Raw genomic sequence first — 144,179 nt, forward strand, 5'->3', positions numbered from 1 at the left:
TCAATTTGGTTAATGTAAACCTGAAGAGGTCCACCAACACCCTCATTTGGCTTTGAGACAGCATTAGCTGCTGGCCCCACTGTTCCTCTACAGCTGATTAGGATAAATGGTGTAGCCACGCAGAGGAATACCATCAGTCCTCTCCTATCTACAGCTTATCTGAATTCTAGAGATTCAAGCACTTCTACCTGCAGTTTGAGTAGCTTGGCTGTTGACCTTTCAGAAACCAAGCATCTCAGGCACAGTTAAAAACTGGTTCTCTTTCTCTTTTCTTTCCACTATCTTGTCTTCCAAGTCAAAGACTGGAAAGATACGAGAGTTAATGTTTTTTATGATCAGCTGGACCAAATTGAACAAGAAGTGAGAAAAAAAATTAAATATTGTACATAGTGCTATCAGGCCACCTTCAAAGAAGATACTGCACGGCTCTACATTCCCTGACCTAAGGGGAGCATGTTCAGCCTACAAAATGCTTCATTAATTTTGTATGAAGTTACAACGTGGGCATTATGCCTTGATTTCATTGACTAAACTGAAATACTGATGTGTTTCAAATCAAGGTACCTGTTTTTAAAACAATTATGTTGCAACACAGTATCTTTGAAATACAAAGGTTGCAATGACCTAACAGGTAAGTCCTCTTTGGAGTGGGCAATGCGACCAGCACAGGTTTAGGGCCCAAAGAGGCTCCAGCACGGCCAGCTGGTAACAGCTTCAGGAGACTGCTGCTCTCTCAGGAGACCTGACCATTTCGGAGTGTTCTCAGCCTCTTTGCTAAGCCTCCTGGCTCTGCCCATCTCTTGGCCCTTGGGAGCTGCTAAAATATTAGTTTATAACTCTTCCTCAACCATTTGAACCACAAGAATCCTAATACCTTTAGCTGTCTCCAGTTCTCTTCCTCATGAGGCCAGAGGAATTGTGTATAGCCAACTCCATCCAATGTCATCACTGGATGCCCTTTTTGTCCCACCCATAAAACAATTTGCATTTAGACACTGATCCTTTGTGGCTTTCCAAACTTACCAGTCAGATCAGCAGCAAAACTCCCACAAGGAGTAAAACCAGTAAAGCCTAATAACAAGCAGAATTATGAAGCACTTTTCTATCCTATACATGCTGCTGCATGCCAGAGAGAAAAGATTCTACCTGGAAAAATGGTTTGCAAGAAAATGTTTGCTTCCTTCCTACCTTCTCCAGAAAATTTCTGTAGAATCTGTGTCCAGCTGTCACTAGCACATATTTCCAATCAGCAAGATCACTGTAATGCATCTCAGCCTTAAGTAACTGTGTTGTGAACTTGAGAGTTTGTCTGTATGGAAGATTTTGAAAACAATATAAATGTCTGGGCTTTCCTTCCTTTCTGCTTTACCTTCAGAATTGTGCTTCAGAAGCTCTGCTCTGAAGCTACAAAGTGAAAGGAAGAGAGCCTTCTAATGGCTACTATCACTTATTTAACGAGCAGGTGCTTCACTTCACACGTTTTTTGCACAAAATATACATAATTTATATTTATGGCTAAAATTTTTTTATTTTGCAGAGCCTTGCATTTCCTCCATTTCTGCAGTGAGTCAGTCAGGATCAGTGCATGGTGGTGTGAAGTGGTGTGTTCCTAGTTGCATTCCCAAGACAACACAGGAAATGAGTAAAACTGAAGCAACTGAAGGTATGCCCACTTGCACCACTTTGCTAACCATTTTTGTCAAAATTGCAATTTAGGACAACAATGAATTTTTTTTTAAAATGTCAGCAGCACATGACTTTTAGGAGAGCAATCCAAAACTATCCTATGACTGTGATTCGCTTTCCTGAACCTAACACCATGAAAACAGCTGGAAGGTGCAGCATGCTAGTGGCCATAAAGTAACCCAGAAAAATTAAGTGCTGTGGGAAGCTGGGTTCTTTACTGCATAACTTTCCACCATGTTGGGAAATGCTGAAGTGGATTTGTTAGAGGCAGAGTATCAGAGCAGAGACACCTCCAGGTATAACAGCTCATTGACCATTCCTCTCACCGAGAACCAGATTTAAAAAAAATACTTAACAAAGGAGTGCAGTAGGATTTAACGAAGGAGCCCAGGGAAGGATTCAGTGAAGCAAGAGTAAAATATGCAAAGAAAGGCAGTGGAAAATGGCTACTAGCACTTTAAGAAGAGATTATTTAATTCCTTTCCAGCATACAGAGCAGGAAGTTACTGTGCAGAGACGCTTGAATAGAGTGCCATACAGAGACTGTACAGGTATCAGTGAGTAATGCTGATTCCAAACAAGCAGCAGCACAGTACCTCATGTGATAAGGAGATCCTTACTCTAAAGGGCCATTACATCAGCACAGACTCTAATGCAGTGTTCCTCCCCTTTGCAATACGGCCTCAGCTTGAAGATTCCTGATAAAAGACCTGCATCTAATGTTTTGTTTTTCACTACACAAAGACCACAAAGGAAAAGATAAGTAGCAAACAGCTTTGGCCTCTCAGTTGTCAAAATTACTGCAAGTTCCTCTGCTGCAGAGGGATCTTCTCTGCAGTGAACAGTAAGTGAAACAGGAGATTCTCAGAGCTTCAGAAGCCAGGCAACTGTCTCTTTGGGATTGTGACTATGAAAAAAAGAAGTTTCAGCCCCTGTCAGCTACAGAGTAATAACAACAAGGATGCAACAAGCAACAGTTTATTTGTAGAAAAATCCTTTAAAATTTTACTACATTGTAAGATTAAGGAAAAAATAGTATTAATATATATACATACAATATATATAAACAAACACACATCGCACCATTAAATTACATGCTTTTTAAGACAGAGAATGGGTCGTATTCCCTCATATCAATTTAAAAGTTATCACTGCAAGAAACCTTGCTTCCTTTTTGTTTTTATCCCCATCAAAAGTTTCAAGTACAGGAAGTAAGTAACGCAGGATCTAATAGTAGAAAACTTGTTATACACAAATTACAACTGACAATTATGCAATATTATTCTGCAGTGGCCAACACTTGTGTTTTTTAACTCTATAGTGATATGAACTTTTACCTGAGGTGCATGGAAATAATAAAGCATGGTAATTGGCAAGTTGAAGAGATTTTCACATTATGATTTGACAGTAATTGAAGCTGATTAGGTATCACACATCTATACCCATAGTACTGGCACAAGAATGCTCTGCGTGAGTCATCACCAAGGTCTTAGAAGTGCAGGAAAAATTAAAAGGCAAGCACCACTTGCAATGATAAGCATGCAGACAATTGAAGTGAAACAGAGGTAGCATGTTCTTGTATCTCCAGCAGGGTCATTCAAATCAATGGCACCCTCCCCTTCTGCAAAAGGCACTCGCTTTTTCAGTTTTAAATTGTGGTTTTTAAATCAGTCAGATTGACCACAAATGGTGGACTTCTCTCCTTACAAATATTAAAAAATGTTAAGCGGAGGACACAATGAAAAGACAAAAAAATAGGTGTGAGAAATACACATTTCAGGTAACATGTGCTATTCCTCTCCCCTCTCCCTGCCTTTACGGGGAGAATAGAAATATTTTATAAAACAGTTGCAGTACATAATCCAAAAGTTAAAGACTTTCCAGTTAAAATGGCAGTATTAGGCAGCACATTTTTTATCAGGAATAATTTTAAAACACCATAAGTACACCAGCCTTTTTAATAGATAAAATAAAGAGCAACAATTCACAGTTGAAAGTAGAAAGTTTATGCACAAAAAGGTGGTGCTGGAGAATGACAAAGATTCTTTGATGTATAACCTCTTAAATTCAAATGCACAGAAACTCTTGTGCTGTATCTTTTATCCTTTCCGCAATTTGAAAAGATGCCTGTGCAAAACATGTGCTCTTACCGTGACACTACAGAGCTAATGGAGTTGTAAGACGTGCCACTGTTGCAACTGGAAGCATAAGCCTCTTGACCATTAGCATCTAAATTAATTTTGAATACAGAAGATGCTTTCAGTAGAAAGTCTGCTGCATCTCTGCGGCCTAATTCCCTCAGCTTAGACATCAGGATACCTACAGTGCTCTCAGGAGCATTACTCCACTCCTGCAGAAGGGCATGGCATGGGCTTGAGACAAAGTCATTTTGTGTTCCATTATTTGTATTGTACTTTGCAACAAGATCAGCAAGGCCCAGGTTCATGGCTAGAAGGCACCAATCTTTGCCCATAGGATCAGGTGGATCCAAAAGTCGACTTAGTTTTCTCCTGGTAAGTAGACTCAGATCAGAAACATGAATATCCATTCCTAGGCTTCCCTGGGAGTAGACATCAAGACACCCAAAACACAGTATACTGCTAAAGCTCTCTTTATATCCCCCCATAGTGTTAGTTAGTGATGTCTCCTTTTGACTCTGTGCACGGAAAAAGTCTCTAGGCTGGTACACCATCACTGGTTCGTGATGTTCCCTCAGCTGCTGTGGACTAAGGTAGTATTTTCCAGTGAGAAGGCCTGGTAAGGTTGTGGCTATTAAGTTATCAATGGTGCTGCATACAGAATCCAAGAATAAGCAGCACTTGATCTTCTCTGTTTCCAGCCCTCTAACTTGAACCTCTATACCCTGACCATGGTTGACAAGCAGCACTAAAAGCTCAGCACCACGATTCATAATCTTTGATCCATTTACCCACAGACGTATATCAGCATCTCCCTCTGTGCTTTGCTGATGAATCCACCTGCAGAGATTCACCTGAACTTTATGAAAAATTCCACAAGGAAATGGGGTAAGATGTTCCACAGGAACGATTCTAACACCACCATAAATCAGCACCTCATCCTCCTCATCTGTCCAAGACCTGTGGAGATTGTCAGTCTTTATGAGAGCAGGAATATCCACCATTGTTCCACTGCTAAGGTCCCTTGCACAAATATCCATGGCATCCAAAATCTGTATCAATTCTTCCACATCACTATCTGTCACCAGACGCTGGATGTCCTCTATAGTGTACCGACCTCTATAGTGATGGAGGGCTTTTGGGTTCTCCACTGACAGGATTTTTCCAAGGACATTTGAACAGAGCCAGCGAGGATCCAGAAGCACAACATCTTGGACAGTTTCACTCTGCATGATGTTGATCTATTTACAAAATGAAAGTTACTGTTTACAACCTGTGAAGCACAAGATGATACGCCATATCCTCTCTTTCCTAACTTACTGAGCTAAAAATTTAATTAACACAGCTGACAGGAGAAAAATAAACAGGGCAATTTAATTTCTTTTAAGTATTCAGAACAAAAAGCAGATCTTGTTCTTGATTTCCACTATTAACAAAACTATGAGAGCCTAACTATATCAAAGCCTAGTCCCCTCAGTCTATTTGTGGAAAGGTGTTATCCTGTGATTCAATTCTAATGGACACACATAAATTTCTCATATGCAGTGAGCACGTTAGCCACTACCTGCCTGGACAGCCTGGGTATCTTTCTGGGCATTTTATATTCTTACAACTGTAGCAGTAAACTGTAATTCTTCCCACCTGAAAGAAATAATGTTGAATGAAAGGGAAGCCAGAAGACAATAACAAAAAGCCCTATTAACCAGTCTCTATGTCTTGATGTCTTAAGGGGAAGCAGGAAAAAAAACCAACTATATATATTTGATTAAATCCCATTAAGCAATACCCCATCAGAACTGCAACTTGATAATAAAGGTATGAAATTTACATAAACACACTTACTTCTCCTATGCTATGCAACTGCTGTGCAATGTTCCGTAGGTCATCTTCACTTGCTAGAGGATTAAGCTGTTCCTGCACATCATACACAAACTGCTGCAAGGACATCAGTTGGTTGGGTCCATTAATTTTTCTCCATGAAGGCAGTGTGGAGATTATCTTTTCACACAGATGAGTCATAGGTGGACAAGTCTTACAAAAGCACAGAAAACATCCATTCATAATTTTACTCTGCTAGAATTACATTACTATTGTTACTTGCTTTTGTTTTGGTTTTAATGAAGCTTATAAGCTCTAATGCATCCATGACATACATTAATGCCTAAAGAGCTTCCTTTGTGATGGGCCCCTACTTTTCCACCTGGCATTCACTTACTGTAAGCTCTAATTTTTCTTAACTTACTGTAAACTCTAATTTTTCTTAATATGTGAATTCCAGAATCTTTTTTTGCTGAAATAAGCAAATTTTCCAGACATCACCATGACTACAAAAGGGAATCCTAAGATGTGGAACCAAGTTCAGTTTATAGAGTCCTGCCTTGTTAAACGTGCTGACTGCCTAAAACAGTGATTGCAGAAGGCATCAGTTGCCTCTATATACCTAGATGTTTATTGCTTCAATTATCAACCTCTAAGAACTCTACAAGACCAATTTACTTCAACAACTGAGACAGCAGAGTACCAGGTAATAAGATGGTACTTTTATCAACTGATTGTTTTGGACATTGGTGATGCTTACATTCTACACTCCCAAGCCACAGCATGCACATTATATACAACAAAGCCTTCCAGATTTCAGGCTAGTGAACAAGGCTGTGATAAAGTTTTGCCAGACAAAAAAAAGATTATTAAATTAAGACATCATTGGGAAAGTAAAGTAGGCCAAATTTTGCACAAAACGCAGATTTTCTCTTGACCTACAGAAGGAACTCAGCAATACATTCACTTTTAATTTATTTTTGAAAAACACCAGAAATAACTGCAGAAACTGTGTGTGTCACACAATTAAGAGAGTCTTGAGTTTGGAAAAAATTTAATCTCTTGAAATCCCTATGTAATTCCTTCACTTGGTCACCATTAGTATGGAAGTCTCTTGTGGATTCAAGGTGATGACATCAAAACATGTTTTTTTAATCTTTACTCTCATACACATGTACCTACACAAATACATACAACAACTTCAAGCACACATTTTTTAGTTAAAAGTGTAGTAAAAACACATATTCAGTTCACATCTTGTTAGCGGGTTAGGAACCTATCTCACTCTAGTGTTTGGTTTTTTTAATGAAAAACTTATTTGCCTGAAATATATTCTGTTTCTCTGCAATACTAGACTGATTAAAAATGAACAAACAAACAAACAAAAAAACAAACAAACAAACAAAAATTAAAAATGAGCAAACCAAATAAGAAGGACCCACGCTGGAATCGAACCACTGTCAATTCAAAATATGAAACTGCAACTTTGAACTGAAAATCTCAGATAATTTTCTGTCAAGGGAGATCATTCTGGTGACCTGCACAAACAACTACAATTTTGAAAATGATGACTGAGTCTTTAATGTCAGGATTATTTATCAACGGGTCTCTCATGACTTCTGCTAAAACACTCAAACCACACTAGTTAAGTTTCACAGTGAAACTGCATTTAGAGTACTACATTTACAGTAAATACACAAGATTTTCACATTTTGTCTAGCCCAATTCAGACCATTAGCCATTACTTACAGAAATTATCTGGCTTCTTATTTCTTGCAAATGATTTCTGAGAAGTTTCATATCTTTAGAACCAGATGCTCCAGCATCCAAGACAAATAACTTGTCTGAAATTTGAAGGTCATTTCCAAATCTAAAGAGAAAAAAGTGAGCAATTATTTATTCCATCCCAAATCTATTTTTATTTCTTAATTCAGTTTTCTTGAATTACACAAATTATCTTTCTTCAAAAAATGATGAAAAAGGTTATATACTGCTTACAGATACTTTAAAAGCAAAGACAGTAGAGCTGTTCTTTATTTTTCTTTAAAATAAATAGAGATACTGGAAGAAAATCGTTGTCTTTCCTAAGGAAGAAGGCTGAAGATGTGTAAGAAAACTACAACTGCATCAAAGGGCTCTTGATTACAAATGCTAACATCATATTAGGAAAGGGATAGCAGAAATTAAGTCTTCTGTTAGTATTCGTTGTTTTCTTCCTTCTTATCTTATGTAATTCATTTGTCACTGACACTGACACCAGTTCTCTTTCTGACTTCCTTTTGACCCTTCAACCACATGTACTTGTTTTACTAGCTCTGGGTTGATTCCAGCAACAAAGATCACACAGGTATTTTCTGGTTTATTACAATTGATTAAGATATTGCCCTGACTATTGTGCTGGAATTCCTCAGTCTGTTTCTTGTACACTCCAGAGAAGTGCCTATGCTCACAGGTATGAATGTTACCCACTTATGTGCTCACTGTGAATATAAATTATTGTTACTTTACACAATGGCACATTTGTGAAAAAGTTCCTAAAACTGGCACACTCTTCAAACATTTGCTGAAGAAGGAAAGAAGGTTCACTATTTTCTAGCTACCTCTTGGACAACCTTGTCACATTTGTGACTCCACTATATCAGGTTCTTCACAAACTGTACATGGAGAACCTCCAGACCTGTTTTTATTTTTCTCCATATACCTTCCAAATTGATTCAGAGCAAAGGATTGATTTTCTGTAAAGCTCCCTGCCCACTGCCCACTTTTCTGAGACTGGTGCAAAACCTGAGCACCAAGATGGCTGGGTATGTATTTGCTCTGCATGTATTCCAGTGTTTACAGGGTGAGACTTCTTGACCTTCAAGTAATTTTTGCACCACTTAGCTAATTTTACCACACTTGAGACAGCTCACTCACTCCAATACTAGTAAATGTTTCCATTTTTGCACAGTACAGGCTTCCTGTGCATTCTTAAAACAGAATATGATATCAGAAAGCTTAGGCCACATAAAAGCTTTTACATATCCCTATGCAGTTGAGCACTTCTCTTTCCCACTGACATGTTTAAACACCACGCACATTCTCCACTCACCTGTTCCTGATTTCTTTCAACAATGACATCTCTTTGTCATACCAAAACTCTCCCCCAGCAGGGCGAGGAAGGTTCACTATGTCAGCATGCGTGGCAACCAAAACAACACACAGGGGACTTTTCAGTTTTCCACCAAATGCTAGAAGAGAAACAAGACCATGAAGTACTATGAGACACGCCAATGGAGACAGCTGTCTTACTGATTTGGGAAAGTATAATACATTTTACACTCTTCATATCGGTCACTTTTGCAGTGGATTTACCAATATATTTATACTGTGCTTGTACCACAGATGCTTTGGAGCTTATCTACCTATAACATTATCTATAAAACATCCAATTTGAACAGTTAACACTATTTGGATCCATTGATACTACATGACTTCATTGTTTTAACAAAATCATTAATCAGTAACACTAATGATACAACTATTAACTAAAAATTATAATAGTGTGAGGAAGAAGAATTAAAAATAACAGCTGCTTGCAGGGGTTTCTCATGATCTTTGGATGGTCTTTAACACTACAGGGGTGGAGTAGAGGATTATAAGTAGAACACAAGATGACTACAACATTCAAACATTGGTATGAATACTATTTTATAGTACTTACAGAAACAAGGACCTCTCACTTAGGTGAGAGGTAAGTAGGAAAGGCTGTCAGAAACCATGAAAAAGAATGAGAAAAGGGAAAGGGGAAGGGGATGTGGAAGTGGAAGGGGAAGGGGAAGGGGAAGGGAAAGGGGAAGGGGAAGGGAAAGGGGAAAGGGAAGGGGAAGGGGAAGGGAAAGGGGAAGGGAAGGGAAGGGAAGGGAAGGGAAGGGAAGGGAAGGGAAGGGAAGGGAAGGAAGGGAAGGGAAGGGAAGGGAAGGGAAGGGAAGGGAAGGGAAGGGAAGGGAAGGGAAGGGAAGGGAAGGGAAGGAGAAAGAAATGGCATGAATGAGGTGACAGTATGGAATACATACATTTCAATCTTTTCTCAAGAGGATCTTCCATAAAAGAGGACACACTATTAGACTATTTTAAAATAAGACAAAATAATACTTCCAGCCAGGCTGTTTTTATCTAACAAAACTTCAGATGGGAGAGATATGTTTATACCACTGCTCAGTTATCATCATCTAAGAGCCACAAAATCTTGATTCATTTATAGAAAGCCACATCTTCCCAGCTCTCTGCATAGTACTCCAATGTATTTCATAACTGTAAATAATTTTTTTTTGTTGCAGCTGGAGGACTTTGACAAAATAACTGGAAAGTCACTCCAAAAGTTTAGATTTTTTAGATTTTTAATATGAGTTACTATATATTACTTGAGATACTTGTAACAGTTAAAAATGCATGGATACTCAAATAGAGCTGACCAGTATAAGCACTGATTGAAGCAAAGTATTTAGATAATGATGGTAATTAGATCAGCAAGAAGAAAATTCTATCTTGGTCAAACCATGAACTAAGTTTCCTTGCTTGACTGAGGAGCTGTGAAAAGCTTTCAGCAACTGTAAATTGACTGTATTTTCAGCGTTGATACTTTTCTGCAAATTTGTGAGCTTTTACTTCTAGAAAAAAATTCATGTTGGTTACGGCCAAATGCTTACATTGTTAACCTTGTTACTTCACCTGAAGTGGAAAACGAAAGATATGCAGATGCTTTAAATGAAAACTGAAGGTCTGCCTTGTCTGAGATAATGCATACAGAAACAAGCAGAAAACAAAAGAGAGGGGAAATACTCTTTGCACTATGCATGTATTTGATATGCTTGTCTGGTGAGTCCCTAGCAGTCTTATAAATGTCCATGAGTTTCAAGTTGGATTCACTGATGGGAATAACATTTCAGTTCATAGAACCAAAACACACGTCAGAGCTTGGTTCATCCATCAAACTGTCACAGTTTTCAGACCAATGCTCAGCTAAAACATGAACAAGTTATATGGTGTGTATACCTAGATGTACAGACTTCTTAAGAGAAAAAAAGTTATTTAAGTTAATTTGTTTGCCTGCCAAGTAACTTCAGTTTCTTAAAAAGCCTGAATATAAAAGTAAAAGCTTTTACTTATAAAAGTAAACTCACTTAAAACATGTGACAAGTTTGAGAATATGTGAGTGAAATTTACTAGAAATACTAGTTTTTGTACACTTTGATCCACCAAAGGTTAACATGTTTGAAGTCCAGCTCTAGTTAAACTTTTTATAGTGGCAGGTACTGAATGGTAATGCCACTCCCCAGTGTTCTGTCCTGTTCTCACTGACAAGAATTGTTTATGCTGGAAACACTGCTAATTTGGGTTAGATGTAAGATGTATTAAAGTAACACATATAAAACTGGTTTTAAAGGCATCTAACCTACTGAAGCACTTTTACATGCAGCTTTTCTGACATACCACTTCATCTGCAACTTAGAGATGTAAATCCCAGTGTGGCTGCTCTATAGCTTGGAACCCTTTTTAGCTGGACTAAGTGATGTGTACAACTCTTTCAGGCCTGTCCCACAGATAAAATTCCCTTTCTCTAAGAAATCTTGTGTAAAGTTTGCATGAACACACAGGGATTGAGACACATAATAGCACTCAAGACAGAGGATATACAAAGTTGCAGAGAAACATAAGGAGGTTTATTATATAGTCCCCTAATATTTCATTAATAGGCAGAAAACCATACCTATTGGCTCCTCGACTGGCACTAATGATTTCAGGAAACTGAGCCAAAAGGTCACTTGGTTTAACTGGATTTCATAAGGCTCCTCGAGACTAAAAAGCACTATGTGAATTGCAGTAGGATCATTTGCAGCAAAATAATCGTAACAGCAGAAATACACAGGATTCCCAGAGAACTCCCAGATGCTGAAATCACCAACTCCTGAAAAACAGACAAGCAGATGAAGTGATCACACTTTGTCAGTGAGCATGAAGCATCAAGACAAACAAAAGAGTTAATCTGATTTAAACTTTCACAAAGATTTACTGCGTGCATGTGAGAAAGCGAGACTGCAAATGCAATCATGAACAAAGGGAATAGGTTTTAGTCAGTCTCAGAGGCCCAGAAGTTGGGTCCTCACAATCTGTTCCTTTCTCACATTCCCTTCACCAAGTCATCCAGCTAGGTGACACGTGGTAGCACCTGTGTGTTAAACACATCAGCCTTACATAATTAATTGGCCTTTGTCTTGCACAGATCTTTTAATTCCCTTGAAAAACAAGGATAACAGCTCTCATTCTTTCCCTGCTCATCCCCCAAAAGCTCAGTTTTTTGTTTTTTTTTTTGCTTTTTTTTTTTTTTTTAAAATATATTTTTCTTTTTAACATGTTACCACTGGTATTAAAAAGAGCAGAAGGGCATTCTCAAAGAAGCCACTTTGCTTTACAGAACTGTACTACTCACATCACAGTGTTATGTCAGGACTGAAGAATCATCATGTTATGGATCCTAACAGCAGCGTGCTGCTTTTTGTCATTTCCTTTAACTTGAGATGAAGAAAGCATTTGTGTGTTACACTGACACACTTGTATTACCGCTAATTAAATGCTGATTGAGATGCACCTCAACCCTGTAGAAGCCAGTGACCTCCAATCTGCTCTTACGAGTACAGCTATGCAGAGTTCACCCATGAACAGCACAGAGAGAGAAAGAAACCCCTTCTGACACTGTCTTTCACTGCAGAATTTGACTTCACTTGAAATTACACTAGAAGAGGAAATTAGCCTGGACAAAGAACAAACTTTAGCTACATGCCAAACTCTTCAACAGCTAGAGCAAATGTTTTGTCACTGTATGAGTTACTGTGCATATACTTCACTCATTGATAGCTTTCTCTCTTAAAAAACCCTCTTGACTGACCCTAATTCAGCAGCTAATGTTTACAAATAGTTTTCCTTATTAAGAGATCCTACTGAGAGAGGTCTTACTACTTATTTAACATTAGTATGGCTAATGTTGTATATCTACTATTTGCATTGTCTTATCAATCAAAAGCCACATATGTACTTATAACAACCCTTGTTACTGTAACTGGTTTCACCTGCAGAAATAACTGCTCAAAAAAACCCAACAACAACAAAACCCCACCAAAACCAACCAAACCAAACCAAACTAAACCAAAAAAGAAATTAGAAGCTCCTAACCCAAACACCATATAGTATTAAGTGAAGGAGCCTTCACTCCAGCCTGCCAACCCATTCCTACTATACCAAATCCCTCCTTCCTCCTGTCCCATTTACTCACGTAAAAACCCATTTCTATTACAAAGATCTGACATAAGTGATTACTTTGTGTATAACAGGTGGATAACTTCATGCAGATTTACTTTCTCAGTCCCCCCCGAGTTGGATTCTCAGCCAGAGTCAATACCATAACAAGTCAGATTTTTAATTTTTTTTTTTTATTATTAAACCCAAGCAAAATGGCATCAAGTATCCCACCATATTAAGGCATCCTAGCCTAGGGCTCTGCTTACCATGCAAGTATGCATTTTGAATGTCAATGGCCTTGGTGGACTGGTCATCAGTAGAGAAGTGAGAGTGATGAGCAGGTGAAACAAAAGCTTCTAATACCCCTTTGGTCAGGCCTGGCTCAAACATCATACTACGGCTTCTCACGCTGACATTCTCACAACCAGGATACAGATTTGTAATGCTTACTGAAACTGGGTCAGGGAAAGGAAAATGAGATTAGAAACCATGTGAAAATCCCAGTCAGATCACTGCTAAGTAAGTATGTAAGGCACAAAAGCTGATTAAAGAAACCAAACTGCACTTCACACGGAGGAGATGACTCCCAAGCTGTAAGCATACACAACTACATACTGAGTCTGAATAATGGAAAGGGAAATCTTAAGAATGGCCTCAAATAGCACTTACTGCCCTTTACCAGGCAGACTGCTGGGTAGGAAGCACAGGAAAAAACCGAATTATTTGGTAATGAAAGGTTTCAGTAGTTAAAATCTATGTTAGTTTTATGTTCTGTGTTCTTCTATAAAGATACACTGTTTTTTTAGCTAAAGACTGCAATTTCAGATCACGGGCTGTTTGTGTTGACATGGAAATGCTACGTATTCATACAGTTGATTCCTGGAAGTAAGGATAAAGATACCACGGTGTAACAACTGTTTCTGGGGAGGTGTGGGAGAAAAGCAGGCCTTTAACCAAGATTTTCTTACTAGTAAGCAATTTGTTTGGTTCATTCGAAACTCAAGCGTCCCTAAACATAAAAGAGAAACGAAGGACTTTTTAATTGACCTGCACCATCTAGTGGAGAAAGAAAAGATTGCGTTCCTCCACTAGTCGCATTTAACTACTCTCCATGTATTACACATAAAAAATTAGGTATTCTATAGGTATGGTATAGAAAATATATTTAATATAGAAGGAATCTACCGGTAAGCTTTAAAATGATATTTTCATTTTTTATCTTCTTCCAGATAAATATTTAGACCTCTAAATTCTTGTAGATAAATACATGGTGAATTCACTTATTTTTATAAAATTTAAAAAACTTTAGCATGTGATTGAGAATAGACCAAATCGTGCTAGTTTAAATGTTTACCTTGTCATTCAACCCATAACATTATTTACATGTGATATAATTATTTTAATCTGAACAGAAGATACTGAAATAAGCAAAAAACCTAATATATAAACATTAAAACAACACCATAGTTTGGTTGCGTAGAACTGCACAGCCTTAAGGTGTGCATAGCACTGCACAACTTTCTGGCTTTTTATGCAGGTAAGCTGTTTTCAGGAACGTGCTTAAAATTCACCATTATTTCTGTAAATACTTGCCAATGTGACCTGGCAGCCTTTTTTTTTTATGATGTTGTAAATGCCTAACACCTATCCTCTGGTTCTGGTACCAAGCTACATAAAAAAATAAATAAACCTGTCTTTAGTCAAAACCTTCCTGAATGGCTTCCAGCAAATGATATTCCTTCAATGATTTATCTCCCCCTGTATGACACAGTACATTAAGATAAATAAAGATCTTCTACTTGATTAATTTAATCAATTTCTTTATTCTGTTGTCACAGATGGGTTCCCCTGGTGGAAAGTAAAGCACAAACACAGTAACAATCTCTGTGCCGAGTATGTTGCCTTGCTAAGCCTCTCAGTGAGAATACCTTTATAGCTTCCTCAGGTGACAAGAAAGGAGAGATGGAATCTACCACAAGGCACTTTTTTAACATTGCTTAACATTGATGCACGAAACCTAAACCTGCAGGTATTATCCACAGGTTTTTAAAGAAAAAGGCAAAAATGACCTCACCTAAAACTTACATAGTAGTACTGCTTCTAAACATGAATTTAAATGTGAGGTCCTCAGAGTGCCTGCATAGCTTGCAAACATTGTGTAGCCTTTCCTTGTTAGAGAAGTGATGCAGACAAATAGTTGATGACTCTTTCCAGTATCCCTCTGCAGCAACTGTAGCTTCTACCAAAGCTGGGCATAGCTAGTTCTGCAGCCATTCTAAATTCACACAAGCCACCCAGTGCTACATGGACAGTTTCCCTATTATTTGCAAAAAATTACATCAGTTTAGAAAACCTCCTTGTTTGGAGACAATTTTCAGTACCTCTAACTTATCCACTGGCCTGATCCACTCCTGTACCTTACAGAAAAGAATTCCAAGGCACCAGAGGCAGTTCTGAATCTTCTGTTGTTACTTTAAGTTCATATAAAGATGCAGCAATTGTTTCAGTTTTGCAAAGAGTTTGCTGAAGTTACTCAAGCAGAAAGGCTGACAGAATACTATCCCCAGAATGAAGATGGTGGAATCTACTCACAACACTGGCACTCATAGCCTAAAACTTTTTGTGAAAAATAAATGCCAGTGTTCACAAATCCTGTCCTCCACTCTGCAAGTTCAGTTATACAGCACGTGAGTAAAAAAACCCTACCTACTTCTACACACTTCATACCTGCTGCTTCTCTTTGTTCTTACTTTTGGTACAAGCCTGCACTCAGACATCAATATCCTGTCTGCTTTGCTTTTTTTAACACATTTAGCCTGTCCTGTCTTTTCACAGCACAGCCAAGAGCTCAGCTCTTCCTTAGGAGATAGGCAGACTAAGAGGAAAATGTTTTCTTTTTCACCCATTACAAATTCAAAGCCATACCTGAAGGCTTGGAAGACAAAGGAGATGGGGGAAATCTGGTTGAGTTTGTGGAGGAGAGCCTAGGTCTACGTCTTCGAAAAAAGCTTCGTATCAGGCCGCACTTGAGAGACTCCACGAGGGTTGTTTTACCAGAGCCAGAGTGTCCAAACAGCTTCAGTTTAATTCGGGGCTGTGGATTCTGAGTGTGCCGCAGCTGCTGGATAAAAAGCCCCCGATGCGTGTCCTAAAAGTCAACAAAAAGAAGAAATCAGAATGTGTGGCAGGGAAAGTCCTTGCCCTAGTAAATCATACGTCTTTTCTCTTTGCCCTGCAAGAGGCAATCAGACACAGAGGCTACATTTCCCACAGAAGCTTTAAAACTCAACAAGGGAACAGCATACTATCATGTGTTTCTTGCTACGGGGAGATCTGCTTGAAGGAAACAGGGAGACAGCAGAAATACAGAAATGCAGCTCCTATCCTTTACTGTCTCATTTAGAGCTGGGAGGAAGGCTCTGTTGTTCTGCATTGGTATTGAACTTAACATGTAGGATGAGTCATTAAATATGCACCTACAACTCCTGAAAATTATAAGCATGAAGCAATTAAGCTTCATTGAGCATTTTGACAGACACAGTAGTGCATATAAGTTAGCTCCTTCCTTGCTAAGAGGCATTCATTAAATAAGTTAGTCACAACGCAAGTACTGCATCCCTCATGGCCAATACCAAATCCTCTGCAAGAGCTACTGTGACAGTATGTTCTTCATGTGTATGGCACTAGAAACAAAACCCTCAACAAGCACTGAAAACAAGTGCCGGGTACGCTATTTAGTAGACGATGTTGACCATTTTGAGCAGTACTAGAATATTTTCAGTGATCTTGATGTAGTTTAGTCACCTTATATTTACATCATGACTAAAACACAAATTCACCCACTTGCATGCAGAAACAATATTTAGTGCAGGGATACAACTATGAATCCTTTTATGACAAACTTCTACAAAAGCCCATTGAAGTAGAAGCTTGAATTTCAGCACTTCCTGACATCTTCACTAACATATTTTAGAATCCCAGCGAGCTCAGATTTACTGGCAGGACGTGATTCTGTTTCACCCTGGCAATGCCTGGTATGCATCACCTTCTATTGCTACTCTGGAATGGTAATTTATTTAAGTTTTTCACAGACTAACCAGCATAATCAAAACAGGATTGTTTTAAAAGATCTGGCTGTTGCCTATAAAATCATCAAGCAAAATGTTCCCTGAACATTCATGGCGTAAGTGACGCTGCCTATCCAGACCAATCAATGTGTATCAGATGTGTGAGGCTCATTGCCATACAAGCCCAGATCTGCTTTGCATTTGAATTGTCAGGGGGCTTGAAGATACTGAAACTGCAGAGTTAAAAAAAGACATTGAGAATTTATGCTACCATTCCATATGTCATTAAATGTTTCCAGAAGGGGCACAGGTCCTTCATGTATCATAACCCTAATTAACTAAAATGGTGATAGTGGAAAAAAAAGGTTCTCCTGTGGGATGTGCTAATTCTTGATATTTTTCAGTTTCTCCTCAACACATTAGATGTTTTGCTAGGCATTGTCTAAGACAGGATAAAATAGATCAGTGATGGAGACTAGATTAGCCATTTTTGTTAATATATACATACAAGCTTTAACTGAGGGAGTATCTTATCATATGATTTATGGGCAAACTTTTCTTGGGATCTTAAAAACATAAAAACATCAGTTAAAATTAATGTATTCCCAACCTTTTTAAGTCTTGCAAGGAGACTGGTTACATGTTCATGCTGTTCTGCTCTGGCAAGATCTTCTGCTGTTTTCCCATCCTGTTAAACCACAAATTATTAGCAGTAGTTCCTTTCTTTTGCCCACATTAAAAAAAAAAAAAAGATCACATGCAATATAGCCCATCTGCTCAATGCAGTAAGAGAATTGGTGTTAAGATGCAAATTAACTAGAATAAAAAAACCCCAAACCAACAGCCAGTAATAATTGCCCCCCTACCACAATCCCTGGGTGTTTTTTTTTGTTTTGTTTTGTTTTTTTTTTGTTTGTTTGTTTGTTTGTTTTGTTTTTTAAATTATAAAAAAAAATCCCAAACCAGTACAATGCAGAACAATGGCAGTTCTTTTATAATTTGGCATCTGGATGCCACTGCAACAAAATATCTTGAATTCAGGGCCTGAGAGCAATGCCATCACTTCCTGCCTGAATTCGTCTTCTCACCAATTAGAGGACGATAGTGATTTCTAGATATTACATGCTCAACAGAGCTAACAGTTTAAACAGTTCACTGAGCAGGGGAAAATCAGCATACTCACTCACATTACTAGCAGGTGAATTTTTTTTACTAATGGAGAATGAATGACAGTGCTGTATCAGTCACTAGAGGTTTCCAGAAAGCAAGAACACTGTAAGGCATGTGGTTTAAATTGCATCAGCAAATTTGAAAGGAGAAGAAAAGCTGCCTCCAGCATTCTGTTACTGTGATCTAATTACCCATGTTTCACAGGTGAGCAGTTTAATTTTAAAAAGACTGAAAGAAAAACTGCACACGCTTTTCAGTCTTCCAGTGACACTAATGCCACCGTGTTTCTTTAAATTTTGGTAACAGATAACTAATTTATGAGCACTTTGCTTCTCTTTCTTGGGTTTCTATCTTTGATTTTATTAGTTTTTTAAGTGAAACCTGCACTGTCTTAAGTAGTTCCCAAGGTTACTGTATTCTCCTTACATATGAAATAATTATCTTTGACAACTGAGTGTCCACCTACAGAATTAATTTTCAGCTTTCCATAAAAGTTATTATGCACTCCAGAACTTCAGATAATTCCAAGAGAACAGGAATAGAACATTAGCAAGAAACAGCTAATACTGTAGTTTATGGCAAAATGAACTGGCTAAATCTGAACCTCCCCCCCTTTAAATTCCCTCCAGAGTTGACATGTAATCATAACTTTAGTAAAGAAACATCTCAAGGCATTTTTTAAAATTAGTTTTCCTTAAAGAAGATGTATCAAAGGGGAAGAACCTCTTTATGCTGACAGTACTCTCCAAATCTCAGTTAACCCTGGGTGCCTGCTGTATGAGAGAAAGAGTGGTCTAGTGGTTGGGCTGCTTTAATACTTTAGTGCTTCTGGAATATCCAATTGCTGGAACATCCAGGGGAATCCAAAACCTTCAAATAAAGGGGAAACCTTGATCCCCTTTCGGGAATTTCTCTAGGAACAGGATGTGGCTTTTGCCTACCTAAACTGTGAATTTTATCTGGTCCTCCAAATCTTTGGCCTCCTCTTGATCTTTGGCCAAAGCAGAACTGCTACTCTTCCAGAGCACAGAGTGTTCCTGTTCCAACATCTGGTTGCAGATGGCTGGCAAACTCCAGCACCAAGCATGCACGCAGCACAAGATCCTTCTGCAAGGACACTGCCCCTTTGACTCTGAGTGTGTCCCACACCTCTGGATGGGTACACCAGAAATGCCCTGGCGTGACCTGGGTAACTTAGTACCTTTGCTTGTTGTGCCTCATTGCCCCATGGAGGTTTGTTCTGAATTCAAGCCTGGCTTTGGATAAATAGCTGTACACAGTGTTCGTTTAGCTGAGTCACAGCTCTTGAGGCACAAAGAAAAAGGAAATAAACATCTGGTGAGTATTTGGCAAGGAGAGTGGAGGGAGCAGATCTGCCAGAGCCTGACTGGTGAGCAAGGTTATGAAGGGATGGTGCTGACTGCTTCCAAAACTGGAAAAATGGCAAGAGAAATGGTTCGAATCACTTACAGGTCTGCACAAATTTGTGCACACAGAAGGCCTACAGGCCTCCTGTAACAGTGGGATAGAATTGTCATGACCCAGAACTCCCTTTCAAAATCCCAAACAGATTCCTGACCTCAAGAGCATCTGTCTGATACAGCTGTCTTATCTTGGTTCAGACTGCTGTGAAGATTGAAGACCTGAAAAGAAGCCCTGTCAGGGGCTTTCATACTAACCTTTTGCCATATGTCCCACTGACCTAGCCCCTGACTTCCAGGTTTGACTTTGAACCTGTCTCTTCAAAATTGACTTGCCTGGTGATCACTAGACCTTTGGCTGACCACAAGCCCAACTCCTGACATTGACTTTACCACAGACATTCCTCATTGTCTCCAGACTTGTCTGGAGACCTGGACTCATCTGATGCTGCTTGCCATTGTAGGACCTGCTCTGCTTGCCTTGCTTGGGTACTGTGGGACTGAGCCCTTGTTGGTGAGGACACAGTTCCTGCTTGCCTTGTTGTTTACTCTTGGCTTGTAGCTCATTTTCCCACATGGAGCAATGCCTTATCAACTGCATTGACTGACAAGTGTCACTTCTAAAGTCCATGGTCATCAGACCACACAGTAAACACAAAAGGCAGAAAGACCTGTGGAGTAGCTGAAGGGTACCCCAGAGCATTGGCAACAAGCACCAAGGACAATAGAAAGAAATCTAGGTAAAAATTACCCCTAAATAATGATTTGGAGGTATTTACATTGAGAGGGGCTAGTGGTTCAGTTCAATTTAGACTTATTTGATTGAGATAACAGGTGGAAAAAGCATTTGCTTCCATGAATAAGAAAATAACAGATGGAAGCTCCCTTTTTTGTCCAAAACATTGACCAAATAAAGTTGTTTCATTTTCTAGGTGTTCAATGCAGAATGGAGAGCTCACTAAGAATTAGAAAATACATAAGCAAAACAACAAACGTATTTCGTTAACTTATGTTCCTATTAAAGCTTTCTTGAAAAGTACAAGGTATCTATAAGCTGAATAACAATGCATAAGCAAATCTGGCATTTGAAAAAGGCTTGGTTACAGCATCCATGAAAGAATTTTTCACACCTGTTGGCAACACTTCATCACAATTTATGACTAGCTCCTTTGCTAGAGACCAGACAGCTATGCCTGCGAGAGATGATCTTGAGTTTTAAGTTTAACTGGCCATTTGAAAGCATCTCTGAAAGTTTTTAAGCAAACTGACAATTTTATACTTGGTACCATTTTAGTAATTTCTGTGAGAAGAAGCCAAGAACATGGTGCCATCTAGCATGTGAGCAGAACTAAGGGGTTTTTTAGGCATTCAACTATTGGAGATGATTGTATATTCCAGGAGCATAAGGTTTTCTTAGTCCACTTAAATGACATTCATGCAATGATTTTCAAAGTCAAACTCCTAAAATAGGCTTAAGCCTGGGAAGGAGGCAGGGAAATTACACTGCAGCCCAGTTACTTAACAGCACTTAAAAAATTCAGTTCCTCAGATATGACATTCTGAGAAAAGAGAAAGAAAACTAATTCTACTGCACTGGCTTGGAAAAAACTCTTAATAAGACTTCTCAAACAGTTTCATACCTGGCACTCTAATGCAAAACCGAAATGACAAATCACACGCACTTCCTCCCTTCCTCTACACTTTCCCCCTTCTTTCTGACACAGTACTGCAGGAATACTGCATGGTTATATACATTCAGTCTGTTTCTCCTGACATTTAATTCAGCATGACTCCTTCAAATTGATCTGAAGAGATAGAAAGTACTTTTCTCTTGGAAGAATAAGTCTATGCAGGCAATTATACCAACACAGCTGTCATTACATAAATGAAGTGACACAGTTTAAGAATACTCTCATCACCTTTTTGTTGTATCTTTATAGCATGTAATAGTGAAAATACAGCTGCACAATGGGACATATGTAAAAAAAAAAAGAGACAAAAGTAGGTGACAAAGGAAAATCTGTAAAAGGCAACATGAAGTCCACTGTAAGCACACTTCATTATTATTAATCGGAGCTATGGCAATCTACAGTCTAGTAGTTATCAGAAAGTCATTTTTAGACGCTAAACTTGTTTAAGCCACAATTCCAGGTTAATTGGTTTTAATGACTACTTTTTCAACTCTTTCTCCAGTCATGTGAGACAGATGCTTAGAGAAAAAAAACTCGAGCCAAATGTAAAAGAAAACAACAGAAATATCTGCATTTTCTACCAAATGGGTAAAGCTAATGAAACAGAAGTTTTCTTCTTTTTTTCTCTGTTTTAGCCTTCTCAGGAATATTTTGTAGGAATTAAAACACAGACTCAATTAAAATCTAATCACAGTAAGATTTCAATATACTGAGCAATAGCTATTTCAAAGCAGAGTGCATAGGTAAGAGTGAGAACAAACGTAAACTGATTCAGTGTGTCTGAAAATAAAACATGATTACTTTGTTCAAAACACAGATAATGATGTATATGATGCCTATAATGTATCATTTTTGCATGAGATGTGCATGATGAAGGCCATTTTATTCCTGCTGTGGTTATGTCTGTCAGGAGGAATGTTTCTCACTTCAATAAAAATGAAAAACACCTTAAATGGTGCTAACTGGATTTACAAGGATTTACTGGTTTTACAAGGATAACTACATGCTAGTTCATCCATTCATTTCCTCACTCCTCCCTCACAAATCTCCACCATGAAAATAAAACTTTTTAATCCCCTGAAAACACAGAAAGTATTTAAGATATATACATTTGTACACTAACTGCAGCTGATGTGAAATGATGCACATCTTAACGCCAATGAGTGACGTGCTGTGCCACAGAATCACAGAATCATTAAGGTTGGAAAAAATAATCATCAAGTCCAACTGTCAACACAACACCACCATGACAACTAAACTGTGTCCCAAAGTGCCATGTCTACATGCTTCCTGAATGTGTCCAGGGATGGTGACTCCACCACTTCCCTCAGCAGCCTGTAAAGAATTTTTTTCTAATATCCAATGATACAAGTAAACCTTAGACAAAGAAATTCTCAGCTATAGATGAAATGATATTTGTACCTTAATTATTTTCATATTTAGAAATAAGGAAACAAATGGACAAGAGAATGCTTTTCAAGCTGTGGATATTGAACAGCACATAAGAGTTTTTAAAAAGTATTTCAAAATGTAATTATACTGAACCATTGCCCCCTCGCCCCTTCCAGAAAAAAGATGAATTTTTTTCTACGATCACAGATATAAGTAGTATTTCAATACGAAAAAAGTATTCTCTCCACACTTACAGAGGTTAAAGCTTCTACATTGGCACCAGTGAGACACAGGAACCGGACAACATCAAGAATGCCATTGTTTGCTGCCAGATGTAAAGGTGTTCTTCCATACTAACATGAAGAAAAAAGTTCCATTATGTTAGTCTAAGAACTTCACCCCAAATTTTATGACTAGTAATCAAACATACTGTGCAATTATAAATACTGATACACCACAAACATCTTTAAGAAAAGGTAAGAAAAAATACAAAGAAAAACTGTAAGGAAAAAAAATAAAGCACAAGAGCTTAAAGCTCAATTAAAAACAAAGGCCAGATTAGACCTTTTAGGCTATATTTAAGAACTTTTTCTAATCTCTAGTAAATTTAATTTTATTTTTCTTAACTAAATCTGAACCCTCTAAGCAACACAAAGTCCTTATGCTTTAAGGCTCTGGATTCCAGTACATTCAATCCAAGTATTGCTGAAGATTACATATCTGCAGTCTCCTTCCTTCTACCCAGAGGAACAAAAGGGATGACTGTAAGAAGTCAGCCTGAAGGAATTTGTGCCTTCAGCCACAGAGGGGTAAGTGCTGTAAGTATTCATTCTCCAGTTTTTGCTTTCCCTCCTGAAACTTTCCACAGACAACATGACCTCACGACATCCACCACTTCTGGTTTTTCTTCATGTTCTGAGCTACTGTTACAAATACCACAACCAATACCCACTCTTTAGTGCTGAGATGTAATCTGAACAAAGCAAAGGTATGTAGCTAGGGAGGAAGTTAGGTATACATGTCAGTCTTAGAGCTGTGGCACAATACACTGTGAGAATTCACTTGGGCTCATCATACATCTTTAATCATCTGTTCAACTGAAGCAAGCTTCAGTAGACTTGCAAGGCAAGTCATTTAATGCTCTAAATCTAGCCACTCCAAGAAATAAAAAAATAAAAGGAAAAACAATTTTTATAAAAAAGGTCATCCAGTGCAATTGGTAAGGTAACAAACAATGCAGTTTAGTACTCATATTCCATTTACCTTATTAGTGACATCCAAATTACAACTTGCTTCACAGAGTGCCATCACAATAGGAACATTCCCATCTTTGCAGGCCACATGCAAGGGTGTGTTACCATGCCTGTCTTGGAAATCTACAAAACATCCTTGACTGATGAGAGTTTTAACTACTTCTATTTGACATCTTCTCACAGCAAGATGTAGCGCTATATGCCCATCCTGAAATCACAAAACAGTTTGTGAGATTCAATCATGCTAAAAATCAAAGCATTCTGCAGAGTCACCACAATTTCATGTAAACGGGTGCATCTCCTTGCCTCAAGAATCAGAGTGGTTTTATTTTTATTTTGATGGTGAAGGCAGGGAGACGCACAGTATCTGTCAGAACAAATCAGCTATGAGATGAAAGCAAAATTCTATGAAGCCACTGGGCTTTGCAGTGGAATGGATGAAACACAAATATACACTTCTACTGACAACTTCTGTAGAAGGTGGGAGAGTGAGCAACAGTAACAAACAGCTGAATATCGTAAGCCACTGACAGTTTACTGACAGAAGTTAGTGATGCAAAAATTATGCACTCTGCTTAGTGATCAGTAACTTTAGAGACAGATGTCCCCATGGACTTAGACAATGTTATTGGAAAAAAGCACTTATTTTAGAATCAAAAGCATTTTTTTTAACTTGCTTTAATAACAATTTAGAAATGCTCAGCAACAAAGGTAGCTAGAAGGACAAGCATACTTAGAAGTATCAGCAATGAAATACAAAATCTATTTGTTGGGATTACATCATGAAAGAAAAAAAATTATTCTGAATCAAGTAGAGTTGTACTTTTAAACAGCTGGAATTTAGCTTATTAGAAATAGGTGTGATTTATTCAGCCCACAGGAATCAAAGACAATATATCCATTTTTTTCTCTAAAGTTAATAGCTTGTTACCAAGCAAAGAATCACCTTGGTTGGAAAAGACCTTGAAGATGACCAAGTCCGACCATCGAACCCAATCACAGAACATAATGCCCCTGCTGTTTTTCACAGAGTGTTACTCACACTGTGAGGACTGACAAAGTGATAATGAATCCTCAAAAACCAAATTGTGGAAAAAAAATTTGTGGGCAGCTTTAAAGGCTACTGCAGTGATCAAGTCTCCATGTAAACTGCTCAGAATACCCATGCCATTGAAACAACGCTGGCTTGAAGCATTCAAATGAAGCAATTCAGATATATGGCTCTGTGGCACTTGTGATCTCTGAATGTAATTCCTGACCAAAAGTAACCCAAACTAACCTTGTCTGTTGCATCAAGGTCAGCCCCGTGTTCTGCCAGGCACTCCACAATATCCTGGTAACCCCGTGCAGATGCTGTCAGGAGTGGAGTCTCTGCTTCTTTGTTTTTAATGTTCACATTACAACCTGCTTCACAGAGTGCCTTGGCAACAGAGTAGTAGCCATGCCAAGCAGCACAGTGCAGGGGGGTTTCTTCTTCCTATTAATATGGTGAATAATAATTTAAAAAAAAACAAACAACACAGCTGAACTAAGTCCTAAGAGGAACAGCTTTGCTTAGGAAAATTACAGAAAAGAGAAAATACAGTCTACTACATAAGTCCTATTAAAAGATGTTGTCATTCCTAATCCTGATAGTGTCAAAGCAAGAATAACTCCTATTGACATTCTGAATGATTACAGTAACACACTAGACTTTCATCATTACCTGGCTTCTAAATGTCCATACTTCTCACCATAAAACTATTGACAACACCTTGCATGTAAGCAGCCTTAGTTTAGATGTTTTCATGCTCCTGAACCTATCTTGATTCTCTCATTGGAAAACTGATCCCCATTCATAAACAACTTCCACAGCCTGTGTGCTGGGGGATTAATCCAATGCTTGAAACAGATGGATCACCAAGGAGATGTAGATCCCACTAGATTTGCACTTTGGGGCAGATCACGCTGCTTACCATGTTCAAAGAGCACATTATAATGTGTAAGCAGGACTTTAGTACTTAAAGATACCTGAGTCTTTTAAATGCACATCACAATAAGCCTTTGGATCTGTAGTAATTTCAAGTTCGGTTGTCTAATTTGCTTTTTGCTTGAAGCTAAGAAGCTTCAAAATACCTTCCATCTCTTCGTATTTCATAACAGTTATGTGGAACATCATTATGAAACTCAAATGTTTTACAAGAATATGCTATTGAAAGTAGCCCATCAAAAAGCAAGGAGGATTAAAACCCACCAAAAAATTAATTCTAATTCTATGAAATGCTGTATGCTTTCTGAACCTGGCAAATATCAATAAGGACATGATTACTCCTGATAATTAGAGGACTTGGGACTGCATTCCGGATTTCTGTAAAATCTTGAAAAAGAAACTGTCAAACAGCACATCCTGTGGCCCCTTTATTAGTTGAATAATACAAATGTAGTCCTAGAGGATGTAGCACCTGAGAAGGCTTGTTGAACCTTCACACACAGTTAAATTTGAGTCAAATAGATGTCTTTTTTCTATTAAGCCTTTCTGTTTTCTCATGAGAGTTAAGACTTCTAAAGAGGCTCTCCTAAGCCCTCTTCTCATTTTCAGAAATGAGTTCTTGACACTTCAGAAAAGTCCCATGATGGACAAAAATAAGCTGAAGCAAGGGCAAAAACTAATAAAAAAACTTTAGCTGAATTCATGGAGCACACATCTCCATCCATACCTTCATGACATTGAGTTTCTTCATCTTTAATCTCTCATTTTCAAGAGAACCTGTGTTATTTATAACAGTAGTTGGTTCATGCACACTGTTTTTTGAATAGTCCTCATCTATTAAGAGGCACTGAAACCATCATAATTCTGTTATTTTGTTTCAAATGCAAACATGCCAGAGGCTGTGATGCAAAACTAAAAGTCTGGAACACTCATACCTTATTTGCTGAAGAAAAACAGTATCCATGACTCACCTTGTCTTGAAAGTTTGGATTGGATCCCACACCACAGAGGAACTGAACCACATCCACATGCCCGTACCGAGCTGCGACATGGAGAGCGGTCTCCCCAGACTGCAATTACAGAAGAACATGCCAGTGTAATTTCATGCATTCCCTTTGATACATACCACTGTGTACAGCCTGCTATTTCTCCATTCCTGTAACCCACTGGGACATCTATAGTCAGCAGAGAGCTCCAGCTTACAAACTGTAGTTGTACGTGACAGACAAAGCATCACCAGGCTCTTTCTCCAAAAGGCCTTCCTCTTCCCTACCAACCTGGTTCAAGGTCACAGACACAATGGGATTTCTGAGCAATAGAAGGAGCCAGCTGTGTGTGCCACTGATGTTGAAACAAATGTCCTATTTCTATTCATACTCTTTCCATACACCCCCTCCTCCACCCTGTATTCACAAATCTAAGGAGTTGGCATAACGCTTTGGTATATCCTGGCATATTTTGCATTACATTTAATTATTTACAAAGTTATTTGTTTTGTTTTTCACAAACTACATGAAAGAGAGATGGTATTTTTTTAAGAGTAACCTTTTCCCTAGTAGCCCTACCAGGACAATAATTTTGCTAAAGAGCCTTGCCTTGCACTAGTTCCCCCAACACAGCAAACTGTTTCACAAGTATAATTGTCTATGTACTGGAGCTTTTCCTAGTATCAAAACATCAATATGGTATAAGATTTTAATAATGATTAGTTTCTAGGACAAATGTTGCTCAAGTAACACAGCTGGAAACAAGATAAGTGCTCATAAGCTATAAATTGTTAGGCTTCCTTATACTCAATAACAGTAAAATTTACTTGTCAGACAAAAATGATTGTCAATCAAGAGAAGTGAAAAACAGAATCATGATTTAATAGTGAGTTCCAATGAGAAATCCAATCTTGAAGTGAAGATTAATTTAGGTTTGTACTTTTCCACCTACCCACCATATACTCACCACATTGAATATGCATGCTTGGTTAACATTTGTCAGGAAAATAATCAGTACATCCAGCTACTTTCTAGTCGTGTTATCACAGCCCTCTATGTCAGCTTACAAAGCCAGTTACATTCTTGGAACTATGGCACAGCTGAAAATCTTTCCCACTGAAAGACCTCTCTCCTTGCTCAGATAAAGCTACAAATAAAAAGGTTCTCTTAAAGAAAAAAATTTTTTTTTCCTTACCTTATCCTTAACATCCAAAGGACATTTATTATCATTGAGAAATTTCAGTGTTTCTACGTGACCATGTCGAGAAGCCCAGTAGATTGCATTAGATCCAGCCTGTCAAAAATATTTGATTACAGATGTTATTGATCAATTTAGAATCCTAATTCCAGATTTTCAATTAAAGTGTACTTGCACTTAGATGTGGAGAGATATATTAAACTATCATATGAGCTATTCAAGATCATATGAAAGTACTTACTTAAAAGAAAAAGTAATTCAAATTGGTTCAACAATCCCACATACCAACAATGACAAAAAAAACCCTGTATGCAAGGATGATTAACAGGATCACTGCTTGAAAGGATAATCCTCTTTTCCCTGGTAAGGGAGTTTTTTTGGAAAGAACAGTAATGAGAAAAAAATCTTTCAGCTGCTTACTTTACCATTTACTAGATGGAGAAGCAGACAATGTTTCTAGGTACCCCAGACTGTTAAAATACATTTTGAAAAAGAAGCCTGTTGCATAGCTCCATGACATATGAGTGTTAGTTGTGATATTCCCAATTGCTAAAATGTGTTTATTTTTCCATATTAAACAAAGTACAACACTTTGTTTTATGGCAGTCACTAACTAGTGACTAGTTGAGTGCCAAACTAGTTAAGGCCATTTTGTAAGAATGAATTATACTTTAAGATTAGCTTCAATCAAGCTACTTTAACTAATAAATTGACTAAAATCAGAGGATACTCACTAGTAATAAACGAAATTGTTAGAGAAGAAAAAAGATTTGGTTTTATCTTTTTCCCATAGAAAAGAGCCAACTGGCTCTACAGTACAGATTTTTTTTCTTTCCAATACAACTTGGTCTGAACTACTTATCCTCTTGATAACTGTACTGAAAAACTCATACAGAATGGTGACAAAGCAGAACCTGACCTTATCTTTAACATCAATACGGGATCCATGTTTTAAAAGCAACTGAAGCATCTGAATGTTTCCACAGCCAGCAGCAATCAGTAGCGGAGGTGTTCCGTGCTAATAAAGAAATGCAAGAATGATATATTTAACTTCTGAAGGATAAGAAAAGAGAGTGGAATAGAAGGCAGGCATTGAACAGCATCACTGGATTTCCAGTTTCAAATTAAGTCTTCTGAGAATACTGAAAAAAAAAATAATTCGTCCTTTTGTCCAAAAAAAGTTCATTGCACAGTAATTTTCTTTACTTTTTGGATGAATTCACACTTGCTAAGTGACATATTAAAGACATGCTTTCAAATTACCAATAGTAACATTAATCTTTCATTAGCCCATTTTAGCAAGGATATTATCCTTTGCTGTTTCTTTCTTTATATCTACATTCTAAGCCAAATTATCTAAGGTGTTTCCCACGCTACCTCAAAAACACAAGCCACCAGAAACATATGGAAAAGCTGAATGGGACTGTAACATGAAAAAAACAAACAAACAGTGATTTCTTGAAAGGTCTGAGGTCCAATCACAAATAAGTAGCAGATGCTTTACTTCTATAATGCTCTTCATGAGTATTTCTCAAAATACTTTATAATGAAGGGCAATATAACCTTTCAAAGAAATAAAAATTAGAGCAGAGATGATTTATCCAAATCCAAACAGCAGAGCCAGCAATAAAACTTTGGTCTCTTAGTTCCAATGCTCCTGTTAGAACAGCAGCAGTAACACTGAAATACTGTAGTGTGCAAGTAACTTCTGAAAATGAAGAACACAATCTAATATTGTGTTCTCATAACCAGTTTCTGCAGTAGGGGACTTGTGTTTCTAACAGCGCTTTGCAAAGTCAGTTTTAGTTGTCCAGTTAGTCCTACGTACTCTATCATTGTCATCTGCCACCAGAAACAATGGCAAACAAAAGCAAAGGGTGACAACTCATACACAGCTCTTAACAGATGTGATTAAAAGGCCTAAGCAAAGACCAGCATTTTGGTCTCCATTTTCAGGCAGTTTGAGAACACTCAACACAGAATACGTTGAATTTCTCCTAAAGAAAGGCAAAATTATTTTGCATCCACTTCTCTTTCCTTTTCATTTCAGGTATTACATTTCCATTTTACAAACATACTGCTCTGTTCAACAGGGTGACAGCTAGTTCCCCCCCACACTTCAACACAGACCCACACTACCTTGTTGGGTTGATTGACATCATAATTTGTCAGAGATCCCAAAAGGTGCTGTAATCCAGGAACATTGTCATCATTGATGGCATGAATAATAGCTTTCATCACAAAAGAATCTTCCTCATCCTTGTAATTAAATGAGAAAGAAGAAAAATTGTTAGCTTCAAGGAAAAAAAAATCCTATCTCAACAGCTGCTAAGACATATAAAAAAATGGAGAAATAAAAATTTCAGTCTTTTAGAGTGTTTTAAGCTGCAAGTTGTAATCCTTTCTGAAACATATGGTTAACATGTACATGTTCTTTAAAACACACACCACAAACTCCCACAATTTTTCCAGTACAATATGTTTCCTTCTTCTTCCCATACAAACTTGTTACTCACTGAGATTCCAAAGAGGTTTCTTTTACTGGGTGTATTTCCTTTTTCCTCCTAGGACTTTCAATAAATGCAACATTTGCACAAAATGAAACTTTTACTATGCATACTTGTAAACATTAAAAAAAAAAAAACATAAGGTATAAAATAAGGTATAAAAAAAAAACATAGAGGTATACATAAAATACAAACTGAACTGGAGTTTCATGACAGCTGGGAACCACACACAGGAGAGGTACTTTGGACCAAGATTTCATTTATTGAAATGGACCAGTTGAAAATCTAATGTAAGAAATGAGCCTACATACCTCTGTAGCTGTACCTTTATTTTTCCCCCATATATTCCCCATAAATATCAAGAAACTTAAATTCACCGAGTGAAATACTTGGATCATTCTTATCCCCTTGCACTTGAGGTTCTGTACTTTTTAGAACACTAACATTAGGCTACAAGCTCTTCTGCTGCAACACAGGTGGGAAATGCTCATTCAGAGTTAAAAGGCATTCTGATTGCTGAGGTGGGAAAGGCAGGGAAAGGAGGGTAAGGAGAACAGAGAATAGAAGTAGGAAGACAAGAGGAGGAAAGCTGATTGTAAGAGTGTTTAGTTGCACAGGAGGGACACAGAGAAGATAATATGGATAAAAACCACTTTGCAGAATTTTTTAATTTTGATCCCATTAATGTTCAGCAAAGTTGAGGTAACCCAGCTCTAACCGTATTAACATACATCATCTGCTGATAAGAGGTCCTTTGTGAGGCATGTATTAAAACCTGAAGAGCAAGCTAAAATAAGAGTGTTTTTGGATTTACAAGCATTTATCATTACAAAGCATGGAGAAATTGCTCCTGGCTACTTAAATCTAGCAGATATATGTTGATACTGCAAACCGAATACTGGCCAGCTTTAATATCTCCTCCTTAAGTGACCACCTGCTGTGATACTGCTGTCTAGCATTCATTGGATCTAAGAGGGTCTCAATGATTTTGAATATTCTGAATATACTATTTTACTCTACACAATTGAGACTATTAATATGGAATTAACATGGAAATTTCATTAGATGTTTCTATCAGAATAATTTCATAAAATCACAGAATTACAGATACAGTAAAGCATTCTAATTATATAAATACACACTTACCAGAGTATCATCACTCCTAGCAACACTCATGTTACTTCTGGACAAGAAAGATCTTGATAATCTTTGGCACAAGGATATTAAGCGCACTGATTGCTTTTAAAAATAATAAGAAAAAAGCTATATGTAAAAATAAAATCAAAACCATAATACTTGTGATAAGATGCTATTGCAGAGATTTTAAAGGAATACTACCATATTAGCAAAACAAAACAGAGTTTGACTTCAGCATTTTACATTGCATTTAAACCTTTTATTTATTTTGTCATTTATAATTCATAGAAACACAGAAGGTTAGGGGTTGGAAGGGACCTCAAGAGATCATTGGGTCCAAACCCCCTGCCAGAGCAGGGTCACCTACAGCAGGTCACACAGGAATGTGTCCAGGGGGTTTTGAATGTCTCCAGGGAAGGAGACTCCACAACCTCCTTGGGCAGCCTGTGCCAGTGCTCTGCCACCCTCACTGTGAAAAAGCTTTTCCTTATGTTTACATGGAACCTCCTCTATTCAAATAGGTTATTTAAACACACTAAGCAAGGCTATATAGTATTTTTTGATTGCTACAGAAAACAGATTTCTCATGCAACAGTCCTGCCCTTGCTTAGTATGAGTATGAATTCCCCAATGTGTACGGAGAAGGAGGAGGGAGAAGTAACTTGAACTGCTCCTAGCCACACATCATGCTTTCAGCTAATACCTTGCCCCACTTCTGCAAAGATTAAGTGATACCAACCTCCTAAACAGGCTGGCAGTCTCAGATCAAAAATCCTTTGCAAAAAAGACAACTTTTCCTTCCCACTCTGTTAAGTGTTGGCATAACTACAGGAACAATTACTTCTGTGAGACAATTATTCTGTGAGGCCTGCTTAAGGGATATTTGATTTACTGGGATTACTGTCACAAAAACATTCACCTACACTTAGAAGCATCTGTTCTCTAAAAACACAACCCTGACAGATGACAACATCATACAGCTGGATACATAAATCAAACAATCCACACACGAGCATTTGCATGCAGATCATTAACAAAAAAGTCTGTTCCCACACTGCCACTCTAAATAACCTTATTTAGTCCAAACAACAGAGGAATGGGTTTCTTCTTCTTTTGTCTTCACTTGTAAGAGCATTGATGTTTCCCTGGAGCAGGTAATCCTACTACATTTGAGTGTCACCAACATTTTGAAGACTTATTGAATGACTTACTTTCCATTTTCGTCGTGCTGCAAACTTTTTGAATTTCTCCATATTTACTGCAGATGCTTTCCTACTAAGTGCTTGCTGGGTGTCTTTAGGCTATGTGCAAAAGGAAACTAAAGTTGTAAAATATCCCACAATCACAAACAGAATTTTCATAAACCACATTCCCTTCTTCCCTTCCAAAGACTACCCTTCTTTGATGGCATCTACTTACAAATAATATTAGAACCATATTATAATAATAAAGTAATGTTAAGCACATCATTTTTACATCCACAGCCTAATGGGGTATGAAGATGGAATTTCTTGAGAAAATGCCCCAAAGGAAATCCAGAGCTAAGAATATTTCATGTAATACTAAAATTCGTTTTTTCATGAAAAAGAAAAAAATCCCAGCAGCCAACACACTGTTCAGCTTAATATTTCACCTCCTCTGGCAACAGAGGCATGGGATATCATCTCCTACATAAACATTGTCTTTTGGGAAGATATCCTGGCTGATTTTAAGCTCAGTCAAACTCAAACTTTATTCTAGTCTCAGTGTCTTTCACCCCAGCTAGATGCTGCTGGCACCCAATAAAAATATCACATTCCACCTACATCTGCAGGAAGCTCTAAGGCAGCACCCTTTGAATTTTCTCATGGGCTAACACTAAGCACCAGTGGAGGATACTCAATTATGCAATATATGTAATCCTAAACTTGGAATTCATTTTAATGTAGAACTGCATGTAAAGATAGTGATGGGAAGGAGGAAAAGAAGATACGCCTACTTGGCTGGGGGAAAATGCCTGAAAAGCTAAGATATAAAGGAACCTAACAGGGTACAAAACAATATATTTTGTTGCAGGAGTAGAGATCTTGGTGTATAAGAAAAAAACTTAGACAATGCTTGCTTCAGCAGCTTAAAAGATCATTTCAATATGTTCAGTGTGCTTCAACTGTGCAAAATTACTCCACCAAAAACTCAGAAAAGCACCTTCAGATCTTAGTTTGGTCTGCTGGTGTAGAAATGTCTGCCTTAGGATGCTGAAGGGTGAACTGGATCAATGGAATCAGGAATAAATATTCTGATAACTGATTCTAGGAAAAGTGGAATGGGGTCAAATAATGGAGAATGTGATAACGGAACTGAAAAAATTGAGGCAGGTACTATTACACACTTCAAGAAGAATGATAGGCCCCATTTTCTCCCTCTCAATTTAGAAGCACCACGGAAGTGTGATCCAAACATGAAGGAGGACTGAAAGAAGCAGTGGAATTCTGCTCCGTATCAACTGCTTTCTTCAGTTTAAATGGTAAGGGTGACCCTTTTTTGCCCCATCTGAATATGTCTGAAAGATGAAAAACGGGAGAGAAAACTGGACTGGACTGAGAGAATGTACCCTTTGTCAGTGCGATGGTTCCTGAAAATGGGCTTGCCTCCCTAAGCATGATTTCAGTCTCAAGAGTGGGCTAATTCCCTATTGCTAACTTACAGAGAGCATATATTAATGAAGTCAACATTCTGCACATATTAGTTTTCATACAGAGGGCTTTCCAAAACAGGGAGCTGTATTCAGCAATTATGCCAATTTTCCTTGTTAAGAAAGTTGAAAAGTGAAGGTGAAGTACGAAATAAAGAATGATTAAAAGAGGACAACAGAGAATGAATTACATGCTAACCTTAATCCAAGGATGCAGCAAACTATCTTGAATAGTCATTCTTTTCCTTTAAGAGAATAAAAGATAGAATTGTTTTAGATGTATACATATATAGATATATATTGTTATATGTTTATTAACCTAAATCTCAAAATACCATGCAATTTGATATATTGATATATGCTGCACAGTGCATCCACAAGAGAAACAACTCACTTTGGATCCTTGACTAGAAGTCTTCGTATAAAATCTTTAGCTAGGGCACTCGTATTACTGAAGAACTCCTCTTCAAATTCATAATTCACAGCGGACACATTTGCTAATGTTTCCTGCTTGGTTTCTCCAAGAAATGGTGATGCACCACTTAGACTGCAAGAAAGACAGAACATTCCTCTCAATAACATATTGCAACATTGCTATTGCAACCCTCTGAGATTAAATAACATCAGAAAATGAACATTTTTCTTTTCTGCTTTAAGATTGCAAAAATACCTTCAGGAAAATGTGATGTAGCAGAGCAAAAGAGTTTGCTGCAATTTCAGAAAATATTAAGGTAAAACTGCTGTGGAAAAAGATTACCTACAGTTTCCCATGCTATCTCAGTGCTTGTTAATGGCCATTCTTTCAATAATTATACTTCTGCTTTTATGATCATTCAACCTGCAGCATGATGTGCACTCAGAACGGTTTGAATTGGAAAGACACAAACAAAAACCCAGAGGACAGACTCAGAATTTAAAAAAACAGCATTCATGAGAACCACCCATAGATTTTGGTACTTACAGAATATAAGTTATTACACCAATGCTCCTGGAGTGAAGGAGAAAGAAAAGGATAAGGGAGAGGGGACAAAAATGGAGGCAGAGAGAAAAAAAAAAAAAAAAAAGGTTAGAACATAAGAACAACCATGAGAGATTTACTTCAAGTAAGATCAAATAACTTACCACATATCTGCTTCAAGACCAAGAGGCTCATAATTTACTATTTCAGGAGCTAAAGAAGAAAGCAGGGAGATCAGTACCTACTCAAAGAACAGATGTATGTCACTCTGAGCCTACATAAGTCAGAGATAATAAGCAACGATGCTGATAGATAAAACCATCTCATTACAAGTCTAAGCTGGAACTAAATGCTACACATCACTTACCTGTATTTCAAAATGTCATGAATTACACATAAAATACATAATCTCTAACTCAGCCAAACTAAGCTACGCTACATATACTGTTTCACAGACTCAGAAAGAATAATTTGAAGAAACAACAGTTTTCTCACCAACAAACTCTGGCGTTCCAAAGATATTTTTGAATTCATTTCCAAAGTCAATTTTGTGTGCTAAACCAAAGTCAATAATCTTGATTCGAGGTTTTGGTACATTCCGGTCCAACAACATTATGTTTTCAGGCTTTGGAAAGGAGGGAGGGAGAGAGTAAGAGACATTATACATAGGTATGAAATGTCTGACACATACCAATGTTCTTCAGCAATGAACACTTTCCTTTACATCCTTGAATTGTGCCCTCACACAGCTGCAAAATCTTTTTGTTTCCTATTATGACCTAAGATATACTAAAAATTCACCACAGTAAGTTATGATTTCATTGTGATAACAGATTGCTATGATTTTCACTGTATCAAGATTTTACCTCTTGTACACACAGCAGTTGCAGTTTTCATGAGGACTGATCCTAAGTGAAACACCCTGCCTGTAGGCGAGACCACAGCCCCTGTGCCACGGCCATTCAAGCAGTGCTGGGTGCTTGCAAGAAACTAAGTCCTATAAACTTTGGACTTAGCTAACATTACTACCTGAGAGAGGTTTCTTTCACATTACACATGCAATCAGGGAAGCATATATTGTTGCCTTGAAATTTCAGGAGTGGCCCAGCTCCCAGACCTTTTAGGTCAACATACTTGAAAAAAAAAGTATTAAGAGCATGTTCTCATGTGTTTTCTAGCTATATTTTAATATACAGACTTTGGACTATTGTACAAAAAAGATTTGTAAAAAACAGAAGAAAGCTAGAAGATAAAATGTCAAGATTATCATCAAAGGACCCTGACACTTTAACCAGCATACAGAACCAGATACTTAGTCTCAATATCCTATCATATCCATAAGCTGGCACCAAGAGTTCTTGGAGCTACATCCATTCCAGTCACATTGTTGAGGTTTTTAGGAGTCGTTAAGGACAGCTCTTAATCAGCTCCCCTCTTTCACATCTGTATCCCAATTACAGGGTCTGATATGTGCAAATGTACTTCCCTCCCTCCATTTGTATTGCATACTTTTATTGCTCTGCATTATTAATTTCTGCTGCATTCTTTAATTCACATATTTTTGGTAGTCATTGTTAAGGATGTTTTATTTAATTACTAGCAAATAAAAAAATTATATTTCATATTGTAAAAAATGTATTTCTTACTAGATTCACAATTCTTTTCTCTTTCTGACTGTCACACAAAGACCAAATTACTGTCGATAATGAGGATAAGCCTGGTAAAAGTATGCTTACCCTGAAAACAATTTCTTTCCCTACCTCATCCCCAGAACACAGCACCCTTTTCAGAACTGCACTGCAAGGTAATTATTATGCCTCTTTTTCCTATTAGAGACATAGCTGTTAACTGAGGAGACTTCAGGGTCTGTTCAGCTGCCTACCTCTGAAAAAAAATCTTACAGAGGAAAACAATCTGAAATTAAAACATTAGAAAACCAATAACTGCATTTAGATACGGAAGCTCTCTTTTAATTACAAAAAAGATGCAATTAACAGTTTTTGTAAAAACAAACAAAAGATATCCAAAAGCAAAACAGAGGAAATTATCCGCTCTGTCTGCTCCACAGGAACCTTTGTATTTAACTCTGTACTGTTTCAATTTAGTGTCTATGTTCATGTGAAAAATAATGTTCATGTGAAAATAAAATGTACACAACAGAAAAAAAAAAAAAAAGGCAGAAAAAAGGCATTCTGTTTGGAATGTTTCATACAGATCCCATTTACATCCCATAAATTCATAATGATAATTTTTATTTCAAGATTATTTCCTCAGGATGGTTTAGTTCACTGGAAGCTCCCATTTTTCAAGAGGGAGCTCCCATTTTTCAATCTTACTTTAAAAACAGATGGGAACTACTTACAGTTCGGTATTTTCTTTTCAGTGGCTGAGCTTTGCTGTCTACATAAACTAGCAAGACAAAACTATGGTCAAGATCTACACAATGGCAAATCTGTGGCTGGTGTTAAGAAGGACTTCTACTAGATGCTGCTTACACTTGTCCAAGGTTTTATTCGCTCAACACACCTTAAGATCAAAGTGGGCAATTTGCAGAGAGTGGAGATACTGGACACCATTGAGTATTTGTTTGAGAAATTCTGTGGCTTCCTCTTCTGTGAGAGATTCTTTCTCAGCCAAGAAGTCAAAGAGCTCTCCACCTGCAACACTTGGAGAATAGAAGCGGAGTTATTGACAAGCTTGCTTTAACAAACGGGCTCATCATAGTGTAGCTACTCTCAGACCAGCCCTGAAAAGAATCCAGATATTTTAAATGTTGTCAACAGCAAAAAAGAAGTTGAAAATTAATGGATTTAATATGCATAATAGTGACTACCACTCCTCCCCTGAAAAGAATGCAAAAAACCCCAGTCTTATTTGCAAACAAAAATACAAACCAAACAAAACCAAAAATGTTTTTAACGCCTGAATAAACATAATTGGTTTATTGGTTTAAATGAAGTAAAACCTATCTACTCTCTGCACACAAATATAAAAGAGTGAAATTAATGTGAAGTAAGAATACTCAAAATATATTAATGTAACAGGACATTCAGAAAATAAAACATGAATTGGCTCATACTACCACTAAAACATCAGATTTCTGTGCTACCCCTCCCTCATTGAAAAATACAAAACCTAAACCCCACTTTGAAATAGTTACTGGTAGCTGTCCTTTGTTCAGTTTCTAAACTCCTCAACCATTCAACTCTTTGAAATTATATTCTATTGTTTGGAATATTGTATTACATCCAGCTCGGATGTTCAATTTGTACTCATAATATTACTCAAAATATTACATATTTTCTTACAAGGAAAAGCCACAACTGCCCGTAAGACTACTTTCAGTAAGTATTTTAGCTGCACAGGTAGAAAGAAGAGAGGTAAGAGGTGAGAAGGGTGTACATAAGCACATCTAGATTTCTGAGGGAGAGGAATAAACTGAAGATGACCCTTTTCACAGTTCAGTTGGCAGTCTGGCAGCAGTGGTGATAACTGTCAACAAAGAGATACTGAAGCGAATAGGAACACCAAAAACAACTATTCTTAAAAAACAACCAATCTCCGTTCAGTTTAAGGTCATATAGTCAGATTAGGAAGGGCTGAGGGAGCTGACGTTGTTCAGTCTGGAGAAGAGGAGGCTCAGGGGAGACCTTATCACTCTCTGCAACTCCCTGAAAGGAGGAGGGAGCCAGGGGGGGTTCGGTCTTTTCTCCCAAGCAGCTCTCAGTAAGACAAGAGGGCATGGACTTAAGCTCTGCCAGGGGAGGTCTGGGTTAGATATCAGGAAGAAATTCTTTACAGAGAGGGTGATTAGGCATTGGAATGGGCTGCCCAGGGAGGTGGTGGATTCTGTCCCTGGAGGTTTTTAAGAGACTGAGTGGCACTCAGTGCCATGGTCTGGTAATCATGGTGGTAGTGGATCAAGGGTTGGACTTGGTGATCTCAGAGGTCCTTTCCAGACCGGCTGATTCTATGATTCTATGACTGTTCACTGTGGAAAACCATTTTTCCTATTTATAAACCCAGCATTATTACCTAGAAATCTCGTAGAGATTGCAAAAATGGTCATATTATTCCCTATAGTTTCATTCAATAGTAAAAAAAATTAATAAGAAAGCACACCCTAATTTATGTTGCTTTCCTGTAGGGAAAAAATAATCTCTTCACAATGTAAAGTTCTGATGATGAAAAACAATGGGATTAACATACAACAATAGCTAAACAGTCTGGGTAAATTTCTGGAAACACATTTGACTTCTTTCTAATTTCTACTTTTCAAGAGACTTAATATGCATTATTGTAATGCAAATTGCATAAAAAGCATATTTTAATGAGTTCTTGGAGCTTTCACTGAGCTGCCTAGACAATAATGAGAGTATTGTTTTGAGTATTATTTGTGCTGTAATATTTTCTGCATGAAAGCAATTACCAAAGTGTCATTAAATGTAAGATTCTTCATGACAAACTGGAAGGAAGAGAGGTCATTTTAATAATCTTTCTTTTGTTTTGTTGGGGGACATAAAATGAGATTCCTAAAGATTAATTACAGTTCATTATTCTACAGAGGCTGGTCGAAAACACCTTACAATTTTCACTCATTCTTTGCTTCTGACTGAAAAAATAGTAAAAGGTTTTTGGGCTAAGGTCTGTACCTCTGCAGCATTTTGTGATGATGAACAGACATTTGGGTAGTGGCATGGTGCTGGCATTTCTCTCCATTTTTGAGTACTGAGCTTGGAACTTTTTTCCACATGTTTACTTGTAGATGTTTGCTGGAGTTGTGGAGCTGCCATTACCTGGAGCACAGCCATGCCATGCTGAGCAGCAAGAGTCACAGCAGCAGACACAGCAGCAGACACAGCAACACCCAGCATCTTTACACAGGCAGGACAGCTTGGCACCAAGTGAACCATCACATGGTTTGCTGAGATGGTGGAGCCAAACCCTGAGCTGGGGAACAGGATGAAAGGCTGCACCAACCACATGGATATGTGGTCTGCTTTTCATGCAGATCACCAGCCCTGAGAAACAGTGGAAGCACATCCTGATGCTTAAAGCATTCATTGTTCCTCACAAAAGCAAAAGAAGTATTCAAAGCATGCGTTTTCATCAATGCTAACTTGCAACACTGCCCTGCCAGTCACTCTGCAACTTGGACCAGACTGTGACAGGTATGCATATGTACAGTTTGCTCTTACTCCTGTTGACGTTTTAAAGACAGTCTCTGTGAAGCTTACTAGTCACCTGTGAACAGCAGCATTGATTAGGCACACTTGGTTTAGATCCAAAAGAAAAATTTAATTCCCAAGGTTTACTTATTTTACTTATTTTCACATTCTCTATCAGAAAAACATAACTGTACTTCTGCAAAATGGAAAGTCTCTTCATTGTCATCAAATCTGCAATCATTTCATTTTGTGCAATTTCATATCCTTAGAGTTTACACCACATAAAATTACAAGTTTGATGTATGTGTATTTTTATGCGTCTCAAAGATGTCACATTTGTGAACAGTTGATTGCATGAGATGACTTACAGTTCATCTCCAACACTGCTGAATACTATCCTCCTGTCTTTTTCGCAGGTTAGTCTTCTTTTATGATTATATCATAGACCTTATAATTGTGTGAAAGAAAATTCTTCACAGGTAATATACCTAGTGCTTCCAAGCCTTGAAACTGAGCTCCAGAAAAGCTAACAGATTAATTAGCAAAAGTGGTAGATTTTTTCTGAAGTGTTCCATGCTTCTTCAGATGCTTTTTCTTATGCTTAAGTACTGTCACCCTGACTCAGGTGTCAACCTTACTGCTTAAGCAGTAAGGTGAGTAAGGCTGGGTGTAACACATTCAAAGCTTTGTTCCAGAAGCAGCTGTGCCTCTGGTCTAAGTGACTTTAGCATCCCTCCTCTTCATGCTATGCAAGTCACCCTAAATGCCTGGGGTGTGATACTACACAGATTAACCTGAGAGTGGGCCATGACTGTCTCTCCTGTTGGTAACTTCTCAGTTGCAGGAGGCAAGTTCAATGCCTCATGTCCACCCAGCTTCTCCTGCTGCTTACTTTTACCAACAGGGACATAACATATGAGAGAAACAGAAAGGGTTGTATAGCAATGATGAGTAAAATAAGAGGAGACCTGGAAGCTCAGAGAAGTGTGGAAGGTCACTCTGCTTCAGGTGGCCTCCAGGGATCCTTCCCTAATGTGAAGGGCTCCTATGGAAGGTCAATAACACAGGCTGTGCTCCTTAGCTTCCTCTTCACAGCTATCAGAACACTGCTTATTCACTTCTGTCCAGCTGATTCTGGCACGTCTGATACTGAGCTGCATCACCACAGGCACAGAGAAAAGCCATGGTATCACTACAAGGCAATTACTTCAAGCAAGCCACAGAGGTTAATACAGGTTCGCACTCAACATACTTTACAAGTTTCGCTTCCACAATTAATTCACTGGATTATTGTGCACCATTGGCTATCAGTAGGGTCCCCTTTCACAGATTTCATAACCAGCTTATACACTGAGACTCGCTAGATGATCTTGACTGGACGTCCAAGTAGCACAGATCAAGAAATGGGTTAGAACAAGTTAGTAAAGACACCAGCTACATAAGCTATTATAATGTTTACAAACTTCCTTAAGTGTTGCTGGATTTTCAAGTCTATCCCTATCCCTCAGATAGTTTAGTACAGTTCCATGGCAAGTAAACACCACACGTTACAATCTCATGGTCACCTTCAGAGACAGAACCAAAAGCCACACAGAAAGACTCATCGCATCAATGCGCCTGGGCATATCCCAGCTCATGGCACAGAGACTGTCTTAAACTAAAGGAGAAGAGGCAGACAGCTCCATAGGTGAGCCCAAATGACTAATCTTTCTTGAAGGTGAGCTTCTTCCAAGAAGTATACCAGCTCCACCTCCATTATAAAGGCCCAGGATTGTCTCTAAGTCAGTTTTGGGGCTGCTGGTGCACAAACACCCTGTTGGAATATGGATGAAATGTATGATCATTCTGTGGGTCTCCAGAGGCAGGCAAACTTGCTCCCAGCCCCAGATGGGTCTCTGCAGAGAGGCCCATACATCCAGCACCCAACACACTGCTGCCAGTCACAGGCTGGCAGAGATTACTTCCTGAAGGGAGTAGAGGCAAGGGGTTCACCAAGTACTAGTATTTCTCCCTCTAGAGCACTTTGGAGTACCTGTAACTGGTATCCTCTGAATGTGCAGAGCAGTGCTTAAGTCACAATTTTGCAGTTATAACAGGTTCTTAAAATATTTTGCTCAATGAAATAAGAATCAGTGATTCATGGAAGTCATACATTAACCCTAAAAGACATGTTACATCACGGACCATATTATAAGCCAGAAAGCCTGAATCTATTAATGAATCTATTTTCACTGCTGTAATATGACTACATCTTGTATTATTTTGAGTAGCAGAACATATGTTTTCAGAAATATTTTGTATAAACATTTTTACTAAGAGTGAAGGTGGTATGTGTTGCTTCCTTGATATTTCCTGGTAGAGGTGCTGGTTTTACTGAACTGATATAAATAAATATATACTGATATAAATAAATAATACTCGGGTCAACTGAGTATTTTCTTTTAACTGCAACAGTGTTAAAAGCATTTCCCATCCTTCCCACAGGAAGGCTGACAGATGCATTTGCAATCCATGTATCTCTCTCTGGGAAAATAAATACATCATACCTGAGGAAACAGGATTTCTGGACAGACCCTTTGCAAGTAGTCCCTAACTACACAAGGGAACTGATCACCAGATCTCAGAGGAAGTAATTATGGGAGCATACACAGGGAACTTAGAAGCGATTAACCTTCAAAGTCAGTTTTGGTCACCTTGTAACATCTCACTGACATGCCCTGTTGATCACATTGCTCATATTATATAACAGCACCTGGATAATAATTTATGATTATCTAAGGATTTCAGATGAAGTTAAAAAAATACAGATCCTAAAACCTAAGCCCAAACCCTCTGTGAAATAATTGCTGGAGGCAATCTAGAAATTAAACTCATATTCACATTTTAAGCAATGGTACAGCATTAAAGCAGGGTGGAATGTGGCGGATGTGCAAAGAGTATGCATCATGGTAATTCCCAGGCAACCTGAGATGATAGCAACATCATGAGAGTTTGGTGTGCTGACTCTAAGAATAATGGCATGAGGGTTGGAGCAGAGCGGAGATGGCTTGGCAGGCTCTGTGATACCATGTGATCTGCAGGTACTATGGAACCATTAAGCTGCATATTGGATAGCCTGGGCCAACAATCTGTTAAATTTTGACAAAATGCTGTCCTTTAGGTGAACTTTGCTTACTATGATTTCATTATGCTACCAAAACACACCTCCATCCCAGCTACTCAACTCCAAGGTACAGTCACCACCCAATTAGCTAGTCCACACAATCAAAAGCATAGTGAGAGAATTTGACACTAACGATGATAAAGGTATGGAGTCACCCAAGCTCCACCTGGAAGGTAAAAACATAGTATAAGAATTGCCTAAAAGATGAAGGATTCTAGGGAAGATACCACCACTACCACCATCACAGGGACTACCCCTGACTTCTGGGATCAGTTGATGGAACTGAGCCTCTATTCCCAACTATAACCTTGTTATCTTTGGGTAAGATTTGAACACCTGGTTATACTTAGTTCTTCCACAGGAAATTTAGAAACCTCTAAAGAGTTGTTTTCTAGCTTCACATGTTAGTAAGCCAGGCTGTATTACTCACATACTAGGTATTTGCACCTGCTTTGTAGACAAGCGAATTTACCATCAGCAATCCAAAAGAATCTGTGCATATGCTACACTGCTCAGGAATCTAGTCATGACAGGTCTCATTGAATGTGACCAAACTCCTTGAGTGTGGCTATGCTAGTTCATGGAACATGACTGAAAGTGCATCATGTTATTAGAGCATCTGTAATAATCATAGTTCAGTAATTGACACAGCTGGACCAGTAAAACTGAAATGGGTATCACTCAGAACCTAAGCCCAGCTACCCATTGCCCTTCCAATATCTGAGGCCAAGTTGGAATACAAGGGTGTTTATTTTCTGCCAATTTTACTCAACACCTTCTTGCTTGATGAAACTTAATCTAGTAAGGTAAAGCTTACAAGTTTTAATTTACCTTGCTTAGATTTCAAAACAACATGAACTACTAAAGTTTAAGAATTTTTATACAAATTTAATCAAATTTTACAAGCAGATTCAATCTGATAAATTAGCAGAATTCTTCTCTTATCCAAAAAATTATTTCCTTCACTTGCAAAATAAATGCTTGCCCTAAAGATTCTAAGGTCAAATATTTAATCTGACTCTGCATTATTTTGAAACAGAAGCTGTCTGCCCAAGACTAAACTGAAATACTGCTACTTCTGTTTTATTTCAGGTTAAGGACTTTTACATCCACTTCATTTCACTGCCTTTATGGATTTTGCAGTTACAAACCCATTCTCAGAAGTACAAAGTGTACCAAGTACTTTGAAAAAGCAGAAGAGGGCTGCTAACTCATGTTGCCTACACTGCTGAACAACACTGTATGTTTTTTTTTCTTTCTCTAGCTACCAGAAAAATCAAGTAATGTAGCATCAAATTGCAACATCAAAATGTAGCATCACTACACCTTTCCATTGTCACTTGTCTAGCTTTTATTAGACACGCTGTCATTAAATCCTTGCGCCTAAATTCTTCAGTTATATTGAACAATAAGCATTTGCCTCAGAATGGCCACTCAGGCAGCAAAACCACGTTCAGCTGTTAAGTCTCACGAAGAGGGAGACCTGAGTACCCTGTGAATCCTACCTGCCCAACATGGCTGGTACACAGGTTTCCATAACTGAAGTTACCAAAGTGCCCAGAGTATGTATAATGCACTTAATTACTCACACTTTGACCCAGTGGAGTGTCTTTGCATTTTGATGCCACCTCAGTCATTCAGAGGTAAAATACAAAGAGTATTCAGGTTTAGCATAGAAGAGTGCCAAGCATTTTGCATGGAAACCGCAGTTCCCAGAAGCCAAGTGTGCTCCCTCTGAGGTGCATTCAGTTCATTGCATAGTGGCTCCATCTTTTTTCTTTTCAGCCCTTACAAGGCTTCATTTTTACCTGACAAGTCCTCTGTGCCGCTATCTGTGTGCATACAATTAAGGATTTTGAAGCCAAAATGTGGCACAACTATAAATCAGAAGTGCAGAGCTTGCTTACCTGCTGCTACATACCTGTAAGCTCAGAAGATTCAATCCTCCTCTCAAAATTCAGAAAAGGCCACTCCAGAACAACTTTCATGTAACTTTACAGGTAAAGTTAACAAAAGCCTCTGAGCTATTTCTATCAAAAGACAACTAAATAGTAAAGAAACTCTGTGCAGACATCAAACTTCTCTGGAAGCCAAGTTACTATAAATGTAACTAGTTAAATTAACTCCACAAAAAAACCCAAGTTAAATTAACTCCACAAAAAGACAGAAGTTGAATTCAACAAGTTAATCATTATTTGCTCTTTAATGAACTCATACCAGAATTTTTATACAGGTATATATCATCCTCCCCTTGCTCTGTTCTGTTTTGATTAATACTGTAAAGGTACCGATAAGGTGGCAACTCTTTCTGAGACACTGAGATGCACAGAACTAAATTTTAAAGAAAGTATACAGGAACTAGCTTCTTAAAGAAGAAAAAAAACCCAGTACTTAATGCACAATCACTTGTAGGTTAATGTCATCCCTCTGCTTCTGAGCTACGATTTTCAGTTTTCTTTATCTTTTTTGAATTTTAAAACCAGATATTCATCATTTAGAACTAGGTTACATGAGCAAATGGTCTTTAATTTAAAATTTGTAGTTCAGAAATTAAGATATGTTTTACTCAGAGAAATATGAATACCTAGCTCCATCGATAGCTTTCTAGTGAAAAGAGTCAGGTCCCTTTCAACCCTTAACTTTCTGTGATTTCTGTGAAAAGATGAGCCCATCTGCTTATTTTTGAGCATTCTAAGGACCTACTATATAACTTGGGATAAGATTATTTTTTTTTGCAGTTGCACCCAGAGACCATAGCCAAGGCTTAAAAAGCACCATACCATGTGAGTATATTTTGTAGGTCTGCAATATAAATGAAGATATAATAAAGTCAAAGGAAGAATGAAATAGAGGAGAGATTATACATCCATGATTACCAGCATGCCAGCAAAAGTAGAACCAAGTAGGTGCAAAACATGTTTGGAGAAAAAAAGAAAATTATCACTGTGCAACAATGCCATGTGTGTTTTTTAATCTGTTAGGTCTGATAAAATAAAGGCTTCAGCAAAGCTCACTGGAAATACCTTAGTATTCCTAACATATGACAGATTAGTTGCTGCAGCTGGATAAAAAAAGATACTATTAAATTCTTTCTCATTCAATTACCTGCACGATAGAAGAAAAAAAATTACAGTTTTAAGTTAGATGAGGAAGAGAGTGTCTTCCAGTTCATATGCAATTGGCACAGAATTCCTTGAAAATTATTGAGTCCAGTGAGTTGGAATTTCAAAGGTTATTTCCAAATCAAGGAGACACTTGCTTTTAAGACCTGGAAATACGTAAATATGCCTGATGTCTCTAAATATACCAAAAGTTTGTAAAAAAATAGAAGTTCTTCAGTGATAACGTGTGTGACTGCTGAATCTTTAAGAAAGCATGAACTTTGAAAGTTTCAGAAATTAAATGCTTTGTAATATTTTTTTTTTGTAGGTGTTTCCTAACATGAGATACTTGAGTGAAAAACCTCCAAACACCTGTGTGGTTTTGATATGCAGATTTGTTTTGTATTCAACATTGTGAGGACTTTGCCCCTGCAATAACTAATGACCCACCCACATTAATCTGTGGTGCACATCTGCACACAAATCACCACCCTGAATATTCAGCTGGGTGACCACGAAGTATTTACTACCAGGGAGTGAAAGGGCAAACTATAGTCAGTCACTCACCTCTGAGAAATATCTGATTGATAACGCAGAAAACTTTTAGGAGGCTGCACAGAGTACAGCAAATCACTTAGTAAACCCAGGGGAAAAAATCAATAGTGAGCAAGCAGCAGATGCTGTTGCTCTTAGACTAAGCTCATTAACATTTACTCGCAGCCACCAAAAAAGGGCACTGCAGCAGCTTCATGTCTGTGAGCTGCAGTATCTATCAAGAGCAGAAGCCACAGATACTTCTCCTCATCACTGCTTGCTACTTATTACGCTTGCTTACTAATAGGAACTCGGTGTTTCTTCTCAGTTTTTGCTTTGTTATGAACTTCCCATACATAGCTGGAACATAGATTGTCACTTTCTTTCTAAATTCTAGAGAAAAAAAGTTAACACAAAATCCTGTCTGTATGTGGCATATTGTCTCACAGTCATAAAGGAACTCAAGTCCCAGGAGCAATGCTATGTTCTAAGCAGAAAATAAAATTGCCTCTTAGGATGGAATCTGAGGACAGCAAAACGGGTTTTTAATGACCTTCCAGCTTTATTTCTGTTTTGTTTGAAATTCTTATATAAGAACAAAGACTATCAAGAGAATATGTCCCAAGGAAAAATGTGGATATTAGAATCTTAAAAAACATGACCACTTATCTAAATGTCTAAGCCTGTGATTACCATTACAAACTTCCGCCTTTTCAACAGTATTGCATAATATCATGGTGATTTTGGGAACTGCAAAACCTTACAGCAATTAGTATATTCCAATTACAAAAGGATGGCTGTTATGTCATTTTTTCCTCTTCAACTCCTCAACTAAATAAATTTAGTACCTTCATGATAACCCAAATAGCACTTGTTTGAAAGTCTAACATAGCAGTTTGGGAAAGTGGGGACAAGAAAAAAAAAAAAAAAAAAAAAAAGTCTCCATCTGAAACTGTAAGAGAATTGCTAACTAATGCACTAAACTGCATTGGAAATAGTTTCCTGAGCTTCACACTAGCAAGCTTATGAAATATTAACACATGTTGTCAGAAGCAGTATCTGCTTCCATTGAATGATAGTGGGTACACACAGAACACAGAGCACCCTTCGTTGCCTAAACAGCTCCTGTCTCTTGTGGAAAGGGAGGCATGGGGGAGCAGAATGGCCCCGTTCCTCCTGTCACTATCCATGATTATGGAGTCTCCCTCAGAGCTCTCAAGTCCAAACACTCCTGATTTCATCTGGGCAGACAACAGAGAAGAAAGCAACCACTGCAGAAGTAGTGAGACACTGGCAGAAAGGTTACACGCAGGAATAATATGAGGGCTAATATCAAGGGGGGAGAGGAAGAAGAAAATTTTGATGTCCATTCATGACACTTCTAAAGATTTCTGAACAAAAAGCAGAACTAGGAGATATTCTGCAAGGAATATAAGGAAGTTTTACTTCATACAAGGTAATAATTTAGCTTTTCTAAATAAAGACTTGCTTAAGTTGTCTGAAGTTGAAAAACTAATGCTAGTGTGTGCTTCTGAAAATAAAAACAACTCAGGCTAAAAGAAATACTCCAGTAAACAATTAGATGCTGGCCAATAAGTACAAATGTGTATTATAACATAACAAAGCAGTATCATGTGTATATGCTTCAGAAAAGATGGGACTCCAAGAACTACTTTACAGTTTTCTTATTAAATCCACATTGTAAATCTACACATATGTCACTGAAAGCATGAAGCACTAAAGTAACCTCATAAGGGAAGTGAAAATGTCACTTATCAAAGCTAGTAAACAGAAAGACATAAGTCGTGTCCCCCCCCCAAAAAAAAAAAATTAAAAAAATCACATAGAAAATCACGGAAAAGACACAAGTGCTGCCCAAGATTTTGGTACCAAATAATTTGCTTGCATTAAATATTTACTTCAAAGCACATTTAACTGATACAAAGCAAGTATGTCAGTAATACTGTATTTGTCAGTATTACTGTCAGTAATGCCATACTAAGTATGGCAACAGTGTAAAGACACACATGTCCCAAACTCTAACAGGTGAGTAATGCCTAACTTCTAAATTTGCAGTCTTTGAGGAACTTGAAGCCAGGCTTCAAGCATTGCAGAAGTAGTCTCTGCTGACATATTTACTTCAATATACTAGCAATAACCTTGGACAAAAAATGGGAACTAAAACCAGGATATGAAAGTTCAGTTTATATTTCAACAGGACAGAACTGGGAAAATTCTGTTCTGTTATGTGGGTTATAGAAAGAGAAAAAACATTCAGTGATACACCGACATAAAACACAATAAAATTTGCTAAACTAACCTCCACTTAGAACTTCCCTCGGCTCTTACCTTCAAATATGTTTGTTTAGCTCCAAGCTATTCTTCTGGACCCATAACATGGATTAAAACAACAAGCAGAAAAAAAATTCCTAAATACACTGGGTTTCTTTTTACCTTTGTAGTGCACTTATAGTGAAAAATACATACAGGAAACAACCCTGACTTAAAAATAAAGAATTCTCAGGTTATTATCAATATTGTTTTGGTGTGGTAAGGAACGCCTATTAAATCACTATGATTCTCAGAGAAAATGTCTATTTTTTTTCAAATGAACAAACAAATAAATATTCTGTGATCCCTCCTTGGGTCTCTAAGAGATACTTACAGCTCCAGAATGAGAATAACATCTGTTTTGTTCTCATAAACATCATGCAGCGTTATGACATTTGGATGTCTAATCTCTTTCAGTATGCCAACTTCTCTCTCGATATCTTCTCGGCTCACTCCACGCCGACTGGATTTTGTTCTCCGTTTCTTTATGAATTTTGCTGCAAACTGCTGGCCAGTGCTTTTCTCCCGGCACTTTTTCACAACAGCAAACTGCCCACTAAAAAAAAAAAAAAATAGAGGGAAAGACTTTAGATGAGCATTTGGTTCAAGGAATTTTACAGTTAAAAATGGCCTCTATTAACTAGTGGGGGGGAACAACAGCTCTGCCTCTGAATTACCAGCTCAACTAAACTGCCTTACTGCTCTTTATGCAGTCTAGAATAATATCTGAAAAAAAAACCAAGAGGAGGCAAAAGAGGTAAGTTAAGCTACCACTCTTACTTCACAAAAACCCACATACATACACACACACACAAACCCACACATTTCAGCATATCTGTAAGTAGAAGATAACACCAGTATAGACCATTGAATTTTTGACTAATCTGTGAATTAAAGATCACTGTGGAAAAACAATCATTTCTGGATCTTCTTTGCTGCTGCACCACACTGTTCGCTCACTGTTGAGCTCACTTGTCCACCAAGACCTCCAGGTCCCTTCCCACAAGGCTGCCCTCTATCCAAGTGGATCCCATTCTGAACTGCACTCCTGGGTTATGTGTTCCCATATGCAAGACCTTACACTTGTTATGTGGTTGTATAATATTGTTATTCTATAAATAATTTGTTATGTTACTGTATCATCTTCCGAGATAGGAAGGGCTTAAAGGTGAGAAAACTACTAAGGTACTGAAGAACAGAATCCTGTGATTGCGTTAAAAAACAGAAGCTTCTTTCTTCAGAACATTATTGTTGATGTATAAGCTTATTGCTGCTAGATGTACACACTGATTTAGATCAGAAATTACCATGAAATGTAACGCTGAGTTAAAGCAAGAATTGGATTTCTAATACTGCTGAGTTTTCTGTTTAGGTTTTCTTAATCTCTGGCTGAGGATTCTCTAGCGATTCTATTCCTGATTTTTGTCGCTGTATGAAGAATTCTTTTTACAAGAGCATGCAGCAATAGGACTAGAGGCAAGGGCATTAAACTGGAAGAGGGCAGATTTAGGTTAGCTATTAGGAAGAAATACCTCACTATGACAGTCATGAGACTGTCACAGGTTGCCTAGAGCAGCTGTGGATGTCTGCTGCCTGGAAGTGTTCAAGGACAGGTTGGATCAGGCTTTGAGCAACCTGGTTTAGTAGGAGATGTCCCTGTCCACAGGACAGGGGACTGGAACTAGATGATCTTTGAGGTTACTTCCAACCTAAACCATTCTATGATAATTCAGAGAATTACAGAATTATACCATTAAGAAAAAATTCTCACGTTATCCTACCCTATTAACTGAAGTGCCTTCGACTTAGAACAGCTGTTAAATCAAAACTAAGCCTGGTAGGCTTGACTGTCCACAGAGGAATGTAATACACAGGCATGCATAAATCCTTCCAGTCCCTGAAAGAGAAGCTAACCTGTATTAGCAGTGAATTAATTACAACTGACAGAGCCATGGAAGATGCATCACCTACAAAAAGGGCATTGTGAATTGAGTTCATAATGACAAAGTGGCAAGCAGAAATAACTCAAAGCTAAATATCTTATGCATGAACTCAATGCACAATACTACTTTATTATTGAAATGAACCTGTGTCAAGTACATTGACAACGTGATCCAGTAATTAAGCAATGCATGACAGATAGAAAATAGATTGTAAATGATCAGCAATAGTGTTATGCAATAAACAAAGATAATAAAATGCTGTAAGGGAAAATAATGCTCATGATTTTTAAACCTAAGAGGGCTGATCAGCTGAGAACACTTTATGCTGCTGGGTCACGTTACAGGTCAGAAGGAAGTAAAAAGCCATTACTCAGTTTCGGGCCACCTGGCTGGCTTTTGGGCTAAAGGCCTCAACTGCCTGATAGAGGAAGAAAAGTATTTCTGCTTATGATTCTCCCATAGGCTTGAACGCTATGTGGCTAACCAGTTTCTTATTGACACTTACCTTATAAGCCTGGCAACATCTAACACTTCATTTAAAACAAAAAAAACAAAACAAGAGAGTCCTACAACACAAACCAAACAAACCTGACAACACAATCCAGTAGACTAAAAATCAAAGTCACTATTAACATCAGCTCTGTAGAGGCTGGGACTGGAAACTCTGAAATACATGGACATACAACACATTTTGATATCCAAGAAGATTTAATTATAGAAATTGACTGGGATTAAGTATTATCTGTGTTTCACTGACAAACTGTGTATCTCTTACTTTTGCAAAAGTTTGAATTTCTTTGATAGAATTGTTCCTTTAACATGTCTTCACTGAAAGGAGTAATGCTTTCTAGAGTTGTTTCTAAATGAAAAATATTTTGGAAGTGTTTTAAAACATGCACGAGCTGTGTCCCTCTTAGCTAAATAAGATGATTTTTCCACAGTATTGTTAACATTTGAATTACACCATTCCACAAAGCCACTTCATGCTTCTGATGCCTTTAAGGCTAATGTTGTTTCATCTTATTTTAGCAATGGGTCAACTTTGACATTACAGCATAAGCCTGACTTACTGAAACAAAGGGGACCAGGTTAAGACAAGCAGATTTCTTCTCTCCTCCTTGTCTGAGCTATGTAGCTTTATTTTTTCAGTCTTTTTTCTCCAACTACAATCACCTGTTTGAAGGATATCCTGAGCTATCAAGATTTCTTGAGTTTTATCAGAAGAACAATACATTTTTAAAACTATGTGACTTTATAGAGTTCCCCCACACATGGCTTATTAGTGTCAGGCACCAGAAATCTTTGACATTATTCCAGATTGCAAGGAAGTCATCAACTAACGGGTATCTACAGTAAGTTCCAGTTATACACCAAATATTGTTTCTGTGTATTCAGCACATAACCCCACAATCAGCTGTTTGTTATTAAATACTGTACATGCAGATCACACTTAAGGTGAAATCAAAAGGGCTATTTCATGCCTGGGATCTCTAAGCCACACTATTTTACAACTCCTTCTGAACTACTGTTTTGAAAACAGAGAGGTGTAAATCAAAGGGGATTTACTATGCTTTAACTCATAGAACAGCAGTGACAAGCTGTTGTAATGAGCTAACATATTTATATCCAGAAATGTTCCCCCACAGATACTACAGTTTCAGATCTAGCATTCATTTATACAGTGTCTTCAAAGCAAAAAAGACCTTCAGATTTTTAAGTTTTCTTACTTTTGCAGGTTTGATTTAGAACAGGTGGGGTAAAAAATGATTGCCATTTTAGAATCTCATAATCATTTTGATTGGCAAAGACCTGTAATATTAAGTTCAACCAGCACATTGCAAAATTCACCTCTAAACAATATTCCTAAGCACCACATCTACACATTTTTTAAATGCCTCCAGGGATGGAGATTCAACCCTGGGCTGCCTGTTCTAATGCATGGACAATCCTTTCAGTGAAGAATTTTTTCCTAATGCACAATCTGAACTTCTCCTAGCACAACCTGCGGCCATTTTCTCTTGTTCTATTGCTTGTAACTCATGAGACCAAACCCCACTTTGCTACAACTTCCTTTCAGGTAGCTGTAGGGAGCAATAAGGTCTACCCTCAGCCAGACTAAATAGCCCAGTTTCCCCAGATGCTCCTCGTAAGACTTGTTCTCTAGATCGTTCACCAGCTTCATTTTCCTCCTTTGGACATGCTCCAGCACCTTAAAGTCCTTTTTGTAGTAATGGGCCCAAACCTGGGCACAGCATGTGGGGTCCCACCTCACCAGTTCTGAGTACAGGGACACAATCACTTCTGTAGTCCTGCAGGCCACACTTCTGCTGACAGAAGACAGGACGCTGTTGGCCTTCTCAGCCATGTCAGCACACTGCTGGAGCATATGCAGCCTGCTGTGGAACAACAACCCCAGGTCCTTTTCCTCTGAACAGGTTTCCAACTATCCTTCCTCAAGCCTGTGAGGACGAACTGATAAGTTTACACCATATTTGTTTAGGCTCTGAAAGTTGGAAATCATTGTACAGCACTTAGAATTTTTGTGCTCCTTCTGTTGCCTTGCAATATTCAATTCTCTAGTGCAGACATCAAGAGAATGCCAAAAGTATTGTTTAGCTGCAGGCCCTCCAAATACTGGAAAGCTTTGAAAAGAAATGGCAAATGACATGAAGATGAGATCACAGGGCATGTATCTGAAGGACAGGTGGATTTATTTTGTAAACAGCTCTAGCAAAACAGTTTTCAACTTAAGTAACAAGTTTACACTTCAAGTGCTGACACAGACACAGGTCTCAGTTGGTAGTGTGGCTGCCTCCTTTGTGTCCTCGGCAGAGAAATGCATTTTCACAGCCCACAGTGAGCCGAAATGGCAGCACTCAAAGTATTTGACCACTGTAACAAGAAGGAACAGCAGCTAATTACTCAGTAGGAGCAAGAGCAGCAGGGACCCGAAGCCTATTGATCACTTTTAACACGTTTCAGCTGCACATGAACACTTGGTATAGGAAAGGGCCCTCTGGACATAGCACGATGTAAGGGACATAAGCACAATTGGGAGACACACAAAACTAGCAGTACTTAACAAAAGAGGTAAAAGAAAAGCTAACCACAATACTGCCATTTAAGCTAAAGAGAGAATACTCCTCAAATACTGTATGAATGACTAAGCAGGACAATAAGCCTGCTGAAATCTGGTGGTGTACCACAGAGATCACTGGTAGGACACGTCATGTACAACAACTACTTATACAGAAAAAAATATCTAATTTAACTTGACCATGAAAATATAAATAGCAGAGTGCTGCAAGTGCAAAGGCAGAGGAGTAACACACATTAGGGCTATCCTGCAGTACATTTCCAACACATACAGTGTTTAAATGAAGCTGCAATTTATACCCATCAGGAAAGTGCAGGCTAATACACTTAACAAATATTTGGAAAAGCAGCAAAGCCAAAAGAGCAAGGACAGCAAAGAAGGGGAAGCAGAGGGGAAAACCAGACAGATTTATAAAACAAAGCAGAGAGAGAAATCAGATTTAAAAAGCAAAGACAAACAAATGTACTGACAGCCAATACTTCCTAACTTCTGTTGGTTTGCATAGGTGTATTTACACACTCGGCAGCTCCATAACTGTCGCCTAAATTCCCTTTCCTAATTTCTGACTTGAGTATCTTTGGATGTCGAATCATCAGGTTTCAGAAGTATCCTGATCCCAGTACAGTGACCTAATGGATGTAATGATAAATTCGTCTGATAATCTTTCAGTATGAATACATAAAATATTTAATTTAACAAAACACCCAAATAATAAAAAGGACTTCTTCCCTTAATTTCAGCAAAAAAATATAATCAAAAGCCCAAACCAAACCAAATTTTCAACAATCTCTATTATTACTCTACAAAACAATTCAAGTTAAGATGACACACTGCATTATCAGATACCATTTTTTGTCTGTATAATTCAACTGAAACCTTTGCTGTGATACCTCCTAAAATATAGTTCAAATAGTGTAACTGTAAACTTATTAATTAAATTAATAGATAAATGCTCTGGCAGTATCTATAATGGATGTCATTACAACATGAAGCAGTCATAATTTGTGATTTTCAGCACTGGAAGAAGCAGCTCAGCTAACTTTTTAAGCATATCTACAGACTGACTAACGCAGCTCTGTATATCTGAAACCAGGTTTCAGGATGGACCAGAAAACGAAGGAAGATTCACAGAGCAGGCAATTTGTCCAATCTGTTCCCTTCTCCAAAATTTTGTAAGATCATGCGTCATACAGCTGTGTCTTGGTTGTTTGAAAAGCAATTTGTCATGCATCACAGCTCATTTATCTCCTGCAGAAATCCTCTTGTACTGCCAGTCTCAGCACATTACGCTGATGAAGCTGAAGGTCTCTGTTGCTGTGACGCTTTCTGCAATTGCGTTAGGCTGCCAGTGGACTTCTCTAGATGTTTACTAAGCTTACACAAAAGGTTTTTTTCAGCAGCTTCATTTTTTTCTTAGAAACCCAAAGGAAGCCACTCTGGCGGGCAGTCTAGCTGCTAGTCCTAAGGGAAGACATAACAGCATGATAAAGACATTTATCTGTGACAGAGCACAAGAAAGACACCACAGTGTTTAAAATCTATTATTATTTCCTATGTGCTTTACGTTGCTCCAAGTATGAAAAACTGTAGAGGAATAATTAGTCCATGGGATGATGAACTAAAAAAGAGAGAAAAAGAGGAAGAGAGATAGAAATACAGAAGATTGTTTCTTTATGTATACATATTTCTCACGTTTATGCACGTGTATCCAGGATTTGAATGGAAGACTATCCCGCTAAGTACCTTCATGATACGAGTTTATCATAGCAATACATTGCTTTTTGGGCCACACGTCTAGAAAGGCAAGTGGTCAAGTGTGTTTGCATTGCCAAGGCTCACTACACAGGCTGTTACCCATGTACAGATTCAATCAAGATCACATCTCTGTGAACACAGCTCCCCAGAACTGTAATTACTATTAAATATGAGCTGATTAATCAGATGGCTCTGGCTGGCTCAGAGAAACAGGGATGAAGAAAGAGAACTAGATTTGCAGTGTTTTTAGTGTATTAAATCCACATGTTGACGGTAAGACCAAGCACAAGAATACACCTTCCCATGGCCCTTCCCCAACACCCTTACCTAGAGGAAAGGGGCTGATCCACCTGGGATTTTGTCATTCTACTCAGAAAACTCCGCCAAGGTTTTTCCAACGTAGTTAATGTGAAATAAGTTAAACTGTTGGAGTGTGCATGCATGCATGCACATACACGTCTGAGAATACATTTGCTGAGCTTTAAATTACATATTAACTAGTATAGTGCATCACACAGAGATGATGTATAGTGGATCCTACAGATCAGAAATCTGACAGTAAACTTCAATCACAGATGAAGAATTGTTCACACTTAGAAACAAGAAGTTCAGAAAAAAATGCAATCTCATGATAATTAGCCTTTATTTTGTTAAGTGGAACAAACAACAAGGTAGAAAAGAAGAATGCAGCTCTTTCCCTCCTGTTAACATGCAATATATGTAAACGCTTTCACATATGTATAGATATGTCTGTATCTCTCTATACATCATGACAAGAGTATTCTAGAATAGGATGCAAAAATAAAATACAAAACGATCTTTTGTTTATTTCTTATACACTATACTGTGAATAGATAGGTATTTGATACATTTTGTCTTTGCAAGCAGCACTTAAGTAATTGACTTTTGAAAAAGGTTTTAACTAGAAACACAGCACCTTGAAAAAGAAATTATGAATGTGAAAAAACACTGAAGCATTTGCTAGTGTAGTCTGCCTGAAGGCTAATGCACAGCATTGCCAAGTAGGGCTGTTATCAGCAGTCAAATCAGAGTGCAGTTGTCTTTTTTATGCGGGGAGAGTGCCCTCACAATTTTTCACTGTAAGTACGGGTTTGTTTCATGTCAGGGCTCTAAAATGAACAAGATTTCAGCAAGCAAACTGTGTTCTGACTGGGAAGCACCAGATCTCATTGCCATAAGGTTCCAAAAGTATCTATTCTGCATGGCTCCTGAGCATTGGCATATGACCTTAGAGTGGGGAGAACAGTAGAAGGAATTGAGAAAAGCAGTTAGAGGTGCTTCATTGTGTGATTCATTGTGAAAGTTACAAAAACACCTGAAAAAAATAGCAGCATAGGTTGTTTGAAATGGGTCATTTGTATTCTCCTTATGTAGTTCACGCTCCAAGATATTTAATTATATGTGACTGAGCAGTTGTTCACTTCACCATTTTAAAGAGATGTTTAGATAAAATACTTCAGTTGTGATTAATTACAAATTGAAGCACAGGAAATAGTAAATGGTATTCAAGAACATTTTAATTACCCAAAATAAAGACAAAGATATTAAATTAGCATGTATAGCAAATTTAATGTAAACAAAAGCATCAGCTTTGAAGACTATCTCCACTGAACACAAATTTGTCTCTATTTAAAGATCCATTAGTCTTGGTTCAAAATACTAAGAAAGAAGCATATGGGAGCTACAGCAAAGAATGAAAAGCTCTGTCCAAATCAAGTATGAGTCTTTTGTATATACAGTACTTCAACAAATATTTATTACCTAAACTGAACTACCACACAAAGCCTGTAATTGTGAGACACAGTCAAGGCTTACCAAGGCATTTCATCACTGTTTAAAAATATTGAATAACAAAGTTTACCTGGGACTTAAAATAGAAGTTAACATCTGTAAACTGAAATGAGAAGAAAACAAATGTGTACAAGACATTTCAGTAAGTCTTTCAAAAGCTGTCTGCTCAGAATAAAATGCTTTGCAAGATCCATCTTAAAGCCTCTGCACAGTACTTAAGCTTGAGCTCTGAAGATGTCTTACATTCAGCTTCCCACTTTTATTAATTTTTCATCCTTTTAATGTAAAGGGAAATTTCCTATGACTCAATTTCCCTCAACTTAGGCAACTGTAAAATGAATTTAAGTTCATTTTTCCCAAGCTGTCTTCAAATGTCTTACAGCATGAAATACAACCTGTATAATTTTCTTTTCATAGCCAACAAAAGAGGCATTTATACAATTCAGATGCAAAACAAGTGAAAAAAGCCCACACATGAAACCATTCCTCTATGATCGATGCATGACACAGAGCAACCTGGTACAAAATGTTACGTAATGTGTAAGACTTAATAATTACTGACTGATGCTTTAAGAAGATCTAAGATTTCATGCATAATTTTTCAAACTATTTCTCTGGGTAATTTTTATCTTTTCATCACCTGTACAATATAATAATTCTGGGAAGCACTTGAAGATTCCTGGAAATAGCTCCCACCTATTAGATGTAATACTGCGTTTGCTTTCCATTGAGGACCTTTGAATAAAATGTTTTATTGCTTTAAATGTAAAGTTGCAACCATCTCATGAGTTCACTCCTCCTCCTGACTGGAAATAACAGCAGGAACAAGAAAACTGTCAGGTCCAAGAGTTAGGAGTTTGTAACAGAGCACTTCCTAGTACTCAGCCTCCTTTCCTTTCTTCTCCTCCCATCACAAGATGATTGCCTGGCTGCAATACATCCCGTAAGCGTGGCTTGCTTGCCACAGGTGATAAAACTCTGCAATATGTGCCACTCATCTTGCTATACTGCTAACAGTCTTTCTTGTATTGCTCACAGTCTTTCTTGATCAGTATTGCAATACAAATAAAACACAGCTTATTTGCCTTTCGCCATATTCAAAACAGTAATTTTTTGAATAAGCTGCATGGTTTCGTAGGCTGTGGTGTTTATTACCTTCAGCCCTCTTTGTCCTATTTGCTGTGCTCCTGTAAAACAATTGAAAGGTTTCCTTCTCATTGTTTTCTCAAGTCTCAGGCCACTGTATATATTTTTCTTGCTAAGACCTCTTAATTCCAGATTTTTATGATCTCTACCCTTGCATCCAGCTTCAGCACTCAAGTCCACTTTCCTGTATCTTGCTAGATCTTGACATTTAAGCTCTGGTTTCCAAAGCTTGAAAAAATTACAAATTCCTCCTTATATCTTTTAATTCTGCTCTCTTATTTATTTCCCTGTGTTCACACACTCAACAGTGGGATATCTGGATTCTCAGGTCTCTTCCTGAGGCACAATTAAATAAATTAATCAGCACTCCCCACAAAGCTTCTCCTAAGAAGGAGAACCTAAGGTTGGTTGCCTTCCAACTCACCTATCTTACCTTCACAATAAAATGGCAAAGTACACCAAAGAAACATATTTGGGGAAAAAATAGAAACCCAAACAACCATGACAATTAAGCTTGATTTCTAGAGTAAACAGAGTGGTGCATTCCAAATATGGCATTCACACTTTCCCAGCATCTTCATCACTCAGTAGAGCTTTATTTATTATGTAGACAGAAACAACTAGAGAGAACCTATAAAGTTCTCTACTATGGATCTATGAAAATGGTGGACTCATAGCATATTCCATAGAGTTACATTATTTACTATAATCTAAATAAAGAAATAAACGGTAAACTCTAAATTAAAAATGTAAAGCTTATACATACCTCATATAAAAAAAATACAAATCTACTACTTTCAAGGTAATTTACTCTTTTATTTAGATAACTGATTAACACTTTCAACAAGTGTTTTAAGGAATAAATAAAAAATAAAAACATGTGCATGGAGTCTAAATTTACAGCTAAGTGGCAGATGGCATATCATGTGGTTACCCATCAATTAGCAATATTGGCAAAAGGATTAATCTACAAATCCTGCTGAATAACCAGAACTTGTACAGAAAGCATCTGCCTGCTACCCCCACCCCACCTCGTATTCTCTCCTTGCAATCTCTTATGCGCAAAATAAAAAATTTTCTCCTTAGACAATGGTATTTCCACAGGAAATTCTTGGATATTTACCTATTCATTTACTTTTGGGCCCAAGCCAGGCCATTTTCCAGTATCGCACCATTTAAATTACAAGCCATCTGAAGTTTCTGTATTTGCCAAGATGTTCTACTTCCAGGAATTCTGTAATTTATGAAGTTTCACATCTCTTTTCTAATTCTAACCCACTATTCTTCCAAAGATGCAAGCATAATTTCTACTGGTTTGCTGTAGGTTTTTTACCTCCTTTCTCTCTTGTGCTCAATTATTCTAAGTATCGATATCAACAGTCCCACCATAGCTGAACTAAATGGAATAATTATCTGAAAACACAACAAATTATTTTTGTTCTCTTACTACATATAGCTCCAAAGTTACTCCAAAGTCGGAAAGGTCTTGGACATTTGCACATCCCCCAGAGTGCATGGCACAGATTCAATAGCTGGAGGGAGAGGAACAAGTACACAGCCACAAGCATTTTAATCTAAAAAGAAAAAAGCAAATCAACACTTCTACTCAAATCCCTGCAGCTCTCTAACATAACACATAACTCTCCAATCAATCTCTTTCTTTTCAGTGAAAACAGAGCCTGTGACCTAGCAACTAAACCTATGAATCTTTATGTTGAAAAATGCTTAAGATTGCTCCTCTTAAGTCACTCTGGTACTAGTTTTGTTTAACATGGAAGTATTTCATTTTAGGACTCTGTGCTACAAAACCAATCCCAGTGTACTTGTGAAAGTAATGGATGAAAACCACCAGTGCCAAAAACAGCCACTTTGCTCCCTGCATGAAAAACACAGTGTTCTCTTCCTTTTATAGCATTTTAAAGTGCTGTTGTGTAGCACTAGAAAGACAGCACATTAGGAGCACGCCTGCTGAATAATTACACGGGTTCAGGTTAAGCATTCATTTTATTCACATGAGTGCTCTTTGTGGAACAAGAATGAGGTTTCTGGTTAGACTTCCAGATGGAATTTTATAAGAGAGGAAAACATGAAGTCTTTGGAGGCCTGACTTTTTCAGAATGTAAAATGAGAAATAATGTAAGATCATTGAAAATTAAAAAGCTTGTACCAAATTAATACAAGAAACAGGTGCATTATCTTTTTTTCATGTATTGTCCCTCTTTTAACTGTCTGAAATAACATAACACCATCACCATCCTTTGGAATTCCATCAATTCATGTTCCAGATTCTTAGTGGTTTTTACTTCCTCTCAAAAAATTATCTAATTTTCCTTGCAATTTTTTTCAACATGATTTTGCTTAGAAGCAGTTATTTTGCCCCACCATGAAAAATCCAGCAATATGCATTTAGTTAAGAAAAGAGTACTTATAGCTTCATTTTTCTGTGACATTTTTTAGTGCTGCTACACAAAGAATACTATAAGCATTCTTTTCTATACTCACAAGCAGCTGAATTTATCTTCTTTTGAAGCAAAGAAACAGACGGTGATTTCTAGAGATGCCATCATGTTCTATCATGTTCTAGCTTTATGCTTCAAGTAAACCAGCTCACTGTTAAAAATGCATGCTTTTCCAAATGCTGTAAATCTCTATTTTACTCAGTGTAAGTAAAAAAAATTACTTTGTCTTGAGACAGATTAGGTAGAGATCCAAATTTAAGGTCATTTGAACAAAAGGATCTCTGGAGACAGCGATGCTAGTAAGAGATAAGTGAAGCCCTATGTAAATATGCTTTCAGCTATTCTTCTGCAGCTATGGTTGAGGGTTCTTCTGCGGCTAGATTTCCAGATACTGTCATGCAACTTTATTCCCTCCAGTGAAACCCTGGTAAGGTCAGGATGACACTTTGTACCCCAATGGCCATGAAGACTTGAGGCAGTGATAGACTAAATGTAACAGCATTTGGCAAGAACGTGCCTCATCACCAGAAGAGTCCTGTGGTGAACTTCACCTTGGAATGAGTAGGGGGCAACTACCCAAATGACCACCTGAGACCCCATCAGGGTTATGTAAATATATCAGATAGGCAGGATTTAATGTGATGTATAAGGCCACATAGGCCAGTCATGTTAAGTTTCAGTGTATGTATGGTAAGTTGTGGGAGCCGTGGTGCATTCGGTCTGGGAAATGTTCCCTGAGTGACCAGTTCTGTGCACAATCCAATAAAGCAGTGCCTCCTCCCTAAACATAGTCTCTTTGTTTTTCAGGAGCTAACTTAAAACGATGACAACAGCAGCACTCTGAAGCATCCAGAACTTGCCTGAATCCCACGATCTGGGATTCAGACTTTGGAATTTCCAGTGTTAATTCAACCTACTTAAGAGTTAAGTTCCTTGAGTGGTAAGCGGTGCCTTATTTTCACTGTAAATTGTACTTTGGGATGGAAGTTTAATCTTCTGCTTGGCTCCTAAGCTTAAACTTGCTAAAGAAAGCAACTTGCCCCAGAACTGGGGCTACACTGCAAGGGAGCACGTGCATGGGCAGCCACTTCTGTGAAACAGCAGATTTCCTTTGGTGCTCTGTGGGCACACGATGCCTCCTCTTCTCCAGCTGCGTTTCTGCAAACAGATGCTGTTCACAAATGCTCTCTCCTGTAAGCTTTGACCTGACAACACCTCAATTTCTTACTCTACCACTCAGTATTGTTAACCAGTCCAAATTCCATAGGCATACTTTGATGGCCTCTATGAAAGCTATCAGAACTGTTACGCTGAAGAAAAGGTAGGGGACTACTGTAAGCAATGCACACAGTTTCATGGATACAGGCACTGTGCTCAGTGAATATCAAGAGTGAGTATAAATTCAACTGAAAAAGAAAAAAAAAACTTATAAGAAGAGTTGCAAGACAGTACTGGCATTACTAAAAAGAGTTATTTCTAGAATCCAGCTTCTGTGCTGAGTACACAGAGTAATTTTCTAAGTTTGGTTTTGACTAACAGGATGCCAGATTTATCATTCAAACCAGTAGCGTATTTATAATCACTAATGTAGCACTGGCAAAGTTTTGCTGCCTACAATCTACAAAAGACTTGCATGCATCAACTCCAGCTTTCAGTGCTGTAGCTCCTACTCAGATGAAGAGCTAAGACATTAGAATTAAAAGGCAGACACACTGACATCAGCATAACACTCGCCGCAATCTGCATTTGAAATCCTTCCTTTCCCTGTTTCAAGGATTGAGAGGCAGAGCACAAACAACATGAAGCATTTTTTAAATTGGGGGCACTTCTCCAGACTTTTGCACTGCAGAACTGGAAATTGCCATACAAAACCCAGTCTTGCCCCCCTTTCACTCTCTGGCTTTGTATATTATGGATATGCAACACTAGACCAAAGATAAACAAGTGGGATGACTTGGGAACACTTGGTTAAGGGATCAAGCACATCTCAACAGAGGTCCAAAACAAACCAACCTTTTTTAAATTCACAAATGACTTTGTAAACAAAGCTGTGACAAGAGTATTCTTCCAGAAAGCTGGTATTGTCTGGGTAGAGCTGGCAAATAAGCGCACAGTACCCCCAGAAAGAGCAGTATCTGAGTCCATCCCTCAGCTGTGCTTTTCTCTGAAGGGTTACAAACAAGCAAGTAAAGGATTTCTGCTTCCCCTCCATTGCTACCACCACCACTGTTCTCCCGAGATTCAGTTCCTTATCTTGCCTCTACTGGAGACCTCACTGCATCCCAAATGAAGATAGACAGGGCCTGGGAAAAAAGCAGAACCAGCCATCCAGCGGCATTTCAGTATTTCCAATAAACTTTCTCTGCATGTCACTTCCCCTTCACCCTTCAGGAAGTACTTTACTGCACTCCCCTTTGCTGTCATCACTTCCTCAAAAATAACATGAAGTTGACTTCCTAAAAGCAGCAATTCTTTATGTAAAAGATCTCATAGGCTTAGGGTGGAGTACTTGGCACCACTGGAAAGGCAAGGAGGTCTTTTAGTTAATTTTAATTCTGCATTGAAGTGCTCTTTTGAAAGTTTGGGTCAGATGTTTCTGTATTATACAGTATTCTAATAAAACAAGTTTACCACAACTACGTTACCTGATAATCTACCTTATGGAAAATGTATATATTCTAGTTACTACGTATTTTTCCACATGGGAACAAATGACTGAAGGATTACATTTCACAAGCCACAGCCTATTTGGATCTTTGATTTTCTAGATACAGACTTCTTGAGCAAAGACTTAAAATATTAAATAGCACTAATTCCTGAAGTTTTCTTTTATTGGTTGCATTCTCACAAAGGTATATTCCCTGAAGAAACAGACAGGAATGACTCCACTATAGCAAGTAAAGCTGTAACTAATTTTTCTGCATTTTTTGTCACAAATCCAGATCACAGAGGCATTTTATCTTGTCCTCAAGAACACAAATTCCATTTTTGCATTTCCTTCCTTTTTCTGACTAAATACTTCAGTAAAGAAGTATTCATCTGCATGAGTTACATCCACTTGAAACACCACCTGGAGCAAGGTTCCTCTTAGCAGGGACTGCTATTGCTTCTCTCACAGAAGCACGGACCTCCAATAAAAACCATTATGTCAGATGACCATGTGCCTCTTGACAACTTTCTGCAGGCAATCCCTCTGCCAGTCAGAGTCAGCTCCCTGCCTGCCCTCCCCATCACCAGCCACCAGCATTTCAGCTCAACAGAAGCCGTCCCGGAGAGGCCAGCACAGTGTGCTCTCCTCCAGTGTCAAGCTTCATTCTGCTCTTTTTCATGTGAAAGTGTCAGACAATGAGAAACTGCCCCAAAGGAGGGTGCGGGGTGCTTCTCAGCTCTTTCCACAGGGTAAAAACACAAATGAGGAACTTAAAAGAGAGCAAGAGTTCAGTGTGGTAGTGCAATTGGTACAGCTGACCTTGTAGATAGAACAGCTTGATGAAGAACAGATTTTTATTGTTCTTTTTCACTCTGGGGAAAGAGGTTTTTTTAAGAAGGACTTACTGCACTCCTTAAGAAAACCTGTGCTGTCAGGGGCCCTTGTCTTGACACAACAGAGACACCACAGAGCCCCAAGCTCTTTTATAAGACCCCCAGGCTTAAATCCACTTTCATTCTCAATGCACTCACTGGATACAACTTTAGACATTTAATGCACTTCTTGATAGTTTTCTTGAAGCATGGAAATAAAAAATTAACCTTCAGCACCAGGGAGAAAGTTTATGTCAAGCTTTGTCTCAAAGAACATTTGAGAAAACAAGCTGAAATCCTGGCAGGTGTGTGAGTTCTGGCTTCCACTAGTTAGTGAACAGTTAAATACAGGCATTGTTGCAAGCAGACAGACAGAACCTCTGTCAGGGATGAACATACAAGCTGCCTTCACAGTGGGTACCAACTTCTCCCAACAAAGACTCCACAAAAATCCGTGTCCTTTGGAAGACATAAAGCAGTAGTAGTTGCATGGGAAAAAGACAAGTTACCACGCAGCTGTAAACAACCCTGAACACAACCCTTTCACCATGGTGCTGAAAGAAGATTGTTTATCAGAGATGGGAACATGATGGTAAGACAAAACCAGGAGACAGAATAGCTTGAAGCAACACCCACATGAAAGATAACATGACTGCTGATGAGCAGGCTGTAAATGCTACTGATAGCACTCCCCAAGCACAAACAGAACTTTCTCATGACTGCATGTATAGAGAGGGTATTGGAATTACAGTGAGAATGAGGGATACTACCCTTTTCCAAAACATTACAGAAAACCCACAACCACATGGAAACCCTAACACCATCAAGAAACAGTCACTCTTTTTCTGGCCTCACATGATTTTTCAGGCGATAAATGCTGAACCTCTTTTCCTCATCTGCCACATGACTAGCAGAAGAAATAATCTTCAGTCAGCACCACCACAGTGGCACAAAAAAGGCCAACACTGGAACTCTTAAGAATAAAAGTAGGAAGGTAGTAACTTTTTTTAATTCTAAAGCTCTACTCCAAAGCTAGAGCCTATGTAGGACACACATGAAGCAAATAAGTCAAAAAAGCAGATGAAATTACTTTAAATGAAGAACAGAAGACTTGTGATAAAGTGATTTATTATCACTTTATTTTTCTTTTCCATTCATAGTCCTTCCAAAATAGTATTTTTCCGTATTTCACTTTAATTTATCTTCATCATATACTATACACAGGTTTGTTGTGCTGCTCTGTGAGCACACTTGCAATTCTGCAGCATACAGCACTGAAGAAAGGGTCTTCACCGTGTTTCTCCTCCTGTTTCAATGTAAACCTGGTTCAAAAATGTCTGTGTATAACCAACATACCCTCCTGCACACCCAACTATTTGTTCCTGTTGTCATACCTCTTCTTCAATGGATCACACAAAATCAAAACTAACATATATCCATTAACGCTCAATGAACCAGTTTAAAAGATAAAGTGTTCACACAATTCAGGGAGTAAAGTGCTACTGCATGTCCTACGATGAAACAGTAATGAGCTGAAATTCTTAGAGCCAATGTTGCCCTTTATACTGCAACAAGACTTAGTACTCTAAAATAGGCAGGAGAGACCTTAGAAAAGTAGACAGACTAGAACATTAATATATCAGAGATTGTTTTAAAATTATTTTATAGTACTTGCTTTTTTAAAGAAAAATATTCTTTGTAAATACTTACAGAGTACTCATTTTTTGCTCTCAATTTTCATTCTTGATAGCAAAACCTCTCACACAAGACAACTTTTTGAGGCAGATGATCAAGTCAGGATGCTGGTTAAGAGCTCATTATGAAGCAGGGAGCTGCCTTCAGACTAAAACTGAAGACTTTGCCATCCTTTTGTAACCATGAATGCCCTGAAAAATCCCAGCTTCTGGGTATTTAAGGGTAGTAGCATTGTGCATTTTGACACATGGAGAAAAAGGAAAAAAATCAAACAGGCAGCAGGAAGCAAGTGCTGAGATTGAATGGCTAACAAAGTGCAAAGGACAAAAAGCAAAAGCAAATAAAGGTTAACATCCAAGACTCTTACTTCTGATGGTATATAGAGACAACTGAACATGGATACAAGGAAAAAAGAGAAAGAGAGGGTAGAAAACAACTAACCTAAACAAAGCTACACATATAATCAAGCTGTCAAGTGCACTTTAAAACATGGTCTGATATTTGCAAAGATTGACCAGCCTCTCTTACTGCACTCTGGACACTTGAGAAAACTACTGAAAAGACAAGGTGAGCAGCAGTACTGCAAGTAGCATCCAACACCTGCACCTCTGCTTCACTTTTGTTAAGAGTAAGTGTCCTGTTCCACACTGCACAAGGACACAGACACAGCCATTACATATACCTACTGTAAAACTACAGTAAACCTGAACTCACTCTAGCATAAGGCTACATGGTGCCTCTGATAAATATGTGTTATCTACTACTTCCATGGAAGTACCTGCCACACGCTGTCAGAAGGGTGACATTGACCATATTGATGAAGCTCATCCCCTTCCCTAAGGGATGCAATCAGTTCTCAAGTCAAGAAGCATCACATTATATTGTCTTGATTTTTCCAGTGTTTCAGCTCTGGATAAATTGTTTCTGTAAGATAACTTTTTCTCTATGTCAGCGGAGTTTGTTATTCTTAAAAATGTATTAAAAAAACCCCCACACATAAACACTATTAAAGATAACCTGACTTAGTAGATACAAGTTAGCTCAATTCAAATTTTTACAAGGCTTTTGAAAATTTGTAAGGCCTCAAAGTGAGCAAGAAAATTGGGTGAGGGAACAAACTTTATGATTTTGCCATCCTTTGCATCTGACTAAACACAGAACCTCTCAAAACATGCCAATTGCAATACAATCTACCTGTGGGGAAAAAACTTGAAGAAAAAACAAGAACAGATACCTAAATACCATATATCCTGTATGTCCCACAAACAGGAACAGAAGTCTTTTTCCTCTACTCCTCCACCCTTGTTTTTAAGAAAAAGTGAGTAAGCTTCACAAATATATTCTCATTTGCATTTATCTCTCATTATCTCCAAAAGACCTATTAAAGGAGGACTTAAGGTCAAGGATCTTGGGCCATAAAACTTTACAGTATAAAAATTTCACGGTATAAATCTCAGACCAATAGAATTGGTACATAATAATAAAATATTAATGCATAACATTAATTTGAAGAGACACCCTTGACAACACATGGCCTATAGTATACACATGCTATTTGCAAATTACCTTTTTTTTCCCAGCTTTAATAAAAAAAAAAAGTTACTAAAAAAGGCAGAAAAATGGGATAATTCATGCTGGAAAACACACGCAAAAAAATCACGGTATATTTAATTCTAATTTTCAACTGAATATGACAGTCTGAAGAACTTTTTCATCTTGGTTCTCTTTCTCCCCTTCAAAAGAAAGGGGCATGGCAGCAGCATGAATGATACTACTAAGCACTGACACAGATGACTTTGAATTTAGTAGGAGTTGCACAAGGATACAGAAGTTTCCTACAGAGGCACAAGCAGTCCTCCAAGAAAAGATAAAAATTAATAGTAAAAAAAAATTTATTTAGCTAAAAAATACACCAGCAGGTAGGAAACACAGCTGTTCCTCCTTGCACCATACTTTGCAGATAATTAAATTCAATAATCCTGAAAAACTTCCCACTTGACACTGAAGGTCTTTCTCATTAGCAATTTTCCTGTCACTAGGCTGCTCCATGGGCTAGAAAAACTCCCACACCAACACTTAATTTGGGGCTTATTTTAATACAGATAGACATACACAAGTTATTCAGAAATAATTTCCATCTGCCTCACAAAAGAGCCAGAGAAAACACCTCTTCACTCTCATTTATGTTACCATTACACAGAGCTTAAACCAGAAGTGCACTTAGGACAGTTTTCACAGCAATAGCCCCGCATTCATCCCTCTAATGAATGGCGGCAGGAAACGCAGGGTTCCACTTTGCAGCAGGCTACAGCTTCAGGGTTTTGAGAGGTGGTCCTGATGACAAACGAGATAGAAAGTACCACCATTGTTACAAGAAGGCCAAAGGTTTACAGTGAGGTGAAGGTAAGGAAAGCACTACAGACCCCCTGGGTGTAAGTACACAGACAAGAGCCAGTCGCCATCCATCCCTCTTTTCCCACCACGCTTGATTGCTGCAGTGCTTCAAAGGTTTTCAGAACAAGGGGCTTAATAGCTGTAATTGCATCTCCTGTTTTACTTTGTCTTCAGTCTTTCATTATTTGCCGTTTCCAAATCATCACAGCATTTCAATTTTACACCATGTCTGCACGTAAGCCTTCTGAGGAACACATACAGAACACACACACAGGTACTTTTCATTTGGTTGGAAAAAGAAAGTACAGATTTCACGATTAAATCAGGCACAGATTCAAGTTTCTGTTCCTTTTTTTTAAGTGCCATTCAGCATGAAGGATAAGGGTTTTCAAGAAGAAAAGGTGGCACTGACAATGGTATTTCAGACAATGAAAGAAAGGCAATCTCACAGCTGCTAAATCCTTCACAGGCAGCGCCAGCACACAGCTCTCCATCCCATACATGTCTTCTTCATTCAAAGGAGCACATGACTTAAAAGAAGTTACGACCACAGTGTTAGCAGACAATATACAGGATTTCTCCATGATCATACTCTGCTAAGCAATTAGGTCAAACCCTGCTCTTGGAAATTAGTTTAGTGCAGCTGAAGGTCAAGGAATGAAAGCATGCAGGGGAGAAGATGAGGCAGAAAAGGAATAGAAAGATTTATTTTAATTCTCAGGTATGTACAAAGTCCCTGCCAAAAAGTGAAATTGCACTGTTGCTAGAACTTTATAGCGTATGAAAGGAATGTTCTTGGTAATGAAAAACTGGCATCTGTATGCAAATAGAAAACGTGTTGTTCCTAGTTACAAGTCCTATATAAAACCAAAATGGAACTGCTTTATATCACTATGCTCACCAGTACTGTCTTGTTTATAGTAAATTACACTTTTGTCAATATATTGATGTGGCTTAATTAACAGCCAGGCAAATAAGCTGATTTTCGTTGCTGTTAACCAGAACAAAAGGATACTACATGCTTTTAAGGAGCTGAGTAATTCTGGGTTTTTTTAAAACATCCTCTTGCACACACAGGAATTGTGATGTCAGATTTTTTATTTTTTTTTTTCACATGCAGGGTTTTGAATACAAATTTGAATGAATAAAGTACTCTGTGTCCACGTTCACAGCAGATGTTCAGAGGGAAGGCACACTGAAAAACCTATAAGCATTATTGAAGGTTTGACCATACTCTCCTCCTGGAAGCCCCTAAATTGCTGCAGTTACATAACAAAGACGTACTAATAATTTTGCAGATCACTGTAAGAAGTTCACTGAATCAGTTAAGTGTGAAAGTAACTGTCAGTTACCAATATCCTGCCGTGCATGTGGTATGTAGGGTATGCAATGTCACTGTTCAGCTGGTCTTGGTGTTGCTTTGTGGATTATGGATAGTAAGTGCTGGGATAGATTTGTAGTTGTGAAATGTTTGTTAATACTGATCTATATTGCAGTATATTTTGCAGTGACCTTTTCATGTGAACTTTGATGGTAATTATGCTTTCAGTTTTGCCTTGGGGAATTATACTGCTCTGTTTTCTCCTGAGCTAAGTCCATCAAATTTTGATCATGCCAGCATTACTAGATATACTTACAAATGTCTGCTGAAGGTTATTAATGCTTTTTATGTACTGTGGAGACATAACTATTTAGACTGAAAGTGAGAGCTGCCCCTCACGGAGTGAGAAGGGTTAGTTGGAGAGTGCCACTCCTAAAGACGTCACTGCCACTGCTTCCGAGGCTGCTGCACCCCAGAACCGAGGTCAGAGATGCTGCAGCTGCAGCTGCAATTTCCACTGCCGCGATTTGACACAGGAAGCTGCGGCTGCAGCTACTGTGGCCACTCCCACCCAATCCACACCGGTACTTAACTAACTAGTCGACACTGTGATTAGCAGCAAAGCAAAGAAAAAGGGGAAGGCAGTTCCCAGCCTTCCTGCCTTTGCAAAATCTCCAGAAGTTTTACTAGCAGAGGCCCAAGGTCACGAAGAAAATCTGAGGAGGATGAGAACAGTCCTCCTCAAGCAAATGATGGAGTGGGTCCCTCGCAAGCAGATAAAGAAGCAAATAGTCATATGCTGACAAGGCTCAGAACCAAAACTGTTTAATTATTTTCTATGAGGGACTTGCATAGTCTGAGAAAGCACTCTGGCTGTCATAGAGATGAATCACTTCTCATTTGGTTGCTTGGATGCTGAGATGATGGAGCTGATACCATGGAACTGGACAATAGAGAAGCCAGACAGCTAGGATTCCTGGCCAGAGATTCAGGTATTGATAAATTAACTGTGAAAAAGGCAGGAACCAGCAGCCTATGGAGGAGACTCTTGTCAGCTGCAAGGGACAGGTATCCCTATAAAGGCAGTATTTACTGCAGCCTGAGCAGAGAGACTATGCTTGAAAAAGCTAGTAAGTATTGGAGCATATTAGCTGTGAAAAATGTGATTTATGATGATGGTCAGGTTGTATATCCTGATGAAATGCTGTAAATGCTCTAAGCCAATGCTACAGAAGTTTGTGCAGAGTGAGCCACCAGCATAATCCCATACATTGTCAGTAATGGTATGGGTAGATGACATACTCATGCCAGCTGTGTGTGACAGTGTATCTGTATGTGTGTGATAATACTGTCTGTGACAGTATGGAGACACTGTCTCTAATCCCTATGGAGCCTGCATCTCAGCCATAAAAAACCTGACTGATTCAATAGCAGTGGGGTGAGAAGTGGGATGAGAAACCTACTGCTGCCCTACAGACATGATTACGTGAGTACACCTTCTATTAGGTAAAGCAAATGTAGGAGAAGGTCCTTCCAGGAGAATGGCTGCTCCAGACTCCAGTGAGTGATTCTCCAGTCAGAGTAGATGGAGTTGAGATCTGTGTACATCAGGTCTATGTAGAGGTAAGAAAAGCTAAAAAAAAACCCATTTGCTGACAGTGGGTATTCTGCATGTCCTCAAAATTAGAGGATCCTTAACATGGTTAGTTAACAGCTGGTCTTCCAAGTCAGAGCTTCCATATACAGTGTACAGAGATAAGGTCCCTGTGGGGCATGAAAAAAATCTGTTTGGGGAAACTGGATTTTACCTGCTTCAGGCAACGGCAAATTCACTTGTGCAATTACTTTTACTCAAGGACCTGGACATTCTTGGTGGATGATGATGGTGGATGGAGAACAGATACTCAAGGGATACTAGCCCTGGGTGAGAATACCTAACTTTTTGCCTGACTGGCTCAGTGGGTAGCACATGGAATTTTTTTTTTTTAATTTTTTATTTATTTTTTATGATTTTGTCTGTGTGTCAGGGTCGTGGGTTCAAGCCCCATGTATGTTAATTGCTGCACGTGGTCAAGAAAAAGGAACTAGGTTCATTGATTGGCATCCAGTAACTTCCTTGAGGCTGACACCTGTAACCAGCAATCCATGGACAGGATCAGTGTCAACCTTCATACCATCTCCCTCACCCTGATAAGTGCAAGGTGATAGGTGGACATCTGCAGCCAGGGACTAGATGAAATTCAGTAAAGGAGGATGGACTGATGTGTATGTGTATTTGGGAACAAAAAATAGAAGTGACATGAGTATGATGCAAATGGTATGGAATAAAGGGTTCAATGTCCTGTTCTGAGCTAGTGTGGAACCAATTTTCTTTTAGTAATTTTGCTTTTCAGTTAAGCCTCTTCTAACTAACTGCATGTCATGAAAATCACAGGATGGTTTTAGTCACTGCTTCTAGGACTGAGAAGACTTGATGTTTATAGTTACTGCAAGACAACTGTATGCAACACCACAGCCACTGCTTGGTTCTGATAAACTTTTTAAGTTTACAAACAAAAGGGAGGAAAGAGGTCAGACCTGTGACCCTCCTCCAGAAATCAATGGACCAGACAGGTGACCAAAACTGACCAGAGTACTCCATCCCATATAAGTAATACTTATTATAAATCTGAGGGATCACAATGTCAAACTCTCTTTGTCTATGGCCAGTGGTCCTGAGAAGACCCCATCTGTTCATCTGTCTTTGAGCCCAATCCATGAGTTCCTGAATCCCTGCGTTCCTGCATCCAACTCACATCTGCTGCTGAGCCCAGGAGCCCAGTCTGAGACTCTTCCATGGCCTGCCCTGCAGATTCCATGGTGATGTGAGGATTACTGAGGGGAAAGGAGAAACACAATAAGGGTTTTGTATATATTTGTACATACTTCATAATTTCCTTTTTTTATCGTTACTATTTTATTAAAGCTGTATGGTTCAGTTTCCAGCTCCCAAGTCTCTCTCCCTTATTTTCTTTTCTTTCCTTTCCTTTTCTGTGAAGGGAGAGGGGTTAATAGAGAGCATCTGTCACTTGTTTAATTGCTGATCCAGTGTTAAAGGTGACAGAAGCCAAACAAAAATTAAATTTTCTTTCCTGCCCTTTATAGTGCTTTGAACGGTTAGAATAGGTGGGTGAAAGGCAAAAACCAGACAGGCACAGACAAAACCTCCCCAGCTACTGTATTTATATAAACAATTTGGCTCTGTCTTCAGTTTCATATTATCTATCCAAAATTCACTTGTACAGTCTGGGTAATACCACACATGCTTGCTTGTCACTGTGCCAGTAAATAAAACGAGAAATGCAAGTTACCAACATCACTGAAACTTTATACAAAAAGCTGAGCAAAGGTCAGACACTATTTTATTTCTGCTTTCTGATCCAGTTATTGCTAAGGCAGGAACAGCAATTACGTCGGTTAAAAAAAAAAAAAAAAAAAAATCAAGTTCTTTATTTACTTTGTAAGCAAAAACATACTACTTAAATGCTGTGGCTTGCTCTATTTAGGAGCCGTAAAACTTGCTGCTCAAGAGAAACAGTTTTCTGGGTTTCCTTGTTGAGAACTCATTTTACCACGACTACTTTTCACTTTAAAATTTCATGTAATATAGTTCAGTGTGACATGGTCTAAGTGCACAGGTGTTATACATACAGTTTGATAACTAGTTTTTTTAAACAGTCTTCTCCATGGTGTGCTCACTTTTTAAAACTTCTTAATTTTTACAATTATTAAAGATAAAATATATAAGGTTATAATTTTTAATATGAGACTAAGCCATACCACAAAACTTGAGCTCTTAGTTTTCTAGCTTACAGATGACAGAAGTGCAAAACCACACTTGAACTGTTTCTCTTATTTGTGCTCTACAGTTCACATAACCCAAGTGTAGTGAGTGTCAGAAAGACCAAATCTCAGTATCCTGTGGTCCCTTTCCATTAATACTTCCAAGTCACTGATATTTTGACATACACATTTGCAGTACCATAACAAAAGGCAAAATGTACTGACCTGTTCTAGAGAACTTTGGAGATGGTCCCTTATCAATGTTCAGTGGGAAAAAAAATGTTTTCACTAAATATGGCATCAGTTTTGTCTCATGACAAATGTAAGATGTCCACAACCAGTATGAGAGTGAACTCGGTCTGTAACACACGTTCTTGTAAAACTTGGAGATGGTAAAAAAATGAAAATGCAAGAAGGCCCTGTGCCTCAAGTCCCTTAACACAAGCACTGAAGTTACTATCAAGCCCCAAAATGTAAAGAACTAGGTATTTTCTTACTTGTGCAAACAAGGACTCAAGAAAGGGCCTCAGACAGAAGCCGTATCATAAACACTGTGGTTTAAAATGCTAATATGAAGTACATTCCAAGATTATAGAATCATAGAATTGCTCAGGCTGAAAAAGACCTTTTAAGATCATCAAGTCCAGCCTCATCCTATGCATACAGTTATCTAAAACAGATGTAGTTTTAGTTAATGTGTAAGTTGATAAAGTATGTATGGCTGTAAAGCTTCCAAGGCAGCTGATTGCCAGCCATTTCGTTTTAATGGTGCTTGGGGTGGAGATTGCTGAAACCCATTTGGTCTGAGTGCATTTTTTAAAGCCTTTTCAGAAATCATTATAGTATGATAAGCAGAGTACTCAACACCCATGAACAGTTCAAGTAATAATTACATCTGTGAAGGAAAATAAAAAGCCAGAAAGAAGGTGGAATTACACAGACAAATGTACATCTTTTCAAGCAATGTGCTACCTTTACCTCTATTTGCAGTATTAAAAAGGAGTTACATATAGAGGTAATGCTAAGGACTGTTATTGCTGCTCTGTCATGTTTCCAGCTTCCTGCTTCTCATCTGTCGCAATGGGTTTTGAAGCATGCCTGAAGTGGGTGGTTGTTCTTCCACTCATGAAAGAAGAGTCTGGTGATAATACTTAACAAATCTTAAGTTATGCCATCCACTCTGATCACAATGAGCAGTCTCCCTTTATTACACCTCTTCAGAACCTACCTGTTTCATAGCATATGATCTATGATCTTAATGAGCAATAGCAATATAACTCTAGGCACCATTTCTATGCAGATTTTAACTCTGGAAGATACCTTCTACATTGAATGACCACAACTAAAATACACAAATGCATGACACTGCACAGTAGTACCTGTTTAAACTATTTACCTTATTTACATTAAATTATGCTACTGTAAGAAAATACTGCTTTTTCAGTGTATTTGAAAAATAATTTAATATAGTAGCAGGGTACGGATCATGCACCAAATACTTTCTAGAAGACGAGTAAAATCCACTCACTCAAAGCAGAAATGAGGGTGGACTGCAAAGCCTCAAACTGGTTATGACCCAGCTTCCATAATAAATTATATAGTTAAAGGTGTGGAGTGGACTGCACCGTTATTCATTACTTCTCATTAGTTACGAAGAATAACAGTAAAATCCACAGGTATCTAACATATCAATACAAGGGCACAAGAAGAAATATACAACCTTAAGTTTATACTCCACAGAAGATGGTAGAGGCATTTTTTGCAGGGGAAAATTTGTCATTTTATTCCAACAATTATTAATTTGATGTTACATAAGTATGTAAGAAACTCACTGCGCAAAGAAATATGTAAACATGTAATTTAAGCCCCCAGAAATGAAGTGATGAAAATACTGCTTTTCCTTCACTGAAGACAGCTTTTAAGGAAACACCCTATTACAAACAAAGCTCTGGTTGCGTCACATACACAAATCTTATACCAAGTGAGTTAAAGCAATAATATACATGGGCAGTTATGAGCTGCTGTGTACAGCCAAATAATTGTCCACTTGCTCAGCTCTGTAGCCTTTATTCACAACTACTCACTCGGATGGGCAAGCTTGGGCACCTAGGAATTTAGAACATTTTTTTAAAATATTCCAAGTTACCTTCTCTGATCTCTGTGCAAAGAAGGGCTTGTTTGGCCACCCTACAGTAGCTGCTACAGGAAGACATACTCAGACTGTGCAGTCACCAACCTTGTTGTCCAGGGTTAATCAACAGTGAGGTTCTGCTTTCCAGTTCTGAGCAGGTCTTCTATTCAACATGGTCTCAGCTGGCCAGACCTGCAGAGCACTGATGCAGAACACACATGGCGTGGGCTTTATGATGTGGGTCAGTAGATTGAGCTAACATCCATCAAGACCACAGGCTTCCCCATCCCTCTGGCCATGCAATCCTACACTATGCCAGCTACTGGCACTGCTACTTGCCCAATGTCCCACTGTGACCCAGTTCAGAGAGCTTAACCTGTAATTCCCTACTGCTTCCAGGAAGCACCCAGGATAGTGGCAGTGCCAATAAAGGAGAAGCAGCAGGAGGATGTAGCTCCAAGGGTGAAGAGCAGGATCATCCCACCCACTGGCCCTCTCATTAGGCTGGTTTAGCCACCCTGTAAAAACACCTGGGCAGGCCAGCAAGCAGGTAGGGCAGCACTTCACCAGGAACTAATACACACCTAGGAAAGACATTTATGTATAGGTTTCTGCTTAGAGAAACATTAGAGGCAGTAGAAGTGGACCAGCTTTATAAGACACAATCTGGGATGGTCTGTTCTCCAGTTAATGTAACTGGAAACAAAAACAGGAAAAGTGATCCTTCATTTAGCCAGGAATGTGAAGTACATAGTATCACAAAGCCTTTTCAAATAAAAAGCAATGGGGAAAGATGACACAGAGAGCTGAGCCATTGCCTTATGTGCTTTCCTTTCCCAGGGAATCAGCAGCAATTCTGCATAGATGGCCTTACTCATGGAGATAGGAAAATACTGCCAGACAGGTATGTACCAAAGTCCTAACTCTCATACCAAAATGTCTGAAGACTATGCTGGCACAAAAAAAAGACTCCACAACAAACAAACAAACAAGCAAAAATCAACCAGAAAAATAAAGAGACAAGAAAGACACAGGGTGAAATAATCATCTCTGGGATTACATCTGCATTATCATCATTAAAGGTAACAGGAACCAAGTGTCCCAACAAAGGATCAAAGTTATCAAGAAAAAAGGTATCAAAAAAATAAGCTAAAATTTATTACCATCTGCCAGTTTTTTTGATGAAGCTATTGAAAACTAAATTCATGGCCACAAAGTTGTTAGATCCAAGTAAAATACACATTAATATTATTTTCTTTAGTAGATAAAAAGCTCATACTTTAATCTGTGTTAAACATGTCAGAATAATCTAGTTGTAAACCAGAAGATAATGCAGTATTACTGACACAAAGTCAGTTCCCCCAGTTATACCTACATAATAAAGCCAAGTAAGCACAGTAGCTTATCCACACACCAGTCTGTTGCACACACAGTGAAGTAACTTTACACACACCGTGGAGTGTGTATGATTTTAAGTTTTAAGCCCTAGCTTTCTTAATCTCATTTAGCAATATAGGACTACTAAAGGACCTATTAAAAGGACCATCTCTGCAACGGAGCCCAGTCCTATTAAGATGCAGACGACTCTCCAATAGTCAGCAAGATTAAAAAATTCAGAAAAAAAGAAAGAGGAAGAAGGAAGTAGGAGAGATTGCTTCTCTATAATCACAGGACAGTTAAAAGTCACCAAAGCATCCAGAAAATTAACATCCTTGCTTTGACCCATAAAGCTAACAACTTCAAAGCACCAGAGCTTCAACAGACTGTGTGACCTGGGAAAAATGTCCCACTGGTATCAGCATTCATGGAACATGAGCAGGTACTCTGAGCACTTCTACAGGCACACCCACACAGTACCTCAAGTTTTACAATTACTACTTAATGATTCTTGAGACAAAACCAAGGAAAGGGACAGGTGCCCAGAAGACAATTTACATACCAGACAGAAAGCAGAGCTCCTCAAGTAACTTGGGGAAACTTAGAGACAGAGTATTAATCGCTCAGAAATAAAGACAACAGTGGAAATAAAATATTCCAGTACATCAGTTCAGTCACAAGCTAACTTATCTTGTTTAAGCAAGAAGCACAAAGACAGAACGCTACTGTCCAAAACAATTTTTTTGATTTCCAAATGCTCACTCCTCTACATAGTTTAGCAGAAAATTCAATTAAACTCTACTTTTCAACCAGGTTGTACATACAGTTATAATATACAATGACTGTGAACTCTTCCAAGCTTTGGATATGTTCCAGTCTTATATTTGTGAGCACCCAGTAAGAGACAATTTTATGTTGACATCTAAGCTTCCTAACAAACAAACAGACTTGCACCTGCAGGTAGTTGGGGAAGACTCACTCTAGTGAAGAGTGGTACACCACTGCACTGCAAGGTCCCTACTGCTGGTAGTCAATGCATGCATCTCAACTGGGCATCCATGAAATGGCTCAACACTTTTGCCGCTCCAAGCAGAAACTATCTGTTATATTTGCTTCTGTAATTAGAAGGGAATAAGGGGAAAGAAAAAACCAAAATGCCATACCCAAGAGGTTGTGGGGCACCGTGGATCACTCACTGTGGTGCTTTACAGCAATCCTAAGCCACGTGAACTATTGGGGATTTGGGATAAAGCACCTATTACAAGACCTTCTCCTTGATATCAATGTGTACCAGTATTAAAAACCCCCACCTAACTCCAACACTCTAAGAATATAATAACTTATAAGAATATAATAACTAAGAATATAATAACTTCTAATAACCAAGAATATAATAACTTGGTACAAAAGAAAGACGTAGGTAAAACTGAGCTAAGATATCTACACTGACTTGTATCCTTACCAGCTTTGTCCTTCCCCAGGTCAGCATCGTAAAATCATAGAATCTTTCAGGTTGGAAAAGACTCCCCAGATTGAGTCCAACTTTCATCCCTGCTCTACAAATTCTCCTCTAAACCATATACCCCCAACAGCACATCTAAATGACCCTTAAACACATCAAGGGATGGTGACTCAACCACCTCCCTGGGCAGCCTGTTCCAGTGTCTGAACACTCCTTCTGTGAACAGTATTTTCCTAATGTCCAGCCTAAACCTACCCTGCTGTAGCTTGACTCCATTCCCTCTTGTTTTACTGCTAATTACCTGTGAGGAGCGACCAGCATCAACCTCTCCACACATGAAGAACTGCCACATGCATTTGGGACAAACCCCCTCCATTTTGGATCAAGGTCTTGCCATCCCTTCATTCAATTTTACATGTTCAATCTTGATAAAATTTAAGTTCCTGTTTACATTGGCTTCCTTTCAAAGTCAAGAGCCAAAGTTCAGTCTCCTGGAAGCAAGCAGCATTCAGATTTCCAGCCTGCACATTCACCTGTGAACACCATAAATGTTAATCTAGTATCAAAAGCTTCTTTTTTTTTCCCCAAGCATTTTTGTTCTTCCAGTGTTTAAAAATCATACCATTCTAAGCCTTGTGGTACAAGGCTAAATGTATTGAAGTCTTAAGTCTTCTCTCTTAAAAACCTTCTTCCTGCAGCTTCACCATTCCAGGATTTCTCCTTTGCTTTAGAACAGAACAGGAATGGAGGGATGGCAGCTGTATCATAAAAAGGATACAGCAGCTTTTTGCAGAGGGATATTGGGAGACACCTGTCCCTACAATTCATCTCTGGCATTAGCCTGTACCACAACAGCACCAAAACCAACCACCAAAAAACATGCTGTGTCATTTCTTAAATGATGAGATCTCAGGGCTTAACCATGTTATCTACATTAGCCCCCTTAGCACAGGCCGTGATATCCTGTTCTACTAAATCTCATGTCAATTATGCTACTCCAAAACTCACTACATAGCAAATACAGGTAAGAAAACAGTTCAGGCTTAAAGATCTTTATGCTTTGTCCACATTTCTCTCAGCCTCTGCCTATCTCAGCCATGAACTAGTGATGACTGTGTAGGATCTACTATACTCTTTGGCAAGTCAATGAATGCTTTTCAGGTTTGCTGGATAATCCTCCTTTGCATCACCTATGTTCTTGCAATGGGGTCAAAATGCAGCCTGAGAAATAAGTCTTATTTGAGACAGAGCTCCCATGCAAACCAATACCATCTAGGAAACAGAAACTACTGACCCACATCTTTAACTAGCACATTTTCTCTGGAATATAAAATTGCTGGACAGGTTCACCAACCAAGCCAGTTCAAAACAGGACATCTGGTCACTGAGCACAGCTCTGAGTTTCACAAGAAATATCTAATTTCCTCGAAGAATTAATCCACCTTTGAATACCTCTGACTGATTGCAACAATCTTTCATTAAGGTTACTCCAGAACTGCTGCACCATCTGTTGCTCTCCTAATTTCCAAAGTTAAGGAACTTTCTTGTCCGTTTATATTCTTCTTTGTTGTAATGTGAATCTTTATCTCTGCCCCTCCTACAGGTTTTAATTTGAGGTTGACTTATGGAGGAAATCACTACTCCATGCAGGCTGAGATATCAGTGCTTTCAACTGCTACTGTAAGTTAGATATGAGGTGGTTTTTTTCCCCTTTGACAGTGCAATTGCATTAAAACAAAACACTTTTGAAAAACAACAACCGACTTTTAAAAAACAACAAAAATCAAAAAACCTCAAAACAAAAACCAAATAAACAAAAAGAAACAAAAAACTAAACCAAACCAAAACTAAACAAACAAAACCAAAGCCAAAGCAAAGAACAAACCATGTAGAAATAGACAGCAGAGGAAAGTGATACTGCTCCTTCCTGCCACCAATAGCATGGACTGAGCTTCCACCACAGCTCTCATGAAAGCACAGTCTAAGCCTTCCTTTTCCTAAGCTAAAAGACCAATTTCTGTTCTGCAAGCACAGTTTCAGCAGAGGAACTGACATATTCTAAACATCTTTAAAGAAAGGTAATAGCTATGAAAAAATGAAACAAAAAAATCCCCACAAACATGGACAAAAAAGCAAAGCCTGAAAATACAGAATGAAAGTTTCAGCCTACTCCTAGCCTACCAACCAGCTCCAGTACTGATTGTGCCTTACTGAGCCTGGCTAGAATAGAAATCAAACACCAGCATTTTTATCTGCTTCCTGATGAGTTTAGATTTACAGAGATTTGTATGTTTAAACTGAAGGCACAAAATAATCAAGAAGCCCTAGTTTCAATCAGGCTTCATTTTAAAAGATCTACAAAAGAAGGCATTATTCTCCCTCTGAGAGAGAAATAAACCAAGCAGTTTTACCTAAAAAAAAAATGATCTGTAACTCTTGTTCCTTTCAAGTAGGAAACCTTTCAGCACATTTTATAAGGCAGTAATTGTCACCAGTAGCACTGTATGGTGACAGCCTCATGCAGCCTGTGCCATTAGCATCTCACAGGTTATTATGTGTTTATGAAAAAGAGGCATTTTAAAGCATCACTGGGAGGTAAACTGACTTGGGATACAGAAGAGCAATTCCTCCCAACATATTTCCCAGTTATAAGACTTTCTTTCCCAGCATCCATGCAACCACAGGGCTAGGACTTGCAGACAAGCAGGGAATAACAAACTTCTGAGAGACAATAATACATTTACATGGTTTCCTAAGAGTGTTCTTTGCTGTATCTGATTTTCAAAATTCTGAACTGTGTGTTTGTTTGTTAAAAAAGCATACAAATACACCAACCAACTAAACATGTTTTCTGCACAAAGAGCAGCTTTGAGACCAGTGCTTCCAGGGTTCCTTCCCAGGCCCTTTTCCCTGAAAAACTCATAAAGTCAACTCAACTTAGTGTAACTAGTTATCATGTTCTAGTGGAATTTACATATATGTACTAATAGAAGCAGTGAATATGACATATTTGGTATTTATTGTGGTGCTTGTGTGAACAACACAGGAAATGGTACCACAGAGGTTTACATCTTCTGCATCTTCAGTACTTAACCACTTACTCTCTGTAATAAAAAGGTTAATGTGTGTCTTTTAATGGAGCAATGAATATGAGGTCACGGCAAGAAAATCCAAGAAAGAAAATGGTAATTTCGGTCTATCACAGTTAAAAAATTTATACCGTATACACAATACTTTCAGCCTTACCAGACTATATTTTGCATTGTTGCTTCCCCCCATATGACTTTCTAGTCTGCTAACTAATAGGAAAAAATCTTACACTATAACATTATTAAAGACAGTTGAGATGGATTTTAAATGTCACCATTTTGATGCAAGTATCACCTAAAAAAAATTCACATCATGCACTTTATCAACTGGCAAGTTCACAATATTAGTTTAGACTGTCAAGCCTGAGAAGTGCCACAAAGGTGAAATTTTAATTGCTACGCTAGTATGGTTTTTTTGATGTTTTTGCTTTCCTCTAACACAAGTGCAATGCAGTTACAGTGTGTGGACAGATGACAGACAACCTTTGCAGTTCTAATAGGCACATTGGCCAAAAAATATGAATAACGAAAAGTACACATATGCATACATAGATATGCAAGTATGCTCTGCCAACATACTCTCTGCTTACTACACAGTTCCTGGTTTCTAGAAAGGAAAAAAAGTCTACTTTTACTCCTCAACACTTAAAAAGAGTATTTTTCAGACTGTAAATATATATATTTGCTCTGCTCCCCGGTTTCTCTTACCAGCATCTTCAGCACATTACCCCATACATTTTTCTCTTGCAACCGATGAAGCAGATACCTTAGACACTACGGTTTTGTTACTGCATTTCAATGCTAGCTTTTCTGCTTAAGTGAACTACCAAACAGAAACAGATTTGTTTCCAATACTGCCGAGATTCATTGTAGCTTTTGTTCAGAAGTTGCAAGTGTTTCCCTAGGGAGTCACACAGGTCCAAACAAGTTCCAAGTTGAAAATTGTGAAGACAACTCTTCCTACTTTTAGAATCAACAATATAAGAACTGCAGATCACAGTGTAATTACCATTTTTCAGTTCCAAAACATAATTTCAACAATCTGTACCTCTTTTAACAAGGACATGAAAGTCTACAGAAAAAGAAAAAACAAACCACAACACAAAACAGGGGGCTGGGAGGGAGATGGTATAGGGTGTGAATGAAAGAGGAAGCTGTTCTTAAGACCACATGCTAAATTTCTTCAGTTCTCATAAAGAGACACCATATATATCTACACCATAGCTTTATTTGGGTACCTTCTCTCAAATTATTTAAGCAATTTGCATTTCTCATGGTACAGTAGCAACTCCAAGGATGGCTGGTCTCAGAAGGTTAAAAGAATAATTTCATTAATTTAGTCTGGTTTTAAGGTCTTTATTTGTATGCTCACCATGGCGAACTTGAATTCCTGTCTTTTGGGCGGGCTCATGTAAAAGCACTGCAGCAGGTTATTTAAAATGCACAGTCACACAACCTGCAACTGCAGGCAGAATTGATGAACAAAACAGCTCCAGTACATTTCTCTTTCGTGACAATCTCTACTATGCCTTGAAATTTCATGGTTAGATGATTACTTAACACATCTGTAGGTAACCTGTATCTGATCAGTTCAAATTTTTAAGACAGAAAACAGTATATGCACTGCAGGGTACACTACAATCAAGGAAGCGCACTATCTTACATGTTCTGTGCTTAAGACCACATTTGATGCACAAGTCTCAAAACACTGGTACAAAAGGTTCAGATAAACCATTGCAAACAGCTCTTAATGTGTTGGAAGAAATCACATGCAGGCAAGACAAATCTGGGAAATCCTGTCAACATTCACAAATTCACAGTTCCAAGTTTCTTTTTTTCTTATTTTCTTCAGGCATAAATCAAAACAAACCAAAGAAATGAATAAAACTCAAACATTTTGTAAAAAGGCTGAGGACTGTTTATTACTTTTTTGCAAAGGCACCCTGAGAAACCAGAAAACTAGGAATTGTGGTTTTTTCCATCCCCTGTCCCTCCTCCTTGTTTCCCAAAACCCTAGGTTTTGTGATATGCAATACTTAAACCTCTGTTATTAGTTTCAATCAAAATTTTTGTTTATACAACACATTTACATTCTTCAAGACACCTTTCTGAGATCACTTTCTAATTCAAATGACTATTCTAGTTATGGTACTATAGAGTATTTTAAGGCAATAAAATGCTAAATCATTTACAAGGGAAAATAGTGCTGATTATTAACATTTCTGAGTATTTGCATCTTCACTGAGCTTTCTCAAAAGCCAGTCTGGCCTGTGAACTTTGGGATCTGTTCAAACACATCTCTGTCAATAAAAACTCATCTGTTGATTTATTCACCTTGTTTGCTCCACGACAGCAACTAACTAAGAGGAAACAAAAGAATTCTTCCCTAGGAAGTAAAAAAATAGGATGATTTTACAAAAATTGAACTGTTCATGATAGCTTAGGTCTATTTGAAAATAATGATTGGTTTCCACATGAACAAGAAATTTTGAAGTCAAAGGTGTTTTCACAGCTTTCTGAGTTTTGAGCCTCAAGGTTGAAATTTGCAGCAGCATTTATATGCAAATGAAATGGCAAGAAACTTACCTAAGGAGTTAAGGAGGAATGGAGAGCTATGGGATTTACAAAGTAGTAGTTCAATCACCCCTAGAAGAAGTTAAAAATACCACGGTTTTAAACCTACTATCCTCAAATTTGCTTACTCTCACGGTTTATGATAACACTTTGCAGTGGAATCATTCTGGTTTCTCAAAGTGCTGCTGAAGTGAAAGCTTTGACTCTTAAAATAACTGCATTTCATTTTTAAAACCAAAGGCTCTGTCAAGCGTTTCACAGTGTTTTATCATCCACTGGTATTTTCACATAGAAGTAGAAAAAAATTATGAAGTGGTTTTCTTTACTTTTTTCAAGAAAAAAAACAAGAGAAGAGTTTAATATCCATTTTAATTCTTAAAATATTACAGGATTTAATACAGGATTAAACCACATGCCAAGGTTATATAGCATCAAGATGAGTAAAAGAACAACCTCAGTTCTCTAACACCTTGTCTGTAACTGATCACATGGATATACATATTTAAAATTGAACTCCATTTACCCAATATCCTGCCAATATGAAAAACTTCTTTTTTAAAAAACTATTATTATTCACTGTTTGCACTTCCCTGTACTGTAAAAATGAAACATTTGGTGTTTACTATGTTCTGTAGGTAACCTGTGACTTGCAGAGTATGTTTACTCAGAAAAATCCCTATAGTTAAATATTTCTTACATAATTAGCCCAAAGGCAATTGTTCTTTTTCATAAATATGTGATAGAGACCAAACATTACATTGACACTCTCTCTTTAAAAAAAAATCAGGGAGGTTACACAAACCTTAGGACTTGTGGAACAAGCATATTGACATCATCTTTCCCCTGAAGAACTTTAAGAAAACATTATAATTATTTCTAGATCGGAGTCTTTATTTTCTCCTATAATTATGGGTCAGTGTCTGTAAGCACAAGCTGCTTTACTTTTAAGAGTTCAGAAGCCTGAATTTCAGAACACTTTGTGTTCTTGCCAGAAAAAATGGAAATCAAATCAGTTTTATGTGTCCAAACAAAATGTTCAGACCACACAACCTAAGCTTATGGCTTAATACATCTTTCTACCAAGATACCAAATAAATGAGTATGATTTCACTGTCCAACACAATCTGTAATTCCAGATGTGTGAAAAATCCAATGCTACCTGAAAACAAAAGTACACATTTATCCTGTAACAGTAACAGTCGTGGCAACAAGCTTGTACATAAATGAGGCAAAGTTTATTTTAAAAACAGTGCCATGCACCTTCTGCTGATACAGGGGCTTTTTGGTTGGTTGATTGGGTTGTGGGTTTTTTTTAAAGAAACTGTGTTGAATTTCTAAGTTCCTGCCCATACCAGCACCTTATTAGCAACATTTGCTACTACTGGACCCTTTGCTGGAAAGATACACAAAATACAGACGAGAGATCATGTGCCCCACACACCCTGCCCTATGGCAATTAAACACCAATCCTAAGCTTTGAAATCGAGAAGGTGAACACTAGAAAGGATTCTGCCATAGTGGTATGCTGGAGTGCCATCAGATTCCTCCTTAATGAAACAGGAAAGAAGCTGAAAGCAAGGAACACAATCCAGTATTAAACTAACAGTTTTAAAATACAGAAAGCACTGAAAAAAAAAAAAAAAAACAAAAAACCAAGGCATGGGTAGTAGCTTGAGTTCTTTACACAAATAGTGTTGGAAGAGATTACTACACAGCATTCCAGAACCAAGGCTCAAGCAGGCACTGCCTCATCTGCAGTATTCTGCCACATATAACCTCATCTGAATTCCATCTCCAACAGTGATGCCTAGCAAGTGATCTTTCACGGCAGTACTGCTGATGAAATACAGAGTTTCTCTCACTTCTTTAGCGGCGTTATTAAAGCAGAACTGACATGCAATACATTAAGAATACTTCCCTACAAACACAATGCAAACTTCTGCCCTAAACACCCACATCACGTTCCCAGTTATCGCCTGGATCTCAGCAGCAGGCGTTAAGCTCCAAAGCTTTCCGTCCCCAAAGCTGTCCCCCACGGCAGCCTACAGATCCCAGCACGCCGCACGACACCCAGGCGGGCACCAAGCTGCTAAGTTAACCATCAGGAACTGCCCGAGCCCACAATCCGTGCCGCAGCTTACAATTCAGATCACTTTCCGGTCCTCAAGCACCCCAGAGAGGATGGAGAGCCAAGCACCCTTGCCCCTTCACACTCAGCGGTCGCCGAGCCCGCACCCACCGCCGGTCCGCACCCACCTTCCCAGGTCCTCGCCCGTCTCGTAGTGCTCCTCCAGGTTCTCCTGCCTGAACACCGTCATGGTCCCCGCCTCGCCGGCTTCAGCCCCTGCTCGGCGCCCTCATCACCAGCGCCCAGGGGCCACCCCGCGCTCGGCTGCACGTCCTGCGGAGGAGCGCGTAGGTGAACACTTGGCGCCGGGGCCACCCCCCCCCACCCTCCCCGCTCCCGAAGGAAGCGGCACCGCGGGCACCTCCCCTGCCCGGGAGAAGAAAGCAGCGGCCCCCGCCCCTTCCCTGGCAGCGGCATTCGCACCGCCGCCCAGCCGACCGTGGAGGCCGCCGGCGCCCAGCCGCCCGCCCGCCGCATTCCTCCGTGGCTCCGTTGCCTGGTCACCCAGGACGTGCCGCCGAGACTACGGCGGCAGCCCCCGGGCATCCCCGCACCTGACCCCGGCGGAAACGGGGGATCCCCTCGCTGCCGCCGGGCAGAGGCTGGAGGGGACCCTTCCCCCCGCCCCGCAGGACCGCTCCCCCCGGCCCGCTGACGCCCTCCCCCCTCACCCGCCGCTGCCGCCGCGGAGCCCCGGCCGCTCCGCGACCCGTGAGGCGCCGACAGCGCCGCGGCCGCTCCCGGCCGGCGCGCAGACACAGCGCGACGCCGCCGGGGGGGTCCGCCGCCCGGCCAATGGGAAGCCGCCCGGCGCCCCCCCGCCCCTCGCTGCGGCCTGCCCGCCTCTGCCCGATGCCGGACCAGGTGCGCCCCGCCCCAGCCCACCCCGGTCCCCAGCGGGGCGGGGAGTCCGCGGCAGCGTGCCAGCTCCCCAGCGGCCACCGGCCTGCGGGCGGCGCTCGGCGCGGCCATTGTGTGCGCTCTGCCGCCGGGCACCGCCCGCAGCCCGAGCGTTTCGCCCCCTCAGCTCGGTGTCCGCGCCCCGGGCAGGGTGTAGCGGGGTTGGGAGCAGGCGGGGGGATGGCGGACGTCGTGCCCTCCGCTGGCACCCGGCCCCCTCAAAGCAGCGGTCTCCGCCGAACAGAGCGTGGCGGTGCCACGGAGGGCACCGGCCTGTCCCTTCGCCTGCCCGGGGGAGTCCCCAGTGGCGTCCCCATCGCTGCTCCTCTCCCATACCGGCGTCGGCACCCGCCACAGGCCCCGCGTCCGCCGTCAGCAGCTGCCAGCGCGGGAGCGCTGCTGCACCGGCTGAGCCGCCCGGGGCTCGCAGGGGGAGCCCCGGCACTGTCAGTGCTCTGGGGCACCTCACAAAGTAAGCAGTTTAGTACAACGTGCAGGTGTTCTTTTATCTCCAGGCGACAACAGTGAGCATTTTTTTAAATACCAAAGGTGTAAAATTGTCTCTGTAGATTGTTGCACCTCATCTTTGGTGTTAGCGTTCCCTATTTCCCATGTGCTGCTCCTGCAGCTGCTCTGGTTCAGCTTTCCCAGCGCTTCTTGCTTCTCTCGTTTGTGTTGGTCCCATGCCAAGCTGTATTTTCGACTACAACTTGCATTTGGGAAGTGAATGTTTTCTTAGTTGCCCAGTTTTCCTCCCATCAGTGTTGTTCAGCTTTGAGTGGGTATAGGACGCCGGGTAACTGAACAGCTCTTAACTTCGATCTGAACTCTTGAGATCTCTCAGTAAGTGAATTGCTCATCAAAGGCGAAAAAGAAGTTCAGTGCAGTCATACGGCTTTTACACTCTATTAAGCACTTGAGAGAGTGAGTGGCCTTCTTCAGGTACAGGGCAACAAGACAGAAGCCCTGAAATTTTCAAAGTGAGTCCCTGCGTGACCTTGGCTAAATGTCGACATTTTTTGTGCCTCTAATGATGTAATCTGTAAAATGAAGGGAGGGTATTTAAATGGATCACTGGATGTGAAGTTATATAAAGCCATCGTAAAAAAGGGCAGCATGCTGGTGTCACCTCAGACTGGGCTACATTCAGAACTATTCACCCCTCACTATTTGATTTGCAGCCAGACATGCAGGAGTACGTGCTGTGCTTTGTCTTCAGCCCATTTCCTATGTATTTATCTTCAACTGGTTTTCAGAGTTATGACTCAGACTTTAGGTTGGTGCATTTTTGACACAGCTCAAGATTTTTTAAAAAGACTGGGTACAAATCTAGAAGTTAGTTTTGTTTTTCAATATTCTTACTTTGCTGGAAATGAGGACAATCACTAGAGCCAGCCCATGAAATGTGAAGCACTCTGACCTTGCTTGATCTTTAGATGTTTTTCACTTCTTTGTTTCTGTACCTTTTATGACTGCCTTGAGTTCATGCAAGAGTAATATCCATTTTATTTTGCATTGCAAGTGCTGCCTAAAACACACATACTCCCTATGACCCAGTGTTCCTCTAACTGAAGCAGTTGAAATTTCACTATTGATTCAAGTAAGAGCAGGCATACATTGGAATCAATATACCTTAACAGATTAGTACTGAGCTGCATAGGGTCAACAGATAAATTAATGAATTAAAATGTTATGCTTTTCTCTTTCATATAATTACCAACATGAAGGGGTAATCTTGCTGTTGTTGCCTGTCCATCTAGGTCTGGGATGACTGAATTTTGTTTTTTAGGCCCCTCAGTTGGCCTGACAGTGATGTTTGCATATTCTTGTGGCACACGTCACCATGTCTTGTGCATAAGGAAGAGTCTTGTTCCCTTGAGTGAGGACTGCCACAGCATCACCTCCATGTTGTGGTATATGCAGGTACAAAAGAAGGCATTTGACAGCAGAAGCACTATTCACGTTCAGAGAAGCACTCAAACAGTTGTGTTTGATGCAGTCCACTTTAAAAGTTTACTGGTCTGATTCTGATGGTACTCATCTTGCAGTCTGGAACTCTTAATCTAGGTGAAGACCCAGCCTCTATGCTTTCAAAATGCTTATTGACTTCCATGAGACTGATAATAGATTGCACACATAGTAAACAGGAAAAAATATTTTAAATTACTGTCAAATATTGCTCAGCAATTGTAATTGTCATTTGCACTTACAGATTTAATAAGACATTGGATGAAATCTAGCCCTGGGAAACTCAGGTGCAAAATCTCTTTTGTTTCATCATACCATGATTTCAAGCAAATGTGTATTTTTTGTCTATTGTAATGTAACAGAAAGAGACTAACCCCTTACTCATACTTCTGTCAATCAGGAGTGATACTATTTTCAGTAAGTGTTTTGCTGTCTGAAAAAGGATCAGGCACAAGATTATTAACAATAAATGTGTTTTCAAATGTGTGATTTGTTACTGTCATCTTACGACATTAACTGGTTTCTGTATATTTTGCTATGTAAAAAACCAAGTGTTCTGTTTCTCAATAAATAGTACAAAGAGTACAAATTTGTCAGAAGCATCTGTGTCTCCAAGCAGGGTTAAGAGGAAAGGTACATTATTTCTGCAAGCCAAGTGATTATAGCACTCTTTAGCCACTGTGCTACTGAATATGCACAGCCATTTCTACATAAAGTTAACAGACAAGAAGGCATATTAAGTGCATTGTTTCAGTGTAAATCTTTCCACAATCACTGTCTGATTCGTTTCTCTCATCCAGGTATTGTGTCTGGTTTTGCTGGTACAGAAATTACAAAATAATTTTTCTGTTCAGAGAAACTGTAGTTTTCAGAGGTTGCAGTGTCCAGTTCTGTGAGAACAAAGGAGTGAGATGCAGTTGTTTTGATTATTTCATTTCAGGTCTGTTATGTGTGTTTCTGTAGTGATCAAGGTCAAGGGTATCTTTGAACCGTGCAGCTGCAGTGAGCTAGGAGGGGCAAAGCCCAGAGTGCCTGACCCAGGCTGGCTAATCAAAGTATTCCATGCTATAAATGTGACCCTAACCATATACTGGGGAGTTGGCAGGGATGGTCTCTTCTACTGAGAATGCCTTCAGAAGTGGGCTCCTTCTCTCTTGTAAGCCTTCCCGTGTCTAAAGCATGTTCCTCAGTCTGCTGTGATCACTCTCTTCTTTCTGGACCTGTTGTGCCTGCAGTGTCGGGCATTCAGCCTGTACTGCTGGAAACTCACAGCTCGTAACTGGTACTTGGAGCTGAGTGTAACTTTGTGTCTTCTTTAGTATTTGGGTTAATATTTGTTCATTATTATTATAGTATTAAATCTGTTTCATTTCAACCCACAGGTTTCCTTTCCTTTTCCTGACTCCCCTTCCCAGCTTGGGCCAGGGTGATAGAAGAACTGTCCAACAATGTCTCTCCTAATAATGTAAGATAACAATTATGTAAGGTAATGTAGATTTCTTTGGCTGACTATTATTTCTTCTGTGTATAGTTTTCTTTTCAAGAGATCAGCATTTATTTTTGACAGAACTATAAAAGCAATTTTCTACATTCCACGCAATGTTCCTCTGTGCTGATTCACAGGTTTTTGATACCTATTGTAATTTCTCACAAGGCAAACTAGTTACTGGAAGTTGCTCAGGGATGACAACATAAATGGGAGGGTGACTATTAGTGTTGCAGAGCCACTCATTTTTGTTAAACCAAGGGCATTTTTCCTACAAAAGGAGCTCCAGATGTGCCAGTGACTTTTGTGATTCGGGCTCACATCCCTCAGGAAGTAAGCTAAGTCCATCAATATTTGACAAAGGCCTGAAGCTGCTGACAATGCAGGCAGGATCTGTAGATTCACAAGGCAATACTTCTAGCTATGTAACTAAGACTAAGTAGTGCAGAGTAAATTTTGTAGGCTTGAAAAATCATTCCTTAGCATATAAAACAATAAAACACTGTTTTGTTAAAAATTTCTAGTTCATTCAGTTATTTTGGAAGCGACGTAGAAGTCAAGTTCCTAAAAAATGATCAGCATTCATTTTCTGAAAGCACCACAGTAGTATCAGTGCCTCTTATATTCTCTAGAAATATATGTCAGGTCCTCATTAAAAAAAAAAAAAAAATTAATCTCCCAAGAGAATTGCAGCTAATCTAGGATTTGCTAATTCACTTGTTTATTCATCAGGGGTCAATGTCATGTACATCACCCAACAAAGCTTCCATTTGCCAAGGCAATTAACGGAATGCCTTACTTGGACCCAAGAACAGCAGATTATCTGAACTTCTTGAGGGCTTAAATGCATATATTTCAGCATCTCTCCAAATCAAAGCTAAATCCCAGTCACAGGCAAAGCACTTCTGGATTATGGATTACAAAGCTGTACTCAGTTTTTTCTCTAAGTATATCCTTGCAGGACAGCTATTCTATACTAGAAAAGTCAAGATGTCGATGGAAAAAAGAAGATTCATGTCTACAATGGATAGGTGTTTCCTTGAGGCTAAATTAAGATTATGAAAGCCTCTGACAAATGACCTAAGAATAAAGGCTAGTCACAGTCAGAACAAAATTGCAATTGCATCTCTTTGATTTTTTATCTAATTATCTCTTTGATTTTATATCTAATATGAACTATTAATATTACTCTTACTAGTATAATATATCTTTACATTGCATATAGGATTACATATTCCATGAGACAAAATACATATGAAGTAGCATGAAAAAGTCCTATGGATTTTTTACTTTTTAATTCTGAGCTCAAAAGCTGTGACCTCATACGAAAAGAATAGCAATCAAATATTTAACAGCAAGTTTTGTATCTTCAGTCAGTTCAAAGAATATTCCAAACGTACATTTGAAAGAAGAAATCAAGAAAGCCCTTGATGGAAAAAATCAAGAAAGTCCTTGCTGGAAATCCTTTGTAATTCTCAAACTGCTTCAAGAATTTCACAGGGAAATTGAATTTGCACAGTACATTGCACTACAAACCTTGAACTTGACTGATACCTCAGTATTGCAATATGCATGTTTAGTAATAATAATAATAATAATCAATATTTAAATTTATAACATTTACTATCATAAATCATTTACTATCATAAAACAATGGGCTTTGCATCAGCTTCTTGCACAATATATACTGGAATTACTGCCACTCAGCTTTGACATGTAAAAGATCAGTGGACTTATCAGTAATACGTGATACAATTAAAACATATTTACTCAGCTTGGTAAGCTTCCAGAGATATTAATGACAGGGTGAGGTAGCACTTGCTGTCCTGTCTTTATTTCTTTTTTTTTCCCTTTTCTAAAGGAGGATCTACAATCCCAGTCATGATACAAACAAACAAACAAACAAAAAATAAAAATAAAAGTATATGTATAAAAGGGGAAAAAGTTGATAGGGGTAATTAAATTTTTACACTTTCATCCAGTGGTCCCAAAATGCTTTGCAGACCAGCTGCTTTAATTATCCTTTGCTACACCTCTGTAGCAGCAGGAGTTGTTAAGTAATTATGCTTGTAGGATATGGAACAGGCAGTCACTGCACTTGCCAGGGATGAGAACCAGCGTTAGAGAAATTAATGGAGAAAGCAGAGGAGGCTGGTGGGACAGTGCTTGTGGTGGTATCTTTCAGTGCTGTAGTCAGCCAAACCTCTCACACCACTTTCCTGCTGGTGTCAGCTATTTGAGGGGAAATGTGCTTGCTGATACTTGGCCTTGGCTCACTGCCTGGCAAAGCCACTTGTGAGTTCAAATTCCTTTGGCATAGTACAGTAATAGGGCACTTGCAGCCTTATCCTTAATAAATGTTGAATAGAATTTCATGTAATCCTTTTACAGATAAGGCATTGGAAGTGCAGCCTGGATATGGGGTTTAACCCCAAAACTATGGATGTGTATTTAATTGCCAGAAATTAATTTTCTTTTTTTTCTTTGTAGCTGCACCTGACTAAACTGTACAGGCAGAATGCCTGTGGGATCAGTCTCACTCGCGCAAGTGAGTGATAATGAGTGAAAAAGGATGCTATCCTAACACCTAACTCTTTATTCCAGTTAGCCCCTAAGACTGCCTTTGCACCTCCCATAAGCCGAGACACCTGTGTGTCCCTTGGAGGATGTGAAAATCTGGCTGTAAAGTCAAATGCTTTTAACTGCTGGCCCAGGTTTTTCCTGTCTCAGTAGGTCCGGTGTAACAGATATACTGCTGTGGACTCCACATTAAATACCTCATTACTATATATAGCCTTACTGTGTATCCTGTTCTGAAAGCATATTTACCAAGGGAATCTCAAAATCTATGCACTGTGCTGAACCAAAAATCTTCACACCGGTGCTTACATGTGCCTATCACAATTTTTGTAGAACAGCTTGTAATGCAAGGCTTGACTAGTGCTAAACCAGGATAGATAATTTAATATTTAAAGGTAAAAGAGTGGGAGATCTCTTTTGCTGGATTAGAACCTGATAAAGGTTCGTCAAAAACCTGGGAAACAGAGGGCAGCAGTTTGAAAATCATGGGAGGACCTGAATTTACCTGCTGCCCACAGCCCTAACTAGCTACAGGGGTAGTATTAAGACATAGCACTCTCCAGTTGCTGGCAAAATACTGATGTGTGAAAACACTATCATATAAAAAATGTTTGTTTGACTGTTTTGCAACATTTGCTCAGTTTGTTTGGGAGTTTCTAACTGCAAAACATCCCTAAGCATAGAAGTCAGTGTTGTCATCTAGGTGTCTGGGAGATGAAGTAACCACGTTTCACATGTTTCATGCCCATAGATTCCACCTGCCTACCTTGTCTACAGGTACAGCAGGCAATGAAACTTGCATGTGATTCCTTTGCCCAGATACTGCCCATGGCATGCCCTGATCTCTCAGAGTGCTTTTCTGTGTGTGTTATGTAGATGGCTAGGTAGGAACATGTCTTAAGTTGGGTGAATTCACCAAGCAAAAGGCTATGGAAGATAGTACAACAGGCTTCTGTTGTGTGACACAGTACAACAGGCTTCTGTTGTGTGACACTTAGTCTTGGCTGACTGATTAAGAGATACTGTATGTTGTTCAAGTACTGTAATCCCATCAGTTGAAGTTCCCTGTGGTACAGAAAAAAATTGTCTTAATGAAATTTCATTTTCTGAGGTTGATCTCTGACTTTATCTGCTATAAAGAGTAATGGCTGTGATGCCCAGATGTTGCTTGCTGAATGTTGATTCCCTGTCCCTCCCTGCCCCCTTTGTTTCCCCTAGTTACACTGTTAGCACTGTTAGTGACACAACCAAAGTAGGTTGTACTTTGCTAGATGGCCTGCTGAGACTCACTAAGTCATGATATTTTCCCTGATAGGACCTTTTTGCTAGAAGTAAGCCGGGAGCAAACATGGTGGAGGAAGGGCTCTGGGCCAAAACAGTAATTTCCAAAGCAAGGCAGAATGTAGCTATGTTTTGGAGGGCAAGCAGCAAGCACCTCACCTGTCATACAATGCAGAGTGTGTTAAACAGAGGTGTAGTATCCATTTTCCTCAGGTGAATTAATCCCTCCTAGCATGCCTTTAAGGAATTTAGTATTGTATCCCTTAAATTGATTTGTTTTTGTTTCACAGATAAAGCTGAACAAGTTACTTAATGAGATCAGCTTCTAGAATGGATAGATGATTTGGTCTGTGTTTTGATGATTATTTTCTTGTTGTGCAATGTTCAAAGGAGAAGCAGGCTGCCATGTAGCTACACACTCAACTGTCCCAGTAGGATTTTAAACGCTGAGTCAAGGACCTTCCTTGTCCAAACAGCCTAAAAGCTTATCAGCCACAGAACAGATGTGACAAGTGGTGCTGCTGCTGTCAGTGCCAAGCCAGGTTTCTTTGCTGTTTTTTATTTCACAGTGAATGCCACAACTGCCCATTAGGATTCAAAATTCTTGCAGGAATCTGTAGACAAGATTTGACAAAGAAAATGTGGAGGTCTATATGCTAGACGTAGCACTGTAAACTCTGAATCTGGTGGAGTAAACCATGGCTCACATACTTACAGACTGGAGAGTTTGTAGTCACTCTGCTGCTTGAATATCTGAGCACGCAGTGGGTTGCAAAATGAAGGGTGAAATTCTAACGTGCATAAATAAAGGGACTGCTTTTAAAATATAGAATTTTCACCTGACTTGAAAACATAGGGGGTAAGATTGGGTTTATCCATTAATATACAGAACATCATTTTAGTATTCTAGGCATAAAAGCATCATCATGATTAATTAATAATCACAGTACAAAAAAGGATGCATTATTTACATGCATATTGCTTAAATAGGTCCTATTGTATCCATAAAGAATTACCAAATGGGCAGTAAGTATTCAAAATATCTAGTTCCTGAGTTAACAAAGGGATGCATTAACAATGATGTGTCCTCTACCTGAAACCATATTTAGTAGCTAATTTAACTGACAGACAAGGAGAAAGGGTTCTGCCACGCAGCTCTTTTTTTCTTTTGGCTTTCAGCTATCATGCTGTTGCAAAGACCTAATGCATAATGCTGTGCCAAGCACATTTTTTACACTGTATTCTATTAAGCCAAATTAAAACTTTTATTTTATATAGGAAAACAATTTTTGTTCTGCAAAAAATACCAATATTTAGAAAATTAAAATATTTTACAAGCTAGTCAATGGGAGAAAAATCTAGTCATGACTAGAAAGAACAACAATGACATACAAAGAATTTCAGATTAAAAATTAGAAATTGCTACTGAAAATCTGGAGAGTGTCACTGAAGAGGACAGGTAGTGCTGAATCTGAGTGAGGGAAGTGGATGGGTTGGTGGCTCAGCCACATGCCCAGGACCTCGGACTCTGGAGTGAAAAGGAGTCCTAATGGAAAAGGACTGGGACTGGAGAAGGAGGAAATTTATGTCCCTTCAGTGCTCTTAGTAAATCTGAAGTTGCATTGCTTTTTTCTAGGTAGTGAAAACATCAAGAAACACTAGAAAACACTAGCTTCTAATTCAGAGAAGGTGAAAAATGCTCAGTAATATTTAATGTCAGAAAGTTATCGTAAGCTAGTGTAAAACAATGTAATAAATTTGCCCAGTTCTCTAAAGTAATGGGACCAGGATAACTTAAACAAGGTCAGCGCTTAACATGAATCGATTGTTTAACTTAACCACTTGCTTTTTTGGGGGCTGATTTAGTGTTAAAAAAGCATGTGTGGCTCTAACCTTGGAGAAAACCCTACACAGCTAAATGACGGGCTAGACACTCAGCTAGACAGCGGTAACCATACGTTGTTTGAGAATAATTACATGGAGGTCAGGATTTATTATTCTTATTATTACTATTACTATTATTATTGTTGTTGTTGCTGTTGTTTCTATTTTATTTTATTTTATTTTAATGCTGGTACAAGTTAAATTACATTATATTGTGTTCTCATCCTCACACTGTGGTGCATGTTCTGCAAGCTCTGCCTGGCCTGTTGATCTGATAGAGTGGTGTTTATTTTGAAGCTGTTGTAGCACAAGGATGAAGTGGCACACTGAGCTAATGCAACAGCATCTTACCTCAGGGAATCAGGGTTCTACTTCAAACTTGGCATTGCTTTGGTGGTGCCAGGCTGGTGTAGGTGCTTGCTCCCACCCCTCTGATCAGGTAGATGTGACACTGGCAGGTATCTCATGTGCTGAACTGGTGCTCACAGCCATCACCAGGGGGGACTGGACTGGAGGCATTTCAGACAGCATGCCCCCTGCTTCCTCAGCACGCTGACAGTTCACTTTGGCTTCTCTACACCTGCCAAAACAATACCTATTACATTCTCCATCCCAAAACATGCAGATGAATAGAAGCTGGGGGTGGGAATGGTTTGCTGATTATTGACAGTAATGAAGGAGAGTGGGTGGTGATTGCATATTGCAGAAGCCTAGAAGAAAGGCAGTATGATATAATTTCACCCTGGGAATCTATTGCTATGGCAACAAAGAACAGATTTTTTTTTCTTTGAAAAATAGGGTTCAATACCAAAGTACCACAAAAACAAAAATAAGATTTTAATCACATCTTTTTTCCTCTTTGCTTGTCTTTATTTGCATTATTACTGAAAAGCTTGTAAGTATGAAAAACACGTGTTTGTGGCTCACAGAAATTTTCCGTACATGAAATATTGTTGTGTTAGCTTTGTTTACTTCATGTAAAGTCACAGCAAAAATCCTTGTGACCACTTACAGTTTACATTTAATTTAATGCTATTAAACTGTTCCTCCATATTTAACAAGATGTATCTGAGGTCAGGATTTTGCCCACATCATTTTCTATTCTGTCTAGATAAAGCATTAATGAAAACAGTTACTTTTACTTAAGGCTACTGAAGTAGGGTTTTTATGGCTGTTACAAGACACTTTGCCAGCAGAATTTCCTTTCAGGAGCTGCAAGGGCTTGGGCTGGTGAATAGGCACTTGTGGAGGCAATCTTCTGCAATTTCTGAGTGAGAAAGGTTTAAGCTCTGCAGTAACATTAAATGAAGAAGCAGTGCTAATTGCCCCTCCACAGGAAGATTCAAGGCCTGTTGTCAGAAGGCCAAAAAAGAAATCCAGGAGACAGACGAATACTGCATGGCTTGGTGCCTGCTATGCCTGCCCAGTCCCTGGGATCACCAGTTTGAGTCTGCTGGAGACATGCTACTGGCACAAGGAATAGTCACCAGTTCTGAGTTTGTCTCCTTCATCAGGATACAAAGGAGAATTATGAGTTACCAGCTAGGTGAGCCAAAGATTAGCCCGTATCCAAAATCTGCTCATCTGCTTGCCCTTTGTGACATCTTCATTTCATTTTAAGCTTCATCCCACCCTGTTTTCCTAACTCTTGCACTATGGTAATCACAATTACTCTTTCTCTATTACAAAACCACACCAATGTTTACACTATTTTAGCTCTACAGCATGCATAATTACATTTTTTCATTATATTTTTAATGTATTTTACAATATCTGCAAGCTTTTCATATGATATTAACATGAAATTTTTCACACCTTTTTTCTGACATAGAACTTGCCAAAGAGATTTCTGCTGCTGTGAGATATCCTGAGTTCCATGCACGAAAACCTCTGGGAACATCAATAACATCAATAGTCAAATTACAAATTTAGTGAAGAAAGGCAGCATGCCTACAGCAAGAAGCATTGACTCAGACAAAGCAATTTCTCTCTGTATGACTAGTTTGCACAAAACAGAAACAAACCAAATTCAAAATTAAAAGACTAAACAAAGATGAAACAAAAGACAACCAGAGACTCTTTGACAGAAGGCAATGGTAAACACAGACATGTTATCCTAAGGGCTTTTCTCTCCAACATGCAGATAGGATGAGACAAAGATGCTCTTCTGTTTTAAAGTCAGTTCAGAAGCACCTGCCACGCTGCTAGGTACTGGAATACCAATGTCTCATACTTTTCCTATATTTAGCATACATGTATGGGAAATTAGATTGCCATGGATTGCCCACCTTTTGTGACCTGTTTGGGAAGATGGCTGTGGTTCTCTGTTGCATATGGTAGTCTGTGGTTGGCATTGACCTTGCTCAGACAGCTCTTCGGTACTCCCTCATCTTTGGTGTCAAACAAGGCTGCAAACAAGCCTTAGCATGTGTTGCCTGTCCTAAGATGAGAAAATAGGGTAAAGAAGGAAGTATTCTTAGGGCATATTAGCATGTGGCAGTCTTTGGCTGACAGAACCATCTGTCAGGAGCAGTGGTGCTGTGAAAACTTCTCAAATCAATTTTTTATTCTCTCCTCAAGTGTCTTGCCTATTGATGATGAATTTGCAATTAAAAGACTCTATCCAGCAGACAAAGCTTCCACCACATTATTACTGCTCACAGAAGCTTCAGCACTTGCTTTTGGATAGAGAGTGACTGAATTAATATTTTCGTGACAGCGAAGAAGAGAAAATTGGTCTCAGAGCTCTTGATGCATAAAGAACATGGGCAATCTCATGCGCTTTTTTGGCCTGTCATCCACTTTTAGTATTTATTTACTCTTCTTGTTCTCATAACAACATTACCAGTTTTCCTGCTGGCAGGCCCTCTGGCAGGAGCCCCAGCCCCTCTGAAGTGAGCTGGAGCCTTGGCACTGCCTATGGTGTCAGCTTCTTCTATCCCTTTGTGCTGCTAATGGAGCTTAAAGGGAACAGGCTTTTGTGTGTGTTTGGGCAGTAACTTCATGCTGATTTTTTTCAGAGCTGTTACTTGTTTCTTTTTTCTTTTCTTTTCTTTTTTTTCCCTTAACAGTAGTCACTAGAAGCCCAATTCACCTGTACTATTACTCTACCCTAAGCAATAATTTTGTGGTAGGTACATATCCACCCCTCTGTGTTCCTCTAAGGCTGATAGTTATTGGAGAGACCTCTGAATAACGTAGAGTACTTTTAGTTTGCTGTTAGTTAAGCCTAACATAATGATAGTTTTTTGAAACAAGCTGTGTTTAGTATGAACCGATTTTTGTTGCATATCAAATGCTTGGTATTTATGCAAGCAGAGTCGTCCCACCTTGTACATTACAGAAAGGAAAAGTAGCAATTTTACCAACTGTTAAACAATACAGATTTGCTATGCCTTTTATCTGTGTAGGCTGCAGTAAAGGTATAGATTTTTTCTATGGAAAAGCCTTACTGAATTAAACAGGGAAGAAATCAGTAAGTTTCCATAGAAATTTAGCAGCAAATAGGTTTGAATGTAGAATTATATCCATGTTTCATCTCTGCATTTTTCTATGCATTCTATAGAAAGCCTGTAGTTCTCTATTAAACTCCTTATGAATTGTTCTTAAATGCTGGGTTTTTTAAGTACTGGGATAGGAAGTAGTCCATAAAGGTTAGGTAGAACCATCCATTTCAAGGACTACTAAAAGTTATGATTTATTCTGCCTTAGATAGCTGTCATTCCTCCGGGACCATAAGGCAATCTAAAACCTGAGTTCCATTATGCTAGTGCACTTACCTAGTGCCACAGCTACAATGGGGGACACTCTTTGAAGCTTTACCCTGGTAGAAAGGAGAAGAGAAATGGGATCCTCATTCTTTTTTTAACTCCAAATCATATAATCCACATTATACGGTGTAGCTACACTACTGCAGCGCTGGGTACTGTTTAGGGGTCAGCAAACAAACAGATTGGTAGGTTTAATACACATTGTAGTGTGAATGCTGGGATTGTGTCTGGCCATGAGCTGCAGGAAGAAATCCTACTGTACATTCAGGGATTGCACTCTCATGAATGACATCGAGTCTACGTGACTGAGGTATCATAGCAACCTTCATGAATCACAATCTTTGTTTTTCTGTGACTTGTTTAGAGAAAAAACACTGCTAGCATAGGGCCTGAGTAACCACTCTACTTCAGTGAAGAGAAGTTTTGGAGAAGTGGTCTTTGCAGCTTCAGCGTGAGTCATGGGGAAGGGTTTGTCTCCTTTTTTACAGAGTTCTCTGTGGTGGGACTAACTTTCTGCTAGGTGCCTGTATAGGAGTTAGTACTTACTGAATTTTCTGAACATTTATACATTTTTAGTAATGAAAAGACTTATTTGTGCAATAGCACAGAAAACAAAGAAATACCTCTTGAAACAACCCTTCCCAAATGTGCTTTTCTAAGAAAATGAAAGAAATAAAGGAGTTCTTGTGCTTGCACAGAGCAATGCCATGTGGCTGGTTTTCCTCTTTGTGCTCTACAGGCCAAACTGCATGCACTGCTGAGAAGGATACATCCCAAGAAAAAGTAAATTCCTCCAGTGCCTGAGAATAAGCCATTTGTTTTGCTTGTGCTCATCATCTCTGTCTTCTCAGGTTGGGTAAGGGAACCTCAGGTTGCTAATGCTGGGCTCTACTTCCTCCTTCTCTACCATTTGCTGTAGCATTAAGCAACAAAGACTTGGCTCCTGGGCTGTCAAGCAAGCAAACGGGTGAGGTCAATGTAGTGAGTCTTTTTTACACTCTGGCTGGTAAACACAAAAAAGGTGGAGTTGGAATTTGCTCTTATGTGGGAACACAGAAATGCAGTGTAGAAGAATAACTGTGGTGCAAGTCCTTGGGCTTACAACTTTTAGTCAAGCTGTTGTTTCCATTTGGCTCTGTAACTTCTGTGCAAGACAAAATGCTTTCATTAACAGTTTCCTTAGAAAAGATAATCTACCACAGTGTCAATATTACACAGAGAAAGGAAAGAGAGAATCATCCCTATATACTAAGAGGAAAAAAGACTGGCTAGTCATAAATTTTTACTGACTTCATTTCTCTGCTGTCATGGGCATCAGTTCATGCATGTGCTCAAAATGGAAAATAAGCAGTTCTTAAAGTGACTATAGTTAGGTCATATTGGCCTGAAAAGGAAGAATATCCATTAAACTCTTGAAGTTCTGTATAGAGCAATAAAAACATATACTTCTGTAAAATAAAACAGAGGGGTTGGATGACTATCTTGAGTGTTACACTGAATAGCCTACAAAATTTCATAAGCTAGAAGAGCCTTTTTAAATTTAAGCTACTGATACTGATACATGACAACGCAGGTAGTACTATGAAGACAGTGGATATCAAAAAGCCTCAGGGTATGAGTACATCCTCCTCTGTATGAAGAGTATCTTGAAGTTGCTGGGAACGTGAACATTTGTAAACTTGATTAAAAATGCAGCCTTTTGACAGCTGACTAAATTTGATACTGCAGACTAAATCACAGGTATGCAGAAATGAACTACAGAGATGAAGATCAGATAAAATATCATTCCAGGTGGAAAAAATTATTTCAGATTACAACGACAGTGCCTGAAAAGAAATGTAAACATACTTCTTAGTGCTAAAAGAAAGATTCCCCTGTGCATTCTTGTTCAGAGACAGGTGGATTCACACATTAACCTCAGTTTCAGGTTTTCAGATCAGTTGACCTGTGGGAAATTAAACATATACTCCTGCTGTTATGCAGCATGTAAGCCACCTCAATGCTTCACACTTTCATTTGTGGAGTTAACCAAAGATGTGAGTAATGCAGTGATTGTGCCTGAACCAAGTGTTTTGCTTCCAGGGAAATATTAACATTCTTCTCTGCCAACCACTCTGGTCAGGTCACTGCTCTGGTTTTTTATCAGTTCTTTCCCCCTCACTCCAGAATGAAACTTCTAAAGGACACATTTTGCTCAGGCAACATTAACACACAGGGGGTGCCTGTGTCTGTGGCAACAGTTATATTTATTAAATCATAGAATCATAGAATCAGCCAGGTTGGAAGGGACCTCTGAGATCATCAAGTCCAACCCTTGATCCACTACTGCTGTGGTTACTAGACCATGGCACTGAGTGCCACATCCAGTCTCTTTTTAAATATCTCCAGGGACGGAGAATCCACTCTTTCCCTGGGAAGCCCATTCCAAGGTCTGATCACCCTCTCCATAAAAAAATTCTTTCTAATATCCAACCTATGACCTATCCTCCCCTGGCATAACTTGAGACCATGCCCTCTTGTCTTGCTGAGAGCTGCCTGGGAAAAGAGCCCAACCCCCACCTGGCTCCCACCTCCTTTCAGGGAGTTGTAGAGAGCAATGAGGTCTCCTCTGAGCCTCCTCTTCTCCAGGCTGAACAGCCCCAGCTCCCTCAGCCTCTCCTCATAGGACTTGTGCTAGAGTCCCTTCACCAGCCTGCTTGCCCTCCTTTGGACCTGCTCCAGGACCTCAATCTCCTTCCTGAACTGAGGGGCCCAGAACTGGACACAGGACTCAAGCTGTGGCCTAACCAGGGCTGAGTACAGGGGCAGAATCCCTTCCCTGGACCTGTTGGCCACACTGTTCCGGATACAGGCCAGGATGCCATTGGCCTTCTTGGCCACCTGGGCACACTGCTGGCTCATGTTCAGCTTCCTGTCAATCCAGACTCCCAGGTCCCTTTCTGCCTGGCTGCTCTCAGCCACTCTGTGCCCAGCCTGAAGCTCCCCATGGGGTTGTTGTGGCCAAAGTGCAGGACCCGGCACTTGGCCGTGTTGAACCTCATCCCGTTGGAATCAGCTCAACTCTCCAGTCTGTCCAGGTCCCTCTGCAGAGCCCTCCTGCCTTCCAGCTGATCCACACTCCCCCCCAGCTTAGTGTCATCTGTGAGTTTGCTGATGAAGGACTCATTCCCCTCATCTAAATCATCAATGAAGATATTAAACAGAACTGGGCCCAACACTGATCCCTGGGGGACACCACTAGTGACTGGCCACCAACTGGATGCAGCCCCATTCAGCACCACTCTCTGGGCCCAGCCCTCCAGCCAGTTCCTAAACCAGCACAGGGTGCTCCTGTCCAAGCTGTGGGCTGACAGCTTTTTCAGGAGGATGCTCTGGGAGACGGTGTCGAAGGCCTTGCTGAAGTCCAGGTAGACCACATCCACAGCCTTCCCCTCATCCACCAGGCGGGTCACCCGATCATAAAAGGAAATCAGGTTGGTCAGACAGGACCTGCCCTTCCTAACCCCATGCTGGCTGGGTCTGATCCCCTGTCCATCCCGTAGGTGCTGTGTGATTGCCCCCAGGATGATCTGTTCCATAACCCTGCCAGGCACTGAGGTCAGGATGACAGGCCTGGAGTTTTCCGGGTCCTCCTTCCAGCTCTTTTTGTGGATTGGCGTGACATTTGCCAAGCTGTTGCAGGTAAGCTGCAGTTCTTTCAGTCTGAGCTGTCTTTCTTTCTCAGCAAGGTAAGGGCACCCTCAGAATCTGGTAGAAGTGGCAGAAGTTTTCCAGGGACGAATGTGTACCCTTGCTGACTCCATTTGGATTTCTTCACCTCAGAAGAGGCCCACTGTCTAGAAGAAGCCTAATGCTGTGTTACTCCCCTTCATTTTAAACTTTGTTTTTTTATTTCTATAGTATATTTGTTCTTATGTCCCTTTCACCCTGTTTGGCTGATCTCCCACATATCTCTTCATCTTGATCTCTTTCCCATACTTTCCTATTTTTTGTTACCAGAGGCTCTTTCTGCCTTCTAGGCAGCTAACACTCAGGGAGCTGCTTGATCCCACAGGCCAGGGACAGAGCTGCAGCTCAGTAAAGCCCTTAGCTTCCTTCCTCCCTCTGGCATTAGAACACCAGTTTTGAGCTGCCTGCAGCAAATCAAACCTGGGATCAAAGAACTCAGATCCTTGGCCTGTGATCCATTTCCACAACACAATGATCCTGGAAATGAGAAAGAACACTGAGAGCATCTGTCTGGATTTTCTGTGAAAATCCTAACACAAACCATGTTGTGTCCTTTCCTACCTTAAGAGTGCTGTTCCAGTCATTTCCAAAAGATAATGATGAATTACTGATCTCTGTTTTCCTCTGTTAACAGGGCTCATTAGAATGACCTTGCAGCGCTTGGCAGTACCAGATACCTGACCTTTTTTCCCCCTGACATTTAACAGTCACTCTGAAGGTATATTCTGTTTACAGCTCTTGAAAATCTATTTGCCTCATATAAAGCTGGTGTCCTTGGCCACAAACTGAGTTTTTCAAACTGAGCCCTGGCACCTGGTTTTTATTAATCTAAAGAGGAAGACAGGAGCAATGACACTGACAGATTAGTGGAAATCAAGACAAATAGGTACTTATAATGGTGGTGTTCAAAAAGCTGGAACCTCGGTAAAAGTATTGCCTCATGAACGAAGTCTGTGGTGTCTGGGAATCTGATAAAAAACAAACAAAAAAATCCATCAAATGAGTAATTTTTCTGTAATGGCTGTTTATATTTTGAATGAGCAATCTCTTGTCTCAGGTAAGGTTGCAATGGACACAAAGAACATTCTCAGTTCAGCATGCACAGATTAATCAGAACATGGAGCCTCATGTTTTCACATGACCATTCATGTAAGAACAAAGTTGGTGCTTTCAACATAATAAGATCAACAATTAATCAGATTTATTAAGATAAGAGATTACTTCTGGTGTTTCTGCAATATGGTCCTGGTTTGCACACCACAAAAGAGAAAGCACCTCCCCATATAGATTCTTCACAGAAGAACATGAGAACAGAAGTAGTACCCATGATTGTCAGGATAAAATTCTGGATTCTTTTAGACACCCTGCTCCTCAGCAGAGCCTTCTACATAGGTCTTAAAAGACCCTAGTGGACCTTCTGTAAGGAAAAGAGTGCAGTTATGTCCATCTCCAATTCTTTCTATTTCTGACATTTGCTCTTCTTTATTGTTATGAGTGATTGCTAGTAGAGAGTGTAGCTAAAGTCTGCAGCAACAGAAATAAATAATCTTATTTTTAGACTCATGAAAAGAAATGACAAGTCTTGCCTCACTGAAACAAGTATCTGCTTTCATTCATTAGGTAAGGTGAAGGGAGTGGGCAGGATGCAGCTGGAATGGGCATTCTCTTTCAGAATGAGGCTACAGTTATTGCCTGTTTACAAAACTGGAAGTCCTTGAGAGCCTTTTAGCCTGTAGGGGAAGGTTTGCAGGTAACAGACCCCTGACACCTCTTCACAGGGCTGCTGGAAGAGAGCACTTCTCCTTTCAGTTAGGTTTCATATGTAAACTCTTTTCATCATTTAATTCAGGGTACTTAGAAGTCAGGAGGAACCACCACTGCATGTAGCTCAATTACACTGTTTAGATCTTTAGATGCTTCAGCCCAAAACATTCTCCTTGTCCCTTCAGCTAGACTACACTTTTTACCTTTTATTTTCTTCTACTTTGTGTACAATTCAAACTGGAAGATGCAGTTCACCTCCAAATGAGGCAGATTATGTTAAGCTCTCTATACTTATTCTCTCACAGCAGAAGAGAACATCTTTCACTGAGGGAGCTTCATTTTAGGGCTGCTATAGTTGCCTTTGATTAGTACCTTTGCCTTTTAGTGGTGAGTCACCCTGTTCTTTCCTCTTGTGAAAGCTAATCTTAGTTGTTGTTTTGGGACAAACGCTTTACAATTGCAGAGTTATTCACTAGCAGTGAACTCTGTTCCTTTCTATTTGCAGCAAAGTTCCCACATTCTGTTGTCTTGTGATAGATATGAGCATTAGAGGATCACAGGGGACAGCACGGTACCCTTCTGTGCTGAAAAGAGCTTGAGAAGAAAACTACGTCACACGAGTAGCAGAGAAGTGAAAAAGGCCAGCAGACTAGTCTTCAATACGTCTCAATCCTTCGATGTGTATCTCGGCTTCTGAGGAGTTGTAAAGGAAGCTGAAGCCCTAAGAAACTGTGGGTGATTCATTGGCCTCTCACTATCCAAGCTCAAGAAGTCCTGCGTCCCAGGTTGGCAGAAGACCTTTTGATACACAGTATAATACCATCCTGCTGGAGAAGAGAAATCCAAATGAAAGGTAGTAACTTGAAATAAATGCTGTTGTAGTCAATAATCAAGTTGTGTGATTGTGTAAACACAGATAACTCTGTATACCACAAAAGTTTTGCCTCCGGACAGTAAAATATTCAGTGTCTCTGATAATTCCCTCTGACTTCCCTCTACTACAGGGAAGTGTAAGACCTGCTTACATGAGTGCAATGGAAAATAACATAGGGAACCAGGACACAGCTGGCTGTCCAGGCTGTAGTGACAGTGGGATCTGTCAACTTAATTGGAGGTTTGTTCAAACTCCTGCATAAGCCCGAGTATTATTAGATGCTACTTTGTTATGTCTGAGCTACTTATATATTTTTCCAGCTTGAATGCAGCAAGGTAGCAATGCAGTCTGTAGACATAACAGTGGAAGGAGAGATCCCCAATGAAAAGGTTCACACACAGCATCAGCCTCCAGGCTAACAAAAATTTGTTGGCACAGGTTTGGAGCACGTGATTGCCATCCTTCCCGTGGAGCTATCATGAGCAGTAGCTGGACATTCAAGTAACTACACCTCAGGCATATCTTCATGAGACTGTGCAACATAAAGATGTTTTCATAGCACAGAGGTTTCAACATTTAGCTTGCTTAATTGTGGTGTGTATGCCACAATTGTGGATAACGGGCACAATAGCATCCAAAGTTAATTCCACCCCTCAGTCACAAGCCCATTGATATGTTCCATCCCTGCCTTGATGACCTGAAGTGTCATGGGCCCATCTAGGTGAAAACAGTTCAACCTTTATGGTTCCCCCCTGTCACTCCAGAAACAGTGACAGATTCTGTCCCTTTCTGATTCGATGGCATTAGGGTGCATTGTGCACCAGTGTCCCCCAGGGCTTTATACTTCTGTGGCTCTAATGTGCCAGGCCATTGAATCCACACAGTCCACTAAGTTTGCTTGTCCCTCTCCTCCACCTGGCTGAAGGCAGGGCACCTCTAAGCTTGAGCACATACAGCATTGTCAGTATGTGCATTACTGGGGTGTGCATCCCCATTACTCACACCTCATGTAAAGTGATCTTGAGTCACCTTCATATTTAGATTGGGTAACTCCACACTAGAGACTTGAGCAGCCTTATTTTTAGAAGGACCTCCTTTTGCATTTGCCTTCCTCAGCAACTTACATACTCAGTCCTGTAGGACAGCAGTAAGTTTCTGATCCCACTTTTTCATCTCCTCTCCACATTCATTTAGGAATGCCCATAGGATTCTTCTTATTAAATTCTGTTTCTCTCGATTCAGTCTCTTAGGAAGGTGTTTCCTCTTAATGGCTGCAATGCAGCGCCCTCCTCCTATTTGAGGAAGAAAGGGTAAACGCAGTTTCTCAGCTGTTCCCTTTACAGATGAGACCCAGGCCTGATGAGGAGCTGTGACAGCATCTTCATATTCTTGTGCTGTTTTCATCACATCACCTAAAATTCCTTCCAAATCTCCAGGAACCCATAACATTACTGATAGTGTATGGTTAAAAGGTGGTGGCGCAGCATGCACAAACCTTTGCGTCATAGACTTAGCATGGCATGTGGTAAGGATCCTCAATATTTTCATCAGTATAATCACATCTCATACAGCCAATTCTTCCAGATACCTGATAGCTTTTTCAAGTGTGGGTGCTCTGACCTGTGGGCAGTCTATTTCCTCTTTATGGGGATATCTCTCCCTTACAGCTGACAAGAGTCATTTCCATAGGCTGGTGGTTCCAGTCTGTTCCCCAAATGCCCAATCAATACCCGCATCTTTGGCCAGGGATCCCACCTGCCTGGCTTCTCTCTGGGTTAATGTTATGGTAGCAGACCCATCATTCCAGCATCGGAGTAACCAGGTGAGAAGTGGTTCACCTGCAAAAGGGCTGAAGTCTTTTCTCAGAGTATGCAAGTCCCTCATGGAATAGGACTGAGCATGTTCTTCTGAGTCTGAGTCCTCCTCAGCTGACTCTGCTTTAGAGTGTGCTTCAGCTGCTCTACGAGTAGAGGCAGTGTCCTCTATCTCCTCTATCACCTGGTCATCTTGTTCAGATTTTGAAGGGTTAATGCTAATTTCTGATTTCCATTGTTTTGCTTTTCTCCTAGTCACAGGGTTGAGGAGTATCTGCGTGGGCTGAGGGTGAGAGGCTGTGATGTCTGCAGCAGTAGCAGCAGCAGCATTCACTTTCTGAGCAGCAGCAGTGTCTGTGCGGGTGGAGGCAGCAGCTGCAGCTGTAGCAGATACTCTGGTGATGCTCGCCAGCCTTATCTGAGCTGTGCCCTTGCGTGAGGGGGGTCAAGCAGTGGCTGCAAAGGCAGAAGTGGGGGTGCTCTCTTTGTGAGGTGTTCTCATTCCCCTAATTGTAGTTGTCTTACTCCTCACCAACAAGAGTGTGGTTGTTCCTCCAGAAGCTGAGTCATCCTGCTCCTAACTGTTGCTTCTGAGTCAATCCTAGTGTTACACCATCAGGTTCATTCACTTTGTTCAGAATAGCAGCCTTTAAGGCAAATATTTCACATATTTGATCTTCACCGTTAGCTATTGACACAAGATAGTACCCTGGAGTTGCTTTGCACTTTTTCATAAAAGAGAAACAAGTGGTAGCTATGGGGAAAGGCACGGCATGATTTTCAAACTTGTTCATACTATGTTATGAAGAGATTTTACTTTCTGAACCTACGTATCTCTTTTACTTATTCACTATTTTTTCCCCATCTTCGTGTTTGTGGCAACACCAGTGATTACTTTCATGGAAACATAATGTTACAAACGACTGAAACCCCTTCCTAGAGTGCTTTAATCCACCTTGGTGGGTAAGGAGCTAAGGAGGAGAGACATTCCTATGAGCTCAGCCTGTTCTCTACCAATGAGTATAATATTCTGAGAGGAAAAGTTTTGGTGGTGGGAACATGGCTAAAAAGTGTTCACTGTGGCATTTTGTCTTCCCTCTGGACTTCCCATCACGTACCATTTAGTCCTTAACAAATATGATTTTCTTCTAGTTAGAACTCTTCTGATTTTGCAGCTTCCAGATTCCCATTCCAAGATATTTCAGGCATATAACTGAAATTAGCTGAGAGATGGGAACCTATAGAGGTTTGAGTATTGGGCCTAATAGTTACATGCATGTTCTGAAGCTTATACCTTTCCAGAACATAAAACCAAAAGTCAAATAAATTGACTGTAGAATCAAGCAGCTTTTTTTCCCATTTACCTTTTTGAAATGCTACAATCTACTTATGAAGCAGTCTACATCCAGTTTCATGGATACATAACTTGTGGATTGCCAGATATGAGTCCTAATCCTATCAATTGCCCAGGATATAAGGATTCAAGGTAAAGCACTGGTGCTCTGAGGCAGATTGTCAGCAAGTTTGGTGTAGTGTTCAGACATGGAAAAGTCACAGGGCTGCATACTTGCAGTAGCTAAATGCTACCAGGCAGGTTTTGAAAGGGAATCCTCTATAATTTCTGTGATTCAAACCAGTTTGCAGTATTTGCTGCCACCACACATTATTCACATGTTGGCAGAAGAATTAAAACCTATGTCAAACTGCTTGTTCAGTGGTGAAAATAGATGAACTTTAACTGTGGAAGGCACAGAATGACCATGGACTTCCTCCCTCCACTGTACCTCCAGCTTCCTTGCCAATTTACTTTCCCTTCCCCAGGGCATTTCACTACAGCTGTATCCTGCCCCTCTTTTGTGGCATTTCATCACTTAAATAGAAGTTGCAAATCATTCTGGGTTGCAACAGCTCTGTAGTGCATGCTAGGATAAGGGGGCCATGTTCATATTTGCTTGTAGTGTAGGGACAGATTTAAACTCAGGTTTGCAAGAGGAAAAAGCATAATTGCTTTTGTTCTTACAATTCACACTATTTTTCAAAGATTTTTATGGCCTAAAGCCCGCAGCTTAAAACCTGTTGTTCAATTTGTGCTTCCTTTGGTAAGAAAAAACTCCCACTGTGCTTGTAGGGGTCTGAAAGAATGTAAAACATACTACTGGGGGCAGGTCTTTTATGTAGGCAGGTGGAAATAAACTACTCCCTTACTGTTTTCTAAAGTATTCTGACATATTGAGCCCCACCTTTTATGAAAAAATGTTCCCTGTTTCCAAAAGAACTCAGCATGAGTTCTTTTTTGGTTGCTGAGGGTACAAATGAGAGGGGAACAAGACTTGCTCTTTGCAGATTATTATACATTTGATCATCTAGTGTTATTCTTGACCAGCAGAGCTGCAGTGCTATGTTAGTGAGGCCTCCTGTGAAAAGTCTGCCCTCCACATTCTTCTTCATGCTTGCAAACAGGCACTTCTGAACCTCTCTGGAGGGAACAACTGCCTCAAACAGGAAGGACACTTCCCTGCACATGCAGTTGGTTGCATGGCAGGAGGCCTTTGTTACCTCAAAAGTACCCACGAAGTAAAGCACAGGAGTGTAATTAACATTCCCCATTCTCAAGGGGGAGGCAGGAGAGAAAATCTTCTTTCCCAAGTCCAGCTCTGACACTTGGTTTAAGGCTGGCTATCTGGCAGGTCACAAAAACAGCAGTGCAAGGTAATGGTGGATTCCACCATAGACTAAACAGGCAGGAAAAGATTAGCTGCCCAGCCAAGTACACAAACTGAAGGACAAGTCACAGATGTTCCTGAGTTTTATCTTGGAGATTCAGAGATGCTACTTCGTCCTCAGAGTTGTTGTGCAGGTTTATAAAAGGGCAGATTAACGCTTCACAAAGTACAAGATATGCCCCAAAAATCTAAATCCAAAACATTTCCTACAATATTGTTGATGCAATGGTTAGAAAACTGTGGTTGGACAGTGGTAACTTTTGATTATTTCATGTTATAATTTCATGCTGATTTTTTTTTTCCAAAATCTAAAGCAAGAGTTGGCAAATATGACTGAAATAATTCACAAAGAACCAGTATTCAGTTTGAGTGTATTGAAAATAAATGGATACAGTACTCTGCCAACAGTCAGGACTGAATTTCTATTTAGTAGATTAATGTAATAATCTAAATAGCTATTATTGGTTATTATGTACTTACTAGGATCTGCCTAAAGATAATCAGGGTTATTTACAGGAAACTAATTTTTCAAATAATGTATTTCTTTGCATGACTACCTGAATTAATAGTGTTTTTACACTTTTTCATGAGTGGAAGTCAGAGCAAATTAATGAAAAGGAAACATAAGGAAAAAGGCAGGTTGATCTCTACTAAGTGCTGGATTATTGCCCTATAATTGCAGCTTTTAGTAAATAGAGCATTTCATTAATGAGCCTTATGTAAAACTGCAAAACTCTTATGTAAGTACAGATTTATTTTATACTGTTTGTATCTGGAAAATCCTGCTAGCAGTAAGATTCTGAGATTTTGCCTGAATCAGAGCTCACTGGAGGTAGTGGATTTGCTCTCATAAAAATGGTGCTCTGACCTCCATGCACTTAAAGTGGGGAGGTTTTTTATTAGGAGTATGCAATACTCCTCATCTCATGCTTTAAGTACTTCTGCAACCCAGGAAGAGCTGTTCCTGTCTAGACATACTGTGTTTTCTGCTCTGCCTCCTCCTGTATGCTCCCAATAAGCAGTTCCTGCTGCTTCCTTCCAAGTTGAGGGAGAGAATGAGCCCTTCAGTCCTTTGGTCCCTACCTGTCTTGTGGACACTGTTAGACAGAAGACAGCAATGTGGAGCATAAACTCACCACACGTTCTCTTTTAGTGTCAGAAGAGTCTGTGTAAGCATTAGCCTTAAGACTTCTCTTTGTAAGCATGGTTTCTACAAAGACACCAGGTATATTTTTATTTTTCTTCACCTTCAGGCCCCTCTCATGCAGACAAGAGGCTATCTGATCCCTGGCCATTCAGTCTGGCTGTTATTAAATGGTACCATATAATGCAACTCTGTCTCTGTATATAACCCAGATATTAAAGATGGAATGATTATCAGTTTCTGTCACCAAAAATGCCTTGAATTCCATTAGTGTTCATTGACATGCATTCCTTCAACTCTCCTCACAAGACCTTGCTTTGGAGCATGAATATTTAATTAATTATGTAAAACTTGCTTCTGAAACTAAAAAAGACTGAGGATGCGTTAATTTGCATTTAAACAAATTATGTTATCTTCTGAGTTACTGATTAATCCAAATGCTGCTCTATTTCCTATTTTGTGCACTCTACATTATTAGGGTATTCAATGCTCCTATCAAGTTAAATAAGTGCTTTAATTATGGCATCCTAGTTATCACACTAGGAAAAAAAAATAGTTCTGTATCTGAGCTAGTATTTAGGCATATTTATTTATTTATATTTTTTCAGAAAATTAGTGGCATGTATATCTTTACCGGGAAGCACAAGTAGCAGTTTTTTACCTAGTAGGGACATTCTACATAGGTTCAAATATTGCCCTCTGATATTTTTCAGCATAGTCTGATAGCAAAAAGTGATATATTTGAAAGAATTTTTTTCTTTTTTTTTTTTTTTCTGCTGAGGTATAACTTTGCATGAAAAGCAAAGCTTGTAGAATCTTCTAACACTAAAATATTGTTATTTTTTTGATCTGCAAGTACATAAAGTCAGCTGATGTCAGAAAAATAGTCTCTCTCCATTAAAATGATGGTGAATTTCCTACATAGTTGTCTTTTTTTAAAAATGGAGGGCATTAGGGCTCACGTAGAGCTGTTTCTATTTCTTAATCCTCACAGGTCTTCACTTTTAAAATGGGCAAGACATTTTATTTTCTTCCTTCTGGAAACAATACCTCATACCATAACCAAAAGGATAGTCTTATTTCCAGGTACACAAGTAATGGAGACAGAGACAATTTTCTTACTCTTCAAAAGCCAAGTTTGCTCCCTGTGCAAGCTCACGAAGAGATGTCAGCAGCTGTGCAGACACCACTGGTCCACAAACTGTGCTGACAAACGTAGCATGTTTTTTGCACAGCACAGGACTAGTGATCCTTCCACTGCTCTCCTCCTATTCCAAGAATTCTTGTTGTATGTGTCACTCTGCCATGTCCTGCTTCCTCAGCCACCATCCTGCAGAGTTATCAGGGGATACTGAGTAATATATTATTTTACACATTTTATTTAAGAGATGAGATGATGAAAGTTTAAACAACCATATTGGGAAGAGTATTTGTGGCAATAAAAAAGCAGAGAAACACTTCCTTTTTGGATCTTATATTATAATGGAGTACCTACTTTGTCACCCAAGATCCTTGGCAATTTTTTTTGCCTCCAGGGTGTTGCTTGGTTATACTGAGAGGAAAAAAAAAAAAAAAAAAAAAAAAAAGACTGGAAATTTTTTAGTGAGCATGTTGTAGTTTATAAAAAAAAAGAGGAGTTGCTTTGCAATGAATCTATTCAACCTTACATTCAACCTAATCTATTCAACCTAATACCTATAGAAAAACATCAGAGGAGAAGGCCTGCGTGGGATAGAGGAGTGCTGCAGATTGCCTGGCACTCCCTGACCCTGAAGAGCAACAAAGATCTGTAAATAACTTCAGGAATTTGCCATCTGGACGATGTTGTGTCCTGGTACCAGGTGCCTAGGGTGGGAATGGACAGATAAGGTTTTATGTTTGTAGAAATGGCACTTTGAGGTGTAAATTGTAGACCAATCAGTAGATACTGGGACACTATATAAGTGTAGCAGACCACTCAGTAAACTGATTCTGCTTGTTCACAGCACTTGGAGTCCGTGCCTTCATGTCATACGGCGCTCCGTGCGAGGCTTTCAAGAAGTGAAGAACTCAGGAGATTTCTGCAACTCCGGGGAAGACCCCCTCAGTGAGTCCTACGGGAAGGAGAGCAAAGATACATTCATCGTCGAGAAAAGGTAATTGAGGACCGCGGCCGGGGAAGAACTAAGATGGGTCAGTCAGTGACCAGATCCCAGCAGCTTCATCATGAAGTTTTGCTGCGTATAGCGAGGGAAAATGGGTTCAATGTAAATCCCCAGAAACTGACTTTGTTAATGCTATGGGTACGTCTTAACTGTCTGTGGTATCCAGAATCAGGCACTTACGAAATTATGGAATGGCAAAGAGTGGGTGAAGAATTGATAAAGGCGGAGATCTATGGTCAAGATGCTTCACCCGATCTTTTAATAACATGGAGAATGATAATGACCGCATTGAGCCTGTTACATACTCGGCCGACTAACTTGCCATTGCTATTTGATTCATGTCCTTTTGCTCGAGAAGCATGGCAGTCTCAGAGGGCTGGCGACCAGGAAAACATTGAAAGAAATCTCATGTGGTTTCCCACGGAAGGTGCGGAAGCCGTAGCCGCGCTGCTTGTCCCTACCGCGGAGGGCGCGGCCGCCACGGCCAAACCGCTTTTTCATGATGCAGTGACACAGACCAGTCTTAGCGATATACCTGGCACGACCGATACATGCTTTTCAGCAGAGGACTTGGATCCTACAGTGCATGAGGATCCTTTTGATCCAGAGACAATGAATCCTGCAGGGAAGCCGGACATCCCCCCGTCGCATCTTTAAGAACAGCAGCCGCCGTGGCCGTGACTCTGTAAAAGACATTAAAAATTAAAAAGAGACCGTAAAAGGCTTTTTAACATTTAACATTTTAAGAGCCGGGGGAGAAAAGCGGCGCGGGGAGGGGGAAGTTCCGAGAATGGTTCTGTTCTGTTCTGATGCAAACAGTGAAAGTTTCACGTGGATTGGGCATGCCTGTGACTTTTCGATTGACAATTGCAATTACTGGTTTAATTACTGAATACAGACCACCAAGTTAAAATTAGAACTGTTTTGCTGCCGCACGCCACGAACGCCCGAGGTTTCCCGGGAAGTCCTGACAAGGGACAGCGCAGCAGCGCGGCCGCTCCCCCCTTGACGGGGGAAGGGAGGGGGGGTGGGGGGGTAGGGCGCTTCCCGACGGGGGCGACCGCCGCTTCTTTCGCGGTTCCCGGGGCCTCTGCCTAGCCAGGGAGGGAGTGTTATTGTGTATGGAATTCTTCCTTTCTTTGCTCTCTTAGCCCCCCTTCACCCCCTCCGCCTTTTCCTTACCCCGCCCCCCACCCCGTCCCTGTCCCCGCCCTCTCCACCCCGCCCTCCCCACCCCCCTTCCCCACTCTCCCCTCCCGCCCCCCCCGCCCCTGTCCCCCCCCCCAAACCTCCCCAGACCCCCCCCCCGCCCCAGTCGTGTTTTCCCTACGCTGTTCTCTCTGCTCCATGGACTGCTTGCTCGTTCAGTCGGTAAAGACTGATGTTCAATCACAAGCATTGTGGGTCTGAATATCAAGTCGTTTTTTCCCCAGTAACTGGCAATTTTATATTATTGATCTTAAAGATTGTGTTTTTGCCCTTTATTTACATGAAGATGATTATGAACATTTTGCATTTTAGGTTCTTCTGTAAATTATCAAACACCTATGGAGAGGTATCAGTGGGTAGTGTTGCCACACAGTATGAAAACCAGTCTTACAATTTGTCAATATGTTGTGCATTCAGCATTGAAACCAGTTCGTCAAGCTCCTCCTAAGGTTATGATATCTCATTATATGGATGATATTTTCTTTGTGCAAGTGATGAAGGTCAAATTCAAAATGTTTACCTTTACTTACCGAATGTCTGGAAAAGTATGTCTTACAGATAGCTTCTGAAAAAAATAAAGTCAAAACCATCCTGGAAATGCCTGGGATGGAAACCAACAGAAATCTGGGTTTCCCCACATAAATTGACAATTGAAAACAATATCCAAACTCTGCATGACCTGCAAAAATTATTATGGATAATAAACTGGATAACACCTTTGCTTGGTATCTCTACTGAGACATTATCCCCATTATTTGATTCATTGAGAGGTGATAGTAATCTTATATCACGTAGGCAACTGAATTCTGAAGCTCTCAAGCACTAGAAATTGTTATGACTAATATTAGACAGTCTTCTGCACATCATTATGATCCAAGATTAACACTCAGAGGTTTTGTGATAAACAACACTTTCCAGCCATTTGGTATACTAGGGCAATTGGATGGAAACAACGTCCAGATGTTAGAATGGCATTTTTATTCATCATTCCACCAAAATAATACAATCTAGACTTGAAATGTTATCTGAAGTGATTGCAAAAATGCAATTAATTAACCATACAGTGTTCTACTATTTTAATAGCAGTACCACTAAAGGAAGCTCCTACCCTGTTCCTGGATGGATCTGCATGTTCTCACAAGGCGATGGTATTATGTCATGAATCTACATCAATGAGGTGTGGCACTCAGATGTTACACGCATTCCTGAACTTGGTCATCTTAAGTATGTCCATATATCAATAGATACTTATTTCATAGTGGCTACTGCTCATGTAGGTGAGAAAGCAAAAGATACAGCCTACATTTTTTGAAAGCAATTGATACTATGGGTCTTCCACCTTTTGTTAAAACAGATAATAGTCCTGCATATGTATCTGCATCTCTTTTGGAATTTTTTTTAAGAATGGGGAATTACACACCATACTGGCATACCTCATTCACCAACTGGGAAAGATCCCATCTTACATTGAAGCATATGCCAAGTAAATTAAAAGGCACATTTAGATTAAATGCTACACCCCGTGAAAAATTAGCAAAGGCAATGTTTGTACTCAGTTTCTTAAATAGAGGGGATGACAATTTCACACAGAATGAAAAAAGACAGATTATTAAAACATTATTATTATTATTAAAAGTGCATCAAGTATGCTCAAGTATGGTATAAGATATATATATATATATAAAAATCAGATAAATGGTTGGGTCCTGTACCATTACTGACATGGGGCTGTGGTTATGGCTGTGTTTCTCTCTCAGCAGGACCATATTGGCTTCAACAGGCCCTCATCATCAACTGGCACCACCACCTAGTAACTAGCAGAGATGAATCTCTGGATTATTTGGTCAATGTGCTCAGCATCTATGCCACTGTCAACGTTTGAAGCAGATGAAAAAGGCAAAGCAGTGTACATCTGCTGAATCTACCAGTGATCTTCCAGTCACCAACAATGACACCACTTGGGCAGGTGGTGTTTGGGTATAGCTGACAGTGAGTCAACTGAGAGAATATGTCACCTTGTGCAATGTCTCTCACACAGTAGATTATTGGCCTGTCTGTATTACCAATGCTAGCATTCACACATTCTGCATTACATTTACTCCTCAATGACATTTATTAGTTGTATGTGTGACTGATAAGATTACTAACTACACTAACATTGATTTACCAGGTGTTACAGGTTAAGAATGTAGTTTAACTCATAGAATTTGTTAAGTAGTTAAGCAAATGAATGTAATTACATATATTACTTGGAACCATGCATGGGGTTATTTCCTAGATGAGTAATATTGAACTATAAAGTGAAAGACACAGAAATCATAGACTGGGGACCCTATGGAACATCCATGAGGGTTGAATCTACTGAATGGCATAATGCTGGATGTTCTGGACCCAGATTGCAAATGTATAGAAACCATTCTGGCAGCAGGGTCCAAGCTAATCTATGGCGACTAGCATTGCCTTTTGTAAACAGAACCAAGGTTCAGTTTATTCAAAACAAAGGTGATAAACCCGTGCAGTTCTGTGTCTGTGATCACTTTATGGCTACTATTTGTACTACTCATCCTTATGTATATGGTATTATGAGTATAGAAAATTTAGATATTAGAAAAATAATGTTGAATTAGCTTTTAAGAATATAACTTTTAAGACGTATTCATCCTGAAGATATAAGAAATAATTTTTTAGTGATACCGTTCTGATGGAGATCTGAACTGTGGTTTCCTGTGGACTTGACTAGGACTTGGGAAAGTGAAAATGGATTAGATCATATCATAAGACTGTTACACAGCAATGCAGGAGAGGTTAAGAGAAGGACCAGGTGATTTATAGATTGGCTAGTATTTGCCATTATATCAGCGATTGTCATTATCAGTTCCACGGCTGCTTCGGTCGCAGCACTAATGACATCTGTTCAAACTGTGCAGGAAGTTAAACATGCACTGTTAAATGTGGCCGAGGATGTGAAAGTGCAAACAGCAAGAGATGAAGAAATTCTGGTGAGACTGGATGCACTAGAGGCTAGTATGATCTGGCTGGGTGAACAACAAGCTGCATTGCAGATACATCTAATGTTACAGTGTGACTGGGAATATCATAAGCGAGATCTGTGTGTCACATCCTTAGAATGGAACAGCTCGTTACATGAGTGGGATGTTGTAAAAGCTCATCTGCAAGGAGCTTTTGATGGGTTGGTTAAGCACTATCTACAGACCCTAAAATAGCAGCTGGAACAACAAGTGCATACAGGATATGCATATGGACAAGATATGACAGTCGCTGAATAATGATCTGAGTTGGTTAAATCCTAAACAATGGTTCACAGGACTGAATTTGGATCTAGGTGCAGGGAGGTTTAATGATTTTAGCAGGAATGATAAGATTGGTAATTGTTGGATTGATTGCTAAAGTGATCTTAAGCATCAGGAGGATGGAAGAAAAGATGGTTCATTTGATTCTTTCAAATATAAAAACATGGAACTGTAGGAGAACAGCAGAGGAGAAGGCCTGCGTGGGATAGAGGAGTGCTGCAGACTCCCTGGCGCTCACTGACCCTGGAGAAGAACAAAGAGCTGTAAATAACTTCAGAAATTCACCATCTGGACGATGTTATGTCCTGGTACCAGGTGCCTCCAGTAGGAACGGATAGATAAGGTTTTATGTTAGTAGAAATGGCATTTTGAGGTATAAATTGTAGATCAATCAAAAATTAGTATACTATATAAGTGTAACAAACCACTCAGTAAACTGATTCTGCTTGTTCACAGCAATTGGGGTCCGTGCCTTCATGTCTTCCATCAAATACCATTAGAGGATACCCTGCTTCCCACCATGCTTCAGAAATAGCCACAAAAGACACCCTGAAGGTCCCTCCCATCCATTTCTAGAGATGCAACAGAATTAGGGACCTGAATGGGTAAACTCCATCCACCTACCCACCTGAATTATCTACATAAATTTCTTAGCCTGTATCCAAAGAAGCATTTACATGTGGTTTGCTAATGAACATTTTAATTGAAGAATACCATTAAATAAAAGATGCTGTGTTACATATCAGTTCTGTTATGTGGTACCCCACATAACATAGTATTCAAGGAGCAGTTCTACATGAATTGAAGTCTGAGAATCCCAGCTCTAAAAACTGTTCTGATTCCCACTGCTGTAACTTGTATTTGCTAGCAGCTTGCAGTCCTGAAGGCATCTGCCTGTAGCAAGGCCATATTTTGAAGTCAGACCTTGGTAAGATATGGGAAGAGTATTTGCTTTATTAACACTGACCGAGACTGCTGACCCCAGAAAAAAAGCAGCAGGTAAGAAAAATATTCTCTTAAAATTTCAAAGGGACTGAGTTACTTTGAACACCACAGATCTTCCAGCCTTTTTTTTCTGGAAGGTCAAATGGATGAATTAGAACTCAGCCCAGCAAAAAGGTTCATGCATGTATCAGGGAGTGGGAGAGCACAACGGAGGAATCACAACCTGCTCCCACCTCTCTGAGCTACAGCAAGGTCAGTGCAGAGAGAACCGAGTGGGCTACCTATAACCAGGCTGGACTCCTGGCTTCCCACAAGCCATCCTGCAAACATCCTGCAAAGTGTTAAAAGCTGCATGGGTCTCTGCTAGCACAGTGAACCCTCACCGGTCTCCATCCCCACTCACTCAGCTCACAAGGCAGGGGCCAAGCTTTACATTCGTAATTAAACCCTGGTTTGTGTCTTTTTATCCTAGCCAACTTTCTTTTTTAATCATGTCCTTTATTTAGACACTGCTGTACTCCTGGCATGGAGTACAGTACTCCTGGCACTCCTGGCTCCTGCAAAGTGCTGTAGGAACTATTTAGCTCTATTTCATAAAGCACAGAAGATGCTTTACACAAAAGAATGGACAGGAGAACTCCACTCATCCATCAGATGGCACTTCTCAGGAAAGCTGTTCTTCTGCCCTAATGGTATCAACGCCAGTGGCAGCCCTTCTGGAAAAGTGTCATTAGACATGATGGGAGACACAGAGCAGAAACCAAGGTGGCAGAGACTTCCAGCTGGCAGAGTCCCAGGAGTTGTAGCAGTTCCCTGACTATCCTGACAAAGCATGCCTGGGGGTGTGGAAGCCTTCAGAACACTGGCCAGTGAGTTGAGCTGAAACCATGGCAACAGTAACCGCAGCTGCACCATATCACCATTTAACCTTGTATTTTGGCCCAGTTTTTACTTTTTCACTTTTACAGTGACCACTAGGCATAGGAACACATTTGTCCATCTCTTGGCTATGGTTGCTTTAAAAAAAATTCATGGAATTAGAGGCTCCTGGATGTCTCTGCATAATACTCAAGAGGCTTTCTTCTGTGTATAATTGAAACCACAAGGTACCACTCATGTTGTAACTCATTGTTTACTAAATAGATGCAAGGACTCAGATGCTCACTGGGTTTGGGTCCCTTAAAGACCAGCTACCTAATACTTCCCCCAGCATTTTATTCATTGCTAAAATAATCAAGGAAATGAAAAAAAAAAAAAAAACCACAAACGAACGCAGCATTTTGTGTGCTTTGCCTTCAATAGATATTATCACAAAAATTAAATTCTTTGTAAAAGTCAATAAAAAATGTTATTTTGGCAGATCTGCTCTGGGAAAGCCCTGCTGGACAGAAAGCAATTGAGAAAAGTAGGCAGATATAAGTGCAAGAAAGGTCTGATGTTGCTGAAGAGAGGAAAGCTATACAAATAATTTACTTTCACCATAAGTACTTTTGCTTTACTTGATACAAATTGCTTTTTCTGCTGAACATGTAGCTTGAACATGAAGTTATATCCAGACAGATTGGAGGAAATAGCTTTACTTTCTGCTTGTACTCTCACTGCTCTATTTTTGCATTTCATAGACTACCTTCTCATAAAATAGCTGTGATTTTACATGCTGCAGTGCTCATCATCTTTCCTCCTGATCTGGGTTATTGTCCACAACACTGGGAGATATGTTAGACAAAACCTCATGGTAGCAAAACCCTTTCAAAGGTTATTTCCTTGCTGACAAAGATGCCTTCCTGGTAAGCCTTACACAGGTATTGGTGAAACTGACTGTAACTTACAAAGATATTGGTGAAAAAAAGCAAACACTCTCTATCAGCCATACATCTGCTGCATCTTCCCAAACTAAAGCTTTAGTCTCATAACCCATACTCTTTTCACACTCCCCTGTCTTGCTCTAAACTCTGATTCTGTTTCCCACATTCTTGTTTTGGTTACCGTGCGTTCTCCGCTTTCTTCATTTCCTGCCCCATACTCTGTATTTGTGAACCTGCACCCATCACACCTGCTTTCTCAGTTTCCAGGAACTTGTCTTTTTTAGATTTGCAGAGTTCCCAGTTGCCCATGTGAATATCAGCTAATCTCTGGATAGCTGAAGATTGATAGAATTATTTGCTGCCCTGCCCAGAGTTATCCTGGTACTTGCAGGGTCACATCCTCTTTCCTGTTCTGTGGATGCTGCCAAATGCAGTAGACCATCAATAGGGCAGCCTGGCTACCCACAGCAACAGAAAACCACAGTATTCTCTGTCTTGCAGACATGAAGAGACTACCAGAATCTATGCTCACATGGTGCCCTCTAAAACGTGCTGGCCCAGGGCTGCTACATAGTTCTCCCTATCCAGCCATGTGGCACATCTCATGACAGAAGACCCAAATATCTGAAGAATTCAGGTTAAGAAACAAAACAACGCACCTGTGGAGAAACTAGTAAAGAGCAATACTTCGAACATTCGTGGTCTTTTAGACCAGTCTTAGCAAAGAAGGAAAAGAGATCAGCAACAGATCAAAACTATGGAATACCTTGTTTTAACTGCATGAATAGCATCTTGGGTCATTGACACAGGGTTGCCATTATCTTGTGTATCAATACTGAGCTTGCTCTTGGGTTCTCTTTCTCAGGGTTTTACCAGACCTGTTTAGCATAATCTTTGCAATGGGATGCTGGAGCAGAACCCAAAGCAATTAAAAAATTCCTTGAACTTCTCTTCTGAAACAAGTTTTCATCTGCCTGCTTCACTGTGGAGAATAATGGCTCTTTTAAATATAAGGGGATACACCAGGTGCTGTGGTATGTTACTGACACATCCCTGCCTGAGGTTTCTAGTATGTTGATCAGAGTGACCTAACAAAGGCTGCTAGTTATGGTTTTAAGCCCTACTTTCATCAGTAGTTTAATCATCTCCCACCTTCAATCAGGGAATCTGTTTTGCAGACGAAAGTATGGAGGAGAAAAGGAATCTTATTCTAAAGGAGAATTATGTAAAAAACCTCCTGGTTTCTGACAGCTTGATCAGAAATGCACAGGAAGCATGGAGACAGTGCTGATGAAGGAAGTCCACTGGCAATGCTGAGAAACCACTTTTATTATGCTATGGGTGAAGACTTACTATTTGCTGCAGAGATGTGTTTTGGAGTCCTGTGATTCGGCAGTCCTCATAGTTTATTAGTTAATGCCTGAGATCAAATCAGCTCCTGTTTGTTCTTGAATCGTAGAGATATATACACAATTTCCCTTCTCAGCATCAACACCACCAAAAAAAAATTTCTGTGAGTGCTTAGGTTGCCTAAGAGCATGTGTTTGTTCAGTAATCTGGCTGCTAGACAGGAAAGAACAGTCAGATACTAAATAGCGTCTCAAAAAAAAAACCACACCAAAGCTGAGCATCTGGGGAAAATTCTTGCCAGATCCTCCTCCCAGTGCAATACAGAGAAAAAACTTCACAAAACATGATGGGTGATGAATTCATGAGGGTTTCTTTGTTTTCCTGATTCAGAAAAATGTGTCAGTCCAGTGTAGTCACATATCCCATGGAGAGGGTTTGATTCCAAGTGTTGGACCATAATGGATAAATGTATTTTTTCTGGGATTTAGTAAGGCTTTTGATACTGTCCCTGACAGCACCTTACTGGACAAGTTGTCCAGCTGTGAGATGAGCAGGTACACAATGTGCTGGCTGAAGAACTGGCTGAAAGGCAGGGCTCAAAGGTTTGTTGTGAATGGGACTACAGCTGTCTGGTAACTGGTCACCAGCCGGTGTTCCTCAGGGCTCAATTCTATGGTTCATTCTGTTCAACATGTTTATCAACTATCCAGATGCAGCAGTTGAATCCACCATTAGCAAGTTTACTGACAGTATCCAACTGGGAAGTGCTTTTGACTCTCTTTAAAGAACAGAGGCCTTTCAGGGAGATCTAGATAGATTGGAGCATTAGGCTATTAGTAACAGGATGAAATTTATCAAGATCAAATGCCACATTCTACACCTGGGAGGGAATAGTGCTGGGCATAAATATAAATTGGAGATGAGTTCAATCCTGCAGAAAGGGATCTGTGGGTGCTGGTGGGCATCAGGCTCACTGTGAGTCAGCCGTGTGCCCTGGCAGACACAGGGGCAACCCACATCCTGGGGGCATCACACACAGCATGAGCAGCCAGGGGAAGAGGGGATTATCCCACTGTGCTCAGCATTGGTGCAGCCTATTCCATTCTGAAGTATATTACTATTTTAACACTGACAATCCAGGAACTGCTTATAAGGATCTGCAAAAGGTGAGTGAAAGATGTCCATTATTGGAGGGCTGGAATTTAGTAATGCAGGAACTCAGATCCCCGTCTGAAAGACTGCGTATGTCCTTAAGATTCTGGTTTAATACATCAAAATTGTGCAAGAGTGCCTTGAGTTTTTAAATAGGGAAAGTTATCAAATTTTTCTCTTTAAAGCCAAATAGCTCCCACCGCAGGAAATATTTTGAAAACTCTTGTTGCCAGTTTCACAGTGTTCAGTCTGACTGTAAAGGTTACAAATGGAAAGATTAGTAAATGTTTGTCATTTATTGGTTTTTTTTTTAGCTCACACTTTAACAAATACTAAAAAACCCACAAAAGGATAAACTTCTTCCCATGAACAATGTATTATAATCTCTCTATACATTGCATCCATTCAATATACTATATTCACTTATAGAGCAGATTCTAGGTTAAAAAGGCTATCCCAAATCTACTATACAGAACAAGGTTGGGGAATGTGTCTGGGCATAAGCATGATATCCAGAGCATGCTTCTGTTTGCCACCACCTATCTCCCTTTAAAGCAGGATCTTGGCATGCCTTGGGGTAACCATAGCACAGGAACCATTCTCAAGGGGCTGTACAGGTGAAGACAAACTACTCTGAAGGATAAGAGCTGTAGGATAAGGCTTAGCTGCAAGGGTTTAAGCCAAGTCATGCTGTCTGTACTCAAGGCCAGAGAATGGTCCCTGGTCAGTTTTATTTACCATTATACATGTAAACAAGGCTTGGCTCGACAAAGTGAAACCCAACTCAGGTGGTAAACTGCTCTCCCAGGCTTGTTCCATTTTTAATCCTGCTGCTCAGCAGGGAAAGCTTTCTGCCAGTCTTTCAATAGGATCTCTGCAGTCCTAGTCACAGTCTAGTCCACAGCTAACAAAACTATTACATCTGTTCTGTATCTCACATGATTTTTTTTCAGTATTCTAGGCTGGTTAGTCAACAGCCTTGGGGAACCTTACTGCAAATCTCCTGAAACATAATATAAAGGTGTTTTTGTTCATCCTATTCATGCCACATGGCAGAGGAGAGAGAAGGTTAAAAGCAGAGCTGTAGTTGCTGATGATAAGGGTAACAACTGAGGGTGAAGACCATTTTAGTTTATTTAGAGCTGGTATTTTTTCCTCTTTTAGAAACATTGCTAATAACTGCCATTTATTGGAGAGACAACTCTTTTTTCCATTTGCAAAATTCAGGTTAATATGCTTGTCAGCTCAGAAAGATAATGAAATACACACAATAATGCTACAGAAATGTTGGGATTTTGTCACAGTTTAATGCTGGGCTGGCAATTAAACCAAATAACAGATGCTCTCTATTAATCGCCCTCCCCCCTCTGAGAAAAAAAGGAGAGAGAATAAGGGAGAGAAACTTATGGGTGGGAAACTAAAATACACAGCTTTAATGAAACAGTAATGATAAAAAAGGAAAAATTATTGCGTATATACAAATATACAGAAAAAATGATACTGTATTCTTCCCCCCTTCTCCCCAGCAATGTTCACATCAGCACTGAGACTGCAGGGCAGCCCTGGGAAAGTCCAGACTGGACTCCTTGAGTCAGCAGCATTTGGGAGCTGGAGGCAGGAACACACAGATTCAGGTTGGTATGGAGCAGGACCACAGGTAGAAGAATGGAGAGAATCCTCCCAGGATGCCTGAGCAAATAGGAGCAGGTGAAGAAGGGCTGGAGAGAAGGGTGAAGAAGGACAAAGAGGAAGGTGAAGGAACTTGACCCTTGTGATACCTCAAATTTATACTGAGCATGATGCTTATGGGATGGAATATCTGTTTGGTCAATTTTGGTCACCTGCCTTGTCCACTTCTCCCTAAAGGAGGGTCACAGGTGTGACATCTTTGCTCCCTTTCTCTTTCCAGAGTATACGATGTTCCTCAGAGCTGAGCAGTGGCCTTGGTTCTGCATACCATTCTCTAGCCATAACTGTAAACATTGAGTGTTATCAGTCCTAGAAATAGACACTGACTGAGAATCTTGCTGTTAATTTTAGCAAATGCAGCAACTTATCTTATGAGAGATTTAGCTGAACTCAAAATTACAAGACAGAAAATTAGCTCTCTGTTGGCCCAAACCAGGACAGATTTGTATCTTGTCTTAAAATTTTGGCTTAAAGTAAGTCATAGGCAGCCTTGCACACTCACTTGGAGCTTTACATACAAAATTTCCAAAGCTTCTGATATTTAACCTTGTAGAAGCATTTCTAGGCTTGACAGATTGGATATACAAATGCAAATCTGCAGACTGGAGACCAAAGTTCTCTTAAAGACCGTCTCAAAGATCTTCTTGAACAGCAAATGGTATGAGTTATTACTTGTTTCTGAAGTCTGAGGTATGAGTTAACCGAAGAATATTTCTGCAATGATTTCAAAGCACAGTGTGCTTTTATATGGGCCAAAGCTTGTTTGTTTAATTGAAGATTTCTTATATGGCCAAAAAGCAATGATAATACAAATGGACAGCTGAAATATCATGGCTACATAGATCTTAGCCATTGGCAATGGTGGCTGATGATATGCAAAAAATTTTGTCATGAGATTACTGACTGGCAAATTTTGATTATGTAAGTCTTTACAGTGGGCCTGCACTCCAAAATAAATTCATATTTTTAGATAGCATTGTTTTCTCTGGTTTCATGTTACAGTCTTCCTTTCTGTGCTTCATTGTAAGGTATGCTTATTGTGCTGTTATGGTATCAAAGGGGGTGGCAAAAATCTCCATCTGAACTGCAAACCAGACCATGCAGGGTTTCAGACCAATTAATTGTTTCCCTCTTCACAGGACTTTGAGGAATCTGTAATGCTAACAGAACATCAAAGCTCAAAGTCTTGTTTCATTAACTGCAACTTCTTTAAAGAAACAAACATGACAGTTCTGGTAGGTAAGATCCAGGTTACTGGATTGTCTTAGCAGTTTTTTGCAGACCACAAACCTAGGAGAGAACTACTCTCTATTCAGCCCCCCTCCAGAAAAGGGAAGATAAAAGAGGAATAAAGAGCAGAGACTTTAAGTTGAAAACTGAAAACAATTGGATAAAGATTTACTAACACAGGGAAAAGGTAATAACATAAGGGATAAAGTAACAAAGAATACAAATATATATTTGTATACATATACATGTGGTGAGCCAATGGTATAGAACAGCAGTCAGAAGCAAGTGGAAAGAAAAGAGGAAGAGCTGCTGCCTTTACTGATCTTTATTGAGTATGGGCAGGAAATTGGAGGGAACAGACCCTTCCCTTTGTGTTCCACCCCTCTCAGAGTACAAAAGCCCCCCTTCTTTAGTTCCTCCTGCTCAAATGATGACATTCCACCACTCCTTTCATTCAATTTTTCTCCATGCTCATTCACCCAGCAATGCCCTGTCTTTAAATAAGACTTCCATTAGGTCAAGGCTGCAGATCCTCATCACGGCAGTTTCTCAAAGCAAGATACATGGTACAGGGTATGTCAGGGTTCATGCTCTCATGTCCTTCAAGCTCTTCCTGAGACTCTTGGATGCCACTGCATTATCCTGGGAAAAAACCAGCACTTAATACAACTAATTACTATTATATAATATTTAAAACCATACAAAGTGAAACCACATGCTCTCAGCTAGAGTTAAGTTCCCCTGTGGTACACAATGGGCTTCCCCATCTTCCCGCATAACCCACCAAGTTAATGTCTGAAAGTCCCACCACCCGTTGCTTTCAGAGTTCAGCAAGCCATTGTAGCATTTGATTTTTCCAGATGCTGGTGCATGATAAGGGATATGGTGTATCCATTTTACACCATGCTCTTTAGCCCAATTGTCTATGAGATGGTTTTTGAAAAGAGTCCCATTGTCTGACTCGATCCTCTCTGGGGTACTGTGACACACACAGTACAACACTTGCCTTTCAAGCCCCAGAACAGTATTATGGGCAATGCCATGAGGCACAGGGTACATTTCCAACCACCCAGCGCTTGCTTCAACCATTGTGCTTACCCTGGCGAGTCTGAGGGAGTGTGATGAAATCAACCTGCCAGGCCTCTCCATACTTGTATTTATACCAATGTCCCCTGTACCACAAAGGTTTTAACCATTTATCCAGTTTGATTGCTGCACATACATCACAATCATGAATCACCTGTGTAATAATGTCTAAAGTTAAGTCCACAGGCCCATTGGTACATTGCACCTCACCCTTGGTGACCTGAAGTGTCATGGGCCCAGCGAGCTAAGAACAGTTCACCTCTGTGCTCCCAGCCTAAACCTGTTTGAAACACTTTAGCTGCCTGGTCCACCTGATGGTTTTGCTGCTGTTCTTCACTGGCCCCACTCTTAGGTACATGGTGTCCATGTGCCACACCCTTACCCTCAGTGTCTCTAACCAGGCAGTGATATCTTGCCACAGAATGGCAGCCCAAATAGGCTTCCCCCTGCACTGCCAGTTGTCCTGTTTCCATCCCTTCAGCCACCCCCACAAGGCATTTGCTGCCATCCATGAGTCAGTGTAGAGTTAAAGCATTGGCCACTTTTCCCATTCAGCAGTGTCCAGGGACAGCTGGAAGGCTTTTACCTCTGCAGATTGCCTGGATTCACCATTCTCCTCAGTTCCTTGAGCAGCTTGTGTAGGACTCCAGACTGCTGCTTTCCACCTCTGCTGACTTCCTACAAGACAGCAGGATCTATTGGTGAAGAGAGCAATCTTTTTCTCATCATCTGAAAGTTCATTATATGCAGGGGCTTCCTCAGCACAGTTCACTGTCTCATCTGGTAGCATTCCAAAATCTTTACCAGTTTGTGATGTAAACACCTGGAAAACTCCTAGAGGCACAGACCTTTCAAACCCTGGAACCCAGAGGACCCAATAATAATAGAATGGGTTTTTTCCTTGAGTGTTTTATCAAATCACTTTTGGAAAAGGGGTCTAGCTGGAGCCACAAGACCCATATCTTTTTATTCTCAATCATTAAAGGACTCAGAGAAACGGTATTCAATCCTGGAAAAGGGTCTGGGACTTAACGAGATAAGCAAGGTAATTATAAAACAAAAGGTAATCCTCCAAGGGCCTTTTAAGGTTACTAACCAGGTACTGTCCAGAAAGCCAACTCCTGAAGGAATTTCTCAGAAGGGAACAATTAGAAAATGGTATAGCCAAAATGAATACTTTTCTGAACTTTTCCAAATTGAAGAAGGCCCAGATAAACAATTGAAAATTCAGGAACCAATTGGATCTACAAATGGAAATTATTTAATAATGAAAATTCCTAGCCCTCTTAAAGAAGCCCCAGAGTACTACAGTAATATGAATGCAGCCTGGTTCACAGATGCTTCTTCTCAAAGGGAAAGAAAAGTATGTTTTTTAAAAGTCTGCTGCAATTAAGCTTTCCACAGGCAAACAAATAATAAATCAAGATGAAGGAAGTGCACAAGCAGGAGATCTGGATGCTGTTTTGAACGTATTCGTAAAAGAAAAAGCCACTAAGGAACCTGTATGTATCTATACAGATTTGTTTGCTGTCTTTAAAGGCTGTGTAGAATGGGTGACATTTTGGGAAAATAATAATTGGGAAATTAATAGAATGTCTGTAAGGCATACAGAGAAGTGGCACAAAATACTACAAATTGATAAACAAAATCCTAATTTTCATGTAGGATAGGTACCTTCTCACCAATCTAATTTAAAAGATGAAGTAAGCAAACATAATAACCAATTTGTCGAATTGGCAAGAATTAATGTAATTGAAATCAGAGACGCTCTCAATCAAGGTGAAACCCAAGAATGTGGAAAACTACTAGAATGGCTTAATTGCAAAAGAGGTAATTCAGATATTTTTGATTTGTATAAAAAAGCACAATCTCATGGTTGGTCTGTATCACGAGAACAATGTAAAATAATAATTTCCTCATGTGACTTGTGTAAAATTTGTTTGTGAGAACATCTTCTGACTGCTGACAATTTACATCTCAGAGATGGTAAGACATTATGGTCTACTTGGCAAATAGATTATAGGACCTTTCTGGAGGTCAGGAAATAAACAGTATGTTATTGCAATTGTAGAAGTTATCTCCGGGTTACTTTGTGCTGAAGCTTATGCAAAAGCAAATAGGGAAAATACTGTTTCTTTCCTGAAAATGTTTTTTGGAGTTTTGCCTGAAACTAGCAGTATTCAATCTGCTACTGGGACTCATTTCACTTCCCACCTGGTCCAGCAATGGGCAAAAAGTGAAAATATTAACTGGGCATTTCATATTCCCTATCATCCACAGACAAACAGCATCAATGAATGAACAAATGGGTTACTTAAACTCATTAGGCCTCATGAAGGTAAATGGGATGAGAGACTCAATTATGCTATTGCCACGGTCAACAATAGGTGGGGTGCAAATGGGTGTCCCAGCATGACAGCATTCTTCCCCCTGTCACCTAATCAGAATAACAACACTGAGAAGAAGCCTCCCAGAAATGTCAGAGGAATTTTGCAGCCTGGCCAAGCTGTTTGTGTGAATTTACCTAACATAGACAGAATTAAACTCATTTTGCAAAATCCACTGAATTCAAACACATGGGTGGCAGCTGACATGAATGATAAACAGCACAAAATTAGTACAAACTGGATAATTTGTGAGGAATAAGGTTCAAGTTATCTCTTTCCCTAGGTACTGTAAACAAATGTTTACTTTTTGGTCCTTTGTGCAATTAGGTTTTGTGTGTTGGGACAGAATGAGGTTGAATTAATGTGACTGCAGACTTCAGTAATCCTAGGACATCAAAATAAAACACCCCTGGTGTACACTCTCAGATTTGGCTACTCTGAAACTGACACTGTAAGAAATTACTTACTGCTGGCTGGAGGCTAGCCACCTCGCTAGCCTAGGCAAAGTAATTTATAACATCATGATTTTGTTTATGATTGCTCCTGGATTGCTGTTACCTGTAATACATTTTATTGGTGGTATAATATCAGACGTAATTTGTATGTGTATTAAATGGGCCTATGTTATGTTTGTGATTATTTCATTGTATCTTATTTTATAATCATTATTATCATTCTTATAGTTTTTATTACTATTGGTATTGCTATTATTAGTTCTCATGTATAATCAACATTTTCTCCTTCTAAATTAATGGCTAAGATTCTGTAAATGTCTATACTTTACCATTCTTTCTACCCATGTTGCAAATGTCACTGGGGCAATTGCTTTGTACATGCACATACCTTGTTCTATTAAGTTGATACTTTGTAACTTTTAATATATGCTCTCGGCAGACCTTTTAGACTTTACATGTTTGTAATATATCTAGATACATTGTTGCAAAACCGTCCCAATGCTAGTGAAAGGAAAAAAGAAAAACAAACAAACGAACAAAACCAGATAAGCAAAAAAAAAAAATCAAAACACCACCCAATAATGAACATCACAGCAATAGATTTGTATATATATATGTTTATCCCCAAAACACACTCCCCTGGCCTCAAAACCCACGGGGTAAAGGGATGTGATGGGGTCAGGTAAATACGATGTGGCAAATGTGCGGTACAACAGACCCCGCCTCTAAACACGTGTTACAAATATCCTGGGGTTTGAGCCAGGAAAGCCGTGCAATGGGAAGAACTGCTGCAAGCCAGGCAATTAACAGATTTTTACCCAAAACTTAACTAGCTTTTGGGCTGGATCATGCCTGCCAGGCACCTACAGGTAAGACCGCTAATCAGGTCACCTACTGGTACACGGCCAAGACAAAGATAATAAATTTAGCAAGGTAACAAGCACGGAAAGATTACAATAATTAAAAGAGGAGTTCTTGGGATGGCAAAGTCTATGTGCCAGTAATTTATGAAAAGACAGAACCCCTTTTTGCTGTATAAAACTCCAAGAGAAAAGGAGAAGACGTGGGCTCTCTCTTCCCCCCCACCCTTCTCTCACCACTTCATCTTCAGCTACGGGACAGCATCAGCAGAGGGAAGAGCAGAGAACAGCAGCCAAGCAGGAACGGCGGGTCCTACGCCCACCCCCCCTCCAGCCAGAGGCCAGGGCCTGCGAACGGTGATAAAACTTAACTGCTCTCTTGGTTTTTTCTTTCCTTTTGTTAACAACTCTCTCCCCAGAGTGACTAATTTAGGTAAAATCTCTCCTCTTGTAAAGGTTTTTTTTCCTTTTAGAGGTGGTGTTATTGTCTCCTTTCCCTGAAATAAATCTTTGTAATTTGCTTAAATCATAAAGCCTGTTATTTCTGTAAATTCATGTGATGTCTATGAGCTGTGGCTGATTTTTCCTCACAATCAAAATATACAATAGCTCAGATTGTAACAGTTTGTAATCACTTCACGATGCCTGGATTATCAGGGTTCCCTGTTCGACCTCACTGTGTTATCAAGGCAATCCACTTACTGCAGGTGGCATCAATGTAGATGAGATTCTCCCCTTCAACATCCACTTGAGAACTGGCAGACGGGGTACCAGGAGGAGCGTTGCCTCAGTACCAATCACTTCTGAAGCAGCTCAAACTCCTTCAGAAGCAGTCAATATTTCTCTTTCAGTTGGAATGTAATTGGTCTCTGAACCTTTGTACTGCTGACTCCAAAACCCGAGGAGTCGACCTCGAGTCTCATGGGGTGCTTTCTGTCAGAGGCTCCAGATTAGGACCATTATCACCAGTTGCAGTGTAGAACACATTTTTAATCTCCTGTCCTGTTCAGACAGGTCCCAGGGCCTGGACTCTCTCTCGTTTTATCTGCTCAAAGGTCAGAGCCCCATGCAAATAATTTTTTCTTTTGTGTGACTTCATAAAAGGGTTTTACAATCTGAGTGTACCCAGGAATGTCTATCCTCCAAAATCCCACCAGATCCAAGAAGGTCTGTGTTTCTTTTTTATTCTTGGGTGAAGACATGGTTGCAATTTTATTGACTCCATCCATAGGGATGTGCCGATGCCCATCTTGCCATCTAACTCCAAGGAACTGGATGTCTCTGGCAGGTCCCTTTACCTTCTTTCTTTTGATAGCAAAACCAGCTTCTAAGAGTATGCAGATTACTTTCCTGCCTTTTTCAAAGACTTCTTCAGTTATATTGCCCCATACAACAACAATATCATCAGTGCACTGCAGATGGTCTGGAGCTCCAGTGCAGTGTAGATCAGTGCACTGCCACCCTGGCAGATGGTGGGACTGTGCTTCCACTACCTAAGGTAGTTGGTTCCAGGTGTACCAGGTGAAAGCAAATTGGGGCCTGCACTCTGCTGCTATGGGAATGGAGAAAATATACTGACTTCAGCAATGTTGATAGTTGCATGTCACTTGGCTGCCTTAGACTCCAGTTCATACAGAAGCTCCAACATAACTGGAACAGCAGCATTCATGGATGGTATAACTTCATTTAGACCACAGCAGTCCACAGTTAATCTCCATTCTCATTAATCTCATCAGGCCATACAGGACTGTTGAAAGGTGAGTGAGTCTTGCTGATTCCCCTTGGTTCTCTAACTGGCGAATAAGGTTTTATGTGGGGAGCAGGGAGTCTCTGGTGGTACAGTACTGGAGATGATGTACAGTGTTAGAAGCAGTTGGTACCTGCTGTTCCTCTACCCTCATCAGGCCCACCACAGAAGGGTCATCTGAAAGACCAGGCAAGGTAGACAGTTGGTCAGTGCCCTCGGTTTCCACAGCTGCTATATTCCACATATACCCTTTTTGGGTCCTTGAAATACCCTTTCTGGAGAAAGTCTATACCAAGAATGCAGGGACCATCTTGCCCAGTCACTATACAGTGGGTCTCCCAGTCATTGCTGGTCAGGGCCAGTCCAGCCTCCACCACAGTCAGTTCTTGAGACCCTCCTGTGACTCCAGAGATGGAGACAGAGTCTTCTCCTTTGTGATTCAATGGCAGCAATGTGCACTGTGCACCAGTGTCTGTGAGGGCTCTGTATCTCTGTGGTTCTGCTGTGCCAGGCCACCAAATCCACACTGTCCGGTAAACTTGGTTATTCCTCTCCTCCACCTGACTGGAGGCAGAGTCTCTCTACTCTGTACAACACCCACACTGAACAGAAGGGTTTGTGTGGCAAACTGGACTCTCATTGTTACTTCCTTGACTCACAGTTGGGCTGGAGACCCATCTGCTGGGGCCAGCAATGGGTGTTTCTTGGGAGACTGGAGCAGCCATCCTTCTGGAAACATTATCCCCATTTTATATCCTCATTGTAAGGATTTCAACTTTTTACCGCAGACAAAAGGCATTTCCTAAGACTCTAAGTACCGCTTACCTCCCAATTACCTTATCAATGCCCCCATCTCTGATAACGATCCCAGCTGCGGCATCTCTCTGCCCTCCAGCTCTATCATATCCGCCCCCTTGTCCCAGACACTCAGCATCTGTGCAGTCAGTGATTCACCTTCATCGCCAGCATAATCCTTTCTTAAATTTCTTATCTCTTTCGGAGGCAGAGATTGGACAATTACCTCAGGTTCCGAATCACTCTCCTGTGTCGTTCCTGCCTCGGGCTGACTCTCAGTGATCAGAATTTTCTGTTATCTCTGAGTAACCATCATCATCACTCCTCCTCTGGCGGTCCGATTTCTTGAGATGCTTTCTGCGGGCTGTGACAGTGGGACAAGGGCTGGTTCTGAGCCAGTGGGGGAGGTGTCCCTGGCAGCGGGAGCGGGGGCAGTTTCCCTGCACAAATATCGAACATTGAACCACCCCTGGAACATGTTCAGGCACAGTGATAACCAAAACATATAACACCAACCATCACTGAGGCCTCCAAACTCTCTCTGGTGGGTCGAACTTGACAGAGAAAGGTGCAAAATAATTTTTCATTCATAATGCATTCATCACAGACCCTCAAACGCTTCAATTTCCAACCAAATTCATTCCTACAGAAATCACTGTTTTAACAGCATAGAAAAGTAATATGACTGGGAGATGGTACCATATATAACAACATGCATGGATGAGTAAATTCAGAAAGGCAGTATATAACAATCTTTCACTCATGCCATTTTGAAATCCATTTTTCTTTTTTCAGTTTCCAACTTTCCAAAATTTTCAATTAAAAGAAAAACTTAAATCTGAGCCACACACCAGGCGCCAGATATTCTGTCACAGTTTAGCAGTTTGGGTGGGCTATAAAAATAGGACAGAAGTAGTGTGTACTCCCCCCCCACATACCCTTGTAAGGGAAGATAAAAGGGGAATAACGACCGGACACTTTAAGTTAGAAACTTAAAACAATTTGATAAAGATTTACTAACACAGGGGAAAGGCAATAACATAAGGGATAAAGAATATATATGTACAAATATATATATATACATATACACACAACCAGATAGGGCTCTGAGGAGCATGTGGTGAGCTGATGGTAAAGAACAGCAGCACAGTCAGAAACAATTGGAAAGAAAAGAGGGAGCAGCTGCTGCCTTTCCCTATCTTTATATATAGAGTATGGTCAGGAAATGGGTGGGAATAGACCCTTCCCTTTGTATTCTACCCCTCTCAGAGTACAAAAGCCCTCCTTCTTTAGTTCTTCCTGTTCAGATGATGATGGGGAGGAATCAGTTGTCTTCATCTGTAGCTATACAGACTAGAGAATTCTTGATTTCAAGATAGAAACTTTGCTGAAGATATCTAAGACTACATTCTTCCCCTGGAAACAAGTTTGCCATGTCTTAGTGCATTTCTATTTGCTAGTCAGAGTGACAATGATACTTCTGCCCAGACAAGAACTGTCTCCTTTTTCAGTCACTAATATATATTATGTACAAATCTTTCATAAAGATTCTGCTTTCAGAGTGATCACTGATTAGAGTGGTTGTATCTCTAACTGTAGGCAGCTGGCATGGTAACATGGTCTAGAATCTTGGTTTCAGACAACTGATATGATATGTTACGATATAATAAGATATAACACTATATAACATGATAAAAGATAACACTATATATTATAAAATGACATAATGTGACATAATATATAATTATATAACATACCATAAATATAATATGTCATATGTTATGTAATACGATATACTAGGATATGGGGTATATACACATTCTTTCTTATTATCTCTGGGGTTTTAATATATTTTTCTTACTGTTTACCTGGTTTCTTTCTGCTGCAAAACTTTTGCTTCTATTGAGCCAGGAAAATCTTTTTCCAAAATCCATGGTGATTCCTCAGAAGAACTTCAGTGAAACCAGAAATTTCTATTACAGTTTGACCTAAGCATATATACAGATACTTAGTGCATGGCACAGCTGCTTTCCAAGAACACTGGTGTTATTTTGGTCCTAATGATCTCTAAATGGATTTCTCATCATATGAATTACTGGAAATTTACACATTCCAGTACTGAAAGACAAAAACCAGTATCCTTGTATAATGCCATTTGAAACAACTTTGAGAAACGTGCCTTGTGTAAAAGTTACTTGGCATTACTGAAACTGTTTTAGTAAGATATGTTTTTGCTGACAATTTATGCAGATAAATGGAATTTCTGCATCATTTTCCACTTGCACCTTGGCAGTCTTGCTTTGAAGGCTGCAGCTACTGTCTACAGGGTTGGTATAAGGTAAAGACACTGTTCCTCAAGTGCATTTTTGCACAGAGAGATATCTTGTAAAGGTATTTTTAAAGCTCCATCCCACAGAGAAGTAGCTCTGTTGCGTCATTGAATACTAACTTCCCTTCAATACAGAATACTTTCTCAGTCGTGTGGAAATTTGTGGCGCTTTTTCTCACTCCCTTATAAAGTATTACAGACTGCTACATGAATCTTCTTGCTGAACTTCTTTATCTCTACTACTAAAGCACTGTCCCAGGTATGACATATTTCAGGCTAAAGAAGAGTAGAAAGAACAACTAAAAAGTCCTTAAGCAAGTGAAGGAAAGAAAAAGGGACTATGACTCAAGCTAGTATTTTCCACAGACACTAGGAAGTGCAGAAAGTCACCTGCCTGTGATAAGAATAAGAGAGAACCTCTTATATTTTAAGTTTCAAAGTTAGAGGTTTTTGTACTGGTGAAACAGTACAGATTTCCACAAAAAATATTGCTCCTCTGGGTCTACAGATGAGAGTTTTCAGTGTTTAACATAATAATTGGATTTATTTTAGTGAAATCAGTGCTAGATTTAATATCTAATGCTCCAGTGACAGAAAACATCTCTGGAAACCTTCAATCTGCTGCTGCTTAGCACACAAAACTGAGATCAGTTACACAGCAAGAGGCCCAGCAAGAGGCCTTCAAGCTATGCCGTCTACAACTCCTCAGAAGATACAGCCTGAACAGTATTTGACAGTATTTTTCTGCCTTAGATTCACAGGAATTCTAGTAGTATGCCTATCTTTTTATCTCATTAAGTAGGTACATGGAAGGAGGACAATCTTTTAAATTCACGAGCTATGGTTAAAAAATTTTAATTTACTTAGAAACAAGACAGCCAGTTCAGAATGACGAGGACACAAACTGAACGGTCAGCTCAAAGTAACAATTCCTCTGAATCACGAACACACAGATGCATTTAAGGATCACATTTCACGTGGCACTTTCTGCCTTAGCCTGAGATTGCCCATTCTTCAGCAGTGCTGCTTGATTCCTGCCTGCGATGTGCTGCTCTGCCACCCACCGGCCTCTTTATTTGTGAGGGAGACAGCCTAGACAAACAAAAGAGTTTTTCTATATAATATCAAAAGGGCTATTTGAAACAGGCCCACCTGACATATCCTTACAGCAAATTAAGTATTATTTCAACACAATATGAGTACTTTTCCAAAATGAAGAAGTCTGCCTAAACAAAGCCCAGCCCAAGGTGTGGCATAGAGGCCATACAGCACTCATCCTATTTGGATTACATCTATCCTGAGTACCAGTGGGCTGCTGAAGTTTGCACAGATTTGTGCTCATATTTAAAATACATTAGTATCTTCCACTAGCATTGAAAGGAAGCTGTGAATGACCTGGGCCTCAGAAAGTTAAGACTATTGTTTAAGTATTTAATTGTGGACTGACATAACAGGTCAGTGTTATCTACAGTGAGATTGCACATAATAAAATAAAAATGTAGAGGTGAGAGAGGCCTTGGATTCTACTTACTTGCCTGTATGAGTTAATACCAAATGTGTGAAAAGTAATTTCCTCAGACTGGAAAAATCTCACTTGCCTTTGCAATCTCTGTCTTATGGCTGCATTTTTCATGTTGGAGACCATGTTTTCTTATCCATGGGCGCATTAACATTAAGTAGCAAAGCCCATTTTTTCATTTCCACCTCTTCACAAGTTATTTTTACGTTTTTGAAATTAAAATGGTACTACTGAAACACAACTGTTATGCACTTAAAATGTTTTGGAAAGTTTCCATAATTTTAGATGTAAGTGTAAAACCCTTTCAACAGTATTAAAAGCAATTATGAAATTCATAGTTTTTATTTTAACCCGGGAAAGTACATGATCATAACTGATTTTGATTTAATATAAGGCATAAATATTTCATTCCATATTTTGATACTCAAGTGAAAGCACAGCTTTTTAGGAAGGGCATCCAACATTCTGCTACAATTAACATGCGCCCTTTCTGTGCCATATATCCAGATAACTCATAGATATCAGATGCTTATGCTCCCTTACCATTTAAGGAAGAAATGGTCATTCCTGCATTCATGTTCTACTGATTTTATAAACAGTACTATTAAATAGCACCAAAGGTATTATGCTCTTGATGTATTAGATAACCTGTCCTTTGAAGACACACTTCCAAAGTACATCCCCTCCACATATGGCTTACACTTCTGTTCTGCCTTCATTAATGAAGTGTGGTAAGTCTTAGCATTCAGTCATCCAGCCAACCTGACAATCTGCTATATCCCTTTTATTACAGGGTAGAATAATTACAGTTTCCATCGCCACCAAATTGACCCTTATTTTAAGTGTTTTAAATTCTCCAGGGCTAACAGAAAGCCCTGTATTTTGTGCTTGGAATAATAAAGAGCATGTTCCTTCTAATGATGGTCATATTAGACATTACTTGTAAGCATTTAGATTAAATGTTTCAATGAAGCAGAGGGAAAGGAAGAAAAGATCAAGGTGTTAACACATTCTGATACTATGAACAGGCTATTCATAAACATAAAAAAAGGAGGTGGTAAATAATGGAAGATAGCATCTCAGCTGAAATATATTAGTAGTCATGGGGTCCCAGGAGCAGCTGCAACTACCAACAGCTGAAGAACCTTCATAAATGGAGTATCCTTGCACATTAGCAATTGAGGCACCCACCTCAGTGTCAGGACCTGCAGCTGTGAACTGTTGCATCACAGGAGAGGGGAAGGTGAGATCTACGCATCCTCCAGACATCCAGTGTCACTGATTAGAGCAGAAAATGATTGAAAAATGAGATTAACTTAGTCTCTGAAGTATTGTTCAGTACACAGGCCTTGCATCTCATACCTGACAAAACATGACACATGTAACAGGGCACAACTGGTATTTAGTATGCTAAAGGCAGATTTCTGCTAACATATCTGAGGTAGAAATAAGATACTGAAGTATTAAAATGCTATGGGATTTTACCACCACAAGCAAAAAACAAATCTTTACGTTATCAGAAACATATCAGCAGAGATCTGTGAAGTTGATCATCGCTGATTTCTGCTCCCAACCAAAACCTTTACTAGCTCATTAGCATGTAGTAATTACCTTACCATTCCTCAGCTAGACTTATAAGGGAAAAGGTATGAAACTTCATCAGTTGCTAACGAAATAATTTAGCATTTACTTCATGGGAATTTTGCCCTCAGAGCAGAAGAAACAGCACCAGACTCACTGGATTTGGTGCTGATCACCGGTGCTGAAATGCTTATGCCAAAGACCCACACTCAGGTACAACACACAGTAGTCCAGACGGTCTTTCTGTATCAAAATCACATTTAAAAAATAATTGTGTTATGTTTAATTATTATACTTCTAATACAGGATAGTATACTATAATAGCTAATACTTTTGTTCAAGGTAGTGTTCTAGTTGCATCAATACTAGCAGAAGTCTAGTCTCAACTAACATTCTTGATCTGTGTGTCACCCTGCATGGCCCCTCAGACAGGTCAGGAACGGGGTGCTGGCTGGCTGGGCTAACACTCAGTTACCCACAAACATCTATTATTCAGGCCTGGAGTAAAAGTATCCTTTTGAACAGTGTTAATGACGACCTATGTCAGCTCATAATCACAGACATGATTACAACATATGTTAAACATTCATATTTCCAGTCCATCACAAAGGACATTTATGGCACTTTACAGTAACAGGGACAGAGCTGAAACAATAGGACCGTGATCTAAGGCAAGGGGCAGAAGGGCCTTCTTGTTGCAAGTAGGCATTAGAGGATTATTTGGCAAGTTGTGGATGTACAGCAAAAAAATCACAGAGAAGAAGCCAGCAGGCAGAAGGAAACAGTTTGGTCTAAGAAGAGAGAAAACATGAGTGCTCCCCAGGGAACAAAATCATGTGGGTGTAGTGTACCACCTACTGATGTTTGTTCCTTCTCTGTTCTGGGGAATCAGGACTTCTCTTTGATCTAGACACTAGATTTATCGTTGTTCTCCTGTCTCTGCCTACGACTGATCACACTTGTATACACAGTGAGCTCCAAAGTAGTTGTAGAAGAGGAAAGGTACTAAATGTCAGTGTTTTGTCCTCTCCAGGCTGAATCCACTCATGCCTTCACTTGTCTATACAAGTGATTGTCTTACAAAATCAATACCTCAGATTATCAGCATCTTGGGGAAGATGGTGTCAGAGGTGTTTTTTAACAAGGACCATGCATGCCCCTATCACTAAGCCAATAATTATAGTTCTGAATTACTTTCTGTGGATTGTGTGTCCCATCCAAAAGTGAAAAGAAATAAATTAGAGGTAGTATAGTAGCCTAGATCACAAATTTTGAATGAAGCCATTGGGCGCAGTAATTTAGGTTTACATTTCTTAAAAATAGCTGTCACGCTTATATGTCAATCTGTTAGCACAATGTTTAATTTATTGTTCTTGTCAGCAAGGTTGCCTGGAAACGGGGAAATAGTCTGAGAAATCCCTTTGTGAAAGTGTAATATCACTTGAGAAATCAATATGGCCACTTCATGACTGCTATTTTTATTAAAAGGTCTAGAACATCTGAGATTAAAGGAAAAGAAAAAAACCCAAAAACTTGTAGTAATCTTAAATACACCTGGTACAACTAGCAACTTGCTCAGCACACAGCAACCTGTCACTTCTGAAATTATGGTATACATTGGTGTCTCTCCTGGCACATGTAACAATCACATTCAAGGTAGAGTTTCTCTTGGAATATTCACATTTAGGATGGGTGGCTGAGTGGCTTCAACAAGAGAAAGGAAAGCAAATTAATTTTAATCACAGGTCATGAAATTGCAACACAAAATACAGTAAGAGCATGGAAGTATCTACACTTCCAGTGTTTGTCCCTGGCAGACAAGCAGAAGTCTCAGGGCCAGAGCACCTCATTCAAATGATGGTACTGAAGTGACACCTATCTAGATTTGCTGTCAGCTCATGTATCATTCCACACTGTGCATGGCTGAGAAGGGCAAGGAGGCAAAGACAGACAGCAACAGAGATGACTGGGTTAGTAATATTAGCTGGTCAAGGGGAGAAAAACAACCATGAAAGATTTTTCAGAAATGCAGCTCCATGCTGTGAGTCTCTCACCTGTCTGGGATGAACTCTGCTGATGAATAATAGCCTTTTGAAAACACTTAGGAGACATGGGCATCAGTCACTGCAAAGAGCTTTTTGAGACAGATAGGTTGCAAGCTTTTTTCTAATTCAGGGGATTTATCAAAGCTTTTGAGTTTTTGTTTTGGTTTGGTTTAGTTTGTTTTTGGGTTTTTTGTTTGTTTGTTTGTTTTTTGTTAGGTTTTTTCTTTTCTGGCTTTGTTAGATTAGAAACCAAAACACCCTAAAACACCCTTATTTGTGTGAAAAAAACATTACAGTACAGGTTATTCCCCTGGAGTTCTTGGAACACATGTATGGTTCTTCGATTCCATGATTTTTTGTCAGCTGCATCTTGCTACAGGTTTTGCAGACCTACAGGTGACCCTGCTCCTTCTGCTCCCTCCTCCTGCTCTTTTCCATATTTCTCAGCATCTTGCCTTTGTAGACACCATACAAGAACAAAATTTCTGAAAAATGAGGCTGCTGAATATCAAGCCATGAATGCAATAAGCACAGGTGGCTGGAAAAGGTTCCAGTGGAATCAGCTGTGCCATTGTGCTGTCAGGATTTGAGGCAGATGCAGGCAGTACAAAAAAACAGGAGAAGGCAGTGCCTGCTGGAAGAGCAGGGTGAACAGTTTATATTGAATAATTAATATGATGTGCTCCACCATTCTCATTCTTCACAGATTGTCTGTCAGCAGGCTTATGATTTTCCCATTAATTTTCTGCAGGGAAAAAAAATTCGGGTTGAGTGCTGCCAGTGATACTGTTTGTTATCAGAGGGAACAGCAATCAGTATGCAGACTCATGGGTTGCGCTGGTTGCTTTTGGCTGCATAAATGTGCCTTTTTTCTGTTACCTTACCTGGAGAGGGACATTCTTCAAAGCCAGGTCCTGTTGAAATTGAATTTACTCCAGGATCCTCACTGACTTGAATGATATGAAACAATACCCTGTAGTCATATACTCAAATCAAATCAGTGCAGCATGGGTACTCACACTGAAAATAAAATCAAACCCCCAGAGGAGTTTATACTCCATATGCATGAATTTTGCTGTCCAAAAGGTTACTTATGCATGGAGGGCATGCTGATGATAGGTCAATTCCTGTTCTTTGTTAGATGTGAATATGAGAAGTATAATCTACTTATAGCCAAAAGTAATTTTATATTGACATACTTAACAGCAAAAGAAAACAGGAAGGCCAAAAGCTTATATCAAGCAACCTTTTGAGTTTTGTGG

The 144,179-nt window shown here is 39.6% G+C and overlaps 1 protein-coding gene across 5 annotated transcripts; it reads right to left on the reverse strand.

Moving 5' to 3' along the window:
- Nucleotides 1–2,648: 2,648 nt before the first annotated feature.
- Nucleotides 2,649–87,674, reverse strand: DAPK1 (death associated protein kinase 1). 5 transcript variants are annotated; one of them, XM_030467642.1, is made up of 25 exons: nt 87,490–87,674; nt 49,969–50,190; nt 37,864–38,002; nt 35,833–35,962; nt 35,502–35,550; nt 35,341–35,367; nt 34,774–34,926; nt 34,579–34,624; nt 32,920–33,009; nt 31,718–31,810; nt 30,204–30,323; nt 28,984–29,082; nt 28,062–28,160; nt 26,852–26,950; nt 25,191–25,388; nt 23,922–24,119; nt 22,913–23,011; nt 17,595–17,672; nt 15,843–16,065; nt 13,184–13,372; nt 11,392–11,589; nt 8,734–8,872; nt 7,392–7,512; nt 5,667–5,855; nt 2,649–5,065 (listed from the first exon to the last, which is right to left on the reverse strand). In XM_030467642.1, exons 1-25 carry the CDS (start codon nt 87,549–87,551, stop codon nt 3,833–3,835), a joined length of 4,293 nt encoding a protein of 1,430 aa, XP_030323502.1. In that variant the 5' UTR covers nt 87,552–87,674; the 3' UTR covers nt 2,649–3,832. The 5 variants fall into 5 exon arrangements, with proteins under 5 accessions (XP_030323502.1, XP_030323503.1, XP_030323504.1 ...); XM_030467643.1 differs by lacking the exon at nt 35,341–35,367 and having other exon boundaries at nt 87,490–87,615; XM_030467644.1 differs by lacking the exon at nt 31,718–31,810 and having other exon boundaries at nt 87,490–87,615.
- Between the last annotated feature and the right edge of the window lie 56,505 nt (nt 87,675–144,179).

This window comes from Calypte anna, chromosome Z (genome assembly GCF_003957555.1).
Source record: "Calypte anna isolate BGI_N300 chromosome Z, bCalAnn1_v1.p, whole genome shotgun sequence".
Lineage (NCBI taxonomy): Eukaryota > Metazoa > Chordata > Aves > Apodiformes > Trochilidae > Calypte > Calypte anna.

Bases quoted from the DNA above. Each gene is read 5' to 3' on its own strand.
- DAPK1 (XM_030467642.1), bottom strand. From the start codon at position 87,551: ATGACGGTGTTCAGGCAGGAGAACCTGGAGGAGCACTACGAGACGGGC. The intron at 25,389-26,851 runs GTGAGTCATGGA...CCATATTAATAG, and splicing joins ATCCAAACTTTCAAGACAAG to GAAGAAGAAACCCCCCTGCA. The intron at 7,513-8,733 runs GTGAGTGGAGAA...TTTTCTCTTTAG, and splicing joins TTGAAAGAAATCAGGAACAG to ATTTGGAAATGACCTTCAAA.